The 122,589-nt window shown below is 42.9% G+C and overlaps 1 protein-coding gene across 5 annotated transcripts; it reads right to left on the minus strand.

Annotated features, from left to right (window-relative positions):
* Positions 1–35,783: 35,783 nt before the first annotated feature.
* Positions 35,784–106,542, minus strand: ccpg1 (cell cycle progression 1). 5 transcript variants are annotated; one of them, XM_073032831.1, is made up of 11 exons: positions 106,406–106,542; positions 100,583–100,658; positions 97,840–97,939; positions 96,083–96,165; positions 91,239–91,449; positions 73,483–73,737; positions 68,030–68,068; positions 63,375–63,496; positions 56,540–56,665; positions 39,913–41,354; positions 35,784–36,592 (listed from the first exon to the last, which is right to left on the minus strand). In XM_073032831.1, exons 2-11 carry the CDS (start codon positions 100,640–100,642, stop codon positions 36,394–36,396), a joined length of 2,637 nt encoding a protein of 878 aa, XP_072888932.1. In that variant the 5' UTR covers positions 100,643–100,658; positions 106,406–106,542; the 3' UTR covers positions 35,784–36,393. The 5 variants fall into 5 exon arrangements, with proteins under 5 accessions (XP_072888932.1, XP_072888933.1, XP_072888934.1 ...); XM_073032836.1 differs by lacking the exon at positions 35,784–36,592 and adding an exon at positions 36,599–38,208; XM_073032832.1 differs by lacking the exon at positions 68,030–68,068.
* Between the last annotated feature and the right edge of the window lie 16,047 nt (positions 106,543–122,589).

The raw sequence follows: 122,589 nt of genomic DNA on the forward strand, positions 1-122,589 counted from the left end.
GTACAGGAGACTGATGCCCCATCAGAGAGGAGGTACAGGAGACTGATGCCACATCAGAGAGGAGGTACAGGAGACTGATGCCCCATCAGAGAGCAGGTACAGGAGACTGATGCCCCATCAGAGAGCAGGTACAGGAGACTGATGCCCCATCAGACAGGAGGTACAGGAGACTGATGCCACATCAGAGAGCAGGTACAGGAGACTGATGCCCCATCAGAGAGCAGGTACAGGAGACTGATGCCCCATCAGAGAGCAGGTACAGGAGACTGATGCCCCATCAGAGAGGAGGTACAGGAGACTGATGCCCCATCAGAGAGCAGGTACAGGAGACTGATGCCCCATCAGAGAGGAGGTACAGGAGACTGATGCCCCATCAGACAGGAGGTACAGGAGACTGATGCCACATCAGAGAGCAGGTACAGGAGATGATGCCCCATCAGAGAGGAGGTACAGGAGATGATGCCCCATCAGAGAGCAGATATAGGAGACTGATGCCCCATCAGAGAGCAGGTACAGGAGACTGATGCCCAATCAGAGAGGAGGTACAGGAGACTGATGCCCCATCAGAGAGGAGGTACAGGAGACTGATGCCCCATCAGAGAGGAGGTACAGGAGACTGATGCCCCATCAGAGAGCAGGTACAGGAGACTGATGCCCCATCAGAGAGGAGGTACAGGAGATGATGCCCCATCAGAGAGCAGATATAGGAGACTGATGCCCCATCAGAGATCAGGTACAGGAGACTGATGCCACATCAGAGAGCAGGTACAGGAGATGATGCCCCATCAGAGAGCAGATATAGGAGACTGATGCCCCATCAGACAGGAGGTACAGGAGACTGATGCCCCATCAGACAGCAGGTACAGAGATACTGATGCCCCATCAGAGAGGAGGTACAGGAGACTGATGCCCCATCAGAGGGGAGGTACAGGAGACTGATGCCCCATCAGAGAGCAGGTACAGGAGACTGATGCCCCATCAGAGAGCAGGTACAGGAGTCTGATGCCCCATCAGACAGGAGGTACAGGAGACTGATGCCCCATCAGAGAGGAGGTACAGGAGACTGATGCCCCATCAGAGAGCAGGTACAGGAGACTGATGCCCCATCAGAGAGGAGGTACAGGAGATGATGCTCCATCAGAGAGCAGATATAGGAGACTGATTCCCCATCAGAGAGCAGGTACAGGAGACTGATGCCCCATCAGACAGTAGGTATAGGAGACTGATGCCCCATCAGAGAGCAGGTACAGGAGACTGATGCCCCATCAGACAGCAGGTACAGAGAGACTGATGCCCCATCAGAGAGGAGGTACAGGAGACTGATGCCCCATCAGAGAACAGGTACAGAGAGACTGATGCCCCATCAGAGAGCAGGTACAGGAGACTGATGCCCCATCAGAGAGCAGGTACAGGAGACTGATGCCACATCAGAGAGCAGGTACAGGAGACAGATGCCCCATCAGACAGCAGGTATAGGAGACTGATGCCCCATCAGAGAGCAGGTACAGGAGACTGATGCCCCATCAGACAGCAGGTACAGAGAGACTGATGCCCCATCAGAGAGGAGGTACAGGAGACTGATGCCCCATCAGAGAGGAGGTACAGGAGACTGATGCCACATCAGAGAGGAGGTACAGGAGACTGATGCCCCATCAGAGAGGAGGTACAGGAGATGATGCTCCATCAGAGAGCAGATATAGAGACTGATTCCCCATCAGAGAGCAGGTACAGGAGACTGATGCCCCATCAGACAGCAGGTATAGGAGACTGATGCCCCATCAGAGAGCAGGTACAGGAGACTGATGCCCCATCAGACAGCAGGTACAGAGAGACTGATGCCCCATCAGAGAGGAGGTACAGGAGACTGATGCCCCATCAGAGAACAGGTACAGAGAGACTGATGCCCCATCAGAGAGCAGGTACAGGAGACTGATGCCCCATCAGACAGCAGGTACAGAGAGACTGATGCCCCATCAGAGAGGAGGTACAGGAGACTGATGCCCCATCAGAGAGGAGGTACAGGAGACTGATGCCACATCAGAGAGGAGGTACAGGAGACTGATGCCCCATCAGAGAGCAGGTACAGGAGACTGATGCCCCATCAGAGAGCAGGTACAGGAGACTGATGCCCCATCAGAGAGCAGGTACAGAGAGACTGATGCCCCATCAGAGAGGAGGTACAGGAGACTGATGCCCCATCAGAGAGGAGGTACAGGAGACTGATGCCACATCAGAGAGGAGGTACAGGAGACTGATGCCCCATCAGAGAGCAGGTACAGGAGACTGATGCCCCATCAGACAGGAGGTACAGGAGACTGATGCCACATCAGAGAGCAGGTACAGGAGACTGATGCCCCATCAGAGAGGAGGTACAGGAGACTGATGCCCCATCAGAGAGGAGGTACAGGAGACTGATGCCCCATCAGAGAGCAGGTACAGGAGACTGATGCCCCATCAGAGAGGAGGTACAGGAGACTGATGCCCCATCAGACAGGAGGTACAGGAGACTGATGCCACATCAGAGAGCAGGTACAGGAGACTGATGCCCCATCAGAGAGGAGGTACAGGAGACTGATGCCCCATCAGAGAGGAGGTACAGGAGACTGATGCCCCATCAGAGAGCAGGTACAGGAGACTGATGCCCCATCAGAGAGGAGGTACAGGAGACTGATGCCACATCAGAGAGGAGGTACAGGAGATGATGCCCCATCAGAGAGCAGGTACAGGAGACTGATGCCCCATCAGAGAGGAGGTACAGGAGATGATGCCCCATCAGAGAGGAGGTACAGGAGATGATGCCCCATCAGAGAGCAGGTACAGAGAGACTGATGCCCCATCAGAGAGCAGGTACAGGAGACTGATGCCCCATCAGACAGCAGGTACAGAGAGACTGATGCCCCATCAGAGAGGAGGTACAGGAGATGATGCCCCATCAGAGAGCAGATATAGGAGACTGATGCCCCATCAGAGAACAGGTACAGAGAGACTGATGCCCCATCAGAGAGCAGGTACAGGAGACTGATGCCCCATCAGAGAGCAGGTACAGGAGATGATGCCCCATCAGAGAGCAGATATAGGAGACTGATGCCCCATCAGAGAGGAGGTACAGGAGACTGATGCCCCATCAGACAGGAGGTACAGGAGACTGATGCCACATCAGAGAGCAGGTACAGGAGACTGATGCCCCATCAGAGAGGAGGTACAGGAGACTGATGCCCCATCAGAGAGGAGGTACAGGAGACTGATGCCCCATCAGAGAGGAGGTACAGGAGACTGATGCCCCATCAGAGAGCAGGTACAGGAGACTGATGCCCCATCAGAGAGGAGGTACAGGAGACTGATGCCACATCAGAGAGGAGGTACAGGAGATGATGCCCCATCAGAGAGCAGGTACAGGAGACTGATGCCCCATCAGAGAGGAGGTACAGGAGATGATGCCCCATCAGAGAGGTACAGGAGATGATGCCCCATCAGAGAGCAGGTACAGAGAGACTGATGCCCCATCAGAGAGCAGGTACAGGAGACTGATGCCCCATCAGACAGCAGGTACAGAGAGACTGATGCCCCATCAGAGAGGAGGTACAGGAGATGATGCCCCATCAGAGAGCAGATATAGGAGACTGATGCCCCATCAGAGAGCAGGTACAGAGAGACTGATGCCCCATCAGAGAGCAGGTACAGGAGACTGATGCCCCATCAGAGAGCAGGTACAGAGAGACTGATGCCCCATCAGAGAGCAGGTACAGGAGATGATGCCCCATCAGAGAGCAAGTACAGGAGACTGATGCCCCATCAGAGAGGAGGTACAGAGATACTGATGCCCCATCAGATAGGAGGTACAGGAGACTGATGCCCCATCAGAGAGGAGGTACAGAGATACTGATGCCCCATCAGAGAGGAGGTACAGGAGACTGATGCCCCATCAGAGAGGAGGTACAGGAGACTGATGCCCCATCAGACAGGTACAGGAGACTGATGCCCCATCAGAGAGCAGATATAGGAGACTGATGCCCCATCAGAGAACAGGTACAGAGAGACTGATGCCCCATCAGAGAGCAGGTACAGGAGACTGATGCCCCATCAGAGAGCAGGTACAGGAGACTGATGCCCCATCAGGCAGGAGGTACAGGAGATGATGCCCCATCAGAGAGGAGGTACAGGAGACTGATGCCACATCAGAGAGGAGGTACAGGAGACTGATGCCCCATCAGAGAGCAGGTACAGGAGACTGATGCCCCATCAGAGAGCAGGTACAGGAGACTGATGCCCCATCAGACAGGAGGTACAGGAGACTGATGCCACATCAGAGAGCAGGTACAGGAGACTGATGCCCCATCAGAGAGCAGGTACAGGAGACTGATGCCACATCAGAGAGGAGGTACAGGAGACTGATGCCCCATCAGAGAGCAGGTACAGGAGACTGATGCCCCATCAGAGAGCAGGTACAGGAGACTGATGCCCCATCAGACAGGAGGTACTGGAGACTGATGCCACATCAGAGAGCAGGTACAGGAGACTGATGCCCCATCAGAGAGCAGGTACAGGAGACTGATGCCCCATCAGACAGGAGGTACAGGAGACTGATGCCCCATCAGAGAGCAGGTACAGGAGACTGATGCCCCATCAGAGAGGAGGTACAGGAGACTGATGCCCCATCAGAGAGCAGGTACAGGAGACTGATGCCCCATCAGAGAGGAGGTACAGGAGACTGATGCCCCATCAGACAGGAGGTACAGGAGACTGATGCCACATCAGAGAGCAGGTACAGGAGATGATGCCCCATCAGAGAGGAGGTACAGGAGATGATGCCCCATCAGAGAGCAGATATAGGAGACTGATGCCCCATCAGAGAGCAGGTACAGGAGATGATGCCCAATCAGAGAGCAGATATAGGAGACTGATGCCCCATCAGAGAACAGGTACAGAGAGACTGATGCCCCATCAGAGAGCAGGTACAGGAGATGATGCCCCATCAGAGAGGAGGTACAGGAGACTGATGCCCCATCAGAGAGCAGGTACAGGAGATGATGCCCCATCAGAGAGCAAGTACAGGAGACTGATGCCCCATCAGAGAGGAGGTACAGAGATACTGATGCCCCATCAGAGAGGAGGTACAGGAGACTGATGCCCCATCAGAGAGGAGGTACAGAGATACTGATGCCCCATCAGAGAGGAGGTACAGGAGACTGATGCCCCATCAGAGAGGAGGTACAGGAGACTGATGCCCCATCAGACAGGAGGTACAGGAGACTGATGCCCCATCAGAGAGCAGATATAGGAGACTGATGCCCCATCAGAGAACAGGTACAGAGAGACTGATGCCCCATCAGAGAGCAGGTACAGGAGACTGATGCCCCATCAGAGAGCAGGTACAGGAGACTGATGCCCCATCAGACAGGAGGTACAGGAGATGATGCCCCATCAGAGAGGAGGTACAGAGAGACTGATGCCACATCAGAGAGCAGGTACAGGAGATGATGCCCCATCAGAGAGCAGATATAGGAGACTGATGCCCCATCAGAGAGCAGGTACAGGAGACTGATGCCCCATCAGAGAGCAAGTACAGGAGACTGATGCCCTATCAGAGAGGATGTACAGAGATACTGATGCCCCATCAGAGAGGAGGTACAGGAGACTGATGCCCCATCAGAGAGGAGGTACAGGAGACTGATGCCACATCAGAGAGGAGGTACAGGAGACTGATGCCCCATCAGAGAGCAGGTACAGGAGACTGATGCCCCATCAGAGAGCAGGTACAGGAGACTGATGCCCCATCAGACAGGAGGTACAGGAGACTGATGCCACATCAGAGAGCAGGTACAGGAGACTGATGCCCCATCAGAGAGCAGGTACAGGAGACTGATGCCCCATCAGAGAGCAGGTACAGGAGACTGATGCCCCATCAGAGAGGAGGTACAGGAGACTGATGCCCCATCAGAGAGCAGGTACAGGAGACTGATGCCCCATCAGAGAGGAGGTACAGGAGACTGATGCCCCATCAGACAGGAGGTACAGGAGACTGATGCCACATCAGAGAGCAGGTACAGGAGATGATGCCCCATCAGAGAGGAGGTACAGGAGATGATGCCCCATCAGAGAGCAGATATAGGAGACTGATGCCCCATCAGAGAGCAGGTACAGGAGACTGATGCCCAATCAGAGAGGAGGTACAGGAGACTGATGCCCCATCAGAGAGGAGGTACAGGAGACTGATGCCCCATCAGAGAGGAGGTACAGGAGACTGATGCCCCATCAGAGAGGAGGTACAGGAGATGATGCCCCATCAGAGAGCAGATATAGGAGACTGATGCCCCATCAGAGATCAGGTACAGGAGACTGATGCCACATCAGAGAGCAGGTACAGGAGATGATGCCCCATCAGAGAGCAGATATAGGAGACTGATGCCCCATCAGACAGGAGGTACAGGAGACTGATGCCCCATCAGACAGCAGGTACAGAGATACTGATGCCCCATCAGAGAGGAGGTACAGGAGACTGATGCCCCATCAGAGGGGAGGTACAGGAGACTGATGCCCCATCAGAGAGCAGGTACAGGAGACTGATGCCCCATCAGAGAGCAGGTACAGGAGTCTGATGCCCCATCAGACAGGAGGTACAGGAGACTGATGCCCCATCAGAGAGGAGGTACAGGAGACTGATGCCCCATCAGAGAGCAGGTACAGGAGACTGATGCCCCATCAGAGAGGAGGTACAGGAGACTGATGCCCCATCAGACAGGAGGTACAGGAGACTGATGCCACATCAGAGAGCAGGTACAGGAGATGATGCCCCATCAGAGAGGAGGTACAGGAGATGATGCCCCATCAGAGAGCAGATATAGGAGACTGATGCCCCATCAGAGAGCAGGTACAGGAGACTGATGCCCAATCAGAGAGGAGGTACAGGAGATGATGCCCCATCAGAGAGCAGATATAGGAGACTGATGCCCCATCAGAGAGCAGGTACAGGAGACTGATGCCCCATCAGAGAGGAGGTACAGGAGACTGATGCCCCATCAGAGAGGAGGTACAGGAGACTGATGCCCCATCAGAGAGCAGGTACAGGAGACTGATGCCCCATCAGAGAGGAGGTACAGGAGATGATGCCCCATCAGAGAGCAGATATAGGAGACTGATGCCCCATCAGAGAGCAGGTACAGGAGACTGATGCCACATCAGAGAGCAGGTACAGGAGATGATGCCCCATCAGAGAGCAGATATAGGAGACTGATGCCCCATCAGACAGGAGGTACAGGAGAATGATGCCCCATCAGACAGCAGGTACAGAGATACTGATGCCCCATCAGAGGGGAGGTACAGGAGACTGATGCCCCATCAGAGAGGAGGTACAGGAGACTGATGCCCCATCAGAGAGCAGGTACAGGAGACTGATGCCCCATCAGAGAGGAGGTACAGGAGATGATGCCCCATCAGAGAGCAGATATAGGAGACTGATGCCCCATCAGAGAGCAGGTACAGGAGACTGATGCCCCATCAGAGAGCAGGTACAGGAGATGATGCCCCATCAGAGAGCAGATATAGGAGACTGATGCCACATCAGAGAGGAGGTACAGGAGACTGATGCCCCATCAGAGAGGAGGTACAGGAGATGATGCCCCATCAGAGAGCAAGTACAAGAGACTGATGCCCATTATCAGTGATTAAAGATCAGCTTCTTCCCCTCTGCCAGTAGATTTCACAATGGTTCATGAACACCACCTCATTCCTTTTGTTTTGCACTAATACATTTTTCAAAACTGTTGCTTCCTCAGAAATATGTTTTGTTTAAGCTGAACAGAAATGCAATTTCAGATTACTTGTATCATGTAGTAATTTGGAGAAACAAGAAATTAACTTTGATTAAATATCATGCATTTAGTTGCATAACAGTGCTGATGCTTTGTCCAGCTTTGTCCAGTGTTATTTTGTAATCTACAGCAATTTTATGGTTTTCACTGTGCTGCTGCTGCAAAACAACAAATTTCACATCAGTGATAATAAATCTGATCGTGATTCTGAGATGGAAGTGTGACTAGTATGTGTGAGTAATTGGTAGCATGCTTGGGGTGAGTCTGCAACAGAGCTAAGCCAAATGAGGTGATGTGCAGTATATTGGTGTCAGACATAACAGGACTGATAAACATTGCTGATGTAAAGTGAAGAAGTGAGAAATGTTAAAGATCACTGGTACATGTGATCATTCAATGGCAATATATTAACCAGTTGTTAAACTGAAGTGAGCAATGGCAGATGGAATAAGTGTGAAGCAGAACAACAGAACAGTCAATACTATATAGAAATGCAGTGTGTCAGCATGATTTAATCGGTCTGATGGCCTGGTGGAAGCTGTCCCAGAGCCTGTTGGTCCTGGCTTTTATGCTGCAGTACTGTTTCCCAGATGGCAGCAGCTGGAACAGTTTGTGGTTGGGGTGACCTGGGTCCCCAATGATCGTTTTACACACCTGTCACTGTAAACATTCCGAATAGTGTTAAGTTCATATCTACACCACTCTCTGCAGAGTCCTGCGATTGAGGGAAGTAAAGTTCTCATACCAGGCACTGATGCAGCCAGTCAGTATGCTCTCAATCATGCCACTACAGAAAGTTCTTAGGATTTGGGGACTCGTGCCAAACTTCCTCAACGGTATGAGGTGAGAGAGGCACTGTTGTTCTTTTTTTACCACACAGCCGGTGTGTACAGACCACCTGAGATCCTCGGTGATGTGTATACTGAGGAACTTGAAAATGTTCACTCACTCAACCCCAGAATCATTGATTTCAATAGGGGTGAGCCTGTCTAGATTCCTCCTGCAGTCCACAACCAGCTCCTTTGTTTTTACGACATTGAGGGACAGGTTGTTTTCTTGACATCACTGGGTCAGGGTGATGACTTCTCTGTGGGCTGCCTCATTATTATTTCAGGATTAGTAAAGCTGAGGCATATGTTATGAATGGTAGGGCTATAAGGATTATTGGGGAACAGAGAGGGACTTTGGTGTACAAAGATCCCCACAGCACAGGTAAATATAGAAACATAGAAAACCTACAGCACAATACTGGCCCTTTTGGCCACAATGCTGTGCCGAATATGTACTTACTTTAGAAATTACCTCGGGTTGCCCATAGCCCTCTAATTTTCTAAGCTTCATGTACCTATCCAGGAGTCTCTTAAAAGACCCTATTGTATCCGCCTCCACCACCATGGCTGGCAGCCCATTCCACGCACTCACCACTCCCTGTGTTTTTTTAAAAAAAGCTTATCCCTGACATTTCTTCTGTACCTACTTCCAAGCACCTTAAAAATATGCCCTCTCGTGCTAACCATTTCAGCCCTGGGAAAAAGCTTTTGACTATCCACACAATCAATGCCTCTCATCATCCTGTACACCTCTAGCAGGTCACCTCTCATCCTCCATCACTCCAAGAAGAAAAGGCCAAGTTCACTCAACCTAGTCACATAAGGCATGCTCCCTAATCCAGGCAACATCCTTGTAAACTTCGTCTGCACCCTTTCTATGGCTTCCACATCCTTCCTGCAGTGAGGCGACCAGAACTGAGCACAGTACTGTAAGTGGGGTCTGACCAGAGTCCTATATAGCTGCAACATTATCTCTCAGCTCCTAAACTCAATCTCACGATTGATGAAGGCCAATGCACCATATGCCTTCTTAACCTCAGAGTCAACCTGCGCAACAGCTTTGAGCGTCCTATGGACTCGGACCCCTAGATCCCTCTGATCCTCCACGCTGCCAAGAGTCTTACCATTAATACTATATTCTGCCATCATATTTGACCTACCAAAATGAACCTCCTCACGTTTATCTGGGTTGAACTCCATCTGCCACTTCTCAGCCCAGTTTTGCATCCTATCAATGTCCCGCTGTAACCTCTGGCAGCCCTCCACACTATCCACAACACCTCCAACCTTTGTGTCATTAGCAAACTTACTAATCCATCCCTCCACTTCCTCATCCAGGTCATTTATAAAAATCACTAAGAGTAAGGGTCCCAGAACATAACCCTGAGGCACTCCACTGGTGACCGACTTCCATGCAAAATATGGCCCGTCTACAACCACTCTTTGAATTCTGAGGGCAAGCCAGTTCTCGATCCACAAAGCAATGTCCCCTTGGATCCCATGCCTCCTTACTTTCTCAATAAGACTTGCATGGGGTACCTTATCAAATGCTTTGCTGAAATCCATATACACTACATCTACTGCTCTTCCTTCATCAATGTGTTTAGTCACATCCTCAAAAAATTCAATCAGGCTCGTAAGGCATGACCTGCCCTTGACAAAGCCGTGTTGACTATTCCTAATCATATGTTCATAAATCCTGCCTCTCAGGATCTTCTCCATCAACTTACCAACCACTGAGGCAAGACTTACTGGTCTATAATTTCCTGGGCTATCTCTACTCCCTTTGCTGAATAAAGGAACAACATTCGCAACCCTCCAATCCTCTGGAACCTCTCCCATCCCTTCTGATGATGCAAAGATCATCACCAGAGGCTCAGTAATCTCCTCCCTCGCCTCCCACAGTAGCCTGGGGTACATCTCAACCAAGCCTGGCGACTTATTCAACTTGATGCTTTCCAAAAGCTCCAGCACATCCTTTCTTAATATCTACATGCTCAAGCTTTTCAATCTGCTGCAAGTCGTCACTATTATCAGCAAGAGCCTTTTCCATAGTAAATACTTAAGTAAAGTATTCATTAAGTACCTCTGCTATTTCCTCTGGTCCCAGACACACTTTCCCACTGTCACATTTGATAGGTCCTATTCTTCCATGTCTTATCCTCTTGTTCTTCACATACTTGTAGAATGCCTTGGGGTTTTCCTTAATCCTGCCCGCCAAGGCCTTCTCATGGCCCCTTCTGGCTCTCCTAATTTAATTCATAAGCTCCTTCCTGCTAGCCTTATAATCTTCTAGATCTCTAACATTACCTAGCTCTCTGAACCTTCTGTAAACTTTTCTTCTTGACCAGGTTTATTCCAGCCTTTGTGCAGCATGGTTCCTGCGCCCTACCAGAACTTCCCTGTCTCATTGGAACGTACCTATGCATAACTTCACACAAATATTCCCTGAACGTTTGCCACATTTCTTCCGTACTTTTCCTTGAGAACATGTTTCCAATTTAAGCTTCCAATTTCCTGCCTGATAGCCTCATAATTCCCCTTACTCCAATTAAACGCTTTTCTAACTTGTCTGTTCCTATCTCTCTCCAATGCTATGGTGAGACAGAATTATCTCCAAAATGCTCTCCCACAGAGAGATCTGACACCTCTGACCAGGTTCATTTCCCAATACCAAATCAAGTACAGCCTCTCCTCTTGTAGGCTTATCTACATATTGTGTCAAGAAACCTTCCTGAACACACCTAACAAACTCCACCCCATCTGAACCCCTCACTCTAGAGAGATGTATTGAGTCTTAAGGGCTAATGTGCACATTATAACAGCAGTGTTTGACAAGGTGTATTCTACTCAAAGTTTGACCTGGTCTTTTGTAGCAGCCTTTGTGCAGAATGAGATAATTGATAACCAAGACCTCAAATAAAAAAATGAATATCTGATGCATGGGAACACCAGGGGCTGTAAGCAGATGATCAAGCAAGAAAGAGGATGTCAGAAGCAAGTGATCTCACACTTTGACATACAGAATTAGTCAGCAAGTGATAGCTGAATGCCTGTAATAGTGGAGATGCTTTACCTTACCTCTAAACATATATAAAAATACCATAGTTTGTACAAAGAGGGAATGTACGAACTACACAATAAGCTGAACAGGTCTCTCCCTTTCCCTCCAAGAGATGAAAGATCAATTGAATAACTATAACCTAAACTGGATTATGTAAGACATATTGCCCCACACAAATTAGTCAGCTCTATCATTGGTACCAGCCTCTTTAGTATTCAAGACATCATCAAAGAACAGAGCCTTTGGATGGTGGCTTCCATCATTAAAGATCACCACTACCCAGGACCTGTCCTCTTCTCACTGTTACTGTCAGGAAGGAGGTACAGAAGCCTGAAGGCACACAGACAGTGATTCAGGAACAGCTTCTTCCTCTTTGCTATCTGATTTCTAAGTGGACATTGAACCCATGAACACTAGCTCACTACTTATTTATTTGTTATTTTTTGCACTAATTATTTTAACGTAACTATTTAATAGAGGTCTTATGTGCCTCCTAGGCACTAAGGGTTCAGAAAACAAAGATTTACTAGACATGTATATACTTAATGTAACTTAGTTTTCCCCTATATTTATCATGTATTTCATTGTACTGCTGCCATAAAATTAACAGATTTCACGATGTATGCCGCTGATATTAAATATGATTCTGACAAATGCACAACCTATTCTCACTTTTACTTTGTTGAACCCCTTAATACCCAATGTCTGATCTTCACCCAACTTCATACACCCTAACTAGACAGTAGTCATTTAAGAGTGGCCAGTTTACATTATGTAAACATGAAGGGTAATAATGCAAAAAATGGTATTTTTGTAAGAGAATATTTTATTATTTGTTCTCATGTCTCATGGTATGGGTGACAGTAATATTTTGTTTATCTTTAGTTACAAAAATGGTCATCTTTTCTCCTTCAACAGTAATTTTCGCATGAGAAGTTGGTCAAGAAAGTCCAGTTGCTCAACATTCAAAACCAGTTAGTACATTGGATTAGACATTGGCTTCATGGGAGAAGCAAGAGTGGTAGTAGATGATTGCCTCTCAATTTGTGGTGTACTGCAGGGATTGGTGCTGGGTGTATTGTGGCTTCTCTTCTATGTCAACAATCTATGATAATTTCATAACCTGGATTATAAGATTTGCGGATGACACCAAAATTAGGTGTAGTGGACAGCGAGGAACACTTATCAAAATTTGCAGTGGGATCTGGACCAGCTAGAAAAATGGCAAATGGAATTTAATACAGATAAGTGTGAGGTGTTGCACTTTGGGAGGACCAACTACAGCAGGTCCTACAGTGCACAGGCTTCAGTAGGGCACTGAAGAGTGAGGTAGAACAGAGGGATGTGGGATTCAGATCCATAATTCTTTGGAAGTGGCATCTCTGGTACAGTAGATAGGATCATGAAGAAAGCTTTTCCCACACTGGTCTTCGTAAATCACCGTATTGAGTACAGGAGATGGGAAGTTATGCTGAAATTAAATAAGACAGTGGTGGGGCCTAATTTGGAGTACAGTGTGCAATTTTGGTCACCTACCTACAGGAAAGATGTAAATAAGATTGAAAGGATACAGAGAAAACTTACAAGGGTGTTGCTGGGACTTGAGGACCTGAGTTATAGGGAAAGGTTGAATAGATTAGGACTTTATTCCCTAGACCATAGAAGACTGAGGGGAGATTTGATAGAGATATAGAAAATTATATGGGGTATAGATAAGAGTAAATAGAACACGCTTTTTCCATTGGGTTGGGTGAGGCTACAACTAGAGGTTGTGGGTTAAGGGTGAAAGGTGAAATGTTTAAAGGAACATGAGAGGAAATACCTTCATTCAGAGGGTGGTAAGAGTGTGGAAAAAGCCACCAGCACAAGTGGTGGATGCGGGATCGATTTCAACATTTAAGAGAAATTTTGACAGGCACATGGAAGGGGTGGGGTGCTAGGGAAGGCTACATTCCGGGTGCAAGTTGATGGGAGTAGGCAGCATAATGGTTCAGCATGGATTAGATAGGCCAAAGGGCCTGTTTCTTTGCTGTAGTGTTCTATGACTATAGAATAATTCCTTCAGCAATGGCTCAGCAGTGCAAAGCTGTCCTCCGGCCGTAATCATCCATTTATCATTCAGCGACTTCAGCTTCTGCTGGAATAGAAAAACAGCTTACAGTCTTCTCAATGAACCCAGCAGTGCTTGGTAAATATTCAGTTTATACTATTGTAATTACTTGAACACCAATTATGATATAATTGTTCCCCAAGGTGCTTCCTTCATGAAATGTGCATTTTTAAATATTTTTATATGTCACCTTTAACAACAGCAAAATATTGTTGCAAGAAAAAGTTTGTGAACCCTTTGCAATTACATGGTTTTCTGCATTAATTACACATAAAATGTGGTCTGATCTTCATCTAAGTCACAATAATAGACAAACACTGCCAAACTAATAACACAAACAATTGTACTTTTCATGGTTTTGTTGAAGACACTGTTTAATTATTCACAGGCTGGAAAATCTTGAACCCTTGTATTTATTAAATGGTAGAACCTTTAGCAGCAATAACCTACACAAAAGATTTCCTGAGCTGCTGATCAGACTTGCACGACGGTGAGGAGGAATTTTAAACCATTCCTCCATACAAAACTGTTTCAATTCATCTGTATTTCTGGGATACCTTGCATGAATAGCCTCTTCAGGTCATGCCACAGCATCTCAATTGGGTTGATGTCTGGACTCTGACTTGGCCATTCCAAAACACAAATTTTCTTCTTTTTAAACAATTTTGCTGTTGATTTACTCCTGTGTTTCAGATCATTCTTGTTGCACCATCCAACTTCTACTCAGCTTCAGATGACAGACAGCTAACCTGACATCCTCCTGTAAAATATCTGGAAACAATTTGAATTCATTCACAGTTGTGATGTGGTTTTGGCATTTTTGTGCAGTGTCCTTTTTCCATCAACATGGTGGTGTGCATTTCTGCCAAAAAGTTCCACTTTTGTCTCATCTATCCATAGAACATTGTCCCAGGAGTATTGTGGAACATCCAGGTGGTCTTTTGCAAACTTGAAATGCAGTAAAGTTTTTTTTTTGGAGAGCAGTGGTTCCCTCCATGGTGCCCTTCCTTTCATGTTCACTGCTTTTCTTATATTGGTCAAAAGTAAAAGGTTTATCAAAGCATGTATCCATATAGAACTCTGAGATTTGTATTTCTCCAAATAGCCACGAACAAAGAACATGAAATTTGTTCAGAGAGAGAAACATCAAATACACTCCCCGTACAAAAAGAACAGCATTCCGATCATCAATCTCCCAAAATCCCCCTCCCCCCTCACAAAACAGAAGTGGAACATCGACCGCAAAAAACCCCTCCCCAGCATTAAAAAAACTAACAGAACATCAACCCCCAAAACACACTCCACTTGCACAAAATGGAAAACAGGCAAAAAAAAACACAGAATATTAAAAACCATGTCCATAAACACAGAACCACAATACAATCCTACAAATATCACTGACATTCATTGTAAGGGAGGAACACTACATGAGACAGAGAGACCTACCCACCTGCCCCATTGAGCCACACAGTGACAGGCCACTCACCTCACCTTCATCCTTCTCCTGTAGCGATCAAAAGGAAGGCAGTTGGCACTGAAACTCTCGCTCACCTTCTGCAGTTGCATCAATGTCTGTCTTCCTGGATGCTTTAATCGGTGATAAATAGATGCATTAAGAAGTGAAATGGAGTCAAATATTGGTTTCTATCCTGTCTTGAAGTTTCTTCGCATCTAGGCCCTCCGAGTATACGCTTGCTTGCTGAAACCTTCCCAGAGTCAGTCAACCATTGGATCAAATTATCTCCAAACTGCAAATCACAGGCTCTAACTGTCTTAGAAACACATTTAAGGTGAAAAACAGATGTAAAAGTAGTAAAAAGGCCATTTGCATTTGCTATCTGGAAGATGTCGACCGAGGCAGTGTTGTACATTGGCACGATCTTGACCAGACGTGGACACATGAACAGAGACTTTAGCAAGTTCTAGAGGTATCTACAGGCCTTTTGTTGTTACCTTTGGGTTCTTTTTCACCCCTTTCATCATTGCACAGTTTTCTTGGTGTGATCTTTGCAGGATGCCCACTCCTCGGAAGAGTCGCAACAGTATAGCCTTTTTCAGTTTCATGCGTCTCCACAATTTTTCTTCTGAGGTCCTCTAAAAGTTATTTTGATTGAGGCATAATACACATAAAAAGCATTTTTCTTGAGCAGAACAGGATCTGTCAGTAACCCAACTTTGAATGTCTTTATTGGCCAGGGCACCTCTACAACCCACACCTCCAATTTCACCTCATTGATTGGAACACCTGACTCCAAATAGCTTTTGTAGAAGGCGTTAACCCAGAGGTTCACATACTTTTTGAACCTAGACTGTGATTGTTTAAATGGTGTACTCAGTATTGACAAGAAGTACAATTGTTTGTGTATTATTAGTTTAGGTAGGTTGTGTTTGACAATTATTGTGACAGATGAAAATTAGACTACATTTTATGAATAATTAATGCAGAAAACAGGTAATTGCAAAGGGTTCAGACTTTTTCTTGCAATTGTAGATGCATTGAAGTAAATTATCAAATAATTATCAAACAAAATTTGCCTCTAAGCAATTTATCAAATTATCCAAAAAGAATTATCTAAAGTGTCTTAAAACAGGAAAGAGTAGAACAATGTAAGGAATATCTTTCAGAATTTAAACTCTGGTTGCTAAAATAATATATATATAAGGCCAGAACCAGAGGAGGGTAGAGATATCTGAAAATTCTAGATCACTGAAGAGTATCCAGTAGAGCAGGGGTGTCAAACTCATTTTAGGTCACGGGCCGGATTGAGCAAAATGCAGCTTCATGCGGGCCGGATCAGTCGGACGTGTGCAAACGCAGCTTTCGTTGCCTCCGTTTTTTCAGCCTGCTCTCATGTGTCTCAGTCTCTGCTATAACTACAAAGTGTTTCACTTTACAAATTCCGTTTCTTATGAAGAAGACTGCCGAATAAACACTAAAAACCCTGAAAACCTGGTACCTGAATAAACTCAGCATTAGCCATATCATACGCCATAGGCGCTTCGATTACTGGGGCCAGCTTTAATAGTAATTAGATATTATCTCGCGGGCCAAAGATAATTCCACCGCGGGCCTTGAGTTTGACATATATGCAGTAGAGGATTACAGTAACAGAGCCTCATTGTGACCTGGGATATGAGCTGTAAAATTTTGTTTGATCTTGATTATCAGAAGGTACAAGATGCAACAGCTCAGTTTATGGATAACAAATGAGCACACATTTCATAAAATAAGCCAAAAGAGCAGAAGCAGATGGGCATTTATATGAAGCAAAGTTGAACAATCTTGCTAGTGGACATGGATTGGAAAACACTTACAATAGCTATAAATGTGCTTCTCTGGCCTCAAATATTAATTGGGTAAATAGACCTGTTTGTTTCTAGTGTGGACCCCCCAAAGTGACTATTTGTCCTATTATTTAACTAGAGAAAATTTGTGCTAGAAACACTGGAAACCAGGCTACATCAGGAGAAACTGGAAGCATGGGAAACAACTATAATCCTTACTATGTAGAGGATGAATTCTATCCATTAACTATCAAAATTACTAAATACCACATTGGTAGCTCCCCTCAATATCAAACAAAGCTTTACTTATTTTATACATATTTTTAAAATTTGCTTTAGTAAAATGAAGATTTGGTTTGAAAGCAGTCTTAAAACATCAATTTCTCTAACTTCCAGTAATATTTTCTCCCACTCCCTTCTGTTTTTTTTCTATTCCCCATTCTGATTCCCCTCTTATCCTTTCCTCTTCTCCTCACCTGCCCATCACTTCTTCCCATTATCACTGTCCTCTGTCCTCTCCTATTCGATTTCTTCTTCAGCCCTTTACCTCTTCCACCCATCATCTCCCAACTTCTTACTTCATTCCACCCCTACCTCCACCCACCCATCTTCCCCCTCACCTGATCTCCCATATTATCTTCCAGCTCGTACTCCTACCCCTCCTCTCATGCCCTTATTGTGGTGTCTTTCCCCGTTCCTCTCTAGTCCTGATGAAGGGACGCAGCTCTAAGCATTGACTGTTTGTTCCTCTTCATAGATACTGCCTAACCTGCTAAGTTGCTCCAGCACTTTGAGTGTGTTCCTCAAGATTTCTAACATCTGCAGAATATTTTGTTTAAAAACTCATGCTGTATTTTTTACTAGGTGAACCAGTTTCTGCTGAAAGAAATTAAAGATGGAAGGTCTGAAAATTTCTGATGAATGTGGGGTGCAAATTCCTAGACACAAATCTCAGAATCAATTAAGAAGCGGATGAATGCTCTACACATTTCAGGGTGTTGAATGAGATATTCCTCATTATCTTGTCATCTAACCAATCATCTGTGAAGAATCAGCATTCTGCATAGAATTCAATGGCACTTTCATCTGCCTCAGTTCAGTTGCTTACTATTACAAAAAAATATTTATTCTAGGACATTAAGCAAGTCATTAGAAACATCTAATTCAGCAAAACTAAAAAAAGATTTTTTTCTGAAAGCAAAGAAGAAAATTATACCCAATTTTAATGAATTAGTTTGGAGTCTATAGCTTCATATGTCAAAACCTGAACATTGTCATACCAGTAGTTTGATTAACAGATCCATAATACTACATTCATTCTTTTGAACTCTGAAATTGCTCTGTAAGTGAACTGGTATAATAAACTCCTTCAGTCACTTGCTTTCCGAAGCATCAATTACTTGATTAGCTAACAGACCAAAGGTCGGCTTTGGCACAAAAGGACACATCCTAATTGTTCAGGATCCTTCAGAAAAGACTATAAAAAGATCATGCAGATAAAGAAACATAACAGAAAACAATCAAGAACCAAATAAGGACTTTTCTTCAAAAGAACAAAATATTATTCCATCACAAGCAAGAGTAAATCTGCAGATGCTGTAGATCCAAGCAACATACAGAAAATACTGGATGAACTCAGCAGGCCAGGCAGCATCTATGGAAGAGTACAGTCGATGTTTCAGGCTGAAACCCTTCAGCAGGACTGGTTATTATTCCAACCCATACTGTTTTATTGAACATCCTACTCATCCTGTCAAATGGAATCATGTCTGATCTGATTGTTTCTCCAGCTCCTCAAGTTACGGACATGCCGTACATATGGACAAATGCTTGGGAAAGTGGCAGGGTGGGAGCACTGAGCAGTCACTCACTCTTAATCCATGAGGCCAACTGGCAGCTGTTCTTCCCACAACTGCTCACTCACTTGTCACAGCCATTTCTTTAAACCTCTCCCACTTACTATTATTGTTCATTTTTGATTTATGAGCACTTTGAGTTATGAAGTCAGGAATAGAACCCTTTTGTAACTGGGGGACTGACAAAAATGTAGTGCAGCAATTTAAAATAATTATCTCTGAAGTACACTGCCTTAATCTGTACATACTAATCTACTTAAACATAATTTAATGAAAGAGCTGCCAAGACAGTTATCCTTAATTATAGTTAAGCAGAAAATAGCATTACAGAAGCAGTAATCACAGAACGGAACATTGCAAAAATTGACATTTATACTGCTTCCGCTATACTTCGAGGAAGAGATTTCAAAAAAAACCTCCAAAAGAACTACTTCCAACTAAATTCTTTCTAAAATAGAGACGCTTAGTTTCAAACAGAAACCCCTAGTTCTGGATTCTCCCAAGGAAGAATCATTGTTGGCAGAATCTCTGATGGAGATGAGAGGGCATACAGGAATGAGATAGTTGACTGGTGTTGTAGCAACAACTTTGCACTCAACGTCAGTAAGATCAAAGAGTTGATTGTGGACTTCAGAAAGGGTAAGACGAAGGAACACATACTAATAAATAGACCGTGAGCAACTTCAAGTTCCTGGATGTCAATATCTCTAAACACCTAACCTGGTTCCAGCATATCAATGGAACTATAAAGAAGGCAAGACAGTGGCTAGATTTCATTAGAAGTTTGAACACCTAAAACACTCAAAAATTTCTACAGATGTACCAGAAAGAGCATTCTGGTATGGTGATGGGGTGGTGGGGGGGGGGGGGGGGTGTGCCACTGTACAGGATCAAAGTAAGCTGCAGATAGTTGTAAAACTAGTCAGCTCCATCATGGGCACTAGTCTCCATAGTATCCAAGACATCTTCAAGGAGCAGTGCCTCAAAAAGGCAGCATCCATCATTAAGGACCCCACTACCCTGGACATGCCTCCTTCTCACTGTTACAATCAGAAATGAGCTACAGAAGCCTTAAGGCACACAATCAGCAACTCAGGAGCAGCTTCATTCCCTCTGCCATCCGACTTCTGAATGGACATTGAAACCACGAACACTACTTCACCATGTTTTATTTTTGTTTTTGCACTACTTATTTGACATATATTTGCTGTAATTCAGTTTTTTTCCTTTTATTATAATGTATTGCATTGTAATGCTGCTACAAAGTTAACAAATTTCACAACATATGCTGGTGGTATTAAACCTAATTCTGATTCTGAAACATCCTCTAAATATAGCTCCAGAGGATCTAACACATTTCAATTAAACCTCTCGCTTTGGTAAACTCCAGTGGATACAAGTCTAGCCTGTCCAACCTTTCCTCAGAAGACACACCAACCATTCCATATTACTTTAATAAACATTTTCTTAACTACTTCCATCATACTAGCATCCTTCTTTATAGGAGGACACCAATAATGCATGACTTACTGCATCTCTGGTGTCAAAACTAGCCAATAATTCTGTACTTTTGTATTCAATTTTCTGCTCTGGAGATGAGCACATTTTGCCACACTATACTTCACTTACAGTTAACCTTAGTAGGCCCTTCATACCTTCTTCACACCTTACATTCCTTCCTATCCTAGAGTGATCACGACAAGAAATATAGCATTCAGTCTCCCAATGGGGAAAATTGGGGAAAAGTCTAAGTGCCACAGAAATCAAAACCACTGTTTACTTGCAGCAACAGTTTAAGAGGTAGCTCCTCTAATCAAATTATCACATCCCATGTAATTAAGACATTGGTGGAAATAGAAGCTGCAACAAAAAAAGCAATCAGACATTTGAGCAGGATTCATTAGCTAAAGAGATGCTTACTCTCCCTTTTAGGATTAAGCCTAGCTCTGAGAGCATACAATCTCTTCCTCAAAGCCACTGAAGCAATTCTGTTTTCCACTGCTCCAGAATCTAATCTGTACAACAAAACTTGTGGAAAAGTTAAATAATTATAGAGATTAACTGAATATAATTCTAAAACATTCCAACATTAAACTACCGTACATTTTAGTTGATCTTTTACTTCAGCACCACCTTCTTGGTCTAACTCCATATCCATCGATTCACTTACTATTTAAAAATCTATTGATATCTCTCTTCGATATATCTAAGAATCCAAGCCTTTTGGGAAGTGAAGTCTGGCTGAGGCAGGTACAATAAAATCCCAAGAAGCATATGAAGGAGCAAGGTTTAGAGGGAAATGGAGATTAGCTGGGTGGGCATCATGGTTGCTGTTCATTTCAAGGGCCAAAGGGCCTTTATCCATGCTGCATTTTTGTATGATTCAAGGAAATCTATCTCCTAAGTGGCCAACAACTAGCCCTATTTCTACACAAATGAGCCAACTTCACATCCATTCCATCAAGCTCTAAATTTTTTTTTTGTTTTACTGAGATCTTCTCTCATTCTAAACTCAGATGGTTTAATCTCTGCTTAAATCACTTAATACTAGATAACACTCTAAATCCAAACATGACCGCCTCTATGACGAAGCAAACCTTCGAGCTGCATGGAGGTCACCACTGATATTCCATTAATTCAACAAAACTGCATTCTACAGAAGCTAGTTTATCCTAGATTTTTAAAAATCTTTTCCTCATAAAGTAGAATTCCCAATACTTCTTAATTGGATGAATACATACAAATATTCCATAGCAAGAGATATGTTTAAAACTTTAAGAACACTGCCAAATAATTTAACTTACATCAGCTTCCTGGATTTAATGATGGCAATAACTCTCTTCCCTTTCCCTTATATGGGCACATAAATAAAAAGACCTTAAACCTGAAGTTTGGCAATTTTTCTATCAATCTCTGTATGTTGGATATCCTGCCTCAGATATCGGTCCTATGCCACTCATTGCAAGGACGGGTGAATTTTATTCTAGCTAGTCATATCCAAACATATTCATTACCATCCATGCATATTTGAATGATGCTAAATGAAAATTTGTATCAATTTAGGGCTCTCTCTGACTTAATGCTTGACATAAACCTTCCTCAATATTCTCACAAAGGAAGGTGAATTGCCTCACTGTAGACATAATGAAAACACAACTTAATCTGAAAAAGGATCTTGTGCTTTCTCAGAATATATGACGAATAAACTCTTCTTGGGCTCCCAGCCAGGTACAGGCATCGATCATCCCTGATGAAGATGGCATAAACTGTCATTAGTTACAATCGATACCCATACCTGGTTGAAGCCCGGGAAAAGTTTATTCAACAACAATCTATAATTTACAGAGGCCTTTAAAAAAATAACAAATTGTATCTAGAATGATTTTCAAATCTCAAGACATTCCTAAGAAGATGAGAGCCAAAATAGTAAAAATATTTGGTAAAATTTCATTATGATATGGGAAACACTGAAGCATGGCAATATCTCTCCACACAAATATGCTGACAAGAAACTCTTATCAGAACTATTAGAACTATTTTCATTCTTATTTATTCTCTTACAGCTACAGGATCAACTGCTTTTGTAGGGCTTCTGTTCCTATGATATTAGCACACTTCCTCCTATTTCTCACAGCACTTTGTTCCTTAGTGACATCAGTCAAAGCACATGCACTTCACAACCCAGTTTAAGCTAACATCATCTCTCAATCCTTCCACACAGCTATTTTATTTATTTAGCGATACAGTGCAGAGTAGGTTCTGTGAGCACACCCGGATGGTACGCTGTCTCTCTGGTACCAGGATCTCGGAATGTTTTGGATCAGGTTCATGGCATTGTCAAAGGCAAGTGAGAACAGCCAGAGGTTTTGGTACATGTCGGCACCAAAGACATAGGTAGACTACGTGAAGAGGTCCTGGAGAGATATTAGGGAGCTAGGTAGAAAGTTGAGAAACAGGACTTCCAGGTTAGTAATCCCTGAAATGCTGCTCATGCCACACACCAGCAAGGGTAGGAGTAGGATAATTTGGCAGGTGAATGTGGCTGAAGAACTGGTGCAGGGGACAGGGGTTCAGATTTTTGGATCATTAGGATCTCTTCTAGGGAAGGTATGACCTGTACAAAAGGGACGGGTTACACCTGAACCCGACAGGGTCCAACATCCTTGTGGGCAGAAGGGACAAATCTGTTGGAAATCTTTGAAGAAATAACAAGCAGGATAGACAAAGGAGAATCAGTTGATGTTGTGTAATTAGATTTTCAGATGGCAGTTGATAAGGTGCCACACATCAGCCTGCTTAACAAGCTACGAGCCCGTGGAATTACAGGAAAGATTCTAGCATAGATAATGCAGTGGCAGATTGGCAGGAGGCAAAGAACGGGATTAAAGGGAGCCTTTTCTGGTTGGTTGCCGGTGACTAGTGCTGTTCCACAGGGGTCTGTGTTTGGCCCATTTTTTTTACGTTACATGTCAATAATTTGGATGATGGAATTGATAGCTCTGTTGCCAAGTTTGCAGATGATACTAAGATAGGTGAAGGGGCAGGAGTTTTAAGGAAGTAGAGAGCCTACAGAAGGACTCAGACAGATTAGGAGAATGGGCAAAGAAGTGGCAGATGGAATACAATGTTGGGAAGTATATGGTCATGCACTTCGGTAGAAAAAATGAAAGGGTTGACTATTTTATAGATGGAGAGAAAATACAAAAAATCCGAGGCAGAGAGAGACTTGGGAATCCTTCCCTAAAGGTTAATTTGCAGATTGAGTCTGTGGTGAGGAAGGCAAATGCAATGTTAGCATTCATTTCAAGATGACTAGAATATAAAAGCAAGGATGTAATGTTGAGACTTTATAAAGCACTGGTGAGGCCTCACTTGGAGTACAGTGAGCAGTTTTCTTATCCCAGAAAGGATGTGCTGAAACTGGAGAAAGTTCAAAGGAGGTTCACAAAAATGATTCCAGGTTTGAACAGCTTGTCATATGAAGAACATTTAATGGCCCAGGGCCTGTATTCACTAGAATTCAGATGACCTAATTGAAACTTATCCAATGTTGAAAGGCCTTGATAAGAGTGGATGTGGAGAGAATGTTTCCTTTGGTGGGAGAGTCTAGGACCAGAGGTCACATCCTCAGAATAGAGTGTCCTGGGTAGGTCCATAGTCTAGTGTAGTTGTTTTTTTTTCTTCTGTAGTTCAGTCTAGTTTTTGTACTGTGTCATGTAACACTATAGCCCTGAAAAACACTGTCTCATTTTTACTATGTACTGTACCAGCAGTTATGGTTGAAATGACAATAAGTGACTTGACTTGACAACTTGAGTGGTGTCCTTTTAGAATGGAGATGAGGAGAAATACCTTTAGCCAGAGAGTGATGAATCAGTGGAATTTGTTGCCACAGGCAGCTGTAGAGGCAAAGTCATTGGGTATATTTAAGGCAGGGGATGATAGATTCTTGATTGGTCAGGCATGAAGGGATATTGGTGGGGGTAGGAGGCAGGAGATTAGGGCTAAGAGGAGAAATGGATCAACCATCATGAAATGGCAAAGCCAGGCTCGATGGGAGAAATGACCAAATTCTGCTCCTATGTCTTATGGTTATATGGTCTTAAGGAGCCGGCCCTTCCAGCCATACTGCCCCAGCAACCCCACAACCCCAACTAACTCTAACATAATCAAGGGACAATTTACAATGTCCAAATTAACCCATGCATTCCCCAGGGAGGATGTACAGAGACTCCTTACAGAATGGTGTCGGAATTGAACTCTGAACCCCGGAACAGTCTGAGCTGCAATAGCATCACACTCACTGCTATGCTACTGTGGCACCCATCCAACATAGGTTTAAGGAGAATATGAGAAGTTTTAAAGAGAATCTGAGGAACAAATTTTCATTCCTCTCCAAAGAGAATGGTTGATACTTCCAATGCCAAAGATAGTAGAGTCAGAACAATTACCGTACTATATTTAAGACACATTTAGACAGACACTTAAATAGACATTGAAGTGAATGGTTTTATTCCAGGCATGTGGAATTAATATAGATGGTCAAAAAGGTCACTCAATGGGTTAAAGGGCCGTTTCTGAGCTGTACAACTCTATGGCATGAGTTTTTGAATTTCTGGCCAAATGTTCCACTCCTATCAAAACACCCCAAGTGTGTAGTCCTAGATTGCAATTGAATGTGACCCTGACATGAAATGCCAACAACATAACTGCATATCACAAAGGTTGGCTATTTCTACCTCCACAGAAAACATTTGACTTTGCTAATGTACTCACCTGCTATTGAAAACATTATTCATACTTATATTAACTGCACACCACACTATTCCAACATATCTTTTTGTTAGTCCTGTACTCCTCCACAATTTCCTACTGCACATTCTCATCCTCTCTGTCTCCACAGTTGTTGCCAGTCTGCTGAATTCAGCCACCAGTTTGTTCTTGCTTAAGACCATTTAAAATTGCTGCCTATGTCTTAACCTGCATCAGGTCTTGCTGACAGGTACCAGGAGTTCTGTGACCCACATTACTTCCTGACTAAACAATACCCTTTTGATCTTTGTGTTCAAATCCTGCAATGTCAGACACTCAATCATAACTCTCCTCAACTCAACAATCTAAGAGACCCGCATTCCTCTAATTCCGGCCATTCAATATCACTGCTGTTCATTTCCTTACCGGCAAAAGACGAGAAATCATTCTCCAAACTCCTCCCCTTTTAATCTACCTTCCATCAAATATTTGGTTATGTACTTTACTTTTATTTTATTTGCTTGACTTAAGAGCATGGAGCAGTGTTGAGACTCTAAGGTGTTATTGAACTACTACTAAATATAAAAGGAATTGGTTTGGCACAGCCAAGAAGGGCCAAAAGGCCTGTTTCTGTGCTGTAATGTTCTATGGTTCTATTTTGGACAGGTATATGGATGAGAGGGATATGGAGGGATATGGTCGATGCAGGTCAGTGGGACTAGGCAGAAAAATGGTTTGGTACAGCCAAGAAGGGCCAAAAGGCCAGTTTCTGTGCTGTGATGTTCTATGGTTCTATGGAATAAATACTGGTAGCACAGCAGAAGCTTGCTACTTTTCATATGTCAGGTATGTTATTTACAACTGGGACCTAGTACCAACACCACCCTGCCAGCTGAGGATGCTGTAGCCAGTGGTGTCATGCTGCCTCACAAATTGAACTATGTAGTTAGAAACAGGAGCTTCAGGTAGTCTCCAATGCAGAGGGTCAGATCCGATACCAGTTTGGGCAGTGGGCAGTGGGGGAGGGGGGAAGCAAGAGGATGTACTCTGGCAGTGGGACGGAGTTGTACCAGTTTGACAGGGTAGTACCCGGCAGTGGGTCGGATGTTGTACCGGTTTGGGGGTTTGTACCCGGCGGTGGGTCGGATGTTGTACCGGTTGGGGGGGGGGGGTTTGTACCCGGCGGTGGGTCGGATGTTGTACCGGTTGGGGGGGGGGGTTTGTACCCGGCGGTGGGTCGGATGTTGTTCCGGTTTGGGGGTTTGTACCCGGCGGTGGGTCGGATGTTGTACCGGTTTGGGGGGGTTTGTACCCGGCGGTGGGTCGGATGTTGTTCCGGTTTGGGGGTTTGTACCCGGCGGTGGGTCGGATGTTGTTCCGGTTTGGGGGTTTGTACCCGGCGGTGGGTCGGATGTTGTACCGGTTTGGGGGTTTGTACCCGGCAGTGGTTCGGATGTTGTACCGGTTTGGGGGGGTTTGTACCCGGCGGTGGGTCGGATGTTGTTCCGGTTTGGGGGTTTGTACCCGGCGGTGGGTCGGATGTTGTTCCGGTTTGGGGGTTTGTACCCGGCGGTGGGTCGGATGTTGTACCGGTTTGGGGGGGTTTGTACCCGGCGGTGGGTCGGATGTTGTACCGGTTTGGGGGTTTGTACCCGGCGGTGGGTCGGATGTTGTACCGGTTTGGGGGGGTTTGTACCCGGCGGTGGGTCGGATGTTGTACCGGTTTGGGGGGGTTTGTACCCGGCGGTGGGTCGGATGTTGTACCGGTTTGGGGGGGTTTGTACCCGGCGGTGGGTCGGATGTTGTACCGGTTTGGGGGTTTGTACCCGGCGGTGGGTCGGATGTTGTTCCGGTTTGGGGGTTTGTACCCGGCGGTGGGTCGGATGTGGTACCGGTTTGGGGGTTTGTACCCGGCGGTGGGTCGGATGTGGTACCGGTTTGGGGGTTTGTACCCGGCGGTGGGTCGGATGTTGTTCCGGTTTGGGGGTTTGTACCCGGCGGTGGGTCGGATGTTGTACCGGTTTGGGGGGGTTTGTACCCGGCGGTGGGTCGGATGTTGTACCGGTTTGGGGGTTTGTACCCGGCGGTGGGTCGGATGTTGTTCCGGTTTGGGGGTTTGTACCCGGCGGTGGGTCGGATGTTGTACCGGTTTCGGGGTTTGTACCCGGCGGTGGGTCGGATGTTGTTCCAGTTTGGGGGGGGGGGGGGTTTCTACCCGGCGGTGGGTCGGATGTTGTTCCAGTTGGGGGGGGGGGGGGTTTGTACCCGGCGGTGGGTCGGATGTTGTTCCAGTTGGGGGGGGGGGGTTTGTACCCGGCGGTGGGTCTGATGTTGTACCGGTTTGGGGGGGGGGGTTTGTACCCGGCGGTGGGTCGGATGTTGTACCGGTTTGGGGGGGTTTGTACCCGGCGGTGGGTCGGATGTTGTTCCAGTTGGGGGGGGGGGTTTGTACCCGGCGGTGGGTCGGATGTTGTACCGGTTTGGGGGTTTGTACCCGGCGGTGGGTCGGATGTTGTACCGGTTTGGGGGGGGGGGTTTGTACCCGGCGGTGGTTCGGATGTGGTACCGGTTTGGGGGTTTGTACCCGGCGGTGGGTCGGATGTTGTACCGGTTTGGGGGTTTGTACCCGGCGGTGGGTCGGATGTTGTACCGGTTTGGGGGTTTGTACCCGGCGGTGGGTCGGATGTTGTACCGGTTTGGGGGGGTTTGTACCCGGCGGTGGGTCGGATGTTGTACCGGTTTGGGGGTTTGTACCCGGCGGTGGGTCGGATGTTGTACCGGTTTGGGGGTTTGTACCCGGCGGTGGGTCGGATGTGGTACCGGTTTGGGGGTTTGTACCCGGCGGTGGGTCGGATGTTGTACCGGTTTGGGGGTTTGTACCCGGCGGTGGGTCGGATGTTGTACCGGTTTGGGGGTTTGTACCCGGCGGTGGGTCGGATGTTGTACCGGTTTGGGGGTTTGTACCCGGCGGTGGGTCGGATGTTGTACCGGTTTGGGGGGGTTTGTACCCGGCGGTGGGTCGGATGTTGTACCGGTTTGGGGGGGTTTGTACCCGGCGGTGGGTCGGATGTTGTTCCGGTTTGGGGGTTTGTACCCGGCGGTGGGTCGGATGTGGTACCGGTTTGGGGGTTTGTACCCGGCGGTGGTTCGGATGTGGTACCGGTTTGGGGGTTTGTACCCGGCGGTGGGTCGGATGTTGTACCGGTTTGGGGGTTTGTACCCGGCGGTGGGTCGGATGTTGTACCGGTTTGGGGGGGTTTGTACCCGGCGGTGGGTCGGATGTTGTACCGGTTTGGGGGGGTTTGTACCCGGCGGTGGGTCGGATGTTGTTCCGGTTTGGGGGTTTGTACCCGGCGGTGGGTCGGATGTGGTACCGGTTTGGGGGTTTGTACCCGGCGGTGGTTCGGATGTGGTACCGGTTTGGGGGTTTGTACCCGGCGGTGGGTCGGATGTTGTACCGGTTTGGGGGTTTGTACCCGGCGGTGGTTCGGATGTGGTACCGGTTTGGGGGTTTGTACCCGGCGGTGGGTCGGATTTTGTTCCGGTTTGGGGGGGTTTGTACCCGGCGGTGGTTCGGATGTTGTACCGGTTTGGGGGTTTGTACCCGGCGGTGGTTCGGATGTTGTACCGGTTTGGGGGTTTGTACCCGGCGGTGGTTCGGATGCTCTACCGTGGGTGCAGATTGTCCGTGGTCGCAATGTGTTGGTCGATGGCGCCGCTCTCCGGATTGGGTACTGGGCTGCAGTGCGGACACTGGCGCTCCGGGTCATCCTGCACCTTGGCCGTCTCCTGGCGTTGTTGCTTGTACCATGGGTTATAGATGTACACCCCGCTTGCTACGCCCAGAGCGACTGTCAGCGCCAGCTGAGGGAAGGGTAACCGGCCCAGCGCCATGACAGCCGGCCTATGCGCATGCGCGTGACCCTGGAGCCAGCAGTTGCGCTGTAACTTTCCCAGTAACTTCTCAGTTCTGCTTTAACGCAGTGGGATGTTTACTGTCGGAGTTTCTTTAATATTTGTATGCCCCACCCTTGCCTCTTACAATAGGGATACCAACTTTCATCGAGGATATCACCAGATAACTACCAGCCAGGTCCCAAGCTGGTACCAAGCCCTTCGCCATTGCTGCAGGCATGTTTATTATCTTCCTCTGCTTTTAATTCCTGCAATTTTCACGATCATTAAACTTCAAATTTTATCATCCAAGTTTTTGTCACTATGTTCAACCCTGCAATTCATAGTCTTGTGGGCATAATCAGTGTGGAATAATAACCGTAACAAGCAATAAAAGACTGCCCAACTCGGGCATTCAACCAGAGTACTGAAGTCGACGCAAATACGAAAAGAAGAAACAATAATAAATAATTAAGCAATAAATATTTAGACCATGAGATAGGGTCCTTGAAAGTGAGTCCATTGTTTGTGGGAATGTGGTGAACTACATATACCTGTCTGGACTGCTCCTGTGGCTCCTCCCACAGACCCCTGTATAAAGGCGATTGAGGCCTGAGCCCGGCCTCATTCTCCAGGATGTAGTGTTGTTTATTCTTCCAGTCAATAAAAGCCGATATCTCGCTTCTTACGTCTCAGAGTGAGTTATTGATGGTGCATCAGGGAACATTTCAATGATGGGGTAAGTGAAGTTGAGTGAACCTTCTGGTACATTATTCCTGATAGCAGCAGTAGACGGGATGTGCTGTGTGGTGGGGATCCTTGATGATGGATGCTGCTTTCCTTACCTGTGATGAACTGGGCCATATTCACTACTTTTCGTAGGATTTACTGTCCAAGGGCATTTATGTTTCCATACGAGGCTGTGATGGAGCCAAGCAATCTACTCTCCACTACACAGCTTTAGAACTTATGTCTAAGTTTTAGATATCATGCCGAATCTCTGCAAACTCCTGTTTGTAATTGCACTTACACACTGGGTCCAGGACAGGTCCTCCAGAATAATAACACCTAGGAATTTAATGTTGCAAAAACTCTCCACCTCCGACGAGCACTGGCTTATGGACCTCTGGTTCCCTTCTCCTGAAGTTTATTCTCCTGCTGCCATAGAGTAAGAGATTGTTATTGTGACATCTCGCACCCAGATTTTCAAACTCCCTCCTATGTGCTGATTCAGCACAACTTTTGATTCAGCCTACGACAGTGAGACAAACTTGATTACACTGGATCTGTGCTTAGCCATCCTCTCAAAACACTAACACTATGGATGTAAGTTGTACAGGGTTATGGTCACCAAGTCAGCTCACTATGCTCTTCTTTGGCGCTGAAATAATTGAAGCCTACTTGAAGGAGGTGCCACCTTTTCCAAATCAGCAGTTTGGTCAATGGGCTGATTGACCTAAGTCCACTCCTATGTCTTATGGTCCATTTTGTCATCTTTATAATAATTTTATTAACTCACCTCATTCTTTCCAACCTCAAATCTCTGTACAGTCTAAAAAAAAAGAGAAATCCTACATTGCATTTTCATATCTTAAATTCTTCATTACGATCGCGGTCATAATTACTCACTGAAGAAAAATTTTCAGCTCAGTGCTCTACCATTCTGAAATATTTGCAAAGATCCAATATGTAAAATTCCACAACCTAAATTAACAGTTGATTCATCCTTTGAGATATGTCAAGAGCAAATAAATTAATTTATTGGGAAGCAGAAAATAAAGAAATCACTTTTATAGAACCCACAGTTTCAGCTGATTTCAAATTCATATTTTCACACCAAGCAATTATTACAACAGAATAATTTCAGATTTATTGTTTATCTGGTCTCAAAAAAATATGTACCAACTTGTTGGCTTCTTCTGACCTTAAATAATATGCTACAGAATTAAACACACAACTTTTCAGCAAAGTATTTCATTGGTCACATTGGTCAATGGCAATTAGCTTCTAATTGACCTCAAGCTGTGTCCCTTCAAAGCTTTTTTTTGGCTTCAATAGTTGAGAATGTACCTGATCATCTACCTGTTGAGCTAATTACACCTTATTAAAGCCACGGTTAGGCCGAATCAGTTTTACATTGAAATTCTTTTAGGCATCAATTAACATTTAACAGAAACATTGAAATTTATTATGTAATAATACATTTGTTTATATCCTTGGTTTGTGAAGAAATTGCAAGCCTCCATGAACACAAGGCTCTATCTCCTTTCAGTCATCAGTCACACAGCTTGCCAATGATGATATATCGAGCACAATATTGTTCCATCCCTAAAAGTGCACGTTACAGAAACTGAAGAGTGCAAAGCAGAAAACTAAATTCAACAAACAACACTCAGATTGGAATGCAACACGAGTGAATCTGCAGATGCTGGAAATAAATTTTAAAAACACAAAATGCTGGCAGAACTCAGCAGGCCAGACAGAATCTATGGGAGGAGGTAGTGACAACGTTTCGGGCCGAAACCCTTCATCAGGACTGAAGTAACACGGGATGGTGGAGAGGGGATAAGAAGTGGGGGGCGGGATAAAGTAGAGAGCTGGGAAGTGATAGGCTGGGGAAGGTGGAGAATTATGGGAAATGAAAGAGAAAGAAAGGTAGGGCTGGGGGGAGAGATTATAGTGAGGGGGGGGGGGTAAAAAAGAGAAAGAGAACCAGACTAAAATAATAGATAGGGATGGGGGTAAGAGGAGGCAGGGGTATCAACGGAGGTCTGTGAGTTGGATGTTCATGCCGGCAGGTAGGAGGCTACCTAGGCGGGAGATAAGGTATTGCTCCATCGACCTGCGTGTGGCCTCATCTTGACGGTAGAGGAGGCCATGGACAGACATATCGGAGTGAGAGTGGTCTGTGGAATTGAAGTGTGAGGCCACAGGGAGATCCCGCCACTGCTGGAGGACCAAGCGCCGGTGTTCGGCGAAACGGTCTCCCAGTCTGTGGCGGTTCTCCCCAATGTATAAATGGCCACACCGGGAGCACCGGATACAGTATATCACCCCAGTTGACTCGCAGGTGAAGTGGTGCCTCACCTGAAAGGACTGTCTGGGGCCTGGGATGGTGGTGAGGGAAGAAGTGTGGGGGCAGGTGCAGCACTTCTTCCATTTGCAGGGATGAGTGCCCGGAGGGATGGAGGGGATGAATGGACAAGGGAGTCGCGTAGGGAGCGATCCCTGCGGAAAGCCGAGAGTGGTGGGGAGGGGAAGATGTGGTTGGTGGTGGGATCACGTAGGAGGTGGCGGAAGTTACAGATACGTTGGATCTGTAGGGTGATAGGTGATTGGAATATTTCTTAATACTTCACACTTGCAGCACCAGTTTAGCAGGTGTGCAATAGGAGGCATTTATTATTCTTTAACAGTCTATCATTTATTTATACATATCCTTTATATTTCTATCAAATTTATGCCAGTTAGTTTTTTTGCCCAGCCAGTCCAGGAGGTTGTGTTGAATCTGTCTTCTTTCCACACCCTGTACCCTCATGCTCTCCCATGCATATTAGCTCTTAATTTTTAAAGTAGTTTGTTTTTAAATGATTAAAGGCTCTGACCAGCTACTCTGAAAATATGGTAAAAAAAATAGCATTGTTCCACAATGTTACTGCCTCTTCTGCCTGTCAGTATTAGGACTGACCCAGACACAGCAATGAGCACTACCAAAACCTCCACACTAGACAATACCCATCCTGGTAGACAGCTACTCCCACACTGGATACAGGAAATATTGCAGTAAAACAAACAATGTTTTCTGTGATATATGCAGGAGAAATATCCACATGGAAGCTTCACATCAAAACATGTGTTTTTAACAATATCTATAAACAACATATAGTAATACACAAAGTGCTGGAAGAACTCAGCAGGCCAGGCAGCATCTATGGAAAGGAATAAAGAGTCAATGTTTTGGGCTATAACCCTTCAGCAGGCCCGAAACCAGGTTACTGTGGATTTCCAGTACCTGCAGAATCTCTTGTGTTTACGTATAAATAACATGAAAGGTACTTGGATCTACTTCCTGAACAAGCAAATTTCAAATCATTAATGTACATGCATTTAGTACCGAAATGTGACATTGTATTATCATAAAGCTTCAGGACCATAATTCTAATCTGTTGGAAGAATTTTGCTGTCTTCCCCCCCACCCCCCCCCCAGATTTTTTTTTCAATACCCAGAATCAAAAATTAACCTTCCTTAAAATTTTAGGAACAGACTTTGGATAAAAATCTGAGAGATCAACAGAAGACAAGCAGAAAACAAATATTTCTGTACAACATAGCAAATAAGCCAAAATATACAGAAAATATGATACAAGAAACAGAAATAATCTGAAATGAAAATATATAATGTTCTCTTATCAGCACTATTCAAATTATAAACATAGGAAAACTATCAAATATATAACACCAATAAGTATGTCAGTTATTCAAAGAGTGATGTAATAATATTGAATAATGTTTATACTAAGCAACACAAGTGTTGAAAAAAATATCCTTAACTGTTAAAATAGTTAATACATCCTAAGAAATGTGAACTGCAATCTAAAAATAGAAAAAATGTTAATTTGCAAAGGTGGCTGTTATATAGAACATAGAAATTTACAGCACATTACAGGCCCTTCGGCCCACAATGTTGTGCTGACCATGTAACCTACTCTAGAGACTGCCTAGAATTTCTCTACCGCATAGCTCTCTATTTTTCTAAGCCCCATATACCCATCTGAGTCTCTTAAAAGACCTTATTGTATCCGCCTTCACCAACTTCGCCCGCAGTGTATTCCACGCACCCACCACTGTGTGAAAAACTTACCTCTGTCATCCACCTTGTAGCTACTTCCAAGCACTATGCCCCATCATGTTAGCCATTTCAGCCCTGGGAAAAAGTCTCTTGCCCACCACTGAAGTAAGACTCACTGGTCTATCATTTCTTGGGTTCTCTACTCCCTTTCTTGAACAAGGGAACAACATTTTGCAACCTTTCAATCCTCTGGTACTTCTCCCATCCCTATTGATGATGCAAAGATCATCACCAGAGGCTCAGCAATCCCCTCCTTCGCTTCCCACAGTAGCCTGGAGTATATCTCATCCAGTCCCGGCGACTTATGTAACCTAATACCTTTCAAAAGCTCCAGCACATCCTCTTTCTTAAAATCTATACACTCAAGCAGTTCAGTCATCCCCACAATTGCCAAGGTCCTTTTCACTGGTGAAGCAAAGTACTCATAAGTACCTCGGCTCCATGCATGTTACCACTATCGCACTTGATTGGTCCTATTCTCAAACGGCTCATCCTCTTGTTCTTCACATACTTGTAGAATGCCTTCGGGTTTTCCTTAATCCTTGTTCATTTTCTCGTGGCCCCTTCTAGCTCTCCTAATTACATTCTGGAGCTCCTTCCTGGCACCCATGTAGTTTTCTAGAGTTCTAACAGTACTTAGTTTCTTGAATCGTTCGTAAGCTTTTCTTAGATTTTCTACATCCTTTGTACACCATGGTTCTTTTACCCTCCCATCCTTTCCCTACCTCCCTACCTATGCAGAATGCTATGCAAATATTCCCTGAACATTCTGTTGTGCAATTCCCTGAGAACATCTGCTCCCAATTTATGTTCCCAAGCTAGGAATCTCTTTATATACCTCTTGATTTACTATTGGAATTGTGATAGGAGTTGGTGAATTACAGAGGTTTCATTCCCTTCAGTTGGATTCTGGAAAGCAATCAATCAAGCTCAACATGCATTCCACATCAGGTGTGCAATGGATATTTAGTAGCGGTGGTGTTGGAGTTGAGTAAGTTTAGTCTTAATTTTTTTCCCCATTATCAAGAAAGGATACTTTGTAGCGATATACTACATACAGAGCTAGAGACGACACGCAGTCTGTAAGTCGTTTCAAGACTAGTTTATTCAAACGTCGCGGTGCTGGCATTTAATCCCTAGCGCCCGCCCTCTCCGGGCGGAAATAACATCAGAGGTGCATTACCAAAGTCTCTCCCCGCCTGCGCAGAAAAAGTGGGTCGCCACAACTTGTGCACAAACTAATTGAATACTGATGTTTTATAGATCTAAACTAATTAAATATTTTTGTACTCCTAAGCTTAAGAACCATGAAGTTTATAAATGTTTATCATGGCAGAGGTACGACCTGCAATTACCAGAATTAACTCACCCTCTTCCATTTGGAAAATTAATGGCACAGTATTGTCCCTTTCAGCAAGAAGCACTTTACCACTGGTACACAAACATACACGCTCCTAAAGAGCAGTCAAATTAGGTCAAAATCGGAACATTCAAAAATAACATTTTCATGACTATGTCCTCTAATTGCTTGTGTACAGCAATATTATTTAAGGAATTTATTGAGAAAGATCTTAATCCATCAATACCTTCTTAAAAACTAATAGGAAAATACAGAATGCTACTAAGGATTTCCCTCTTTAGAATCAGGTTGACTTTGAAAAGGTCTGTGGAATCAAGTCACTCAAACGATAGCCATAAAACCAAGTTGTTAAAACTAATGAAAAGATCTGTTTAAAAACTAGACTTTTTTTGTAGTATCTGCATAAGTGCACAGTAAATCAGATTTATAAACATGTATAATACTTGGGGACACATACAAATTTGCAACACGAGTGTTTCATAAAAAAAATTAAGCAAGAACTTTTATTATCGATTAGTTTTAACATTTTTGTTTGCTTGCAATTGTTCACTGTCAAATGGAAATGTAACTGAATTCAAATTAAAAATACAGCCTCAAAATCATAAAGATAGATATTTCTGTGCAAAGCATTCACCACAGGGCAAGATAAAATGGAACAATTTTTTTTGCCATGGAATAAAATAATCTTCAACAAATTAAGAAATATGGCACATCAACATTAATAATTTATACAGTATGGAATTTACGTTCACATGATAGCAAATTACAAATTTGCTAAGGCAAGAGACTCACAGTTCATGCACATACACAAGCAAACGCAAATTATTGGTACACTAAAGATCCAGCAACTTTTAACTTTTACTTAATCTTGAAATTTGTTTAGCACAGCATACTTGCACAACACAGCACTTTTCAAATACAGATGGAAAATGATTAGCAAAACTACATCTACTCTCTTGTTATTCAGTCAAATGAAATGCATACTGTTTGAAAAGATATTTCATTATTCTTACACCTGTACCATAAACAGCAGTCACATGTGTTTTGAACATGTTGAAAACACATACTTATGCAAATACACCCATTTAATATTTTGGATCAAAAGGCATTGGCCCCAACTCAATTTCAACATTTGCCATATGTCTTCCATTGCCACGGCCTGGCTTGTTCCATTTGCATTCCCTGTGCTGGCAAGCCTGCTGCTTCCTTTCAGGTCTCGCTGGTCTGGAGCCATATGCATTTTTAGATGCATGTTTCCTGTACTTATCAGGACCATATAGTGGACTGCAAAGATAAAAGTTATTCATTGCTTTTCAATAAAATAATCAATTAATTTGTAATTTCCAACTTGCATTATTTTTGCACAATGGATTAGAAATATAGCAATGTTTTAAGCAGCAGCATAATGCTAAACATGTAAAGGAACAAATGAATCTACGGTATTTAAAATGGTTCTTTTGATACTTGGGTAGAAAGGATTATAGCCAGGCACATTTTAAGAGGTATTTTATAGGCCTATTGGTGAATATTATACATAAAGTGTGCTTAAATGTTTATGCACAGACCACCTGGTTATCAATCATTCTTTAGGAGGGATCCTATATGAGGTGGAATGATTTATCTATCTTCTGTTAATGGTCACCTAGCAGAAAGCATAAATACCCAGGTCTAAACTAGCAACTGGATATTCTATGCCAATTGCAAATGACTAGTCCTGATTAACTGAAAGGGATTTGATTTCTACTGTTAATAAGTTTCATATTGAATTAAAAATGCAAATCATAACCAGAAGTGCATGAGGAGACCAGGATGCGATAAGAATCAAAATCTGCTGCAAATCTTGCAGCTACCAAATACAAGATTGTGGTTCTTGAGGCTTTATAAATTAACATTTCTGAATTTTCCCAATTCTATTCCCTACCCCAAGAACACATATTACAGAATTCCAATTATAATAGAAAACTTTGGAAAGTTTGAAAATATTCAGACAATATAATTTAATGAAAGGATGAGAAGTTGTGAAACTAAAATGTTAATCTGATTATTTTCTTCTCTCCAGAGATACTGCCAGTGTGACTCTATCCTTTCCAGCACTTCTGTTATTCCAGATTTCTAGCATCTGGAGCTCATTTGTATGTCAGAAGTAAATTGTGCTATCCGATGATTGTCCACAACGTGTGAGCGTACAGCATGATTTAGGCTATACACTCTGCCACAATAATGAAGATGTTCAACTGAATGTGCACTTTGTTTCCTCGAACATTACATTCCAATTGGCATGTAATGCTTATCCCCAACCATCCTTGGGAGGTTATGGTGAAGAACCTTCTTGAACTATTATAGAAAATGGGATTCCCAAAATGTTTGCAAAGCAGGTAGTTCCAAAATTTTGGTCACTAAATCAATTCAGAAAACAGTATTCAACATGTTCACAATCCAATCTTTTTTTTTTTAAAACTAATGAAGACTGTAAGTTTAAGAGCTGTTGGTGGAGAAGCCAAGGTGAATTGTTGACCATCACGTTCACAGTACATCATTTTAAAGATGTTTTCAAGGTGACAAAGTGCAGAGGAATACGTTGGTGCCCAGAGTGCTGCAGACACTCCAGCCATCTCGAGATGTGGCGAGCACCTCAACACTACTGACTCAGTGCTTGTATTTGCTGGAAAAGCTTGGGGAGGGTCGTCGTGTTTTTTCCACAATATTCTCTGAATCGGATCTGCTCCTGAACCAAATGTTATTAATGTAGCTGGTTCTTTTCGGTTTCTGGTCAACATGAAGAAATCAACTTATTCTGCACAAAACTGGGGTTATTGTTCAATCTGTCCAATGAAAAAATTCACTGGTCCACTGGAGTATATTCCCAACTCACTTCTGATCAACTTTTATATTAGGTAAATCTGATGAAAAAAAAGTGCTATTCAAGTTATGAGTTCATAAAAGAAAAACACAAGATAAATTCCTTTCAAAAAACACCAAATATATAGAACCAGTGGAATGAGATTTAATCATTAAATTTATATCAATTGCTTTTGCGCAGGTTTAAGTTGAGAGGGGGACAGGGATATGAGAACAAAGTGAACATTTGTGATGTAGAGAATAAAGAAACTAAATGACACCAAAGATGGTGCAAGCTGAGAGAAAAAAAAGAGGATCCATCATTATTGACATCCATTCTATCCAGGGATGTAATAGGAGTTCAATGACGATAAAGAGATAAAAAACAAAAGCTGCAAATACAAGATTGAAAACACTGCAGATGCTGAAGATTTGAAATAAGAGATTCTTGGAAATACCCAGTTGGTCACACAGCATCTGTGAAGAGGGGGAAACTGGGGTGGCATGGTAGCATAGTGGTTAGCACAATGCTTTACAGTACCAGCGATGCAATTTCAATTCCCGATACTGCCTGTAAGGAGTTTGTACATTCTCTGTAACCACATGGTTTTCCTCCCACAGTCCAAAGATGTAGTGGTTGGTAGATTAGTTGGTGATTGGAAATTGCCCTGTGACTTATGCTAGGGTTAAATCGGGTGTTGCTGGGCAGCACAATCCAAATGGCTAGAAGGGCTTATTCCATGCTGTATCTCAATAAATAAAACAATTGAATTAATGACAGGTTGAAACCTCTTTATCAGAAGTGGTCAGTTCTGATAGAAACTGGTAAGGCTGGTGATCTGAAATTGTTCATATCAAGTGTTGAGTTTGAATAATATAATGTGCCAAGTTTGCATGTTGTTCTCTTCAAACTTTGTTGAGGAAGTAGAGGCCAGAGAGAGTGTGGAGTGGGATGGAGAATTAAACTGACAGGTTAGAACTTAAACTCCTTGAGGATTGAACAGAAGTGATCTGCAAAGTGGTCAACCAATCTACATTTAGTTTCTTCAGTGTAGGGGAGACCACAAATAGCCTCAAATTAGAAGAAGCATATCTGAATTACTGCTTCACATGTGAGAAGAGACTAAAAGTGCAGATGTTCCATCTCCAACAGCTGAGGTGGGAAGGTGCTGAGGAAGGAAGAGGGATTTGACATTGTCGGAATATTGCATCAGAGAGCTGTGAAAAGAACAGTCATCAAGCTGAATTCTCAAGTTTCTCTCTCCAAAGATATTACACAACCTGCTGAGCATTTCCAGCATTTTCTATTTCTATTTTAAATTTTCAGTATCTGTGTTTCTCACATTCTTACTGGCTGGAATTGAATCACATCTTGAAGTAAATCAGAAAGCAATTCAAGAGTAATGTGTGGAATCCTGTTCTATATTGGCCTCTTTCACCTGGTGAATAAAGTGATAAATATCAAGTGAATATTATTGTATTATTTAGCTGTGGAATTACTGACCTCCCTGCCACCCCCCAGATCTCATCACACACTAAGTGCCAGTAGGGTTTTACTGTTTACTATTTAACTTGTGCCATAAGTAAACCTTATTAATTGTAGTTATTTATGTACCATACGTACTTTGGTCCAGAGGAATGTTGTTTCATTTGATGGTATACATGTGTATGGTTGAATGACAACCACCCTGAAATCTAATCAGAGAAGATTTCTAAATCCTTCACTAGATAAAAGGGCATACTATTTTAATATATAATAAACTTACCTTGGTCCAAAATGATTAAGATAATTGTCACCAAATAAGTGTTGATAAATGTATCCATCCAGGTCATCAAAACCATCATCGTTTCCTTCTTGATGCTCTGCAATATCTTCAAGATAATCTTCAACATCATTGACAAAATCAGAGAATAACATTTGGTCATGTATAAAAAGTCCATTGTGGAAGAACCGGTTGATAAATTTCTCCAGTTCACTCCAGCGTTGGAAGTCAACCATCTCTTGTTGAAGATAATTATGGAGAAGCTTATGAAAATCTTCTACCTTGATAGGGTCGAGGACTTTATTAAATAGGCTCAAAGATTCTTGGTGGGCACACTCAAAAACACCAGAGCAACCCTTGGGGCTCTTGTAGTGTGCACGTTTTCCCAAGTGATCATGTTCACTAGGACCCGACTCAAATTTGCGAGACTCCTCAGTGTACATTCTGTGGGGTTTCCTTGAATTGCTATAATAGAACTGCTCATGGGTTGTTTCTCTGGTTTTATATTGATGTTTGTAATCGTTGCCTCTGTGAGCACCATGCTTTTTGTGTCTATTCGGTTTGTATGGGTGTTCATTGTGACGTTCAGTTTTTGCATCCCCCGCTTTGTCACATTTCTTATTTTTGTGAAACAAAGTTCTTGCAGAGTTTTGGAAGGTTCGGAATGTGGATTTAACAGAATCAGAGAATCGCCTCAGATTTTCTTTTACTGCTTCTTTTGCCAGTTTAATCTTTTCTTTATGATGACGCACAAACTCTTTAGTTGAGTTTTTCACAGCATCAAAAGTATTCTTAAACGATCTAATAAAATTACCTTTAGGTTGATGCTTCTTATTCCTATTTCCATAAAATTCTTGATTTGTTTTTCTCTCTTGTTGTTTTGCTGTTTTCTTTAATTCAGGGTCCTTCTTTTCTTCTTTTGCTTCAATATAAAGTCTTTCCCACAAATCAGAGCGTTGCTGTTCAAAATCCAGCTTCTTCTGGAGCTCTGCAAGTCTTGTTTGTAACCCTTCTGTATTTTTACCATCTTGGTCAGTATTAGCTGAGGTTTGAAAGTGGCTCAAAGAATCCAGTTCCTTACGCAATGCATCCGTTATTTCTCTTTCTTTATCCAATTCCTTCCTCAGCAGCTGAGCCTCAGTCACGAGGGTCCCCTTCTGTTGAAGAAAACTGTATACCTGTTGCTTTTCCTCCTCGAGATGATCCTTTAGTTTCTGGTTTTCTGTGATGATTATTTCAGCATCTGTTCCTTTTCCTTCTAATGTCCGGATTTGTTCCCTCAGCTTCCGAAGCTCACTCTGCAGCAAAGACAATGCTCTCTCTTCATGTTCCAGAGACTCCTTCATACGCTGGTTTTCCTTGGCAAGCATTTGCTGCTGTGACTCAACAGAAAGTTTTTCATCCACGGTTTGCTTTAAACGAGTTTCCAAGTTTTGTCCTTGTGACTAAATAATCATAAAGATAAAACAAACTGTTAAATGGCCTGTTGTAAAGGCGATGTGCCTTGTACTAACAGTTTATTAATTATATTATAGAGCAAGAAACTGAAATGAGCCAAATTCCATTTTTGATAACTAGACTACATGCTACATTTTAAACTGTTAACTAATTTGTTTAAAGAGTTTAACAGGTAGCCCTTCTACTGTTTATCAGTAGAAACAACATATATTCCCCAGAACATGGAACAGTACAGGCCTTTCAACTCACAATGTTGTGCTGACCTGCTAACCTACATCAAGATCAATCTAACCTTTCCATCTACACAGCCCATCACCCTCCAATTTCCTTTCATCCATATACCTATTTAATGTCCCTTATGGATCAGTCTCTACCACCACCCCAATCAATGCATTCCAGACACTCACAACTCTCAAAAGAAAAACACCACCACCTCTGAAATCTTCCCCAAAATTCTAAAATTCCCTCTAATTGCCTAAAAAAAGATGTCCTTTGGTTTCAGCCATTGCCAGCCTTGGAAAAAACACTGCCTGTCCACTCTATCTATGCTTCTTATAATCTTATACACTCCTCTCAAGTCACCTGCAATCCATCCTTGCTCCAAAGAGAAAAGACCTAGCTTGTTCAACATGTTCTCTAATCCAGACAGCATGCTGGTAAATCTCCTCTCCAAAGCTTCCATATCCTTCCTATAATGAGGTGAACAGAAGTGAACACGTATTGTTTAACAGTGCTGCAACATCACCTCGCAGCTTTTGAACTCAATCTCTCAACACCATAATACTTCTTAACCACCTGCAATTTTGAGGGATCTATGGACTTGCACCCCTTGATTCCTCTCCTCTTTACATTATGAATTCTGCCATTAACTTTGTATAGTCTTTAAATTCAACCTTCCAAAGTGTATCACTTCACTTTTCTGGATCGAACTCCGTTTACCACTTCTCAGCCCAACTCTGCATCTTGTCTATGTCCCATTGTAACCTACGACAACCTTCATCTACACCATCCACAATGCTAGCAACCTTCATGTCACCTGTAAACTTACTAATCCACCCTTCTGCTTCCTATTCCAAGTCATTTATAAAAATCAGAAGCAGATGAGGAATTGTACCTTATTTTTATTTTATTAATTTCCATTTAAAAAATAGGAAACTTCAGGTACAGCAGCTTTACATTATATGATGCCTGGAAATTTCAATTTCACTTGCTTACATTTTTCATGGCAACACTCATACATTCTGAAAAAGCACTCAAGTAGAGTGTCTATCCATAAATTAAAAAAAATACAAAATATATGGTAGCAAATTACATCCACACAGGACTCTAGAGACTTATGAGAAAAATAATTCACCAGGACATTATGATATGATGGACAATAAAAGTAGTTATCTATTTACCCAGAGAATGCTATGTAGTGCAAGAACAAAAGAATCTTACAACATCTGTATAAAAATGACTTTTGTCCTGAATAACACTTGTTGTCATATCAAAATAATGATTTAAAATTAAAATTTTCTCTGCATTCACCATATTGGAACGAACGCACGCACGCACACACAAGGGTAAGGGTACCTTAGACTTGATAGCTCTCTTAAAGGACAATTTTGAATACAGATAGTGGAGTATCAAAAAAAAAATAGGGATTCTTACTGCTAAACTGGATAGAGATTTGAAAATAAGAGTGCAAGCAAAGATCATAAAACATTTCCCTGCATTCCAATTCCAAAATAAGAGGGAAGTAGTCAAGGCCAAATTGATAGATCATTTAAAAAGGAAAGAAATCATGACCAGAGACAATGGCCATGGAGAGAAACAGGAACAGGAGGTATGGCAAAGTAATTAGGGAAGGGGGAGTTATGATGGTATTAGGCAGGAATTAAGGAGGATAAATGGGAACAGATCAAGGAACAAGGAAATGCACAACACAAATGTAGAAGTTGTTCAGGGAATACTGCTGGGGTTTTCGGATAGATGAAAAGATGATGGTAGTGTGAAGGAACCAAGAGACATGGAACATCTAGTTAAGAGGAAGAAAGAAGCTTACTTAAGATTTAAGAAGCATGGATCAAACAGGGTTCTCAAGTCACAAGATAGCCAGGAGACAACTGAAGAATGGATTTAGAAGATCTGGAAGGCAGTATGAGAAGTCCTTAGAGAGTAGGATTAAGTAAAACCCCAAGGAATTCTACACATATGTGAAGAACAGGAAAATGGCCAGAGTGAGGGTAGGACCGATCAGGGATAAAGGAGGAAACGTGCCTGGAGTCAAAGAATGTACTCAAAGAATGAATAGTTTACTTCAGTATTCACCAGTGAGAGGGACCTTGATTTTGAGAGAACAGCTTAAAACATGTTGATATGCTTGAACATGTTGAAGAAAGAGGATTTGCTAAAACTGTGGAAAAAAACATTAGAATAGACAAGCTCCCCCGGGGCCAGACAGGATATAGCTCAGGTTATTATGAGAAGCAAGAAAAAAAGATTGCTACACTCTTAGCAATGATCTTTGCGTCCTCACTAGCCACAGGAGTAGTACTAGATGATAGGGGGTTGGAAAATGTTATTCCTTTGTTCAAAAAAGGGAGTAAGGATAACCCTGGAAATTTTAGGCCAGTGAAGGGGAATTATTGGAAAAGATTCTCAGAGATTGTGTTTACAAATATTTGGAGAAGTATATTCTGTTTACAGATAGTCAGCATGGCTTTGTGAGGAGCAGGTCATGCCTCACGAGCCTGAATGAATTATTTAAGGATTTTACAAAGCACATTAAGGTAGAGTGGTGGATGTGGTTTATATGGATTTTAGTATAGCGTTTGATAAGGTTTCCCATGAAAGGTTCATTCAGAAAGTCAGGAGGCAAGGGATCCAGGAAAAGCTGATACAAAGTTATCTTGCCCATAGAAGGCAGAGGGTGGAGAGTATTCTGCCTAGAGGTCAGTGATCATTAGTGTTTTGTTGGGGTCTGTTCTGAGGAAGTGAAAGGGTGAGTTCGTAAGTTTGCAGATGACAGGAAAGCTAGTGAAGCTGTAGATAAAGTGGAAGGTTGGTGTACGTTGCAATGGGACAATGACAGATTGCAGAGTTAGGATGAGAAGTGCAGATGGAGTTCAATGCAGAAAATTGTGAAGTGATTCATCTTTGAAAATCGAATTTGAAGGCAGAATACAGAGTTAATGGCAGTGTGGAAGGTCCATGCCCATAGATCCCTCAAAGTTACCACACAAGTTGATAGGTTTGTTAAGAAGGTATATCGTATGTTGACTTTCATTAGTCAGGGATTGAGTTCAAGCTCGTGAAGTAATGTTGCAGCTCTAAAGATCAAAGTTCAAAATGTATTATCAAAGTACATATGTCAGCATATACAATACTGGGATTCATTTTCTAGCAGGCACACTCAACAAATCCAATAACCAACCATAATATAATCAATGAAAGACTGCACCAACAGGGCAGACAACCAGTGTGCAAAAGAAAACACTAAATACAAAAATGAAGAAAAATAAATAATAAGTAAATAAACAATGAATACCATGAACATGCGATGGAGTTCTTGAAAGTGAGTCTATAGTTTGTGCGAGCAGTTCAACGATGGGGCAAATGAGATTATCCCCTCTGGTTCAAGAGCCTAAGAGTTGAGAGGTAGTAACTGTTCCTGAACCTGGTGGTACGAGTCCTGAAGCTCCTGTACCTTTTCACTGATGGCAGCAGTGGGAAGAGAGCATGACCTGAGTGGTGGTGGTGAGTTGGGTGTTCATTGATGATGGATGCTGCATTCCTGCGACAATGCTCCACATGTATGTGCTTAATGGTGGAGACTGCAGCAACGAGAAGAGAGTATAACCTGTGTGGGGGGAACCCTGATGATGGATGTTGCTTTCCTGCAACAGTGTTCTCTGTAGATGTGCTCAATGATGGTGAGAATTTTACCCCTTATGGACTGGGCTGCATTCACTACACTCTGCAGGACTCCCAGTTCAAGGGCATTAGCGTTTCCATCCCAGGCTGCAATGCAACTAGATAGCACATTTTCCACCACACATCCACAGAAGCTCGTCAAAGTATTAGATTCAGCATGACATCTTCGCAAACCTCTAAGGAAGTAGAGGCACTGCCAAGCCACCCCTCACAATGTACCTGTGTGCTGGGCCCTAGATGGGTCCTCCAAAACGACAACTCCAAGCAATTTAAAGTTGCTGACCTTCTCCACATTTGATCCCCCAGTGAGAACTGACTCCCAGACCTCCAGTTTCCTCCTCCTGATCAATAGTCAGCTTCTTGGTCTTGCTGACATTGAACAAGAGGTTGTTGTGGCACCACTCAGTCAGAATTTCAAACTCCCTCCCATATGCTGAATCATCACCACCCTTGCCTGTTAGAGTGATTAGGTTTAGGTCATTTACATTTAGCAAATGCCTTTGGCCACCAGTCTTCTGTTCCTTGACAATGTATTGCAGATTTAGTTTGTAACAATGCATTTCCTAAAAGCTGTGAATCCCAGTTCAGACTCTGCTGGCACCTGTGGGATGGTTGCAAATCAGAAGGTGTGAGGTTTGCATGTAGTTTCAAAGAAAGCATTATCTATACTTAGTAAATATGGAATTGTCCTTTGTGTTTAGCAAATAAATATCGAGCCCCACATTGAGCCGGCAGACCTTTCCACCGAAAGCATCTCGGTACGATATGATGCCTTGTTTTGTCGAATAAAGAAGCTGCTTTGTATCTACCAGTAACTCTCTCCAGTGATTTCATTCACACAACATTTGGTGTCAGGAGTGGGATACCTTTGTGACCCATCGTGTGGCCAGCAATCTTAGCAGTCTAAGTGGGTGAGTATTTTCTAAAATAGCACTCACACTTGGATCTGTTCGGGTCGGTTGTACACGTGAACACGAGGTATCACGAACGCAGAGAGCTGAACTGGTAGATATAAAAGCAGTGTGTGCGCGTGCATGTGTGTTTATGTAAGTGAGGAAACTGTGTCAACTTGTTGAGACAGAGTCACCAGTTACGAGAGGTTGGTTACCGTCGGTTCCAGATGCCAGAGTGGGGGCGTGTATACTCGTTCAGGGAGCTGCATTTCAGTGTGCGTTTTGCAAGTGTGATGCAAAGGAATACAGCAGGCATCATGAGTTCAAGTGCTCAAAAGTGGCAGATTGCAGAGTACATATTCAATACAGTATGTGCTGCTTAACTGATACCCATCTTTTACATTTTGCATAGTATGGGGATTAGTGTGGAGATATCTCAGGGAGAGGTTTTACCCAGATATATCTGCCAGGATGGCACCTATTGAGGTCAGGCAACGTCAAGTTGAGAACCCTGATGATCCGAGCCAGCCCTTGACAATGATTACGACCATGCATAAGCCCTTCACCCCCGGGGAGAAACAGAGCATTTTGTCAGAGTTGCCCGCACTTAAAAGTCGCCTGTGGGAATTCAGAGTTCTGGTGTAAGCTTGAGGAAATGGTTGAAATTCACCAGATGCACCCTGAAGATATACACCGGGTTGGTAAAAGCGAAGTGCCCAAGGAATATGTGGGACAGGATGGCCCAGGGGTTGCGGGATGGTACCTGGGCAACTACCGGGAATGCCAGCAATGAAAATAGATATCACTTTTTTTTTTTAAATTGGAAGTGAGGCAGCGGCTGGGAGCAGATGAGAGTAACTGGGGGAACGATAATGGTGGTAATTCAAAAACCAGATGAGACAGCCATGGATTATGCAGAATGTAAATATCAAGCATATGAGTATTCAGGGTTGGATAATCCAGGGAGGGTCAACCCAGTCTTCTTGAAAATACTGAAGGAAGGCCTGAGCTCAGCCCACCAGGAAGTTTTAGATTTAGGGATAATGGTGGGGTCGACTTACTCTGCGATAATTTCATGGGCCAGTGAGACAGACCGAAGAAAGTGCAAGAGAGATCGTAAAGTGGCTATAGTGGATGCAGCTGCTGTGATATCCCAGAGGGTTTGTTTTGCTTGTCGACAGCCAGGGCACGAAGCAAGGAATTGCTGGAATAAACATGGGAGGGTAAAGGAGTTGATATGTTACAGGTGCGGCCTATTGGGACATGGTTGGAGGCAATGTCCCAAACAGAGGAAAGAAAAACAGGTGAACGTCACAGCAGACACACAATCTCTCACCCCAGCGGTGCCCAGTCTGATCAATCTGACTGTTGATCGAGTAAAGACGGCTCCTAGGTCAGAAACAGATGTGCCAGTACTGGTGAATCACAGATGTACACAACAGCAACGTTAGGGGGACGGCAATGCAATATGTTAGTGGACACAGGGACATCGGTATCGACAAGAGACTTACCCTTGTCAACAACCGGACAGGCCATTTATATTACGGGAGTAGGAGGGAAAACAGTGAAAGCAGAAAGAAGTGAGTTGCAAATACTCAAAATCGGGGGAGAAAAGCTTCCAGTGTATTTCTGGATATGTCCACATATCGCGGGCACTATCCTTGGAATAGACATCCTAAGGGAAGCAGGAGCTGTTATAGATTCGGGAAAGGGAGAAATAATATGGACAAGTCAGGGGCAGCGAACGTGTACAACCAACAGAATACACAACTTGGCTAGCATAGTCGCAGCTGCCCCGATCACCAGAGACTGGAGCCAGGATGGTGTCTATGGGTTACTTCATCAGCAGTTCCCAGCAGTGTGGGCTAGACACAAGCAAGATTGTGGTCAAAATAGAGGAGGGTCTGTATAAACCCCAGAAGCAGTACCCTATAAAAACTGATGCACTGACCGCTGCTCAGGATATAGGAGGAACAAAAACACCAGAAAGGTGAGAGCACGAAACAGAAAGGAAATGAGTGGGTGATGTTGTTGCGAAGAAGGCAGCAGAGGAACAAGAGGCAATTGAAATTGCAAGTGTGCAGGAAGGAACGAGAGAAGCCAGTTTAGTAAAATTATATGAAGAGGTGGAGGCAGAAGGAAAAATGGGTGAGAAAAGGGGCAAAGGAGGGACCAGATGCATGCTGGACACGGGGAGGAGAGAGTCCCCATGGCCCCACCATTTATTAGGCAGATACTACTGAAGATATATCATGGGGTGATGCATCAGGGAAGGTAGAGCATAATCACAACCCTCCAGCAGGACTGGTGGTGGGCGGGGATGTTGAGAAATTCTGCCACCGTTGTATCATTTGTGCCCAGTATAACCCTAGTATGGGCAGAAAGCTACAGCTGGCAAATCAGCCTCGGCCGAGGTGACCATGGGAAAACATCCAGATAGACTTCACAGGGCCCCTGCCAAAAAGCAGGGGGAAAAGCTATTGTCTAGTAATTATGGATCACTTCACCCAGTGGGTAGAAGCTTTCCCAACAAGGGACGGCACTGCCAGCACTGCTGCATGGATCCTAGTTCAGGAAATCTTCCCAAGGTGGGGAACCCCAGTCCAGGTGGATTCAGATCAGGGAGCACATTTCATGGGGAAGGTGATGAAGGAAATGTGCTGACTGCTAGGGATTCGACAATGGTTCCATGTACCCTATCACCCCCAGAGTTCAGGGATGGTAGAAAGGATGAACCGAACAATCAAGAATGCGTTAGCCAAAGCTATAGCCGAGACAGGAAAGACATGGGTTGATGTATTACCAGGAATCCTGATGAGATTGCGCGTAACCCCGAACCGCACGTTGGGTCTCAGCCCCTACGAATTATTGATGGGGCAAGCAATGCGACTCCCCTATGGGGTAATTATGGGTTGCAGGGAACCTGGGGCTTATAGGGATAGAATGACACAATATGTGAAAGACCTTTGTAACCAACTTAAAGTGTTGAAGGACCGAGCGAAACAACAGCAGCGAGTCGCTGATCAGAGAGAGTCAGAGGGAAAGGAGATAGTCCTTCCAGAGCCCAGCGACCAAGTCATGGTGAGGGTGCTGCCAGAAAGGCCGGGGTTTGTCCCCAGGTGGATAGGACCACAGATGGTACTCTTAACCAATGATACTTGTGTCTGTGTGCAGACTCGGCGAGCCAGCCAGTGGAAACACTGGACTCAGGAAAAAGCATACGACTCACCCTCTTGTTGCTCCCACAGACAGAGTGGGAGATCAAGTGTACCCAGTAACCATGTAATTACAGAGAGCCGAAGAGAGAACTACCAGCCGGCCGTGCCAGACCTGGTCACAGCTGATGAAAACATACCCAGAGGAAATGCAAAGGCAGAAGACACTGAGAGCGTGACAGAAAACCATGCTGAAGTATGATGACGATGGTACTCTGTAAGGAAGGCTGGTTGCTGAAGGTAGATGATTAGATTCGTAGCATATAATAGAAAAGATTTGAAAATAGATGGGAAGGGATTTTTAAGTTCCAGCAAGTTCCACAACTTCGATGGCATTTCAGACTGCACACGGCATCTGGAAGCAGTCACCCCCAGTCTGAGGAGCTGGGCCCTTTCAGCAGTTGGGCCAGTGATTGACCAGACAGTTCGGAAGGGGGTGCCACCGGGGAGAGGCCACCCCAACCCCTTCCTGTACATCGATGAGAGGGCCTGTGTGTGCTCCTGGAAAGAGTTTCAGCGACCAGAGAATGAAGGGGTGAAGACAAAGGAATGTGATTAAGCTACAATCAGCCTGCAGGGAAACAGCGGACAGGCACACGAAAGAAGCCGCATTTCTAAAGACTTGTTCAAATTTCTGGAACAGCCTCTCTGCTTCACATTTGGTAGGTAGCGATTAGGAAACGCCAGGGTAGATAGAGGCACACAAAATTGGGGGGAATTTCAAGGCAGGGCATTTTTGCTGCCCTATTTGAGTAGATCCTCCTACATTGGCCTTTCCTGGTACAAATTTAATTTTGTCCAAGAGGGCCAAGAGGAAGGACTGTTAGAGTGATTTTTGGGTTTAGATTATTTACATTTAGCAAATGGGTTTGGCCACCAGTCTTCTGTTCCTTGACAATGTATTGTGGATTTAGTTTGTAACAATGCATTTCCTAAAAGCTGTGAATCCCAGTTCACAGACGTGGCTGGCGCCTGTGGGATGGATGTGAACCAGAAGGTGTAAAGTTTGCATGTAGTTTCAAATACTTTGTAAATATGGAATTGTCCTTTGTGTTTAGCAAATAAATATCGAGCCCCACATTGAGCCGGCAGACCTTTCCACCGAAAGCATCTCGGTCTGATATGATGCCTTGTTTTGTCGAATAAAGAAGCTGCTTTGTATCTACCAGTAACTCTCTCCAGTGATTTCATTCACACAACAAGGCCAAGGACTGGTGTCATCAACAAACTGAAAGACAGCACTGGAGCTGTGCTTTACAAGTGTAAAGCGAGTAGAGCAGGGGGCTAAGCACACAGCCTTGTGGTGCACCTGTGCTGATGGCGATTGTGGAGATATTGTTGCCAATCCGAACTGACTGGGTCTGCAAGTGAGCAAATCAAGGATCCAATTGCACAAGGAGACTTTGAGGTCCCAGTCTCAAAGCTTATTAATTAGTTCTGAGGATATGATAGTATCGAATACTGAGCCGTCGTTGATAAAGAAACCCTAGTGCACATATTCCCGCCATTCAGAAGCCCCAGGGTTGAGCAAAGAGCCAAAGAAATGGCCTCTGTCATGGACCAGTTATGCCATAGGTGAATTGGAATGGATCCAAGTCGTTTCTCAGACAGGAGTTGATGTATTCCATCACCAAACTCTCAAAACACTTCATCACAGTAGATGCAAGAAGTGTTACTGGATGATAGTCATTCAGGCAAGCCATCATATTTCCTCCCAGGCACCACTACAGTTGAGGCCTGCTTGGGCACCCCAACTGCCAAAGGCCTCTGTGAACACTCCGGGCAATCGATCAGCACGGTTGTGAAGTACTTAGCTGTGAGAGTCGAAGTAAATTAAGATGTGCGAGGTTAAAAGTCAGTGCAGAAAACAAATGTGATTTAATTATGTCTGGGTTAAAGTCAGTAAACAAATGTGATTTAATTATGTCTGATAAGCAGGAATGCAGAAGCGCCTGACAAGATTAACTGCTTGTGGAATCATTGAAGTCCTGAGATATGGACTATTGTTTTACAGAAATGTGTAAAAAACAACTCCAAATATGGAATGGGAAAACACTGAATCTAAGACTGTGTACCTCCCGAGTCAGGGAGGGGAGGGGTAAGGAAGAAGGATAAAACCTGCTGCCCTGTAAGGTTCAGGGTTCCCTTCTCTGAAGGCACCCAGCTCTGCAGAACTGTTAATAAACTTTGTTTCCTTGAATTTGTCTTGAAGCCATTATTCGGGAGCGTGGCTCGTTTCTGACATTGGCCAACTGCCAAAGGCCTCTGTGAACACTCTGGGCAATGGGTTGTGAAGTACTTGGCCAACTGCCAAAGGCATCCGTGAACACTCCGGGCAATCGATCAGCACGGTTGTGAAGTACTTGACCATCTGAACCCGATGCTTTCTTTGGGTTCACCCTCCTGAAGGATATTCTCACACTGACACAAAGACTAAAATCACAGGATCATTGGGGGCTGTGGGAATTTGTTGTGATTCCTCCAGGTTTTGACGTCAAAGCAAACACATTGAAAACTCAAGAAAATTTGCAGATGCTGGAAATCCAAAGCAACCTACAGAAATGCTGGAGGAACTCAACAGATCAGGCAGTATCTATGGAAAAGAGTAAACTGATGATGATTCAGGCTGAGACCCTTCATCAGGTCTGGAAATGAATTTTAGAAGCCAGATTAAGACGACTGGGGGAGAGGGGGAGGAAAAAGAGCACAAGTGAAAGGTGAAACCAGAGAGGGGGAGACAATGAAGTAGAGAGCTAGGAAGTTGAAAGAGATAAAAGGTTGGAGAAGAGGACAGAAGACCATTGGGGGGGGGGGGGGGGGGGGGAAGTAGCACCAGAGGGAAGTAATAGGCAAGTAAGAAGATAAAATGACAGAGGGAAATAGGAATGGGGAAGGTGGGGGGCAAACACCAGGTTAGAGAAATCGATGGTAGTGAGGGAGATGATGTAGGGACAGGTGTGGCAATTCAGGGCCCCAGGTGAAACAGTCCTTCCAGGTGAGGAGACTCTTCATTTACAAGTCTGCTGGGGTATCCAGTGCTCCTGGTGTGGCCTCCTTTATATCAGTGAGACCCAACATAGAGTGAGAGACAGCTTCGCCAAACACCTCGCTCCGTCTGCCACAAAAAGCGGGATCTCCCAGTAGCCACCTACTTCAATTCTACTCCCATTCCCATCCTGACATGCCAGTCCATTGCTTCCTTTACTCCCACAATGAGGCCACACACAAGATGGAGGAGCAACACCTTATATTCTATCTGGTAGCCTCCAACCTGATGGCATGAACATCGATTTCTCTAACTTCTGTTAACTGACCCCACCCTCTTCACCATTCCCCATTCTCATCTCCTTAACTTGTCCATCACCTCCCTCTGGTGCTCCTCCCCTTCCCTTTCTTCCATGGTCTTCTGTCCTCTCCTATCAGACTCACCCTTCTCCAGCCCTTTATCTCTTTCACCAATCAAGTTCGCAGTTCTTTACTTCACCCCCCCCCGCTTAATCTATCTCCTGACACTTTCTGCCTCTTCCTCCCCATCTCAACCTCATTCTGACTTCTGCCCTGATGAAGGGTCTCACCCAAAACGTCAACTGTACTCTTTTCCATAGATGCCTCCTGGCCTGCTGAGTTCCTCCAGCACAGAAGGTATTAAGCTCATCCACAAACAAAATCCTGTTGTCACTTGATTTCACTTTGCAAGATGCTCTAGTTATACACAGAAATCATTAGCAATCTTAACAAATAGGATAGTTATTGCACAATTAAGATTGACACCAGAGAGAAGCATTTCCATATAATCTCATTGAAAGTATCTTGAAAGGTTTCAATGACAGCACTTACTGATCATGTGAAATGGGATAAATTGTTCAAATAAATGTATCTATTCATGTTTATTTATACATTAAGTTGAAGTAGTAAACTGGTAAAGGAATATTAAAATGAAATTTGCTAGTTTCCTTGTTAATGAGATTGAAACCAGTAAGTGGAAATAAATTCTCAACAAAGATTTCTAAATGCATTCACCAGCCATCAAGCATCTGGCATTCAGATTTTAAGAGGTGTGGGAGACAGTGCTTTGCCCAACACTAGAGCTTTTCTTTGTAAGACAAGGGGTCTTTCATCTTATGGAGCTTTTTGTGCTTTCTGGTGCTTTTGTTTTTTTTGAGGGGAAAAACAGACATTTTGTCTGCACTTTTGGCCAAATGTTGATTTTCTTTTGCTTTACTTCTAATTTTTGTTCCTTGTTGTGTTTCCATTCAGGCATAATCAGCTTTATAAATAAACCCTCATCTAGAGTGTGTTACGAATGTGCCACAACTCTGAGGGGCCGAAGGGTACAAAGTAGCCCCCTCCTTTTTGAGAATCGTAAGATTGCTATTAATTCGGGTCTGGGACCCAGGAAATGAGAGAGAGACACGCAGAATCCACAAGGGTTTGGAATGTGTCCTGGCCCCCAGAAAGGCGGAACCATTGATAACTATTGTCTCTTGGAGACGGAATTGTGTATTGAGTACTGTGCTATTCATTGAAGCCCTCAGGGAATGACCAGAGTGGGCTGGTTGAGGGATTGCATCATCCCAACGTGATTGACATCTGAGACCCCGTGAGTAAGGATAAAAGAGGGTCTGGGGAACAACCCCTTCAGACGCACCAGGAGAAACGCTAGAAATCCCGTGACAGCGTTTAATAGCGACAGCCAGTGGGGCTCGCGTGCGTCCATTTCCCTCGCCTGGGAATTGGCGGGTTACCACGGAAGAACGGCTTAGCTAAAGAAGAGGCCACCAACGAAATTTCAAAGGATCGACATCATAAAAAGGAAAAGCTGGCAAGTTCCAAAATCTCCCTCTCTCTCCAACAATTGAAAACCCAGCGGTCCCCAAAGGCTGAAGCCTGTTTGAAGCCTGCATGAACTGAGTGACTTTTATATTTCCATCGGACAATACATTATCCCCTAGACAACGATAGAGCTTATTTCTTATTGATTATTATTATACCCGCACTTTTAGATTTAGTATTGACGACGTATGTTATCTGTATGTTTGCATTGATATTATTTTTGTGTATTTTTACCAATAAATACTGTTAAAAATAGTACCATCAGACTTCAACGAACCTCTCTATCTTTGCTGGTAAGTGACCCAGTTACGGGGTTCGTAACAAGTGGGTCTTGTAGAAACTGAGTGCTCAACTAGAATTATAGAACTGTACAGGGCTCTTTCAGCCTGCCTCATCTATACTGACTGAGAGGCCCATTGGCCTGCATTAGGCCTGGATCTCTCTAAGCTTTTCCTATTCAAGAACTTGTCTTTTAAAATGTTGTAATTGCTTCTGCCTCTAGCAGCCAGCATGGTTCCAAACAACCATCACTCCTCTCAGATTGCCTTTAAATGTCCTCCTTTTGCTTAAAACTGTGCACTCTTACCAGAACCCTGCCCTGGAATAATTATTATTTTATAAACTAGAGAGCGTCCTCTCAGTGCCCTGCACACCATGGAGAATAAACCCAGACTATCACAGCTCTCCTTATAACTACAGTTCTCCATTCGAGGCAACATCCTGGTAAATCTCTTCTGTGCTCTCTCTACTGCTACCACATCCTTACTGTAGTCCAGTGACCTTAACTTTACACAATACTCCCAATGTTTTGTACAGCTCTAACATCTCTTCTCCTATGAAGACAAGCATGCCAAATGCCTTCTTTGCTATCCTGTCCACCTGTGTTACCACTTTTCGTGAGCTATAGATAAGAACAACCACTTCTGGGAATTGGTGATGTCCTGTGCTCAAGTTCTTTCGGAAACATACTGATGTTAAGGAAAACAAAAATGAGGGTAAAAAGTTTTAAATTTGCAGTACAAAGTCCCAATGAGAAAGGAGTTAAGCAAAATATGGTTAACATCTTGTTTCACTGAAACGAAACAAGAAATCACTGTACAGATTTGCAATGCTATTCAATACAGTTTGAACACTATATGTTTTAACTTGATTAATTATTTTGAAAATGCATTAACTCCAATTATTGAAAAAGTTAACAGATGAATTAAGAATTTCAAAAGGGAGAATAAAACAGAATTCTGGCTAAATTGGAGGAATCAAGGTCTAGGAAAATCAGTCCACTCATTAGGTATATTTTCTTGTCTATTAATATAAATAAATACACACATTTGCACATTGTCTTTCCAATTACCAAATAATACTACTAAGTCAAAGCTAAGTACTCTTATTTTTGAATCACAACCACCATCTTCCTCTACACACACCCACATGAGGGGTGATTGATAAGTTTGTGGCCTAAGGTAGAAGGAGTCAATTTTAGAAAGCCTAGCACTTTTATTTTTCAACATAGTCCCCTCCTACATGTACACACTTAGTTCAGTGGCTGTGGAGCATATGGATCCCTTCTTTGTAAAAGTGGTCTACAGCAGGGGTGATTGGTAAGTTCGTGGCCTAAGGTAGGAGGAGATGAGTTATTAACTTCAAACTTTCTGCATAATCACTCAAAGAGTCAAACTGCACGTGTATGTAATGAGAGCGTCAAGGACTTCCAGGTGGTCCACAGCATAGGGTGATTGATAAGTTCGTGGCCTAAGGTAGAAGGAGATGTCTACATTTTCACTCGAGAGTTGAACTGCACGTGCATATAACGAGAGCTGTATAACTCATCTGCTACCTTCAGGCCACAAACTTATCAATCACCCCTGCTGTGGACCACCTGGAAGTCCTTGACGCTCTCATTACATACACGTGCAGTTTGACTCTTTGAGTGATTATGCAGAAAGTTTGAAGTTAATAACATCTCCTTCTACCTTAGGCCACGAACTTATCAATCACCCTATGCTGTGGACCACTTCTGGAGGTCCAAGATGCCGACTTCTACAAAGAAGGGTCGGTGTGCTCCACAACCGCTGGACTAAGTGTATAAATGTAGGAAAAATAAATGTGCTAGGTTTTCTAAAATTGACTCCTTCTACCTTAGGCCACAAACTTATCAATCACTGTGTGCGTGTGCATGTGTGTGTACACACACACACACACACACCCACCCCACACTGATCCAGTATTTAACTCATGGTATTTGATAACATTTTACCAATTTTAAAAAAATGAGAGAAAGAACTAGCAATGAAAGCATTCAAAAGCAGCCAGTACCTGAAGCTCTGCTTGTTTTTCTCTCAGTTGTTGATTCTCCTTTCTCATATTATCTATCTGTTCTGTCAGTGCATGTAGCATGTCAGGATCTTCCTTTTCGTCTTCCAAAAACTCCTCAGTTCCAGCCTAATTTGTAACAGGATAGCTGAGTATGAGTACAATACTAACAATGAAGTTCAGTTCCATTCCTACCACAGCATCCTCCCTGCTAGTCCAGTTACCTGCGCTGAGCCCATAACCCTCCAAGCTCCACCCCTCCAAGTACTTATCAAAATTCCTCTTAAACTGGACCTGACTTAGCCATTTCCCCAGGACAGCTCATTCCAGATATTCACTGCCCTCCATGTTAAAAAGGTACCTCTCTGGTCTCTTAAAATTCTTCCCTCTTTCTTGTATTTTGCCTAAGTTTTGGACTCCCCAACCCTGCACAAAAGACTATGATCAACTGCCTTATCCATACCCCTTATTAATTTATAAACTTCTGAGGTCACCTCTCACTCTCCTGTGCTTCAAGAAATAAAGATCCTGTGTGGCCAACCTCTCCTGATAAATCAGGTCTTCTAGTCCAGACAGCATCCTTGTAAATCTCTTTTGTACCCTCAATGTTGACAATGTTTTTGCTATAACAGGGCAATACAATACTCCAGGTGCTGCCTCACAGTGACTTACTTAGCTGCAACTTAATGTCCCTACTCACGAAGCCAACATTCTAAACGCCTTTCCCCTCCCCCCATCCTTGTCTACTTCTGAGCCACTTTCAGTGAACTGTGCACTTGTACTCCTGGTCTGTTCCACAACACTCAACAATACCCTGTCATTCACCATATAGGTCATACCCTGGTTTGACTGTCACCTCAGACTTATCCACTCCCTAACTGATCAAAATCTCTTCACAGTTCAGTGTAATCTGCTTCACCATCAAAAGACCCCTAATTTAGTATCATCAGCAAACTTGCCAACTGTGCCATGTACATTCACATCTAAATAATTTACATAACTAGCTAATAGAGGACCCAACACTGACCTCCGGGCATCCCACCAGTCATAGGCCTCCAGTTGAAAAATCTACTTTCAACCATCATCCTCGGCTTTCTATTATCAAGCCAGTCTAGATCCACCTCCTAAGCTCCCCTGAATCCCATTTGATCAAATCTTCCAGATCAGCCTGCCATGCAGGCCTTACTAAAGGCCATTTAGAGAACATCCACCGCCCTAACGTCACCTATACACTTAGCTAAGTCTTTAGAAAAGACCAAAGATTTGTCAGACATGACCTCCCATGTACAAAACCATCCTGACTATTCTTGATCAGGCCTCACCTATCCAAATGAGGGTAGACTTTGTCCCTCAGAAATCCCTGCAGTAACTTCCCTAATGAAGTCAAGCTCACCAGCCCATAGACCTGGTCTATCCTTGCCTCTCTTCTTGAGAAATGGAACAAAATTAGCTACCCTGCAGTGTTCCCATCCTTTTCCCTGAAATCTCCACTGGAAAACTTGCACCAAGGTAACTTTCTGATTGAAATGGAACAAAAACATTTTATTCTTGTAAGATAGCTGTAAAACTCGGTAAAGTCAACCAAGGTCAACAGTATTTTGATAAACAAGAATGAAAGCTGTTGGTGGATGGGCATGAAGTTGGGAAGGGAAATGGATCAGTAAAACAATGTAATTGACAGGGAATGAAAACAAGTGAAAAGAATGCATAAACTGCCCAAAGGCAAAAATGTTTCTAAATCCTGATAATTTAAAAGCTGAAGTTTTTCCAGGTGGACTGCTTATCAATTACACCTCAATAAATTCAGACATTTTGAAAGTTATCAAGATTCAAAGTACTGTAGCGATGTGCTACACACAACGCTGAAATAAAGACACACAGTCGCTAAGTCGTTTCAAGACTAGTTTATTCAAACTTCGCGGCGTTGGCATTTAATCCCTAGCGCCCACCCTCTCCGGGCAGAAATGACGTCAGAGGTGCATTACCAAAGTCTCCCCCCATGCGCTGGCTATTTGTCAGCCGGTTCGCCTGCGCAGAAAGTGGGTCGCCACATAACCCCACCCCCCCCGCCCCCAGAACCGGCGATACCCCCCCCTCCCAATGTCCATAGTCTGGATCAGCCTCTGTTTGGGAGGTCTGCCTCTGCGCTGCGGTGCCTGAACCTCGACCGGCTGCGCCAAGTCCACATGGGCTGGTTTGAGTCGGTCCACCGTGAAAACCTCCTCTCTCCCCCCAATGTCCAGAACATACGTGGACCCGTTGTTGTTGATCACCTTGAACGGCCCCTCGTACGGCCGCTGTAGCTGTGCCCGGTGTCCGCCCCTTCATACAAACACAAACTTACAGTTCTGCAGGTCTTTGGATACATGGATCGGGGTCCGTCCGTGCTGTGAAGTTGGTATGGGGGCCAGGTTGCCAAGCCTTTCACGTAGCCTGTCCAGGACTGCTGCGGGTTCTTCCTCTTGCCCCCTTGGGGCTGGTATGAATTTTCCCGGGAAGGCCAGGGGTGTGCCGTGCACCAACTCGGCCGACGAGGCATGCAGATCCTCTTTGGGCGCTGTGCGAATTCCAAGCAGGACCCAGGGAAGCTCATCCACCCAGTTAGGTCCTCTCAGGCGGGCCATGAGAGCCGACTTCAAGTGACGGTGGAAGCGTTCCACCAGTCCGTTCGACTGTGGGTGGTAGGCAGCTGTGTGGTGCAGCTGCGTTTCCAACAGGCTGGCCACAGCCGACCACAGGCTGGAGGTGAACTGGGCGCCTCTGTCGGAGGTAATGTGGGCCCGTACCACGAAGCGTGTACCCAGGTTGCGATCAGTGCTCGGGCGCAGGAATCGGCAGATGTGTCGGTGAGCGGGACCGCCTCTGGCCACCTCATGACCATAGTTAGGAGGTACCGCGCTCCTCGTGACACTGGTAGGGGGCCCACGATATCCACATGAATGTGGTCGAACCTCCGGTGGGTGGGTTCGAACTGCTGCAGCAGGGCTTTAGTGTGCCGCTGCACCTTGGCTGTTTGGCACTGCGCGCACATTCTGGCCCATTTACTGACCTGCTTGCAAAGTTCGTGCCACGCGAACTTGCTGGAGACCAGCCGGATGGTTGTCCTGATAGATGGGTGCGCCAAACCGTGTATGGCCAATAGCCACGTCGCACAGGAGGGTCCTATCACCTGGGCCTACGAGAAAGTCCTGCAGCTGCAAACCCGAGACTGCGGTCCTGTAGCTGGGCATCTCGTCGTCTGCCTGCTGCGCCTCCGCCAGTGCTGCATAGTCCACCCCCAGGGACAGGGCCTGTACAGCTGGTCTGGAGAGTGCGTCCGCCACGACGTTGTCCTTTCCCGAGACATGCTGGATGTCCGTCGTGTTCTCGGAGATGTAGGACAGATGTCGCTGCTGGCGAGCCGACCAGGGATCGGACACCTTCGTGAACGCGAAGGTCAACGGTTTGTAGTCCGTGAACGCGGTGAACGGCCTGCCTTCTAAAAAGTACCTGAAATGCCGGATTGCCAGATACAGTGCCAACAGCTCCCGGTCGAAAGCACTGTACTTGAGTTCGATTGGTCGTAGGTGCTTGCTGAAGAACGCCAGGGGTTGCCAGCGCCCCTCGATGAGCTGCTCCAGCACCCCACTGACTGCTGTGTCAGATGCGTCCACCGTGAGGGCAGTCGGAACGTCCGTCTTGGGGTGCACCAGCATCGCGGCATCTGCCAAGGCTTCCTTGGCTTCAACGAAAGCGGTCGCGGCCTCCTCGTCCCAAGTAATGTCCTTGCCTTTACCCGACATCAGGGTGTACAAAGGGTGCATGATACGGGCTGCTGAGGGGAGGAAACGGTGGTAGAAGTTCACCATACCAACGAACTCCTGCAGGTCTTTGACCGTGTTGGGCCAGGCAAAGTGGCGGATCGTGTCTACCTTGGCAGGCAGAGGTGTTGCCCCATCTTTGGTAATCCTGTGGCCCAGGAAGTCGATGGTATCGAGACCGAACTGGCATTTGGCCAGGTTGATCATGAGGCCGAAATCACTCAGGTGGGAGTAGAGCTGGCGGAGGTGGGACAGATGCTCCTGACGACAACTGCTGTCTATAAGGATGTCGTCCAAAGAGATGAACGCAAAGTCCAGGTCGCGTCCCACCGCGTCCATTAGCCGCTGGAACGTCTGTGCGGCATTCTTCAGGCCGAACGGCATTCGGAGGAACTCGAACAGGCTGAACGGGGTGATGAGTGCTGTTTTGGGGATGTCTTCAGGGTGCACCGGGATTTGATGGTATCCCCAGACGAGGTCTACTTTGGAAAAGATTCTTGCCCCGTGCAGGTTTGCTGCAAAGTCCTGTATGTGCGGCACGGGGGTAGCGGTCTGGAGTGGTGGTCTCGTTCAGTCTGCGGTAGTCGCCGCATGGTCTCCAACCCCCGGCTGCTTTGGGCACCATGTGCAGGGGGGAGGCCCATGGGCTGTTGGACCTCCGTACGATCCCCAATTCCTCCATCCTCTTGAACTCCTCCTTCGCCAGGTGGAGCTTTTCTGGGGGAGCCTTCGTGCGCGGGCGTGGAGGGGTGGTCCCTGGGTCGGGATGTGGTGCTGAACCCCGTGTCTGGGCATGGCTGCCGTGAACTGCGGTGCCAGAATCGATGGAAAGTCCACCAGGATTCTGGTGAATTTGTTGTCTGACAGAGTGATGGAGTCCAGGTGTGGGGCCGGCAACTTGGCTTCACCCAGGGAGAACGTCTGGAAAGTCTCGGCATGTACCAGTCTTTTCCCTTGCAAGTCGACCTGCAGGCTGTGAGGTCGCAAGAAGTCCACCCCCAGGAGTGGTTGGGCCACGGCGGCCAGTGTGAAGTCCCACGTGAACCGGCTGGCGCCAAACTGCAGCTGCACTGTGCGGGTGCCGTAGGTCCATATCGTGCTGCCGTTTGCGGCCCTCAGGGTGGGTTCTGGCTTCCTGTTGCGGGTATCGTACCCCGTCGGGGGCAAGACGCTGATCTCCGCTCCAGTGTCGACCAAGAAGCGGCGTCCCGACTGTTTGTCCCAGACGTACAAGAGGCTGTCCTGGTGGCCAGCCGCCATAGTCATTAGCGGCAGCTGGCCCTGGCCCTTGCAGGGCGGGCGACAACGGTGGGCTTTTGTGCCCCACCGCTGGTGGTAGAAACACCACTGTTCACTGGCCTCCCCACTCCTGCCTCTGTGTTGTGTGCGCCCCCCTGCTGGGCCTGGTCTGGTCTGCTGTTGGGCGTGTGGCCTGGTAATCCAACCGACAGATGCCACGCTCTCCCTCTTGGCTTTCCACAGCACGTCTGCCCGGGCCGCCACCTTCCAGGGGTCGCTGAAATCTGCGTCAGCCAGCAGCAGATGTATGTCCTCGAGCAGTCGCTCTAGGAACGTATGCTCGAACATGAGGCAGGGCTTGTGTCCGTCAGCCAGGGACAGCATCTCGTTCATCAATGCTGACAGCAGTCTGTCTCCCAAACCATCCAGGTGAAGCAGGCGGGCACCTCGCTCACGCCGTGAGAAGCCAAAGGTCCCAATGAGCAGCGCTTTGAATGCTTCATATTTGCCTTCTTCCGGGGGCGACTGTATGAAATCCACAACCTGGGCGGCCGTCTCCTCGTCAAGGGCGCTCACCACGTGGTAGTAACGCGTGGAATCAGAGGATATCTGCCGAATCTGGAACTGGGCTTCTGCTTGGCTAAACCACACGCGTGGTCGCAGCGTCCAGAAAGTCAGCAGTTTTAGCGAAACTGCGTGAACAGATGAAGAGTCGGTCATCTTTGGTCCAAATCCCGTTTGGACCATCAGGGTCACCAATGTAGCGATGTGCTACACACAGCGCTGAAATAACGACACGCAGTCGGTAAGTCGTTTCGAGACTAGTTTATTCAAACTTCGCGGCGCTGGCATTTAATTCCCTAGCGCCCGCCCTCTCTGGGCTGAAATGACGTCGGAGGTGCATTACCAAAGTCTCCCCCCGCGCGCTGGCTATTTGTGAGCCAGTTCGCCTGCGCAGAAAGTGGGTCGCCACAGTACATTGATTATGGAAGTGTGTATACAGAATACAACTGAGATACATCCTCCTGTGAGCCACCATGATACAAAGAAACAGCATGGAACCATTCAACAAAAACATCAAACACCCAAGATGCAAAAAAAAAAATGGCAAAAAGCAAGCCAACAACACAAGAGTATCAACATTCAACTAGGAGTATACATTTCAGTTCAGTTCAGCACTGCATTGCTAGTTGACTGCAGACCAGTCAGTCTTTGCCAAATCACCCCAAAGCCTCGTTGATCAACCATTCAAAAACAAGGGGTAATCACAATCCTGTGAATTTCAAAGACCCCCAAAAGACCCAGCCAAGAGCCTCACCGATCAATCCCCTGCAACATGGAACCCGAGATTCTTGGACTTTCCTCCAACAGCAGCTAGCCAGAGGGAGAGGAAGACCAGTTGCACCAGATCACTCAATCAGCACAAAAATACACCATCAAGATGTAAATCACAGATTCCAATTGCTAGCAGCCTAGAAGAATCATATTTGAAAATAGTAGTATGTCGTTTCGTGAATTGTGTGCAGGGTATCACCACTGGTCGTGCTGTTCACTGGCGCCATCATTACAGAGAAAACCATAATAAGTATTCATTTTATAGTTTCACTGAGACATGGTAGCAGAAGAGTTGCACAACATCAGTACACTAAGTATTTTTAAACCACTGAATATTCCAGTAAAATAGCATGTTTTACCATTTTATTGAGATTTTAATTGTACTGAAGATTTCATTTTAGCTAAGATTACACACATAGGAGTCTCATAGCTGTGCTTCATACTGGTATTTATTTACTACTCACCTTATTGTCTGCATTTGCCTCTTGATCCTTTTGACACTGAAAGAGATCATCCTTTACATCATTCAATTCATCTTCATGAAATTTTTTTACCATCTTCTGCTGTTCTTGTATTTGAGTTGTTCCTGCAATTAGCCAAAACAAAACATACCTATCACACTATCAAAAACAGACCTTTGGATATTGCCTTTACAATGACTTACTGAATGGTTACTGCATAAATATGAAAAATACATCATTCACATGCATCACATGCAAATAATGAAATGATTTCTGAACTGCAGCAATGCATCCCAAATATATAAACAAACTTTGTTAACATTTCCTTTAAGTAATAGTTGATATCTCATTAGCTAAACTTTACACAGTCATCACAACTTCATATTTCAATCAAGCATTCATCTTTATTCCCTTCAGCTTCAAATAAATAAATACTTGGAAACTGAAATTTACACATTGCCAAATAATTATTTCCATGAACTGATCACTAGAGATTTTACAGTAACAAAGGAATTTCTTTCCAACTTTGACTTTTTCCAGATGATACAAGCTCTGTAAATTAATCACTATAAATAAAACACACACAGGCAGATATTGAACTGCAAACACAAAGTTGCACAGCTATAGAGCAGATGAAAAGTTAATTATCTCTCTCCACAGATGTGGCCTAATTTTAAAATTGATATTCCCAACATTTTCTGTTTTGCTATAAATTGCCACATTATTTTGCATACACACAAAATATTTGAGACTATTCACTCTTATTTTAAAAGTTGGCTACAACACTATATGTACAGTACATGTCTTAACCTGCACAGGTGAAATCCATTCATCACAAGCTTCCCTATTCTAGCTGAATTGAAATTTTAACCTGAACCAATGACTTTTTCCCCATACAAAGATTTTGGTTTTTTTTTTAACCCTAATCTTTAAATATTTATTGCAGTTGATATTTTAAACAAGATACACTTTACACAATTTCTCCCATGTAAATGATGCATTCCCTTGAACTATCAACCTGAATTTAGGTTTCTGCTACCTCGATCCAGGCAGTCACCAACTAGACTTATTTTACTCACATGATAATACATGATAATTAGCCAGGAACAAACCTCTCATCCCTGCTCTAAATCTTTGAGCATTAATTCATTGCACTGTTGTTAAATTATACTTATGATTATTAATGCAGCCAGTTATGCCTTTAAACACTGTTTTATTGAAAGAGGTTCAAATTTAAAGATTTGAAAATAAGTCAGTTAGTTTCAGAAGTAATTTACACTAAGAAGCAATGTTAACATAGCATTGTAAAATGCAATTAGTCTTTGTACATCAACCTCCATTTTCCTTTAAATCACTTGACATTTTCAAATAAACTGGCCTGACATGCAGAATTACTGATGAGCAATTGATTTTATAATGTGTACGTGTAGTTCTCCAGTTCCATTTAATTACTGATGTAATGTTTCCCTTAGATTTGTCACTCACTTTGGCAAGTAGAGGAAGAGAGCTTCAGGGGACATGCACAATGGTTAATACCTAGTGCACACTGAGTAGTGGCAGAGCATTTCTAAAGTGGTGTAGTGATTTCAGTGCATTTAATGGCACCCAGATTAACTTCATTAATTTGACTTTTTCGTTGTTAAAAGCAGGACTCATTTGAAATGCACAATAGCATCCTGAAATTCTAAACTGATCTTTTTTTTTTAAAAAGATGGCATATCAACTGCAACAGTGAAATATTAAACCGACAAGCAAATTTAAACAAATAATTCATGAATTCAAATTAAATTCTAGCAATTGAGGATCAGAACACTGAGGGTTAGTTATCTTGATTGCCTAATCAACAAAAATAACTCGGATAAAGCACAAAATGTAAAGAGCAGGAGTTCAGAGATTGGATTCCAGTGGGAGGGTCAGATTTGGAAGGAACCAAAGAGCTGACAACAATTATTGGAAGGTGGATGGTGTAGTGGCGTTAGCACTGATCTTTGAGGCTGATAGTCCTGAGTTTGAATCTGGCTGGGTCCCAACCTGTGCATCAGCAGTATCTACACGGACAAAAGGCCTGGAAATCCTGCCACAAAACAAAAATGGACAACTTCACTTATCCACCATGAGTCGATAACGACTTGATGGCTCTGAACAACAACAAAAAAAGAAACAGAGGAGGAAATGTGAAGTTGTAAATTACACTCAGACCCCACTTAACACAGAGGATGCGCCCCTCGGAGGTGGAGCGCTATGTAAATGAGCACACTACGCGCGGTCATTACAACATTGCATAAATGGACATGTGTGCCTGATTTTAAAAAAATCATATCCAAGATATATTATTTTCTGTATACACAGTAATCCGTGGAGTAACGAACATGCAACAGGCCTAACCTGTACATCAATGGAGCAGCAACACCTCGCAGCAGTGGAGGGAAGCAGGTGATAGTTACATCCCAGAGGAGGGAGCAGGCTGTGGGTCCTCCCCTAACTTTGCCTCTTCTTCAAGTAGGCATCGAGATTTGACACCTTTTCTTCAGTTTCCCCTCATGAAGCAGCTCTCAGTAGCAGGAAATCACATTGAGAACACCTCTCTTTGCCTTATTGCTTTGTTCCCAGTCAGGGTCACTATCGATGAACTGGCCCATAACTTGTGTGATCGTGGTGATGCTAGTGCTAAGGAATTCTGTGATGAAGTTTCTTTCTCTTCTCCATCCGTGTCCTCAGATTCACCCAGGATGCGTTGCTCAGCCAATTTTCAAAGTTCTTCATTGTTAAGGCTCTCTCCATGAGAATGCAGTAACTCTTCAACATCAACTTTACGTACACCAGCCTCCAAACTCCATACCACTTGCATTTTCACATCCATCCTAATACATTTTCTAGACATGCTAATGCTTCTTCCTCACTGGAAGTTGCAGGCAGTTTTCCACATTATGGGTGAAAAATATAGAATAAATTGGTGAGGGAGCAAGAACATTTACACATGTGGGGGAGGCAAAGTGTGAACTAATGTGTGACTGGCTTGAGTGGCTCAGAGCGCATGTAAAGTGATCTCATCGGCTGATTTAATGTTTACTTAAATGCTGGCAGCTCGAGAGTCTTAAGTGTTGTTTAGAATGAATATTTTTCATTTTAAAAAGATATCAATAAAGAATTGAATAACCACATTGTAACAAATCAGTACTATGCAGGGTCTGAGTGTACATACATCAAAAACTGGGAATATTGGAGATAGAAGAATTTAGGTCATGTTGGTTTATTTGTTTCTTACTCAATACCTGGTTCCTTAAGGCTGTTATAGCCAGGGGTGGTAATGGGAACAAGCTCCACTATCTACAAGATGTTCCCAGTGGAGTGCACCTCAAATAACCTCTGACAACCAAGTCCAACTCCTGGCCTTCACATGTGGCTTAGCTACTAAGCCCAGCTGAACCGTTCCTACTGACGAAAAAGGGGCAAAAGCAGGTAACTGGCACCTTAAAACCAGTCGCTTCAGGCAGATGGGGCTCATCAGCCGTGACCGGCAGCTCATCTGGAAGGAAAACTCTGATCTCAAACCTCCGCTGCCCTGCTCATACCCACTCGTGGAGGAGGCTCCGGGAGTAAACCCCGGGGGAAAAGTCCAGAGCTAGAGTTCCTAAGGCAGTCCTAGAATTCAATGTTGACTCGCAACTCTTGAGACGCTTCTGGTACCAAACTATATCAGTTCTCTGCCATTCCGTTGGGTTCATTAGAAGCGTGAAGAGGGAGACCTCGCTATATGGCCAACAGCTTGTTCTCCATATCGTACTGCCCAGACTTGCGTATCTAGACAGCTAGGACACAATATCCATGGTCAACTCTGACCAAAGGGGGCCTCAGACCAGACTTAATACCTACTTTTTTTTTTAAAGTCTGAATTTTTAAAAACAATTTAGTATCCTCTCCTCAGAAATAATTCAACAACACAGCTCAAAGATAATAGAATAATAAATCAACACACACAAAATGCTGGTGGAACATAGCAGGCCAGGCAGCATCTATAGGAAGAAGTACAGCTGACGTTTCCGGCCGAGAACCTTTGCCAGGACTAACTGAAAGAAACTGACTGTACTTCTTCCTATAGATGCTGCCTGGCCTGCTGTGCTCCACCAGCATTTTGTGTGTGTTGCTTGAATTTCCAGCATCTGCAGATTTCCTCGTGTTTGCGGAATAATAAATCACTATTTTTCTTACCAAATAAATTAAACTACATAAAAAAGGGAAAGAAATCTAATTGAACAGGGAGAGGACTGTTTTATTAGATGTAGGCTTTAATCCTAGACAGAGCCCCTCCCACAAATTTCAAATCAGTTGTGTGTGTGTGTATTTTTATATATATATATATATAAATAAAATGTGAGATTCAATACAAATTACCGGTACTGGGGTAGAATCATTACAGAAAATAAATATTGCTACACCAGAGAGAGAGATATTAAGCTTAAAAAACAGTTAAGAGCACCAACTTAGTACTATCAACTAATAATCAATCTCCAGATACACACTATCTTTTTAAAATTCCAAGTATAAACTTAAAATATACATTTTAAAGCATTTTTTTTAAAAAGAAGTTTAATGGGGGCTATCAAAAGCAAGGTTGGCCTTCTCATACTCCCTATTATTTCAAATGAGCTTCGTCTCACCCCTCTTCAGAGGCAACTGGCTGCCATCTTGAAAGTCTCCTAAACAGGGATCAAGTATTAAATTTGCAGATTAGTCTCAACCCTATATACACATATTTCAACAGATGATACAATTACAAAAAAAGACTAAATACTTGTCCAAGTTTACAATCAGTCATGCACACAAATTGAAGTGTAGTGGTGTTGTTTCGTTTACCATTACACCACACATTCTAACCCTTTGTAAAGAAAATGTAAGAGCAGCAAAGAATGCTGAATGGTGTAATAGTGAAACATAGCCTATTGTTTTAAAATGTTAAGCCAACTGGAATTCCTTTACTGCTGTGTACTTTTGCAACATTTCATTCTTTGGAGGTATTGATTCTTCTATTTCTACATGTATTTTATTTCACGGCATCTACATTTGATCATGAAAATAAATACCAAAATATGCCTTAACCCATCACTAATTGCAATTGTCAACAAAAGAACCAAATTAATAGTCTTGTGAGTGGGTATTTGGATACATTACACGGAGGATATGTGTTATACAAGAAATAGAGCATGCACAGGTCATCCTCTGGTTACAACAGGATTCTGTTTCAGTGAACTATTTATACAAAGTTGTTAATGCAGTTGCAAATTGAGTTCCCATTGGACAAAAGATATCTGCAGCCCCACAACAACTAGAAAATTCCTCCCATTTGCTCATATCTATGGACTGTATATGAATTTATGCTTGAGCTTCTTAAGCTGGGAAGGACTTGTATTCTCAAAGCCAATGACAAATCTAACAATACGTTCAAATAGTTGAGATGGTAATATTAAAGATCCATTTTGTCACTTCAATTTTTTTTCTTAGCCTACATCTTTTTTTGAGCATGCACCCATTGATTCACACTAAGCTTAAGTGCAGGGTTTAACTGAATGAATATAGTTTATAGAAATTGTAAACATTGCAACAAAACCTCATTTAGGAATGTCACTATACTTTCAAAAGAGAAATGTATGCAAATAAATCCAATCAAAATCAAATATTATTGGTTCATCCTAATATTATTTGTACCTAGATTCCCCAAATTCATTTTCACTTTTCCCCACAGATTGCTGAATGCAAATGTTCAAAAACACTTTCCATTCTTAAAACGATCATGCATTGTCCTTTTATAGTTATACAGCACTTTCACAAGTTCATGCACATATTTAAAATAAATCAAAATTAAACATCAAATTTGCAATCTAAAGTTTCTTTTCTTGCATGCTACAGGAAATAAAAGATGTTTTTTCATACATTACACCAACTAATTTCAATAAATATGTACATGCTTAAGCAATGGAAGTTGCAAACAAAAAGTGTTAGGGTTTCTTTTCCTAATTAGCCAACTAATATTAAACCAAATTTTACGTGCTCTGAATGCTTCCAGGTTGACAATACAATCCTGTTGTTTACTACAAGAAAAAAACAGATCTTTACAACTGCACACAGTATCGCCAGTTCAAATGCCATTCCTTGAAACAAAAGTGAACTATCTGGTATTATAATACACTCCAAGAACCACACTGATGCTTTGAACTGATGGGATGGAATGCAGACCCGATCTCACTTGGTCCAGGTAGAAGACAAAACTGCCATCTTGTAAAAAGGTACATCTAAAATACTTTATACTCTCAGATACTGACAAAAAATGGGGGGGGGGGGGGGGGGGGGAGAAATATTTTGATATGCTTATACTTGCACAAATGTACAAGAAAAACAAAGCAGGTACCAACTGTGGTGAGTGGTACAATGGGGGGGGGGGGGGGGGAGAAAGTTGTTGATGGAAACATGAGAATGAAATGAGATTAGTGCAGGTGAATGGTTGATGGTCACAGCAGATTTAGTGGATTGTATGACGCCAAATTACAAATTTCTGAACTGCATGCAGTTAAATAGCTGGAACTCGATTGTCATTTATTTTGTTAGAAGTAAACAAAGAATTTTCCTTTAAGACCAACACTATTTTCACACTTAATCTGAGAGCATTTAGAGCAATAAAACTTTCAGCATCAAGGCTTCAAGTCTCTAGTTGCCATTGCATGTAAATTTGATAAAACATTCCCACATGATTCTTTATGGCTTTGGTTGCTGTACTCACTGCCTTTCTTACCTTCAAATTCACCTGAAAATACATAAAAAACTAACCATAAGCCACAATACAAAACACAAAGTTGTATGTCACAATGTATTACATTTAAAGAGACACATTTCTGGAAAGTACGGAAGTTCAGTTCCTCGAACTCACAAGAATAAGCATGTGACTATCCTTCCTTCTGCAGTTCAATTTACTGTTTAGTGTTAGGAATTAAAAATATATTTTGTTTTGAAAGTATGCTTTGCAATAGTGACCATACCATTCACTTTTATAATAAAAAAAAAGCTTTGCTTCTCTTTATTTTTGCCTTGTAACAGGGAATAAACAAAGATAAACTAATAAACAGCTTCAAGAACCCAGTTGCAAAACACAATAATCTGTGGCATACAAGCTTAAGGTCCAATTTTCAACTGTATTCCAAAATCCTGAAGATGGGCATTTCCATTAAAACTACATCTATTTGTTGTCTTACAACATAATATTCCATCAGCTACCTTCTGGCAACCAACAACAACAAGAAAGATACAGCAGAACAGACAGGAGACTAATTGCTAGAAACAGGAGTAGTTGCCGCTGTAGCACAATGCAGTATTGTTCTCTGACAAACAAGTCATTCAAAAATAATTCCTCCACCTAGATGCCTTTATAAACCATAATATTGTTTTACTTCTTCTGTTCTATTAAATTAATATTGCTATATAAAGCTCATACTTCCTATGGTGACTGGAAATATATGGCAGTCTCTGAACAGTGTAGCAAGATCATAATATAAACTACATTTTTAAATTTATTCATTTACGGGATGTGGGCATCAGCAGCTAAGCCAGCATTTATTGTCCATCCCTAGTTGCCCTCAAGGTGGTGATGAGCTGCCTTCTTAACCACTGCAGTGCGAGGTGCAAGTACATTCACAGAGCCATTAGAGAGGAGATTCCATGATTTTGACCCAGCAACAATGAAGGAACGGCGATGTTTCCAAGTCAGGATGGTGACAAATTTGGAGGGAGATTTCCCTGAAACAAACTATATATAGTAGCAAGAAAATGTTTGTGAACCCTTTGTAATTACCTGGTTTTCTGCATTAATTACTCATAAAATATGGTCCAATCTTCATCTAAGTCACAATAATAGACAAACACAATCAGCATAAACTAATGATGCACAAGTAATTGTACTTATCATGTCTTTATTGAAAACATTATTTATCATTCACAGTCCAGACTGGAAAATATGCATTTTGAATTTAATAACTGGTAGAACCTCCACAAAACATTTCCTGGAGCTGCTGAGCAGGCTTGCACAATGGTGAGGAGGAATTTTAAACCATTCCTCTATACAAAACTGTTACAGTTTATCAATATATCTGGGGTACCTTACATGAACAGCCCTCTTCAGGTCATGCCATAACATCTCAATCTGAACTCTGACTTGAATATTCCAAATCACAAATGTTCTTTTTCAACCATTCTGCTGTTGATCTACCCGTGTTTTGGATCATCCAACATCTATTAAACTTCAGGTGATGGACCACTACCCTAACATTCTCCTCTAAAATGTCTTGATACAATTTTGAATTCATTGTTCCATCAGTGATTGAAAGCTGTCCATGCCCTGAGGCAGCAAAGTAGCCCCAAACCACGATGCTTCTGCCACCATGCTTCACAGCTAGGATGAGGTTTTGATGTTGGTGTGCAGTGCCCTTCTACCTCCAAACATAGTGGTGTACATTTCTGCCAAAGAGTTCAGCCTCTGTCTCACCTGTCCACAAAACATTTCCCAGAATGCGTTGTGGAACATCCAGCTGGACTTTTGCAAATTTGAGACGTGCAGAAATGCTGTTTTATTAAAAAAAAGAGCAGCGGCTTTCTCCGTGGTGTCCTTCCATGAACACCATTCTTGTTCAGTGTTCTTTTTATAGTGGACACATGAACAGAGACTTCAGCAAGTTCTAGAAATTTCTGCATGTGTTTTGCTGTTACCCTTGGGTTCTTTTTCACCCCCTTCACCATTACACATTGCGTACTTGGTGTGATTTTTGCAGGACACCCTCTCCTAGGGAAAGTAACAACAGTACTGAATTTCTTCCATTTGTAGACAATTTCTTTTACTGTAGACTAATGAGCACTCAGGTCTTTAGAAATGCTTTTGTAGCCTTTTCCATTTTCATGCCTCTCTACAATTCTTCTTCTAAGGTCATGTGGAAGTTGTTTCGATTGAGCCATGGTGCACACAAATAGATAAACAGTGGCTATACTTCAAGGCTGCATCACTGTCTGGGCGTGGGGTGGGGGGGGGGCTCTATCGTGGGTACCAGCCTACAAAGTACCCAGGACATCAAGACATCTTCAAGGAGCCATGTCTCAGAAAGGCAGCATCCGTTATTAAGGACCTCCAGCGCCTTTCTCTCACTGTTACCATCAGGGTACCTCACCATTACACACTCAGTGATTCAGAAACAGCTTCGTCCCCTCTGCCATCCAATTCCTAAATGGATATTGAACCCTTGGACAATACCTCACTTTTTAATATATATTATTTGTTTTTTGCACGATTTTTAATCTATTCAATATACGTATTCTGTAATAGATTTACTTATTATTATTCTTTTTTCTTCTGTATTATGTATTGCATTGAACTGGTGCTAAGTTAACAAATTTCACGACACATGCCAGTGATAATAAACCTGATTCTGATTTTTCTTGAGAACAGCAGGCTGTCAGTATCCTGACTTTGTGTGTCTTTTTTACATATAGGACAGGGCACCTCTACAACCCACACCTCCAATCTCATCTCATTGATTGGAACACCTGAGTCCAAGTAGGCATGACCCCAGAGGTTCACAACTTTCTTGAACCTAGTCTGTGATTGTTTAAATAGTGCGCTCAGTATTAATGTGTTATTTTTGTGTGTTATTAGTTTAGGCGGATTGTGTTTGCCTATTATCATAATTTGGATGAAGATCAGACCACAGTTTATGAGTAATTAATGCAGAAAACCAGGTAATTGCAAAGGTTTCACAAACTTTTTTTTCTTGCCCCTATATTTGCTTTACTTCAATTTCCAATTCTATGAACTTAGAAAAAGTAAAGAAACATGAAGTAGTGTAACTACAAGATTACACCAACCAAAGTTACAGAACAATACACCTTTCTCCCCTCTCAACACCACATTCTATACAAATGCATTCAGTCATGTTTGCTCTAAATATCTCTCAATTGCTCTGTCATCATAAGCTTCCTCAAATTTTTGATCTAAACCATTTCCTCCTGTCATTTTTCTCATCTGTGAAACATCTTGAGACGTTTACTCTGAGAAAGTGACAAGGTGACAAGCTCAACTTACCATAAAAGTGCCCAAATCCCATGCTGAAAGCAACAACCAGTGCGAGTAAAATGCATTTATTCAGAGTGGTATTGAACCGGTGTTGCTGCTGCTGCTGCTGCTGCTGTTCACCATCTGTCCCGTCGTCCCTTGGTTTTTCTTCTGATTCGGTAGATAGAGTTCTTTTTCGAATACGTCGTTTTCTCAGATTAGGGCTGGATTTGCCACTGGTATCATCACTACTTGATTCATCAATGCTTCCTTCAAATGCAGATACTGAAAAAAAGATTGTACATATTATACAGGACCTTGCACAACATTATATACCTATTGGTAAAAAAAAACATAAAAAGCAACCTAAAAAGGTAAAACAAGGCTTCACCCTACACTTCTCCCTAAAAAGTTACTCAAGTTCCTAATCAAACTGGTTGTACTAGGTTGTTGCTCCAATCCACTGTGAACAAAAGAGTTTACGGAAGCCCATTATTAAACAGAGAACAATGGGTACTTTATCTATGCAGCATACCAGTGTAGTGGCCTGCCAGAGAAAGATAAATCTATTTTGCAATAAGTGAGAATTGTTCTTCAAATTGCTTCTGAAGTTCTTTGCAAAAAATAGATCAATTAACTTGTGTGCATTCAGCACCTCTTGATTTCCCTTTCTATGCAAGAGCAATAACATTTCAAACAGTAACATTTACACTATATTTTGCACCACAAATTTGCAACTTATTAAAGCAACACATTAGTTGAGGTAAAGAACTTCCTTCCTGTCAGTGGTTTTCTTTGCCCTATGAGAGGCTGGAGCAAATTCTAAATAAGGTAAGACAGCAGAAAGGCTTTGCAATCCTAGATCAAACAGTGTTATGATCACAACTAAAAGTGATTCTGCAGATGCCAGAAATCTTGAACAACACAAGGAGGAACTCTCTCAGGCAGCATCCGTGGAGAAGGAATAAACAATCGTGACACTTCATCAGGACTGGAAAGGAAGGGGGTAGAAGCCAGAATAAGATGTGGGGTGTGGGGGGAGGGGGGAGGAGAAAGAAAAAGAAAAAAAAGCGGGCAGGTGATACGTGAGAGAGAAGATGGGAAGGTGGGTGGGAGCGGGGAGGGTGCGAGGCAGAATGAAGTAAAAAGCTAGATGGAGGAGGCAAAGGGCTGAAGGAGTCTAACAAGAGAGGACCATGGAAGAAAGGGAAGGAGTGGAACAAGGGAAGAGAGAAGTTGTGAGTGTATAACCAAAACGGGAAATGAGGAAAAAAAAGCGAAGGAGGGAGGGAAAGAAATTACTATAAATCTATAAATTAGAGTGGACATTGATTTCTATCAGATTGCATGCCCCCACCTTCTTATTCTGAGTTCTACTTCCTTCCTTTCCAGTCCTGATGAAGGGTTTCAGCCTGAAATGTCAATCGTTTAAGCACTTCCGTAGGTACTCCCTGCTTTGCTGAGTTCTCCAGCATTTTGTGTGCTGCACAATAGTTATAATGTTGCAAATGAATCAAGACCATTTGTAAGGATCGGGAATTTAATTAAATGCGTGAAGAAGCAGAGATGAAAACAAGATGAGATTGGAAAATCACAAGACCGCAATCGTACATCACTGGACAGAGCACACAAACAGTTGTGGTATCTTAAGTTAGACATTATGTTGCATAGAACTTAAAGTAGTCTGGGGATCAAAGTCACATACAGGAGTTCCGGGGGGGGGGGGGGGGGGGGTGTGGAGGTGGGACATTTCAGGAGGAGGGAGATAGCATGTAGTTTAATAATGATCATTAAGCATTTAAAGGAAATGGCCTAATTCTGCTCCTATGTCTTGTGGTCTTATTAAAAATACAGATTTTGCAATTACATGGTTCAGCTTGCTATGAGTTGGGAAATGGAACTGGAAGCAAATGTCCAACATTTGTAACTAAATTTGAATAGAAATCTTCATAGCTGTATTTAGCCAAGTATAAAAGCATGAACGTCACTCTTCAGAATCTCTGGTCACCTGGACAAGCAAAGCCAACTGGTTCAGTATGACCATGGCACTTTGGAGAATCAGACAGCCAAGATAGATGCTCAGTCAATCACTCAATCAAGGCCACTTTCTTACATTGCTACTGTTATTGTGAAGGCATTCCCTTAAATATTTTGCATAAGGTGTTCCAGTATTTCAACCCAGTGACAATTCTAACGTATTCGTTATAGATAATGGAAGTGTATGTATGCTCAAGGTAAGGCATTTGATACATAATACCCTGCTACGGTATTAATGTGGCTATCATCTTTTCTAGCTAATGGCAACCCATAGAATATTGATGGTAACACTGCTGAATATGAAGAAATGGTTATGCCTGACTCTTACGTGGCACAGAAGTTCACACTTGAACATTGTCCACTCTTGCTTCACAAAAATGAGTTACTTTGTTAGCCGTGGAAATGCAAGTGGAACTGCACCATGCAATCTGTAATGAACATCTTTCTCACCTGATGGTGGTGTGAAAATTATTGATGAAATAGTTATTGATGATGGAGAATTGCTGGAACCAGGAAATCTTCCAGAGGTCATAGCTGGGATGTTCTGCAGGTTTTGACCAGTGGCCTCCAACAATCATCTTCTTTTACATAGAGCATGGCACTAACCTGTATTTCAGCAATCCAACCTTTTACCACAGTAGAGGCATAAAAATAAACTGGAGGGCACAAGTCTGAGGAAGGAGTTTTAGAGGGGATTTAAGAGTGGTTGTTAACTGAAACATTTAAAAGGCACACAGAGGATACAGTGAACAAAAAGGATTAGTGTAAATGTGCAAAAAATGCTCAGCATGATTGTGATTGGCCAAAGAGCCTGTTTCTGCACTGTACAACTCTTATGACCCGATGACTCTAAATACCAATTTTGCAGTAAAATACCACTTCCATTTCTGAAAGGTGAACAATAAAGCCGATTCTAGAAAGCTCCAAGAATCGATGGCATTATGGTGACTGACCCTTTAACACACATTCAGCCCAAGTGAAAAATACAAGATCCATTTCAGATCCCTCCCAATATTCTCTCTAACCAAATTTTAATCAATTCAGTTTGATATGCAGAAATAGCAAAGGATGGAACACATTGCTGATAGTGCTGATGACTTACAGTCCACAACTTGCTATCTCTCTAGCCAAGCTACACAGTGGCATTCACCCGAAGCAATAGCCAACATATTCTGTGTCCAAATGTCAGAATGGAGTCAACCAAGTTTGTATTATCTGAACTAAGATAATCCAACTGCTCCATGAAACTAACCAGCTCCCAAATTCCCAAACACACCTAAAACTCACCAGGTTCCTGATTTCCACACTGCCTCTGAAATAGCACGTAACACATTAAAAAATGTGTGCTGCATGTTAATTTTTAAAAATCCAATAATCCACCTGACACCTTTGAAGTCCTGAGCATGCCAGATTATCACTCATTTACTATAAATACAGATGTACTCTCAATCGAGGAAATGGAAAAATGTTATCAACAAGCTACAGTCACCAACGACCTATCGGCTAATGCAGAGTTTCAGGTTCCAGACTTCCTCATAGCCTTGGCACAAACCTGGTTCACACAGAACTGATTTCCAGAGAGACGAGAGTGACTATGCTCAAAATCAAGGCAACTTTCTTTTTCTGCATGTGGCATCAGCACACCTGATAAAATTACAAGCTGTCCAGGTCAAGGTAGCAATTAGCAAAGTAAAGAACTTGTAACAAGGGCTGGAATTTGTTGGGGGAAATAGAATGAGAACAAAGGCAATAGTTTCATTCTTCCCAACATTTGGACAAAACTGGGTTTCATTCAAAACTGAACGCAGGCCAATAACATATTGTCATAGACAAACAAGGTGGCAGTGAAATAAATTTGGTAAATACTAACATTATCAAGCCTGATTATGCTCAATCTGAACTAGTCCTCACAGACACAAACAACATTTTCCAGAGACATGCCTACCTTGACTCAAGATCTCACTGCCACAACCGTCCGGCAAAACTAATTTGCAACCAGTGACTAGACACTGGACATCGAATTCTTAAGAGCCTGAGCCTGGACTGCCCTATTATTCTTTTAGCAGCTCACAGCAATCAAAGGCTTTGTTAAATGTTTCTAGATCAGAGACATTTAAACAGTCTAAATAGTTAGTTCAATACAATTAAAAATAAACTTCCTTTGAAAGCATATTTAAATTACATAAATTAATTTTAAACATTTCCCTGTATTTGCTTTTACTATCCAGGTGGGAGACAATTTGAATGTGTAGGACTGTTACATGCAGCCATCAAGTTAGACCAGCTGCTTAATGCATCTTGCTCTTCAGTTAGCATGAGTGAACCCAAGCAACCTCAAAGGTTTTCCACAAGGTTGACAAGGATTCAGTATGTAAATACGAAGCATAAGTACGTCAAAAGGATGACAGGCATATCAGTACCCAAGAGCAGAATGAGTGGCTTCATTGACTGTTGCCCAGTGGCACACACAACTAGTGTGACGTGCTTTGAGAGGTTGTTTATGACCACAATCAACTCCTGCCTAAGCAAGAACTGGACCCACTTCAATTTGCCTATTACCACAATATATATACAACAGATGCAATCTCACGGGCTCTCCACTCGGTCTCGGTCACCTGGCCAATAGCAACACCTACGTCAGGCTGCTGTTTATTGACTACAGCTCAGCATTCAACACATTTGTACCCTCAGTTCTAATCAACAAGCTCCAAACCCTGAGTCTCTGTACCTCCCTCTACAACTGGACCTTCGACTTCCTAACCGGAAGACCATAACCTGTGCGGATCAGAAATAACATCTCCACCTCACTATCAACATTGGGGCACCTCAGGCATGGGAGCTTAGCCCTCTGTCTTACTCTCTCTACACCATGGCTCAAATGCCATCTACAAATTTGCTGATGATAACTACTGTTGGCAGAATTTCAGATGCTGAGGAGGATAGGTCAGCTGGTTGAGTGGTATTGTAGCAACAACCTTGCAGTCGACATCAGAAAGGCCAAGGAACTGAGTGGGGACCTCAGAAAGGGTAAGATGAGCAAACACACATCAGTCTTCATCGAGAGATCAGAAGTGGAATGGGTGAGCAATTTCAAAGTCCTGGGTGTCAACATCTCAGAATCTATCCTGGGCCCAACATATTGATGCAATTACAAAGGCAGTACAACAGTGGATATACAAGTAGAATTGGCATTTTTTTTGCAAATTTCCACAGATGTACCATGGAGAGCATCCTAACTGGTTGCATCACCATCTGGTATGGAGGGGCCACTGCACAGGATTGGGAAAAGCTGCAAAAAAGTTGCAAACTCAGCCAGCACTAGACTACCCAGCATTCAGGACACCTTCAAAACGTGATACCTCAAAAAGTTGGCATCCATCACCCAGGACATCCCCTCTTTTCTTTGCCACCATCAAGGAGATGGTACAGGAGCCTGAAGACACACACTCAATGCTTCTTCCCCTCTGCCATCAGATTTCTGAATGGACAATGACCCATGAACACTACCTCAGTATTTACCCCCTCTCTTTTTGAGACTCATTATGTATTAATAAATATCACTTATTTAATTCACTTTTTTATATATACTTAATGTAATATAAAGTTTATTATTATGTAATACGGCAAAACAACATATGCCAGAGATATTGAACTGGATTCTGAGGATATGAGAGAGCATGAGAGAGAGACTGCAGATCCTGGTCTTCCTTGGGGGCTTTGCTATTGCTTGCTTAGTGGGTGGAGGGTGCTGATGCTTTTTTGCAGAAGTTGGTGGAGAAGGCTTGTTGCTTTGCTGCTGACTATGTGTGGGAAGGACCAGTGGGGGGAGAGGGGGCTTTGGGTATAACATTTTAACTGTCACTCATTTGTTGCTGTTTTTATGGATGTCTGCAAAGAATAAGAATTTCAGGATGTATATTCTTTGATATTAAATGGAACTATTGATCAAAACCTTCTGTTCTGTCAAAAGCTGCAGGTAAGAAAGTGACTTTCATAGACTTGCTCAGCAATTATAGACTTTCCATAAAAAATGCACAAAAATATGAATGGTTTTATCCATCAATGCTGCTGGCCTGCTGAGTATTTACATAACATAAATACCATTTGTTTCAGTTTCTTCCATTTTAGTAAGAAAAGCATTTGGTACCACCTCTGCAAAGGACTGAATGTGTACTTTGCCACTATTATACTGTGTATAAACACAATAGCTTGAAATCCTGTGCTCTATGTTTAAAACACAAAGCACATATTGATGTTTGCAGTAACAGAAATCATGCTCTATAGTGTTGGAGATGGGCTCATCATTATATATTTGTATTACTTAAAACTAAAACCACTACACATTTTTAAAATATATGTTGTTGCTTTAAAGACAGAGGCAAATTGTAAAACCACTGAGGGTGGAAGGAAACTCACAGAATATGTCTGTATCTGCCAGTTACCTTGTCACTCTATTTGATGTGCTTGACTACACAAAGGAACAGGAAACTTTAACCACTTGCCTGCAAGGTGAGGAAGAAGATGAAGATTCTATAGAAGGAAATGAAGGGCAAAAGAGCAGGTTTTACAGTAGTGAATCAGCCTATTGAATAAAAAAAATCACACCTGTTTAAATTCAGTAAAATATATCCAAAGGTGTCATTGGCCACTCATTAATGAGCTAGGAGATTTCCAGGGACTGCTAGTAGCCAAGAAGTTGGATAGGCAACATGTTTTGTACCTTTTATTTCCTGTGGATTTTCTGAGGTAAGACTGATGCTAGATATAGTGCAGCAACTCACAGCTTCTATGATTTATGTGCTCTAACCTCTGGTGTTGTTTGTATAGATCTTGCATGTTCTCCTAGGAAATCATATTGCTAGCCCAGATACTTTCAGGTCCATATCCCATGGTTGTTACGTTATGAGGCACTGTATTATTCCAACTATGGATCGTAATTAGAATAAGTTGCAGGGAAAAAATGCTGTGGACTGAAATGTTTTTAGATTATTCAATGGGCCAGTATTGAAGATGGTCTGAATGGACTCCTACTGGGTTGCAATGAAATATGAAACATTAACATCACCTACTAGAATCCTAATGTTCACCTAAATGTCAAGAACCCAGAATGAAAACCACTGAGACGGTGGTCCTGATGTCACACCATCTACACTTCACATTTGTGGAGTGCACTGTGACAGAGGTCACGTCGTTTTCTTCAGACAATGTTCTATAAACTCTCAGAAATGGCAGGAAAATGTATGTTGATAAAAATACAAGACAAGACACTAGAGCAGAATGAGGCCATTTGGGCCACTGAGTCTGCTCCACCATTATGGGCAATTTATTTTTCATCTCAAACCCATTCTCCTGCTTCTCATCAAGAAACCCTCAAGCATCACTTTAAATATACCCAAATGAGTTGACACACAGCCATCTGTGGCAATGAATTCCACAGATTCACCACCCTCTGGCTAAATAAATTCCTCCTCATCTGTTATAAAGGCTGTGCCCAGTTGTCCTAGGCTCACCCTCTATCGAAAACATCCTCTCCATGTTTATCTAGGCCTTTCAATATTCAGTAGGTTTCAATGAGATCCCATTCCCTCATTCTTCCTAATTCCAGGATGTACAAGCCCAGAACCATCAAATGATCCTCATTCATTGAAATGATCTTTCATTCCCAGGATCATTCTTGTAAACCTCCTCTGGACCCTCTCCATTTTTCATACATCCTTGCTTAGATATTGGCACTAAAACTGCTCACAATATTCCAAATGTGGTCTAACCAATACATTATATATAGCCTTGGTATTACATCCTTGCTTTTAATTCTTATCCTCATGAAATGGATGCTAACACTGCATTTGCCAACCTGCAATTTATCTAGTACAGGATTCCTGAAAGGATCTCCCAAGTCCATTTGTACCTCTGATTTCTGAAATTCCTCCCATTTAGAAAACACAGCTTTATTCCTTCTACAAAGTGCATGACCATACACTTCTTGACACCATATTCCACCTGCCACTTCTTTGCACATTTTTTTTTATCTGTCCAAGTTCTTCTGCAGACTCCCTGCTTGCTCACTTATCTTTGTATCATCCTCAAACTTGGCCACAAAGTCGTCAATTCTGTCCTCCAGATCATCAGCATATAGCATGAAAAGAAGCGGATCCAACACTGATCATGGGAACACCAGACACAAAAGGCCTCCTTTATCCCTACTCTGCCTTCTGCCTGTCAGCCACTGTCCATGCTAGTATCTTTCTTATAATACAATGGGCTCTTGTTGAGCCACCTCATGTGTCACCTTATCAAAGATCTTCTGAAAACCCACTTAAACAGCATCCACTTTCCCTTTGTGTATCCTCTAAAATATTTGTCAGGCAGAATCTCCTCTTAAGGAAACCATGCTGACTTTGACCATGTGCATCCAGGACTTCCAAAAACTCAACCTTAATATTGGACCCCATCATTGCACCAAGCACTGAATCAGGCTAACTGGTCTATAACTTCCCATCTTTCACCTCCTTCTCTTCTTAGAGTGGAGTGACATTTGCGATTTTCCAGTCCTCAGAGCTGTTCCAGAATCCACTGATTCTTGAAAACAAATCACGACATAACCTCTTCAGCTATGTCTTTCAGAACCTTGGGTGTTGTCCATCTGGTCCAGGTGACTTATCTACCTGCAGGTCTTTCATCTTCCCAAGCACCTTCAACTTAGTAACAGCACTTCACACTCACTGGTTCCTAATACCTCAAATTTCTGGCATATTGCTAGTGTCTTCCACAGTGAAGACTGACACAAAATACAGAAGTTTGTCTGCCATTTCTTTGTCCCCCATTACAACCACTCTAGCATCATTTTCAAGTGGTCCCATGTCTACTCTTGCCTCTTACTCTTTAGATATCTGAAAAACACTTGATTATTGGTTACCTTAATGTCATATTTCATTTTTTCTTCTCCCTAGTGTTTTTTTTTTTAAGTTGCCTTCTGTTGGTTTTTAAAAGCTTCCCCATTCCCCACCTTCTCACTGATTTTTGCTGTATTGCTCATCCTCTTCAGTCTTTCCTTTGTGAGCCACAGTTGTCTCATCATTCCTTTAGAATGCTGCTTTTTCTTTGGGATGAACTGATCCTGCTTCTTCTGAATTACTCTCAGAAACTCTAGCCATTACTACTCTACCATGATCCCTGCTAGTGTCCCCTTCCAATCAACTTTGGCCAACTCTCATGCCTCTGTTGCTACCGTATATTCGGAGTATAGGCCAACTCCCCATTTTCAAGGTTAAAAAACTGACATTTTCATGTTACCTTTGTATAAGCCGACCCCTTTTGTAGAGGTTTTTCATTTAACCAGAAAAGATCACAAGATCTCACATGCCGGTACTCAGCTTTGCCAGATCCAGAACCGGGAAATTTTGTGAACCAGTACCTGCTAAAAAAAATAACAGGCCTACACATTGTAGAACGTTATAAGTGAATTCCTAATAAATAAATCAGGGAGGGAAATTTTGGATTAGGTCTCCAATGGTAAAGAATCCTCAGAATTGTAACCCCTGCAGAACCATTTAGCGCCCATCATAATCTCGTTAAAACATAACATGGGGTGGCGGGATCAGTACGTCTACTCAGTAATGAGTTTGCGACCGCCACGTACAAAAGAAATGCGATATGATGCTGGCTTCAAGCTGAAGGTTGTTGATTTTGCTGAAGGAACGAATAATTCTGCAGCTGCTAAGAAGTTTAGTGTGAACGAGAAACAAGTGACAGAGTGGAGAAAGGCAGAGGACACGTTGAGGGAAATGCCAAAGACGAAATGTGCAAACTGCGGGAAAACATGCCAGTGGCCAGAACTGGAAGAAAAAGTGGGTGAATCACCAGTGATCGTCCGGATACATTGTTACTAGAGAAATGATTCGGGTTCAAGCGTTGAAATGGGCCGAAAAACACCGTCAGGTCAGCGAAAATTTCAAAGCTACGCCAAGTTGGTGCACCCGATTTATGAATAGGCGTGATCTTGTGTTGAGACAAAAAACAAAGATTGCTCAGAAAATTCCCGCTGGGTGTTGTTGTTTACATTCAAGAATGCTGTTAGATGGATGAAGCCGGTTGCTTGAAGTGAGTTAAAGAGGTGTGGCGTTGACGTCCCGAAGGTTTCGGGAAAGAAAAGTCGCTACTTGTCTGGGACGTCTTCAAAGTGCACTTGTCAGGTGAGACAAAAGCAGCATTGAAAGCTGAAAAAACAGACATTGCAGTCATCCCCGGGGGTTTGATCTCCGCGCTCCAGCCACTAGATGTGAGTTTAAACAAATCATTCAAAGAATTCATGCGACGACAGTGGAACAAAACTGACTCAAAAACAGCCAATAAATACGACCTAGTTTTCTGTGTATTCATTTTTCCAAAGTTGGCACCCCGTGTATAAGCCGACCCTGTGTATAATTAGGACCAAAATTTAGGGCCAAATTCTCAGCTTATACACCGGAATTTACGGTACCTTTATTCAACTACAATACCAATACATCTGATTTTAGCTCACACTCTCAACTGCTGGGTGAATTTTATCACAATAAGATCACTGCCTCCTAAGGATTCCTTTACATTAAGCCCCCTAATTAAATTTGGTTCAATGTACACCAAATCCAGAATTACTAGGCTCAACTTGGGATGTATGGGATGTACAGGGAGGGGAAGAATCTCTGATGAAGGGCCTTGTGACCATTCTGGGGCAGCTGACTCACCTTTGGTCCTCACTGGATGCTCAGCTCTCACCTGTGGCTCCAAGGAGCTGTTTACCCTGGAACACCACTTCAACAGGCAGGCTAAATTAAGTGAAGGAAGCCAGCGACCTCATACCCTGGTGAGAAAGGGGACCTTGCATGTCCTAACATGTGAAGTCAGCTCCAGCAAACTACACGGATGATATATACTGGGAGATCCAATGGCCAGGAAAGTGGTACTGAAATGGTCCGTGGAGAGCAAAGGGCATGACAAGGTGTCATGCTCATCCACTGCAACCAAGGAGGATCCCAGTTTGTGATGCTTGTTTGTAACAATGGACCCAGACTTCTGAGGTCGAGAGAGTGAAGTGCCCCAATGCAATGGTTTTTCCACTTTAAGAATTCTCCTGCATAGGTTTCCTGTTACCATGGGACATGATGGACAACTACCAGTGGGCTCAACCACAAGCTGTTCAAAAAAAACATTTCACAGGCATCCTACAAATTGTTTCTCTTAGGATCCAACACCAACATGACTTTCCTCAACGTACCTGCATCATAACACTGGCTTTTTTTTTAACATATCTATTCTATCTTCTATTGTACACAGGCTTGTTACTATTCAGAGGCCTCATCAGGGGCTTTTCACTCTTACAGAATCCTTGTGGGTAGAGTTGAGAAATTGCATCTTCTGATCCTATGTCACTTCTTTCTAAGGATGAAGTCATTCTTTTATACCAATAGAGCCACCACACTCTCTTTGCCCACATGCCTGTTTTTTCCACATGATGTGTATTCTTGGATCATGAACTTCCAGCTGTAATCTTCTTTCACTCATGACTCTCATGCTCACATCATACCAGCTAATTTCTAGTGGCTTTACTTTATTGACTTTATTCTATACCCTGCGTGCACTCAAATATAACACCTTCATATAACAATAACAGCACGGAAACAGGCCAGCTCGGCCCTTCTAGTCCGTGCCGCACACTTACTCTCACCTAGTCCCACCGACCCGCACTCAGCCCATAACCCTCCATTCCTTTCCTGTCCATATACCTATCCAATTTTACTTTAAATAACAATATCAAACCTGCCTCTACCACTTTTACTGGAAGCTCCTTCCACACAGCTACCACTCTCTGAGTAAAGAAGTTCCCCCTCATGTTACCCCTAAACTTTTGCCCCCTAAATCTCAACTCATGTCCTTTTGTTTGAATCTCCCCTATTCTCAATGGAAAAAGCCTATCCACATCAACTCTATCTATCCCACTCATAATTTTAAATACCTCTATCAAATCCCCCCTCAACCTTCTAAGCACCAAAGAATAAAGACCTAACTTGTTCAACCTTCCTCTGTAACTTGGGTGTTGAAACCCAGGTAACAATTCTAGTAAATCTTCTCTGTACTCTCTCTATTTTGTTGACATCCTTCCTATAATTCGGTGACTAGAACTGTACACAATACTCCAAATTTGGCCTTACCAATGCCTTGTATAATTTTAACATTACTTCCCAACTCCTATACTCAATGCTCTGATTTATAAAGGCCAGCATACCAAAAGCTTTCTGCACCATCCTATCCACATGAGATCCACCTTCAGGGAACTATGCACCATTATTCCTAGATCACTCAGTTCTACTGCATTCTTCAAATGCCCTACCATTTACCATACATGTCCTATTCTGACTTGTCCTACCAAAATGTAGCAGCTCACACTTATCAGCATTGAACTCCATCGGCCATCTTTCAGCCCACTCTTCTAACTGGCCTAAATCTCTCTGCAAGCTTTGAAAACCTACTTCATTATCCACCACGCCACCTATCTTAGTATCATCTGCATACTTACTAATCCAATTTACCACCCCATCATCCAGATCATTAATGTATATGACAAACAATATTGGACCCAATACAGATCCCTGAAGCACACCACTAGTCACCGGCCTCCAACCTGATAAACAGTTATCCACCACTACTCTCTGGCATCTCCCATCTAGCCACTGTTGAATCCATTTTACTACTTCAATATTAATACCCAACAATTGAACCTTCCTAACTAACTTTCTGCTCCACGCAGACAAGGTTCCACACCTTGTCAAAGGCCTTACTGAAGTCCATATAGACAACATCCACTGCTTTACCCTCATCAACTTTCCTCGTAACCTCTTCCAAAAATTCAGTAAGATTTGTCAAACATGACCTTCCACGCACAAATCCATGTTGACTATTCCTAATCAGACCCTGTCTATCCAGATAATTATATATCCCATCTATACGAATATGTTCCATTAATTTACCCATCACTGATGTCAAACTTACAGGCCTATAATTGCTAGGTTTACTCTTAGAACCCTTTTTAAACAATGGAACAACATGAGCAATACGCCAATCCTCAGGCACCATCCCCGTTTCTAATGACATTTGAAATATTTCCGTCAGAGCCCCTGCTATTTCTACACCAACTTCCCTCAAGGTCCTAGGGAATATCCTGTCAAGACCCAGAGATTTATCCACTTTTCCTTAAAAGCAGCAGTATTTCCTCCTCTTTAATCATCATAGTTTCCGTAACTTTCCTACTTGTTTCCCTTACTTTACACAATTCAATATCCTTCTTCTTAGTGAATACCAATGAAAAGAAATTGTTCAAAATCTCCCCCACTTCTTTTGGCTCCACACATAGCTGTCCACTCTGATTCTCTAAGGGACCAATTTTATCCCTCACTATCCTTTTGCTATTAATATAACTGTAGAAACCCTTTGGATCTATTTTCACCTTACCTGCCAACCTTGTATCTTCTTTTAGCTTTTCTAATTTCTTTAAGATTCTTTTTACGTTCTCTATATTCCGCGAGAACCTCATTTACTCCAAGCTGCCTATATTTAAAGTAGATATCTCTCTTTTACCGAACCAAGTTTCCAATATCCCTTGAAAACTATGGCTCTCTCAAACTTTTAACCATTCCTTTTAACCTAACAGGAACATAAAGATTCTGTACCCTCAAAATTTCACCTTTAAATGACCTCCATTTCTCTATTACATCCTTCCCATAAAACAAATTGTCCCAATCCACTCCTTCTAAATCCTTTCACATCGCCTCAAAGTTAGCCTTTCTCCAATCAAAAATCTCAACCCTGGGTCCAGAACTATCCTTCTCCATAATTATATTGAAACTAATGGCATTGTGATCACTGGACCCGAAGTGCTCCCCAACACATACCTCCATCACCTGACCTATCTCATTCCCTAACAGGAGATCCAACGCTGCCCCTTCTCTAGATGGTACCCTCTATGTATTGCTGCAAAAAACTATCCTGCACACATTTTACAAACTCGAAACCATGCAGCCCTTTTACAGAATGGGCTTACCAGTCTATGTGTGGAAAATTAAAATCTCCCACAATCACAACCCTGTGCTTACTACAAATATCTGTTATCTCCTTACAAATTTGCTCCTCTAATTCTCACTCCCCATTAGGTGATCTATAATACACCCCTATAAGTGTTACTACACCTTTCCCATTCCTCAATTCCACCCAAATAGCCTCCCTAGACGAGCCCTCTGATCTATCCTGCCAGATCACCGCTGTAATATTTTCTCTGACAAGCAATGCAACTCCTCCCCCTCTTGTCCCTCCAATTCTATCACACCTGAAGCAACAAAATCCAGGAATATTTAGTTGCCAATCACACCCTTCCTGCAACCATGTTTCACTAATAGCTACAACATCATTTTTCCAGGTATCAATCCATGCTCTAAGCTCATCCACCTTTCTTACAATGCTCCTAGCATTAAAATAAATGCATTTAAGAAATTCTCCACCTCTTCCTCTCTGTTTATCTCTAACGGTACAAACAACTTTATCTTCTTTTTCTTCCTTCTCCCATACATCTGTTCCTACACTCTGGTTCCCCTCCCCCCTTGTATCTAGTTTAAATCCACTGGAGCCTCTCTAGTAAATCTACCTGAAAGAATATTTGTCCCCCTCCAGTTCAGATGTAAACGGTCCTGCCAGAACAGGTCCCACCTTCCCTGGAAAACTGCCCAATTATCTATAAATCTGAAGTCCTCCCTCCTGCACCATGTCTTCAGCCACATGTTGATCTGTGCTATCTTACCATTTCTAAACCCGCCTGCATGTGGCACTGGTAGCAATCCTGAGATTGCTATCCTGGAAGTCCTGTCCTTTAACTTGGCACCTAACTCCCTAAATTCACCTTTCAGGACCTCCTCACTCTTCCTACCCACATCATTGGTCCCTACATGGACCACGACATCCGGCTGCTCACCCTCCCTCTTGAGAATACGGAGAACTCGATCCGAGATATCGCAGACCCTGGCACCAGGGAGGCAAAAGACCATCCGGGATTCTCGATCTCTTCCACAGAACCTGCTATCTGTCCCCCTAATTATCAAATCCCCTATCACTACTGCTCTCCTCTTTTCCCTCCTTCCCTTCTGAGCTGAGGGTCCAGTCTCGGTGCCAGAGACACAACCACTGCAACTTGTCACTGGTAGGTCGTCCCCACCAACAGTATCCAAAACGGTTTACTTATTGTTGATTGGAACGGCCACAGGGGTGCTCTGTTCATTCTGTCTAACCCCCTTCCCTCTCCTGACAGTCACCCAGCAACCTGTCTCCTGACTCTTAGGGATGACTATTCCCTGTAACTCCTGTTTATTTCTGTCTCTGCCTCCTGAATGATCCAAAGTTCATCCAGCTCCAGTTCCCTAACATGGTTTGTCAGGAGCTGCAGCTGGATGCACCTTTTACAGGAGTAGTCATCAGAGACAATTGTGCTCACCCTGACTTCCCACATACTGCAAACGGAGCACTCAACTGCCCTAATTGCTGCCTCCATTACCTACTCCTAAGATAATTAAATTAAAGGAACTTACCCGGTTTTACCTCACTTGGAGTGAAGCCAGTCCTCAGCCTCTGCTCACCGAAGCCTCTTGAGCCAAAGCCTTCCTACTCTGTCTCCCTCTACATTAATCTGCTCACTTTTTAAACTCTCCCACTGCCTTACAGGCTGACTTTCATGCACTTGCGTAGTCATGCCCCATTCAAACTGCCAAAGAAATGACCACCCCTTCTCAATCTGCTAGAAATGACCGCCCCCTTCTCAATCTTCTTTAGTCCTGTGTTCACCACCCTTCTTCTCAACTTTGCCTCTGTATTGCCTGAAGTTAAATTTTTCTCCCTTTCTACACTTATTCTGGAGAATTCAGTAATCTCCCCAGCACTCTCCTGGCCTTTTATTTTATTCACACTTTTCCAAACTGTTGCACAACCCTTAAAGCTCTATCCATTAGCCTAGACCTGCAATTCATCAGGACCCTAGTTCTGGCATGGTTCAGGTGGAACCCGTCCCATTAGAACAGGTCCCTCCTTCCCCAATCATCATTATTATGTGTCATGTCATACAACATGGGTGATCATGGTCTTCCATCCATGACCATGATTGTTGCTGGCAAATTTTTCTATAGAAGTGGTTTACCATTGCCTTCTTCTGGGCAATGTCTTTACAAGACAGATGACCCCAAACACTGTCAATACTCTTCAGAGATTGTCTGCCTGGCTTCAGTAGTCACCTAAACAGGATTGCTCATACAACCCATCAACCACCTGCCCAGTGCCCTGATTGGGGAGCTAAGTACTACACCTCACCCAAGGGTGACCTGCAGGCTAGGGAAGGGACGTAGCATCTTATCCTTCCTTTGGTAGAGATGCATCTGTACCCCACCACCCACCTTCCCCAATACTGGTGCCAATGACCTAAATCTAAGCATAGTTTGGATCTGCAACACTCAGACGATTGCTTTAATACCAAGAACTTTACCTCAGTAATTAGACAAGTAGGAAATTATGGATGTGGTGGTGTTAGCAAAAGCATCAGCTAAGAAAAGTAAAGAGGGCCTACAGAGATAACAGTTTTGCTGTACAAAGTAACTGAGGAAAAATAAACTCATAAATCTGGAATCAGCTCAGTGGATGAAGCCTAGCAGAATTGTCATATTCAGTTCAATATACAAATGCACAGCCAAACACCCAAGTAATCATACTGTCAAATTCGCCAATACCACGACAATAGTCAGCTTCATCACCAACAACGATGACAGTCTACAGAGAGGAGGTGGAAAAGCTCGAGTCCTGGTGTCAGGCAAATAACCTCTTCATCAATGACCACAAGACTGAAGTTAGCTGCACAATACACAACAATACTTACACCTTCTGTAGATGCATAGTGAAAGCATCATAACATTACTGCATACCAGAACTATACTGCGGCGGACAGGAAAACTCCACAATGGGTAGTCAAAACTTCCCATCGCATCACTGGCACCAGCCTACCCGCCATCAAGGAGCCACAAGTCCAACAAATATCATGAAGGATCTCACCTATCCTGCTAATGGACTCCCTGTCCCATTCCCATCAGGGAGGAGGCTATGTAGCATCCACACCAGGCCAACCAAACAATTACTTTCCTCAAGCAGTAAGGCTGATCAACATTCCACCCACTAACCCATTCCACCACCACTATTTTATCATTCAGTCACCCCACTTACAGACTTACTGTACCTAGTGTGACTTTAAGTAGATACAATGTACATAAGCTATCTTACGTATTTATATTTATTGTGTTCTTTATCTTAGTATTTTGTTTTCGTGCTGTATTGGATCCGTAGTCACAATTACTTTATTCTCCTTTACACTTGCATGCTGGAAATAACATTAAATGATCTTGAATTAAACATTTGTTAAACCTAGATTCAGTTTTGATCAAAGATCCAGCAAAGTAATTATTAAATACATAAAAATCTTCAATGTGCACAAGCAGAAGTACCATTCGCCTGAAAAACAAGCATCTTGTATTATAATAAGGCAATTATCTTTCAATTTCAGTAGATGGGGATAACATTCCAATAGCTGACATATTTGAGTTGATATTAAATCGCAAAATCCACATACTCAAACACAGATGTAAGTTACTGCAGAGAGAAACTGCTAGCATGCTCTATTCTAAATAACCTGTTCTTACCAGTTTCGGGTGGGGCAAAGGTATACTGGCTGCTGGAGGACGAACCCAAGTTCACTTCATCATCATTTATGCTTTCTGCTTCTGCTTCTTCAGTTGCTTCTTGATTAGTCTGAAGATCTTCCATCAGTGGCGACTCAAGAGTTACAATATCTGAATCATCGCTGGTTGCACCAACAACAGCATTGTCATCAGCCAATTCTTCATTTGGTGACTGATTAAATAATAAGTAAATATAAGTGTAAGTTTGTGACATTTTATTGTTGTAAACCAACTTCACAACATGCAACTTACACCCACATATTTGAAATGCGTGCTTCTGGCAAATTACCTCTCATAAAAATATACAACACAAGTTTGAAATAGATTAATATAAAGATTTTGGCTTTCAACAAGGTTTTATTATCTACCCTTAAAATTTACCTGGCTCTGATATATAGTATATATATATATATATATATATATATATATATATAAATATAACTCCATCATGAAAACATTTCACTGAGCAATCTGGGTGAAAAGCTAGGACCAAAAGTGTAGAATATTATCTGAATGCATTAACTAAGGCATGTAATAAATATGCACTCAGCGGCTAGGTACCTAATAAAATGGCCACTGAGTGTTTATTCATAGTCTTCTACAGCCATGCCCATCCACTTCAAAGTTCAATGTGTTGTGCATTCAGAGACGTTCTTCTGTATCCCACCATTAATGTCTGGTTATTTGAGTTACTGACACCTTGCTGTCAGCTTGAACGAGTAGGCCATTCTTCTCTAACCTCTCTCATTAACAAGGTGTTTTCACCTACAGAGCTGCCATTCACTGGATTTTTCTTTGTTTTTCCACACAACTCTCTGTAAACTCTAGAGACTGTTGAGGATGAAAATCCCAGGAGATATTCAAACCATCCATCAGGCAGCAATAATCATTCCAAGGTCAACATCACTTAGATCACATTTCTTCCCCATTCTGATGTTTGGTCTGAACAACAACACCTGAACCTCCTGACCACATTTGCATGCTTTTATGCATTAAGTTGCTGCCACATGCTTGGCTGATTAGATATTTGTATTAACCTGGTATACAGATAACAAAGTGGCCACTGAGCATAGAATTTTGTAATGGAAATTCTATGAACTGGAATGAATGAATGAAATTTTATTTCGGTCAATACAAACATAACTATATATAACCATATAACAATTACAGCACGGAAACAGGCCATCTCGGCCCTTCTAGTCCATGCCAAACGCTTACTCTCACCTAGTCCCACCAATCCGCACTCAGCCCATAACCCTCCATTCCTTTCCTGTCCATATACCTATCCAATTTTTTTTTTAAATGACAAAAATCGAACCTGCCTCTACCACTTTTACTGGAAGCTCCTTCCACACAGCTACCACTCTGAGTAAAGAAGTTTCCCCTCGTGTTACCCCAAACTTTTGCCCCTTAACTGTCAAATCATGTCCTCGTTTGAATCTCCCCTACTCTCAATGGAAAAAGCCTACCCACATCAACTCTATCTATCCCCATAATTTTAAATACCTCTATCAAGTCCCCCCCTCAGCCTTCTACACTCCAAAGAATAAAGACCTAACTTGTTTCCCTGTAACTTAGATGCTGAAACCCAGGTAACATTCTAGGAAATCTCCTCTGTACTCTCTCGAATTTGTTGACATCTTTCCTATAATTCGGTGACTAGAACTGTACACAATACTCCAAATTTGGCATCACCAATGCTTTGTACAATGTTAACATTACATCCCAACTCCTATACTCAATGCTCTGATTTATAAAGGCCAGCATACCAAAAACTTTCTTCACCACCCTATCCACATGAGATTCCATCTTCAGGGAACTATGCACCATTATTCCTAGATCACTCTGTTCTGCTGCATTCATCAAATGCCCTACCATTTACCATATAAGTCCTATTTTGATTTGTCCTACCAAAATGTAGCACCTCACACTCATCAGCCTTAAACTCCATCGGCCATCTTTCAGCCCACTCTTCTAACTGGCCTATATCTTTCTGCAAGCTTTGTAAACCTACTTCATTATCCACCACACCACCTATCTTAGTATCATCTCCATACTTACTAATCCAATTTACCACCCCATCATCCAGATCATTAATGTATATGATAAACAACATTGGTCCCAGTACAGATCCCTGAGGCACACCACTAGTTACTGGCAAATCAACCTGACAGTTATCCACCACTACTCTCTGGCATCTCCCGTCCAGTCACCATTGAATCCATTTTACTACTTCAATATTAATACATAACAATTTAACCTTCCTAACTAACTTTCCATGTGGAACCTTGTCAAAGGCTTTACTAAAGTCCATAGACAACATCCACTGCTTTACCCTCGTCAACTTTCCTAGTAACCTCTTCCAAAAATTCAATAAGATTTGTCAAACATGACCTTCCACACACAAATCCATGTTGACTGCTCCTAATCAGACCCTGTCTATCCAGATAATTATATGCCATCCCTAAGAATACTTTCCATTAATTTACCCATCACTGACGTCAAGTTTACAGGCCGATAATTGCTAGGTTTACGCTTAGAAACCTTTTTAAACAATGGAACCACATCAGCAATACGCCAATCCTCAGGCATCATCCCCGTTTCTAATGACATTTAAAATATTTCTGTCAGAGCCCTTGCTATTTCTACACCAACTTCCCTCAAGGTCCTAGGGAATATCCTGTCAGGACCCGGAGACTTTTCCACTTTTGTATTCTTTAAAAGCTCTAGTACTTTAATCATCATAGTTTCCATAACTACCCTACTTGTTTCCCTTACCTTACACAATTCAATATCCTTCTCCTTAGTGAATATTCTTTTCTTAGTGAAAAGAAATTATTCAAAATCTCCCCCATCTCTTTTGGCTCCACACAAAGCTGTCCACTCTGATTCTCTAAGGGACCAATTTTATCCCTCACTATCCTTTTGCTATTAATGTAACTGTAGAAACCCTTTGGATTTATTTTCACCTTACTTGCCAAAGCAACCTCACATCTTCTTTTAGCTTTTCTAATTTCTTTCTTAAGATTCTTTTTACATTCTTTATACTCCTCGAGCACCTCATTTACTCCATGCTGCCTACATTTATTGTAGATCTCTCTTTTTCCGAACCAAGTTTCCAATATCCCTTGAAAACCATGGTTCTCTCAAACTTTTAACCTTTCCTTTCAACCTAACAGGAACATAAAGATTCTGTACCCTCAAAATTTCACCTTTAAATGACCTCCATTTCTCTATTACATCCTTCCCATAAAACAAATTGTCCCAATCCACTCCTTCTAAATCCTTTCGCATCTCCTCAAAGCATCATTTTCAAATAAGATTTCATAAGACAAAATTGAATAATAAAAATCTTTAAAACAGACCGAAAGGGTGTAGGCTAAAGCTACAGCTTATTACACCTACCCTTCTTTCTTATACAAAAACGGATCTGGCGCCAATCATCATATCAAAACAAAAAATTTCATAATCTTTTAACACAAAATCCATTTCCAAATATCATTTACATTACTCCCATTCATTTTAAATAATGTATTGTATATTTGTTCATTAAATTATTTTTAAAATAATTTTAACTTGTTAAGTGTGGCGCATGTTTTTAAATTCTCACTACAACTGTTCCATAGATTCACCTCTCTGACTGAAAAACAATGATTTTTACATTTGTTCTTATCCTTTGTTTTTGAAATATACATGTTCCTCTCAAATCATGTTGACTTTCGCTTTAAACAATCTTTGGATACTTTGTGGTAACTGTCCATTTTTTACTTCATACATAATTTGTATTATTTTAATATCTACAAAATATCTGAATTTTAAAGTGTTTAGTTGAATAAATAGTGGATTGGTTGGGTCATAATAACTTGTCTTATTTACAATTCGTATAACTTTCTTTTGGAGTAGAAAAATTGAGTTGGTATTTGTTTTGTATGTATTTCCCCATAACTCTACACAGTAAGTCATGAATGGGACTATAAGTGAACAGAATAATGTATACAAAGATTCCCAATTTAAGAAATCTTGCGCTTTTGTACAGTATTGCAATAGATTGACATTTTTGCTTTGGCATAATTTGTATGTGGTTTCCAGCTTAATTTATTATCTATTACCACTCCTAAAAAATTTGTTTCAGATACCTTATCAATTTCAACATTTATTCTAGGTTTACTATATGAACTGGAAGAACTACAGATTATCTTACATGAACAGAGAAGCCTCTGCAAGTTAATCCCCTTGTCCTTTGGTTAAAAAGTCATCTCTTAAACTTAATCACATTGAAAATGTATAGACTCCTGCAATTCAAGTGACTGGATTTCCAAGACTATATTCAGTGGCTGCCATTTTATGTAGTTCAATTTGATGCATAGAAAGGTGAATTCCAACAATATCTTATGCTCAAAAACACACCAAGCTAAAAATAAGCCTTCAGTTCAGGTCGTAAAAGTTGCAACAACACCTACTTGTATTGATTATGCTTTTGATTTTGAAAGCCAACTTCAACATAAAAACATCAAAGAAGATACCTTAATAACACATTGCACTGATTGCATAGCTGCACAGAAAAACTTTAAAAGTTTGTGCAAGGGAGAAAAGTGGAAGATTCCCAATTACCCAAATCCACAACAATTTCCATCCTAATTCAAGTGTATCTTATTCCATTCATGAACTTTTTTTTCATAGTCAAAGAGTTTTGACAATACATTACATACTGACAACAATTACAACCTTACTGTTTAAAGAGTATTAAACTGTTACTTGAACACGTGCATGCAAATTCAGAAAAGGAAATTTGAAGATGATCTCACCTTGGACAATGTTTCTTTATCCTCAGATATAACTGAAGCATCGAGATTTTCCACTTTTGGCTCTGTGCACTCAGTGCCCTTTGCTGCAAAACAAATTACACTAAAATGTTTCAAGCTATTTGAAAAGTTTAAAAAGCACAAGAAATTATATTGCATTGAATAGTTAAGTCAGTGAAACAGTAAACTTTCATATCCCATGATATTTATTTCTTCTGGGAAAAAATAGAGTATTGTAGAACTATATAGAAGCCAGCAAATGCAAAACAGCTTTTCAATTTAATGAAAATCCATGAAAACTATCTGCACCAAATTGACTGGGTTCAATTTTGATATAGTAATGACACCAAGGCCATCAGCATTACCTCCTACAATTGACTTGCTACATATGTATTTTACACATGTGAGCAATTTAGTACAAAAACAGCAAAGCTGTTGGCAATGATCAGGTGATCCTCCACCACAGGCTGCAGATGGACCTCACTGATTCTCAAATCCATTCCTAAATCCCAATAAAGTGAAAGGGAAGTAATGGAACGTCTGACCACCTGACATCAAGAATATCTGATACCTGAGATCCACAAGGCACAGAAATTAATCATGCAATAACACCAAAATCCTGATTTTTATTTACAAAAAATATTGTAACATATACATTAAATTAAATAAGCAGTGCAAAAAAGAGAGCAAAAATACTGAAGTAGTGTTCATAGATTCATTGTCCATTTGGAAATCTGATGGCAGAAGGAAGAAGCTGTTCCTAAAATGTGGGTATTCAGGTTCCAGTACCTCCTCTCTGATGGTACTAATAAGAAGAGAGCATATCCTATGTGACAGGGACCCTTAATGATGGATACCACCTTTTAGAAGCATCACTTTTTAAAGATGTCCTCAATGCTGGAGAGGCTAGTGCCCATGATGAAGCTAGGTGAGTTTGCAAACACCTGCAGCTTGTTCGGATCCTGTCATCTCTCCATACCAGATGGTGATGCAACCAGTTAGAAAGTTCTCCACAGAACATCTGTAGAAATTTGCTAGAGTCTTTGGTGACATAACAATTTTCCTCAAACTCCTAATGAAATATATCACTGGCATGCTTTCTTCATAATTGCATCAATATGTTGGGCGAGTATAGACCTTCAGAGAAGTCAACAGCCAGAAACATGAAACCCCCCCAGGGCCTGACAAAGTGTCCCCTTAGATCTTGTGGGAGGGTAGTGCAGAAATTACAGAGACATTTAATACATTTTTAGCCACGAGTGAGGTGACAGAGGATTGGAGGATAACTACTGTTTTTCTGTTGTTTAAGAATAAGATGGGGAATTATAGGCTAGAGATCCTGATGTCAGTAGTGGATAAGTGATAGGGAGGCAACCCAAGGGACAGGATGTATAAGCATTTGGATAGACAGTGCCTGATCAGGAATAGTCAACATGGCTTTATGCCTAGTAAGTCACATATAACCAATCTTATAAAAAAAAAAATTTTTTTTAAACGTTACCAAGAAAGTTGAAGGCAGTGGATGTTGTTTGCATGGACCTTTGACAAGATCCCACATGGCAGGCTCGTCCAGAAGGTTCAGTCAGAAGGACCTGTAATAGTGTCATGTTGAATTCAATTTACTACCTCATCCTGAATGCCCAGTGACTGAACCTTCTGACCATCCTCCCTTTTGTTAAAGGCCTTCCTAATGTCCATGTAGACAACATCCACAAATGAAAGGAATAAGCTCACAAATGGTAATTGACTATTTTGCTTACCTTGTGATTCAAATGGTTTATCGACCTGTTGATTTGTTAAAGTCTGTGAAATACATTCAGCCTCTCCTTTGTCTGAACTTAGTACCTCCACATCAGATCCCTAACCAAAAGGAGATCAGCAGTTAACAAGCATCACTTTAATTTTTATATAAATATGCTGCAGTTTCCTCTTTAACTCAGTAGTATACATATTATATGGCCAAGTGTTACGTTCATACTCATCACTCCATACGTGTACTAACAGCCTAGCAATAAACTTCAGACTCGAATTTAACTAAGAATTTAGCACAAAGTAGCATTTTAAAACATTTATTCGATATGAACAACACATCAAAACATTAACAATGCCTTTCTGAGCCTTCTTTCATAATTAGATTAAAAACAGCAACTTAGTTCTCATATTGACTTGCACAAAGTCTAGGTTTCTGCTAGGAGGCTGCACCTTACTACCCACTGTATGCTAGATACTTTGACACACTCCTGATATGCCTTTAAATGATTTGGCAAGAAAAACAAAATTATTATAGACAGTATTTTTAATAATCTTTCAAACAATGCTTTTAAAGAGACCAGATTAAAGCCATGATCAGTGGAGAGCTATCCAAAAGGTGTAAATGAGACCAGTGCATCTTTTTTCTTCTGTATCCTACATGGGCTTATCAACAGAATGAAAAAAATTCAACAATGCTCATTTCCCACCATCAATACTGAGACAATTTATCTTTACTCATAACAAAATGCACGCAACTTCTTACAAGTAATTTAAGACAATGTGCCAAGTGAAACAAGAACAATTTGCCACATAATGAATATTAAAATCACACGTCAACGGTTATAGTTAATCATTGTATACAACATAACTGCTGTGAACAAAATGGCATCTTCACGCTATGTTGGATAGCACTGATCGGTCAGACTTCAACATTACATACCACTAATCCAATTAGTGTCCGTAAGGACTTGTGCTGCAAAACATTTTTGAAATAGAATAGCTCAGAACTGATTACACCTTGATATGTTGAACTGATCAAACTCCTGTCCAATATCAGCTACATTCAAAGTGACTCATTCCTATATACCCAGTAGAAATAATACTGAGAATACTTGCCTAACCCCTCCTGTTAGAAAACTTTCAGACACTTCATATTTACACTAAGGATACTTTACAAGTATTGTATGTTAACAGCACACAATGACAATGCTGGATTGAAAGCCATGCAATTCTTGAATGGACCTTTCACTCACAATACAAAACCTACTCAACAGCAACCATTTCAAACTTTAACGTGGAATGCAAAACAGTGACTGCAGATGCAAAGCAGTAATAAGCTTTCCAGCAACGGTAATTCTGATTTTCAGAATAGCTTGTCTTGTTAGTCATAAATAAAGATCATCAAACAGACAATTCAACTGACAATCATCTCTAACTTTCCTTTTCAATCTAACAGGCATTTATAGATGAATGCTCACCTTAAAATTCACACAGGCTAGCATTAATTCTTATTTCATATTTCTTATTCTTATTTCAAAGAATTTATATTTTAAGAGAGTTAACCCAAACAATTTTTAGCATCACATCTACAGCAATATTGTGATGAGGTATGTTGAAAGTGACATTGGGCAGAATTTCATCAGTCCAATTTATGTAAATATATGCCAGATCTACTTGTTATGACAGAAGCAACCACTTGGCTCCAAACACGGACAAGGTATTCAAATTCAAAAGTGAGGCAAGAGTGACTGAAGGAGGGCTTTCCTAAGTTATATCTGAGACTGTATGTTGTGCAATGATTGCATCATCTTCTCCAGTCTTTCCATAATTCACAAGACAGAATAAAAGTATGCAAAATATTCTCAACTAACCTGGATAACTGCATCTCTAACAACACTTAAGAAGTTCAACAAAATCCTGGTCACCGTAATGGCACCTCATGTCAAATGTTCATAACCTCAACAATCTACACATTAACAGCGGAAGATGTACAAAGTATAAGCTATCACCTAGGATATGGATATGAACAATAACCACCATGATCCACACCATCTTATCTTGTGAATATTGCCATTCTTTGATTACTGTCAGTCAGAACCTCTAAAATCCATATCTACCACCACTGTGGGGCTACTTTTTTCACACTGACTGCAGAGTTCCAAGCAGGTAATCTCCTTCTCAATATCAATTAAGTTTAGACAATTAAATATCAGCACTCATTCAATGATGAAAAGGTGTGCAACTAGAAAAGACAGTCTGAAAATAGTTCTATTATATGCCAGACCAGAGGACACAACCTCAGAATAAAAGGATGCATTTTTACAGCAAAGATGAGAAGGAATTTCTTTAGCCAGAGAGTGGCGAATCTGTTGAACTCGTTGCCACAGATGGCTGTGGAGGCCAAACCTTTGTATATTCTAGGCAGAGGTCGAAGTTTTCTTGCTTAGTCAATGCATGAAGGGACATAGGGAGAAGGCAGGAGATTGGGGCTGAGAGGGAAAGTGGATCAGCCATGATGAAAAGATGGAAAAAACTCAATTGGCCAAATGACTAACTCTGCTCCTATATCTTATGGTCTTATATATGTCTATTTAGTAAAGACCAAAATCATGATCCGATTACCAGTATACAAGGGAACTATGTGCTTTTTATATCCATGCACCTTCTGATTAAAAAAATTCAAGTCTACAAATTGACACGCTTTAGTATTATTTATAAAGTTAAAGGAACAAAAAAGAATAAAATGTTTACTTCATGATTAATTATGGTCCAACCACAGGATGATTCACTATCGCTGGAATTTTCCGACATCTTCAAACTCAGGTAACTGTAAAACAGATAATTCAGTATTAATAACAGATCAATTAAAAGCACTGGAAACAGGAGTTATGCTGCAGTTGTACACTGTATGCCATCTTGTCGCCACATTACAGGAAGGATGTGGTAACAAGTGAGAGAGTGCAGAAGAGATACATCAGTATGTTGACTGGAGTTAAAATGTGAAATTGGAAAGGCTGAGTCTACTCTCACCCGAACACCAGAAGCTGAAGAGTGACTTATGCAGGTTTATAAATCAGAATCTCCCCTTCCCCCTCTGGTTTGACAAAGGAGAAATTTAAAGGAGATCAAAGGGGTAAGTTTTTGGAATGAGCTGCAAAAGGAGGAAATGGTGGCAGATACCACTGCAACATTTAAAAGACATTTGGAAAGGTACTTGGACAGGAAAGTATGCAATTCCAGCCCGAAGCAGGCAAATTGAATTAGCACAGATGGGCATCACGGTCACAAGGGCGAGAAGAGCCAAAGGACTTGTATGTGTGCTATGACTTTTGAGATCAAAATTTAACTTGTGGCAAATAGCTTTGAGCAAACAATCATACAACCCAGAGCTCAGTGGTATGACTATCATTTATGTTTATACTGACTTTCACTAATCCTGGGACCTCTAAAATGGTGATTTTGTCAACGTGTAGCTAACTCTCAAATACACTCAATGGTCATTTTATAGGTTTACCTGCTCATTAATGCAACTATCTAATCAGCCAATCATGTAGCTGCAACTCGATGCATAAAAGCAATCAGAGCAACCCCACGCCGATGCCTACCTGCCTCCTTTCGATACAATACGTATACTTCGATGTTAAGCTCCCAAATATGATCTTCTTTCAGCCATGATTCAGTGATGCCCACATCATACCTGCCAATCTCTAACTGCGCTACCAGATCATCTACCTATTCCGTGTACTGTACACATTTAAATATAACACCTTCTGTCCTGTATTTTTCACTCGTTTTGATTTTGGCCCCATGTTACACTTCACTTCATCCCACTAATTTCAATTTTGCCCTATCATCTGCAGGTCCTTCTTCACAGTCTCACTACACACTGCATCTATTTGTACACCAATTGCCCCCATCTTCAGCACTATCACTCTAGTTCCCATCCCCTGCCAGATTTATTAAAACCCTCTCCAACAGCTCTAGCAAACCTGCTGGAAAGATATTGGTCGCCCTTGGATTCAGGTGTAGCCCATCCTTTTTGTACAGGTCGTACTTTGTATTTTCCCCAGAAGAGATCCCAATGATCCAGAATTCTAAAACCCTTGCGCCATTTCCTATGCCACTCCTTCATCAGTATTATCAATCTATTCCTGCCCTGACTAGCCCACGGCATTAGGAGTAATCCTTGTAGGTCCTGCTCTTCCGAGCCTCTTCGCAAACTCCCTATACTCAGAGAGCAGGAGCTCTTCCCCCTTTCTACCCATGTCATTGGTGCCAGTGTGTACCAAGACCTCTGGCTACTCACTCTTGCACCTGAGAATATCTTGCAGCACTTACGAGGCAACACACCATCATGTCTTTTTCATGCCCCCCCCCCCCCCCCGACTTTACCCTCAGAGCCAGCAACAGAGCCACTGGCCTGGTTACTGCCACTATGCTCTAATAGGACATTCCCCGTTGATGAGGGGGATGGTCAAAGGGTAATCCTGCACTAACTGCTTACTCCCTTTACTTCTCCTGGTGGTCACCCACCTACTATCAGAAGCCTGCCTCAGTAAGTCTCATCTATGAGGTTTTCAGCCTCCCTGATATCCATCTCCAGTATCTTGTCATTCCAGAGCTGAATACAATGTACTGTACTTCCTGCAGATGTAGTCATCAGAGAGACCGTTAGGTACCCTGCAATCCCACATCTTACAGGAGCATTCCTCTGCTTTAACTACCATCCTGCCTACTCTTGCTGTATCTTTGGTTCTAACCACTTAAAACATCTTAAGTTCTACAATGAAATAAATGATGAATTTAAATAATAAAAGTAGCCACTGAGTACAAGTGCAAAAATGAAGCTAAAACAACCCTGGTTAAAACCGTCTTATTTATACATTTAAATTACTTAAATTCCAGTAAAGGAATCTAGTTTAATTATAGATCATACTCCAAAAGCAGGTTGTTTTTATTCTAGCAACCACATGCCCCATCCTCACAAGCTGCCTCTTATCTGTTCTTCACAAACAGCTGCACAAACAATGCTAGTTTAAAATGAAAATGGAGCTGTTGTGACTGAACTAAAACTGAGTGTCACGGAAACTGTAACAGGGAAATACAAATCTTTACTCACACGCAGCAAACCTTCAGAGAGACTGTCCAACAGAATCGCACTCTCCAGACACTTCATCAACACAAAGATAATACATAACTACAATTATAATCACCTACTTTAACATTTGGAATATAGTCAAGTAAATATGCAAAATTACACATTTACAATTGTAGCACATTGTAATGAATAGAATATTCAATACTAGTGTCTGTTCCAAAACCCTTAAGAGTACAAATCCCAGACACCATGAATATACAGCTAACCAGAGGGTTTAGTGACAAAACAGATCTGTCCTGAACTGTGCTTTAAGTAGCAGGAGCTAATAGCAAGCACATTTATCTATTGTCTTACCCTACGTAGCTTCAACAGAACAGACTCAGAGGCCCTATTAAATTGTATACAGGTCTAATTTCTTGAACACTGCTTCTCAGTTTAGTTAACCCATAATTTTGCTCTTCATGTCATTATTGCAGAAAGATCCCAAGAGCTTTCATCTTGATAAATGTGTCCTTGTCAGTTCGCTATTACCCTAGTTCAATCTACAACACTTAAACTAAAAATGAATAGCATTTTAATAGTTGACATTTGAAAGCCATCACTTTATACTTTGGAATCCATCTACTTTGAACCACTGCTAGCCAAATGTAACGCAATATATGGTAGCTACCTGAAAAAGTCTTAAGTCACAATGTACGTTTGTACATGACAGAAGAATGCAACGAATGTTCAAAATGCATTTACACAATTTATTAAAATATTTATTTGCCACATTGTTGTGATATGCAGTCACAAATTATTTTCCTGATGACAAAATTGGAATGTACATTATAGAAATAGTGAAAAAATAGCTGCTTTGCCTTATAAACCTAAGGAAATAATTGTTGAATTATGCTTGGAAAATGAGTCAAAGCTCAGTGAAAATACATGCTGGTTAAAATTTGACTTTATGAGTCAAGGCAATCTGATGGGAAAGACAAAGACGACAACAACAACAATGGGAAAGGCAGAGAAATTACACTCCATTCAATAAATTGTGCTTACTACACAGCATTTGCCATATGTGTATTTTCTCCAATTCAAAATATTTCCATTTGAAAAATGCTTAACTTTTCTAATTTATTGGGACTCAAAAAAAAGACCTGTATTCACACTTACAAAAGGTAAGATGACACAAAAAGTGGAAAAATGGAATAAAATCAAATACAAAAAAACAAGTTAAAATAAGGGCTGGCTTGTTAGGCCGGAAAGACCTGTAACTGCTGTATCTCTAAATAAATTGGTATTAATGAAAGTGCAAAGTAGTCAACATTTTAAGCAGAAGTTAAGACAACTTTTTAAATGTTAGTTTCATTTCCTGTTTTAAATGGCTTCATTTTACCCATCCATGAAGCAATCAGCATTCTTCTGGTTTTTCACTGGTTACAAACCCTATTTTAAAGCCAATTTCCACCAATGATAATCCTTGCTTTTTAAATAAAAACAGTATGCAGAAAACAAAAGTATTTGAATCAAAGAACCAGACACATTTATATCCTTAATCCCTGTATTTTATGAAGTGAGAAATATATTAGCCAAAAATAACCTAAGAAAACATTCTTACTGTTGAAATTGAAGGGAATGGAGGGATATGGATGATACACAGGAAGAGGATGTTTAATATAAATTGACTTTGAGATCTGCATAACACCATGGGCTGAATGGCCTGTCCAATGCTGTACTGTTCTTTGTTCTAAAAGGGAACATTAGTAAACAAAGCAATATTGGCTTTGACAGCTAGAGTAAAACCATAACATGTCTATAATGTTGCAATATGTGTGGAGATGACAGAATAAACAAAATCATGACCCACTTCATCCAATTTTTTTTTGCCTGATCCTCACAATCCACTTCCTTGTTTCCAAACATCTACTGGTCTTAGTCCTGAATATATACACACTCAACAACTAAGCATTGTTAACTTATTCTCACCTTGCAGGTGTAAAATGAGGACTTTGCAAACATGCAGTTAAATCAACCTAATTAGTTTGAACATTGAAATGTCCACAATAGGTTTAAAAGAAAACCAAATATGGATAAATAATATGAATAATTTCCTCTTCATTTCTCCACTCTGGCTTCTCCCTTACCTCTTCACTTCACCTGTCTGTCACCACCACCCCCACCCCATCCCAAACCCCTCCTCTTTCCCTTTCTCTCCTGGTCCTCTTGCCTCTTAAGATTCCTCCTTCTTCAGCCCTTTAACTTTTCCATCTGTCACCTCTTAGCTTCTCACTTCAACTCCCCCGCACCCAACTGACTTCACCTGCATTCCTTCCCCTCCTCCCACCACCTTATTCTGGCATGCCACCCCCCCCCACCACACCGTTTCAGTCCTGAAGAAGGGTCTGACCCGAAAAGTCGACTGTTTACTCTTTTTTCATTGGTGCTACATGACCTGCTGAGTTCCTCACGCATCTCCTATATATTATTCTGGATAAATAATCTGATCTGTGGGCAGCATTGAAGGCAATGAAAATGGAAGAACTGCCAGGCTTCATAATCTAAGTTTAAAAAAATCCAAAATAGTGAGGTAATACTTCACCACCATGGAGTGTTTTCCCACAGTTAACCTTTGACACTATTAATTATTAATTTCAGTTGTGCTACTACGGAAAATATAACTACCGAGTTAACAATAGAAGAGTTGACCAAAGAGTTTCACCAGCTGCAGAGCCGTAGATTACAGAAAGACTACTTGAGCAGCTTAGTTCTAATAACCCGAGCTTTAAGGATGATGAAATGCCGTGCAAGAGGAATTCAGCAAGTCAAGCAACATCTACGGAGAGAAATAAAGAGCCTTATGTTTGTGATGAAATACGGTAATTGTTCCTATGTGTACTTTACATTTAAAACAAGATGCCTACTATTTATAAATAGCTTGCTCTGTCACAGGGGCTACAGCTTAGAGGAACACTCCGGGTATAGTTATATACTGCTAATATTCCCTGATTTCTGCCAGTATCCCCCTACCCCTTGGATACATCAACATTTGTCCTATTTCAATCTGCGCAACGAAAGCCCGTTCCTGGTTGAAAGCCAAACGCTCTGTCAACAGAGAGTGCGGTGGCTTAGAAATCGCCGCCACTGCCTATCACCTCCTCACGTCGGCAGGCAAACGCGGCGAGCTTTACCGAGACACAAGGCGGACGAGAGGAAACACCCTTCCCTGGGGCTCGGAGGAGTGCGGGGAAAGGACAGAAGCCACGCACATGTCGAAGACAGACGGGAACGATGCGCCGACCGCCAACAGGCCCCCCCACACCCGCCGCCCCTGGGCTTCCTCGCTCGGTCCTCCCCACCGCTCCCTACCGACCCTCACCCCACCCCACCCCACCCGTCCTGCCCTGTTCTCCCCGGCCCAGCTTTCACCCGCTCTGCGGCGACCTCGCAGCCCCGTCCCACCACTGATGGCGCAGGGGTAGAGCCGGCCTCACCTGCCTACCACCAGCCGGAGATGGCCACCGCTCTGAAAGCACCATCCACCCGGGCCCTTATGATGTTTTGACTGACGGTCGATGACGCCGCGAAGCGAAGCGTAAATACAAGCCCACGAGGGCGTGCGCGGAGCCGCGCGGCATTGTGGGACCTGTAGTCCCTATTCTCGAAATGGGTCCCGTGCCTACCGATCATGGACTACATTCCCCAGAATGCATCGGGACCCACGCCAGCTGCGCCCGCATTGGGACACATCACTTACAAACTAACCAATCAGGCACGGTTACCAAGGCACCGCTACCATAACAAACCAAGGAGAGACGAGCAAGAGCGGGGCAAAGAGGGTCTGCAGTCGGGGGTGGGCTGAGAACCGGGGCCGAGGCCTAAGTGGAGCCGGGGTGAGCCTGGTTGAAGAAGGGCCAAGAGAGCCCACCGGGTGATCCGGGGGTGAGGGGCACCATGGCTGACTACCGTGTCCCGCTGTCTGCCCGCAGAGTCCAGTTTGAAGAACCGCAGGGTGAAGCCTGCGTTGCCAGCTCTGGTGCTGACCCACTCCCTTCAACCCCGGCTCGGCTCAGAGACGCCGGGTCTTTCGCTCCAGAGCCTGAAGACACACGCTCACTGTTCAGTCCCGATCTTAAAGTTAAGTGCGCGGGCTGCGATGCGAACACGACATCTATCGCTCCAAAGCCGGGCTCCAGAAGTTCTGTGTGTGATAACGTGAATGCATCCCTCATTAGAAACTCACTATGTGCCGATCCCGCTGACATCTGTGATAACCGCTGTTTTACTGAGTTACGTGATGATTTCAACCCTTCTCGTGCTTTGTCACTCGATTCTAAGGATTCGATATGTCGTGAGATCAATTTAACCTCCGAATGCAGAAGCACAAGTGATGGTCACACGCAGTCCGTTGCTCCAAAAGTTGAGGGGAAAAAGGAAATGAGAGGTGATGATCCCATTTCTGCAAACACTCGAAAGACAGCGGATGGAAAGTGTTCTCCCTGTGCGAATCCTGGAAACCCTGTCTTTTCCTGCATGGAAAAAATCATGACGTCGCCACATTCCCCGACTCCATTCGTGAAACCCCAGAATCCGCTCTACAGAACCACCTCTGCCGACTATGGATCCAACAAACCGACTTGTGACATTGCACCTTCCGTCTACAAGCCGTTGTCACAGTCCTTCTCGGAAGTGCTCTGCACTACTGGGATGTATCGTAACCGCTCCCTGAATACTGGGCTAGATAAGAAGAGAGTTCACGACTTACTCCAAATGTGATTTTGAGGCCTGTCGGAAAAGTACTTCGTAATTATGTTTTGAAACTATTTTGATAATGAAGACAAGTGCTCATCTTGATCAATTTTACCTGATATTGTAATGGCGTGTGTTTAAGTATGTAAATCCTGAGTGTAGTTTGCGAATGATTGTCATTTTCTATGTTCATATTCAGTATACCAGCCTTTAATATAAATGGTTCGGACTTGCACTATATGTCATCTAGTTTCCACGTGCATTCTCTCTGAAGTTGACATCCATAAATGCAAAGGAATAGAATACAAGAGACCATTCAACTCAGCGTCTCTTCATCCTAATACAGGTTGAGTCCTCCTGGGGCTGGAACTGTTTCAGATTTTGGATTTTTTATATAGCTTGAGATCGCCATAATTTCCAACTCTTGATTTATGTGCTATCATTAAACAGTCTTTGTCTTGCACTTGTTCATCACGCATACGGACTTAACATTTAAAATTATTACATACTGTTAACTTAATGAGTGCAGGGTAACAAAAGCAGCACAACAGCTTCAGGAGAATATCTGAATCAGCTGTTGATCAAGGTCAGGTTTTCATTCCCCAGCCACCATGCCCTGTTTAGATGAAGGGTTACAGCGCACTGTATTTGTATTTTATTTCTTTCAGGTTTTATAAAATTTAAAAATCCAATCAGCATCCTAGACTTGTTCTGGAGTTAGATTTTCATAGAACAATACAGCATATTACAGGCCCTTCAGCCCACAATGTTGTACTGACCCTCAAACCCTGCCTCCCATATAACCCCCGCCTTAAATTCCTCTGTATACCTGTCTAATAGTCTCTTAAACTTCACTAATGTGTCTGCCTCCACCGCTGACTCAGGCAGTGCATTCCACGCACCAACCACTCTCTGAGTGAAAAACTTCCTCTAATATCCCCCTTGAACTTCCCTTCCCTTAACTTAAAGCCATGTCCTCTTGTACTGAGCAGTGGTGCCCTGGGGAAGAGGTGCTGGCTGTCCACTCCGTCTATTCCTCTTAATATCTTGTACACCTCTATTTTGTCTCCTCTCCAAAGAGTAAAGCCCTAGCTCCCACATAGGAGATTGGTGGGTAAAATCAAAGCTCAGGGCATCGGGGGGAAGACATTGACATGGATAGAAAACTGGTTGGCAGATAGAAAGCAAAGGGTAACGGTGAATGGGTGTTTCTTGGAATGGCAGGTGGTGACTAGTGGGGTGCCACAGGGCTCGGTATTGGGACCACAGCTGTTTACAATTTACGTCAACGATTTAGATGAAGGCATAGAAAATAACAGCAAATTTGCTGATGACACTAAGCAGGGTGGCAGTGTGACATGTGATAAGGATGTTAGGAAAATTCAGGGTGACTTGGATAGGCTGGGTGAGTGGGCAGATACTTGGCAGATGACGTTTAATGTGAATAAGTGTGAGGTTATCCACTTTGGGAGTAAGAACAGGATGGCAGATTATTATCTGAATGGTGTAGAGTTAGGTAAGGGAGAAATACAAAGAGATCTAGGAGTCCTTGTTCATCAGTCACTGAAGGTGAATGAGCAAGTGCAGCAGGCAGTGAAGAAGGCTAATGGAATGTTGACCTTTATTACAAAGAGAATTGAGTACAAGAGCAAGGAAATCCTCTTGCATTTGTACAGAGCCCTGGTGAGACCACACCTGGAGTATTGTGTACAGTTTTGGTCTCCAGGGTTAAAGAAGGACATCCTGGCTGTAGAGGAAGTGCAGCGTAGATTCACGAGGTTAATTCCTGGGATGTCTGGACTGTCTTACGCAGAGAGGTTAGAGAGACTGGGCTTGTACACGCTGGAATTAAGGAGATTGAGAGGGGATCTGATTGAAACATATAAGATTATTAAGGGATTGGACAAGATAGAGGCAGGAAATATGTTCCAGATGCTGGGAGAGTCCAGTACCAGAGGGCATTGTTTGACAATAAGGGGTAGGTCATTTAGGACAGAATTAAGGAAAAACTTCTTCTCCCAGAGAGTTGTGGGGGTCTGGAATGCACTGCCTCGGAAGGCAGTGGAGGCCAATTCTCTGGATGCTTTCAAGAAGGAGCTCGATAGGTATCTTATGGATAGGGGAATCAAGGGATATGGGGACAAGGCAGGAACCGGGTATTGATAGTAGATGTTCAGCCATGATCTCAAAATGGCGGTGCAGGCTCGAAGGGCCGAATGGTCTACTTCTGCACCTATTGTCTATTGTCTATCATAATCCATACTCTCTAAACCAGGCAGCATCCTGGTAAATCTCCTCTGTACCCTTTCTAATGCTTCCACATCCTTCCTATAGTGAGGCGACCAGAACTGGACACAGTACTCCAAGTGTGGCCTAACTAGAGTTCTATAGAGCTGCATCATTACATCGCGTCTCTTAAACTCTATCCCTCGACTTATGAAAGCTAACACCCCATAAGCTTTCTTAACTACCCTATCTACGTGTGAGGCAACTTTCAGGGATCTGTGGACATGTACCCCGAGATCCCTCTGCTCCTCCACACTACCACGTATCCTGCCATTTACTTTGTACTCTGCCTTGGAGTTTGTGCTTCCAAAGTGTACCACCTCACACTTCTCCGGGTTGAACTCCATCTGCCATTTCATAGCCCACTTCTGCATCCTATCAATATCTCTCTGCAATCTTCGACAATCCTCTACACTATCTACAACACCACCAGCCTTTGTGTCATCTGCAAACTTGCCAACCCACCCTTCTACCTCCACATCCAGGTCATTAATAAAAATAGCAAAAAGTAGAGGTCCCAGAACAGATCCTTGTGAGACACCACTAGTCTCAACCCTCCAATCTGAATGTATTCCCTCCACCATGACCCTCTGCCTTCTGCAGGCAAGCCAATTCTGAATCCACCTGGCCAAACTTCCTTGGATCCCATGCCTTCTGACTTTCTGAATAAGCCTACCATGTGGAACCTTGTCAATTGCCTTACTAAAATCCATGTAGATCACATCCACTGCACTACCCTCATCTATGTGCCTGGTCACCTCCTCAAAGAACTCTATTAGGCTTGTTAGGCATGATCTGCCCTTCACAAAGCCATGCTGACTGTCCCTGATAAGACCATGATTCTCTAAATGCCCATAGATCCTATCTCTAAGAATCTTTTCCAGTGAGCCCACCACAGACGTAAGACTCACTGGTCTATGATTACCTGAACTATCCCTACTACCTTTTTTGAACAAGGGGACAACATTCGCCTCCCTCCAATCCTCCGTTACCATTCCCATGGACAACAAGGACATAAAGATACTAGCCAGGGGTTCAGCAATCTCTTCCCTTGCCTCGTGGAGCAGCCTGGGGAATATTCCATCAGGCCCCGGGGACTTATCCATCCTAATGTATTTTAACAACTCCAACATCTCCTCTCCCTTAATATCAACATGGTCCAGAACATCAACCTCACTCATATTGTCCTCACCGTCATCAAAACAACTTTCATCAGCGAAGATCTTCACACTCAACCAATTAATTTCTCTGTTGCTTAATGATCAGCAGACACTTTATCTTTAAATATCTTAGAGCCTTTAAAAAATTAATGCTGTATTTCTCTTACATTTCTGCTGAATATTCTCAATTACCTTCAATTTTCAGTTTGTTGTGATAAATTTTTGCAAGTTTCATGGTCGGCATACTGTTGAACAGCAGGTGTTCACTCCAACACTGATGAATCCTCACTTTCAATATGATTGAGATCTTTATTTTTTACTTTATGCAGGATTTTTCTATTTTTCATTAACTTCAGTTCATTACATATATGAGGTCACTTCTCAGAACTGTCTGTGGTGTGTAGCGACCTGCGCCAGGGAACATTCCCAGTGCCTTGTGGAATTTTCCATTTGTGACATCTTGTCAGTGCTTAAAAAATTTGAGAGTTTGTAATTTCAGACTTAACCTGTACCACTATCTAGCATTTAGTAGCTTGCCCCACAGATCATGAATCTTCAAATATATATCCAAGAACATTTAAATATAAAAGTTCCTGCCTTTTCCAGTACCAGGACCAATCCTTGAGGACAAAACCTTCCTCACTTGTCCCAGTATCAGTTATGTATTTCTTAAAATCCTCTGCCTAGGGGAAACAGTTCTTCCCTATTTATTGTGTCTTGGCCCTTCATTGCTTTATAAGCTCAATCAAACTTCATCTCAGTCTCCTATGTTCTACAGTGAAATATGTCATTTGCTTTAACAACCAACACACCCAAGGATGTGCTGAGGACAGCCCATATGTGTCACCACACATTCCGGCACCAGCATAGCATGCTACAGTACTTAGCAGAACAAGACAAAACATAACAAACAACAAGGCAACAACGGCAAAGCAAGCTCCATTCCTCTCTCCCACCCTCCCATGCACACACAAGGACAGTCCTCCAATTCCAGGACAGGCCTCCTCACTTCCAGCCATCGGGCTTTGACTTCCAAACTACCGATGAACCCTTGGTCTAGCTTGAACTCTGAACTCAAACTCACCAGTTCTCGTGCCTCTGGCTCACATAGACATTCGATCCCAGACCCAACATCTCTGGCCTTTAATCACAGAGTGGAGACCTGGATTGCTGAGGCCCTTTGTCACTTCAAGCATGGAGTGGAGATCTGGAGTTTAGGTGTCCATCATCAAAGCAACCAACCCTATTCAATATTTCTAAATTGCTAAAATCTTCTAGTCCTGGCAATATGTTTGCACTCTCTTCAGTCCAGTCATATCTCTCTGGAGTGACTATAAACATGGACAAAATGCCTTGTTCCCCTTGTCCTTATAGTCTGTGCATCAGCTCATAAAGGGAATTACACAGGACACCTTTTTAGCCACTTCATTGAAGTGTCCTGCTACAAAAATCTAGGTATATATACTCCAAGGTCCATCTGTCAGTATCTGAGGCTCATTTATTGTGCGTCTCTTGTCTTGATCTTCCCCAAATATACTATTGCACATTTCTTTGGATTGAATTCCATTTGCCACTTTTCTATCCAAATGACTAGATCATTGTTATATTTCTGCATTAAACTTTCATTCTCACTATCCAATACTGCAATTGGTAAACCTCTTTCTCATGTATCTTGGATTTAAGTCTAAATTATAAGTATATACAGTATAACCAAAATCAAAAGACAGACTACAGTCCCATGGATTCTGGATTATTAAAAGTAAAAGAGTGCTAACTTATACAGTGTGCTGGTGAACTGTAAAATCTTCCCAGCTGTGTATCATTTCTTTTAAGTCTTTGTGTTCCTTTGAGGAGTGAGTCACTTTAGTGCAGAGGCTTTATTTGTGCTCCAGTTGTGGTCCGTGCTACTCCTGTCTGACCGTCCCTTAGCTGTCCGAAGTTCCCTTTCTGCATTGAGCATGTCAGGATTGAACAGTGCTCCATTGCCAGTGTCACACTTTCATTTTCACTCTGCTTCAAAATATGTTGTCTCACTTCAGAATTACAGAGATGTCCTACAGTCAAGGACTCAGCAGCAGCCTTTACTCCTCTGACATCAGTTTTCTGAATGGTCCATGAACACTAATTCACTATTCCTCCTTTACACTATTATCATTGTCACTTACAGTCATTTTATGCCTTGCACAGTACTTGTGCCACAAAACAAGTTTCATGACATATGTCAGGGATAATAATCTGGCCTTTGATCACCATTCTTATACTCCCACTAACCCTTCTCTACTCTCCCTGCCACTCTTCCACTGCCCATGGTCTCCTGTGTGAAGCTAATCCCTACCATTTTAGTCAATTTAGGTCTTGCCATTTGCCAGCAAGTGCAGCCAACTTTACTCTGAGCCACAGAACCACAGAATCAGCTTCAGGCTAGCTAAACTCTCCACAAACCTCGATTTTTCAGTTCTACCAACATCCCAGAATAGGTGGGGGATGCAGCAACCCTGCAGTATATCAATCTGTTGCCTTTTCTTCTAGAACTGTGTATAATCCTAGAGCTTATCCTAAAAGAAAATCAAATGCCGCTCTACAGTTCCCGATAATGTAATGTGGTTTGACCAGAATACAATCTGTTTGCGGTTTCAGTGTATTAAAATCAGTTTTGAAGGTGTAACCTAAATCAGGGTTCAAGTCCAGACCACACTTCCAGTACTTGGCTTCTAAACCTCTAGACTACACAGCAGTAGGTTGAAAGTTAAACAGCCAAGCCGAACCGAACTCATGTGAACGTCGTGTTTTAGGCAGATGCACATTTCGCCAAGCATTCTCCAAAGATTAGAAATATTTAATTATCAATTTGCTTTGAGGTAAAAACCAGCAACAGTGTCTGGTTTACAGTTACTTGTTTCAGACTGGTAACTACCTTGTGCAAAGGCCAAGAAACTAAGAATTTTGCCACATCATCAAAAAGTGTTCTATTAATGGGACCAAGACATGACTTCACACCTCACCCCTCTCTCTGTCAAACTATTCCCATTCACTTATTGACCTGATGATCTTGTTTACAGCTCATCCCCATGGCCACTAGTTTTACCCTCCCTCCTCCTCATGCCCCTCACCCACACTCTTAGCAAATTTACAACTTTCTTTTTTTTAACATGTTTATTCAAATAGCAAAACACTGTGTAATAATCAGGGCTTGTTGAATTAATTGACTTATAAAGATGCAGCACCGCCCAGCAGTCCCTGATTTAACCCTAACCGAGTCACGGGACAATTTACAATGACCAATTACCCTGTTGGACTGTGGGAGGAAACCAGAGCACCCGGAGCAAACCCATGTGGTCACGGGGAGAATGTACAAACTCCTTACAGGCAACGGCAGGAATTGAACCCAGTTTATTGGTACTGTAAAGCATTATACTAGCCACTACGCTACCATACCATCCCATAGAAAATGCTGTCTGAAAGGATGTTCCATTCTAACTCATTATTGCTGTCCCCCAATACAACAGCGCATGACAAGGATGGGATTTGAACCCGTGTATGCACATTAAAATATGATGATGATGATGATGATGATGATTATTATTATTATTATTATTAACATCTACAACTCCTATGGGGACGACTGTTCCTGCAAATCCCCCATTGTGCCCATTGATACTGTGTGCTTCTTCTCTAAGGACACCCAGGCACAGATACAACCCCGAAAGAGGGTCAGACCATCAGCTCGATCTGAGCCCTCAATATGAGTTGCCAGCTTGGCCAGGCCCAGGAGCAAACTCACCAGGAGATTGCCCAAGTGGCCCGCTCCCCTCTGTACCAGGTGACCGTAGATATCAGTTCTGATGCAGTATCTTTGACTTGAAATGTTAACTCTACTTCTTTTTCTGCAAGCGAGGTCTAACCTACTTCATCGAACACACAATAGTACAGCACAAAAACAGGCCATTTGACCTACAATGTTATGCTGAACCAGCTAAAAAGCAAATAAACACCTAAACACTAATACCCCCTACCTACACCATATCCATATCCCTCCGCCTTCCTTACATCCTTCTGCCTGTCCAAATATATCCTAAAAGCCACTAATGTATTTGCCTCTACCATCTTACTAGGTAGCACATTCCAGGCATCCATGACTCTCTAAGTGAAAAAAAACTTATCCCTCACATCCCCCTCTCGCCTTCAATGCATGCCATCTGGTATTAGGCATTCATAAACTCAAGAAAGTCTGCAGGTGCTGGAACACACACAAAATGCTGGAGGAGCTCAACAGGTCAGGCAGCGTCAATGGAAATGAATAAACAGTCAAGATTTCGGGCCAAGACCCTTCTTCAGGACTGGAAAGGAAATGGAAGAAACCAAAATAAAAAGGTGGGGGGAAGGGAAGGAGACTAGCCTGAAGGTGATAGGTGAAGCCAAGTGGGTGGGAAAGGTAAAGGGCTGGAGAAGAAGGAATCTGACAGAAGAGGAGAGTGGACCACAGAAGAAAGGGAAGGAGGAGAGGACCCGGGGGAAGTGACAGGCAGGTGAGAAGAAGGAATAGAAGAAGAGGGTAGAGGGAAAGAAAAATACATTTACTGAAAGGAGGAATCGATATTCATGTTGGAGGCTACCCAGATAGAATATAAGGTGTGCTTCCTCCACTCTGAGAGTGGCCTCATCTTGACACAAGAGGAGGCCATAGACCAACATGTCAGAATGTGCATCGGAATTAAATTGATTGTGCACCGCAAAGTTCTGCTTTTGACGGATTGAGTGGAGGTGCTCGATGAAGTGGTCTTGCCAACGTACTTGATGCGGCATTGTGAACACTGGACACAATAGATGACCCCAGCAGATTTGCAGGTGAAGTGTTGCCTCACCTGAAAAGACTCTTTGGGGCCTGAATAGAGGTGAGGGAGAAGGTGAATGAGCATCTAGGCCACTTGCAGGGATGAGTGCTGGGAGGGATGAACATGGGAATCACGGATGGAGCGATCCCTGAGGAAAGAGAGGGAGGGGAGGGGGCAGGTAAAGACATGTTCAGTGGTAGGATCCCTTTGGTGATGGCAGATACTGTGAAGGATGATATGGCAGATGCAGAGGCTCATGGTAAGAACAAGAGGAACTCCATCACTGTTAAGGCAGCAGGAAGATGGGGTGATCATGGAAATGGAGGAGATGTGGGTAAGGGTTGCAGCAATGGTGGGTGAAGAGAAACACTGTTCTTTGAAGAAGGGGGACATCTCTGATGTCCTGGAAAGAAAGGCCACATCCTGGGAGCAGATGCAACAGAGGTGAAGAAACTGAGAAAAGTGAATAGTACTTTTACTGGATACAGGGTGAGAAAAGTGAATAGAATTTTTACTGGAGACAGGGTGAGGAAAGTGAATAGTATTTTTACTGGAGATGGTGAGGAAAGTGAATAGAATTTTTACCGGAGACAGGGTGAGGAAAGTGAATAGTATTTTTACTGGAGACAGGGTGAGGAAAGGTATAGTCAAGATAACTTTGGGAACCGGTAGGTTTATAAAAGATGTCAGTTGACAGTTTGGCACCAGAGGTGCAGACAAGAAATCAAGAAGAGGAGGGAAGTGTCTGAAATGGAGCAAGAGAATTTAAGATTAGGATGGAAGTTAGAAGCAGAGTCGATAATATTGACTAGCTCAGCATGGGTGCAAGGAGCAGAGCCAATGCAGTCATCAATGTAGTGGAGGAAGAGTTGTGGAGTATCACTGGGGAAGGCTACAAATGTGGACGGTTCTACATAGCAAACAAAGAGGCAGGCATAGCTGGGGCCCATGCGGCTGCCCATGGCTACCCCTCAAGTCTGGAGAAAGTGGGAAGAGCTGAAGGAAGATATTGTTGAAGGTAAGGACCAGTTCTCCCAGATGGAGGAGGGTGGTGGTGGAAAGGTATTGATTGGTTCTTTTGTTAAGAAAGAAGCAGAGAGCTTTGAGGCCTTCTTGACGGGGGATAGAAGTGTATTGGGATTGAAAATCCATGGTGAGGGTGACATGGTCAGCGCCAGGGGACTGAAGGTTACTGAGGAGGTTGAGAGTAATAGGAATGTCAGGGATGTCTTCTGCAATAAGTCAACATTTTCTGTTCTATTTAAGAACTGGCTCTTTTTTGATATTGTAAGGGTACCAAGAGGTTTTGAAAAGATGATGCTTTCGATTGTATTTTAAGGCCTTTTTTTGTTACCTTATATTTCTTGGTTTAAAGCAGGTGATTAAAACAATGTACCCAAAATGTCTGCTACAAATGAAAAAACAGCTTCCATTCATGTTGTCTTACATGAGGTACTAAAAGTATAATAGTTTATGAACAGGTGTTTACTCCTGAAATAGGCAACATGGAACACACCCAACTTTTACAAGCAACATATCAGTATTCATTGGGCCTATGCATACATGCACTTGTGCACATGACGATAAATTGAACTTTGACCTTACACATAATCAGATATAACTTAATACTTTACAGACATTATAGGATATTCTATACATTTTTGTACGTCTCAGTTCCCATACACGTCACCTCCATCCATGTACCTATCCAAATTTTTCTTAAGTGTAGAAATCCAACCGGCATGCACCACTTCCACTGGCAGCTCATTCCACACTCTCACCTCCTTCAGAGTGAAGAACTTCCTCCTCATGTCCCCCTTCAACTTTTCACCTTTCACTCTTAACCCATGACCTCCAGTTGTAGTATCACCCAACCTCAGTGGACAAAAACCAACCTTCATTTACCCTACTTAGAAACATAGAAAACCTACAGGCTTCGGCCCACAAAGTTATGCCAAACATGTCCTTACCTTAGAAATTACCCAGGGCCCATCGCCCTCTATTTTTCTGAGCTCGATGTACCTATCCAGAAGTCTCTTAAAAGACCTTATCGTATCTGCCTCCACCACTATTGCTGGCAACCTATTCCACACTCTTACCACTCTCTGTGTAAAAAACCTGCCCCTGACATCTCTTCTGTACCTACTACCAATCACCTTAAAACTGTGCCCTCTCATGCTAGCCATTTCAGTCCTGGGAAAAACCCTCTGACTGTCCACACATTCAAAGCCTCTCATCATCTTGGACACCTCTATCAGGTCATCTCTCATCCTTCGTCGCTTCAAGGAGAAAAGGCGGAGTTCACTCAACCTATACGCATAAGGAATGCTCCCAAATCCAGACAACATCCTTGTAAATCTCCTCTACATCCTTTCTATGGTTTCCATATCCTTCCTGTAGTGAGGCAACCAGAAATGAGCATAGTACTCCAAGTGGGGTCTGACCAGGGTCCTATAGAGCTGCAACATTAGGTCTCGGCTCTTAAACTCAATCCTACAATTGATGAAGGCCAATGCACCATATGCCTTCCTAACCACAGAGTCAACCTGTGTAGCAGCTTTGAGTGTCCTATGGACTCAGACCCCAAGATCCCTCTGATCCTCCACACTGCCAAGAATCTTACCATTAATACTATATTCTGCCATCATATTTGACCTACCAAAATGAATGACCTCACACTTATCTGGGTTGAACTCCATCTGACACTTCTCAACCCAGTTTTGCATACTATCAATGTCCCACTGTAACCTCTGACAGCCCTCCACACTATCCACAACACCCTCAACCTTTGTGTCATCAGCAAATTTACTAACCCATCCCTCATCCAGGTCATTTATAAAAATCATGAAGAGAAGGGGTCCCTGAACAGATCCCTGAGGCACACCACTGGTCAGCAAACACCATTTGGAATATAACCCGTCTACAACCACTCTTTGTCCTCCATGGGCAAGCCAATTCTGGATCCACACAGTGATGTCCCCTTGGGTCCCATGCCTCCTTACCTTCTCAATAAGCCTTGCATGGAGTACCTTATCAAATACCTTGCTGAAATCCATATACATTACATCTACTGCTCTTCCTTCATCAATGTGTTTAGTCACATCCTCAAAAAATTCAGTCAGGTTCGTAAGGCAGGAGTCATCAACCTTTTTTGCACCGCGGATCAGTTTAATATTGATAATATTCTTGTGGACCGGCCGACGGGGGTGGGGGGAGGGTGTTAATCACGACCGGAATATAGGCAATAAGTCAACTATAAGTCACTTATAAATGGCTAATACACTCAATTTCGTTTCTAAAAGGGTTTATCTAACAAACTTAATATTAAACACATGGCGCATATTTTCCTCGTATGAATGTAGTGATAAGTCAATTATAACTCACTTATGAATCAATAGCATCATAACATTTTAAGTAACGTTTGGATATACAGTGCATATTTTCCTCGTATGAACATACAAAATCCTTGCAACACATCAGTGAGAGGACAAGGTAAGGGCCAGTGGACTCCGTACCGGGGCCGCGGCGGTCACAGTCCAGAGAGAGTGACCGACCAAGCAAGGAGTGCAACAGGGTGTGCACCTGCCCTCCTGGTAGGTAGGTAGGATCTATCGGCCGACGGAAGTTTGGCTCGAGGGATGCCTTTCAGTAGATCGCAGCGAGGTAGCTGCTCTGCTACTTACGAAACCCTGAGCCTGAATTAGGTCAACTGCGAATATTTTAGCTCCGGGTTCTCCACGAATAATCAGTGTGCTAAACAGGTTTGGAGGTGGTGCCCATCTGTCTGTGCTCCTGGCCAGTAGCAACGGCACTTCTCACCGGCCACACAAAGCGGCCAGTTACCCAAGGCCAACCAGAGATCCCTGGCGCTAGGGTAACACTGCGTTTAGGCGACTGATGACCTCGCATGCGTTCAAGTTCAACAGTGGGCGTGACAGGGAATGAGGAAAGGTGCAGCTGACTCATATCATTTCCTCATGGCCCAGTACCGGTCCACGGCCCAGTGGCTGGGGACCACTGTCGTAAGGCACGATCTGGCTTTGACAAAACCATGCTGACTATTCTGAATCATATGCCTCCCTAAATGTTCATAAATCCTGCCTCTCAGGATCTTCTCCATCAACTTACCAATCACTGAAGTAAGACTCACTAGTTTATAATTTCCTGGGTGATCTCTACTCCCTTTCTTGAATAAGGGAACAACATCCACAACCCTCCAATCCTCTGGAACCTCTCCTGTCCCCATTGATGATGCAAAGTTCACCACCAGAGGCTCAACAATCTCCTCCCTTGCCTCCCACAGTAGCCGGGGTACATCTTGTCCAGTCCCGGTGACTTATCCAATTTAATACTTTCCAAAAGCTCCAGCACATCCTTTTCCTTAATATCTACATGCTCGAGCTTTTCAGTCCACTGTAAGTCATCCCTACAATCGCCAAGATCCTTTTCCACAGTGAATACTGAAGCAAAGTATATGTTAAGTATCTCTGCCATCTCCTCTGGTTTCATACCCACTTCTCCTCTGTCACACTTGATTGATCCTATTCTCTCTCATCTTATCCTCTTGCTCTTCACATACTTGTAGAATGCCTTGGGGTTTTCCTTAATCCTGTCCACCAAGACCTTCTGGCTCTCCTAATTTTATTCTTAAGCTCTTTCCTGCTAGCCTTATAATCTTCTAGATCTCTATCATTACATGGTATTTTGAACCTTTCATAATCTCTTCTTTTCTTCTTGACTAGCTTTACAACAGCCTTTGTAAACCACATTTCCTGTACTCTATCATCCTTTCCCTGTCTCATTGGAATGTACCTATGCAGAACTCCATGCAAATATCCCCTGAACATTAGCCACATTAAAATCTCCCACCACAATAACCCTGTTATTATTACACCTTTCCGGAATCTGTCTCCCTATCTGCTCCTCAATGTCCCTGTTACTATTGGATGGTCTATAAAAAACACCCAGTAGAGTTTTTGACCCCTTCCTGTTCCTAACTTCCACCCACAGAGACTCCATAGACAATCCCTCCATAACTTCCTCCTTTTCTGCAGCCGTGACACTATCTCTGATCAACAGTGCCACACCCCCACCTCCTTTGCCTCCCTCCCAGTCCTTTCTGAAACATCTAAAACCCGGCACTTGAAGTAACCATTCTTGCCCCTGAGCCATCCAAATCTCTGTAATGGCCACCACATCATATCTCCAAGTACTGATCCATGCTCTAAGCTCAGCAGCTTTGTTCATAATACTCCTTGCGTTAAAATAAACACATCTCAAACCTTCGGCCTTAGCATGTCCCTTCTCTATCACCTGCCTATCCTCCCTCACACACAGTCTCCAAGCTTTCTCTATTTGTGAGCCAACCACCTCTTCCTCCATCACTTTAGTTTGGTTCCCAACCCCCAGCAATGCTAGTTTAAACTCTCCCCAATAGCCTTTGCAAAACTCCCTGCCGGGATATTGGTCCCCCTAGGATTCAAGTGCAATCCGTCCTTTTTGTACAGGTCACACCTGCCTCAAAAGATGTCCCAATGATCCAGAAATCTGAATCCCTGCCCCCCGCTCCAAACCCTCAGCCACGCATTTATCCTCCACCTCATTCTATTCCTATACTCACTGTTGCATGGCATAGGCAGTAATCCCGAGATTAATACCTTTGTGGTCCCGCTTATCAACTTCCATCCTAACTCCCTGTAGTCTGTTTTCAGGACCTCCTCCCTTTTCCTATCTATGTTGTTGGTACCATATGTACCATGACCTCTGGCTCTTCACCCTCCCACTTCAGGATAGCATGGACACGATCAGAAACATCCCGGACCCTGGCACCTGGGAGGCAAACTAACATCCGCATTTCTTTCCTGTGTCCACAGAATTGCCTGTATGACCCCCTAACTATAGAGTCCCCTATCACTGCTGCCATCCTCTTCCTTTCCCTACCCTTCTGAGCCCCAGGGCCAGACTCTGTGCCAGAGGCACCACCACTGTTGCTTCCCCCAGGTAGGCTGTCTCCCCCCAACAGTATTCAAACAGGAGTACTTATTGTTAAGGGGGACAGCTACTGGGATACTCTCTAGCATCTGACTGTTACCCACTTACCTGTCTCCTGAGGCCCCGGTGTGACTATCTGCCTATAGCTCCTCTCTATCACCTCCTTACTTTCCCTGACAAGGCGAAGGTCATCGAGCTGCATCTCCAGTTCCCTAACACAGTCCCTAAGGAACTGCAGCTCGACACACCTGGCACAGATGTGGCCATCCAGGAGGCTGGGAGTCTCCCAGACTTCCCACATCTGACACCCAGCACAGAACACTGGCCTCACACACATTCTTCCTGTCTGTATTCTACACAGGCAACCTACCTTGCCTCGACCCCTTATCGCTTAAGCCCTGTTGAGCCAAAGCCTTCCTACTCGTCTCCCCCTACGCTCTTGTCTGCTCTATAAAGCTGTCTCCTCTTAAACTCTTCTTGCTGTTCTCACTGGCTGATGTCCACTCGCTTGCACAGTCATGCCCTGATCAAACCGCTGAAGAAATAACCCTTTATAATTTTGTACACTTCTCTCAAATATCCCCTCAATCTTCTACACTCCAGGGAATGAAGTCCTAACCGATTCAACCTTTCCCTATAACTCAGGTTCTCCAGTCCTGA

This window comes from Hemitrygon akajei, chromosome 30 (genome assembly GCF_048418815.1).
Source record: "Hemitrygon akajei chromosome 30, sHemAka1.3, whole genome shotgun sequence".
Taxonomy (NCBI): Eukaryota; Metazoa; Chordata; class Chondrichthyes; order Myliobatiformes; family Dasyatidae; genus Hemitrygon; species Hemitrygon akajei.

Excerpts from the sequence above, each read along its gene's own strand:
- ccpg1 (XM_073032831.1), bottom strand. The coding sequence starts at position 100,642 with ATGTCGGAAAATTCCAGCGATAGTGAATCATCCTGTGGTTGGACCATA. Across the intron at positions 96,166-97,839 it reads TAAACCATTTGAATCACAAG|CAAAGGGCACTGAGTGCACA; the intron begins GTAAGCAAAATA and ends TTTGTTTTGCAG. Across the intron at positions 68,069-73,482 it reads GGGATTTGGGCACTTTTATG|GAGACTTTCAAGATGGCAGC; the intron begins GTAAGTTGAGCT and ends ATCCCTGTTTAG.